This window comes from Mobula birostris, chromosome 20 (assembly GCF_030028105.1).
Source record: "Mobula birostris isolate sMobBir1 chromosome 20, sMobBir1.hap1, whole genome shotgun sequence".
NCBI classification, from domain to species: Eukaryota; Metazoa; Chordata; class Chondrichthyes; order Myliobatiformes; family Myliobatidae; genus Mobula; species Mobula birostris.
In genome coordinates, this window is record NC_092389.1 from 35,994,010 (window position 1) to 36,138,188 (window position 144,179).

The following is a 144,179-nucleotide window of genomic DNA, read 5'->3' on the forward strand; positions in this document are numbered from 1 at the left end:
GTGGGGGGTGGGAACAAATGAACAAGGGAGTCACGTAGGGAGCAACCCCCGCAGAAAGCAGAAAGTGGTGGGGTGTTGAACAGAAAGATGTCCTTGGTGGCAGGATCCCCGCTGGACCTAAAGACCAGTGAACCTACCATCCATGGTCGGTAAGTTACTGCAGGGGATTCTGAGGAATAAGATGTATGTGCACCTGAAATGATGGGTTGATTAGTAATAGCACAGTTTTGTGCATGGACGATCAGGTCTTGTAAATTTGACTAAGTGTTTTGAAGAAGTAACCGAGCTTGATGACAGCATGGTGGTAGACATGGTGTATATGGACTTCAGTCAGGCCTTTGAAGTTCTTCATGGAACTTCTTCATGAAGTTCCTGCGATGTAAAATTAGGATGCATGGACTGCAGTTAATTGGATATACCTTTGGCTCAATATTAAGACGCAGGGGGTGGTGGTGGTGGAAGATTATTTCTTGGACTGGAGTCGCCAGTGATTGGTGTTTAGCCCATTGTTAATTGTCATTTATTTTAACTACTTGAATGAGTATATTATGGGATGCGATGAAAGCATATCTTAGGGGCCAGATAATAAGTTATACGTCTAAAATTAAGAAAGAATATATGGCAGAACTAGATCAATTGGAAAAAGAGATTACAAAATTAGAAAAAGAATCTCAAAGATATATGTCAGAAGAAAAACGAAAACAACTTATCAATAAGAAGTTACAATATAATACGCTTCAGACATATAGAACAGAAAAAGCAATTATAAGAACTAAACAAAGGTATTATGAGTTAGGTGAGAGAGCACATAAAATTCTTGCCTGGCAGTTGAAAACAGAACAAGCTTCCAAAACAATAAATGCAATTAGAACAAGGGCAAATAAAATATCTTATAAACCTCTTGAAATAAATGAAACCTTTAAAAATTTCTATTCTGAATTATATCAATCAGAATCCCAAAATGATGTTAACGAGATAGAAAGGTTTTTATCACAAGTTTCTCTTCCAAAATTGAATTTGGAAGAACAGAAAGGATTAGATATGCCTTTTACATTAAAAGAAGTTGAAGAAGCTTTAGGATCACTCCAAAGTAATAAATTTCCAGGAGAAGATGGTTTTCCACCTGAATTTTATAAAAAATTTAAAGATTTATTATTTCCTCTTTTTATGGAACTAATACGTCAAGCAGAAAAAATACATAAACTTCCAGAATCTTTTTCAACAGCGATTGTAATAGTATTGCCAAAAAAAGACAGAGATCCTATGAAACCAGCATCATACAGGCCTATTTCTTTATTGAATACGGATTATAAAATAATAGCAAAAATTTTATTGAATAGATTATCTAAATATTTACCAAAATTAATACATATGGATCAAACAGGATTTATTAAAAATAGACAATTGGCAGATAATGTAACCCGGCTACTCAGTATAATTCATTTGGCACAAAAAAGGGATGAGAAGAGTATAGTAGTAGCTTTGGATGCAGAGAAAGCATTTGATAGATTAGAATGGGATTTTTTATTTAAAGTACTAGAAAAATATGGGTTAGGAACATCTTTTATAAATTGGATTAAAACTTTAAATTCTAACCCTAAAGCTAAAGTAGTGACAAACTCTCAAATTTCAACACCATTCCAGTTAAAAAGGTCAACTAGACAAGGTTGTCCACTATCACCTGCTTTATTTGTATTGGCGATAGAGCCATTAGCAGAACTAATTAGAATTGATCCAGATATTATGGGTTTTAGAGTTAATCAGGAGGAATATAAAATTAATCTTTTTGCCGATGATGTTTTGATCTATTTAACAAACCCACAACATTCGTTACATAAATTATCTTCTAGATTGGATGAATATGGGAAGGTATCAGGTTACAAAATAAATTGGAATAAAAGTGAAATTTTACCTCTTACGAAAGGAGACTATAGTCAATGTCGAATAGTAACCCAATTTAGATGGCCGGTAAATGGTATAAAGTATTTAGGTATAAGACTTGATAATGATGTAAAGAATTTATATAAATTTAATTATTTACCACTATTGAAAAAATTCAAGAAGATCTTGACAAATGGATGATATTACCAATAACATTAGTAGGTAGAGTCAATGTTGTAAAAATGAATATATTTCCTAGATTACAGTATTTGTTTCAAACATTACCAATACAATTGCCACAGAAATTTTTTTAAGAGTTAAATAAATGTGTGAGAAAATTTCTTTGGAAAGGTAAAATGTCAAGAATATCATTGGAAAAATTGACATGTAAATTTGGGTTAGGAGGGTTACAACTTCCAAACTTTAAAAACTATTATAAAGCAAATCAACTTAGATTTATTGCACCTTTCTTCGATGATCGAAAACCAGCATGGATTAAAATAGAACTAGACAAGATAGGAGAAAATAGACCTGAAGATTTTATATATAAATAGGAATCTAAATTGATATGGGAAAAGAAAGAATCTCCTATATTAACACATTTGATTGATCTATGGAATAAGATAAATGTTGATAATGAAACAAATGTTGATAACTCTATTAGCAAGGAGGCCTTTGTTCCAAAACAGACTTATTCCTTTTACAATGGACAATCAACTTTTATATAATTGGTACCAAAAAGGGATTACGTTTATAGGAGATTGTTTTGAACGAGGTATATTGATGTCATTTGAACAATTAAAGGATAAATATAAAATATCTAATAATACTTTCTTTTGTTACTTTCAATTAAGGGCTTACTTAAAAGGTAAGCTGGGTCAAACAATGTTTTTGCCAAAACCTAATGAAATTGAAATTTTAATACAAAAAGGGAAAATTAAAAAAATTATTTCTTGTATGTATAATTTGATTCAAGAACAGACAATTAAACAAGGAACCCATGTCAAAGCAAAAATGGGAAACAGATCTGAATATTAATATTGATGAAACAAATTGGTCAAGACTTTGTCTTGACAGTATGACAAATACAATAAATGTTCGACTTAGATTAGTACAATATAATTTTTTACACCAATTATATATTACACCGCAAAAAATAAATAGATTAAATTCAAATCTATCTGATAAATGTTTTCGGTGTAATCAAGAAATTGGTACTTTTTTACATTCTACTTGGTCTTGTTTTAAAATTCAACCCTTTTGGATAAATTTAAGAATCTCATTGGAACAAATTACTGGAACTCAACTTCCACATAACCCTATATTATTTCTATTAGGTGATATTGAAGGGATAAAACCGAAACTTAAATTGAATAAATATCAGAAAGAATTTATAAAAATTGCATTGGCAGTAGCCAAGAAGACTATAGCAGTTACTTGGAAATCTGATTCGTATTTAAGTATGGATCATTGGAATAATGAAATGGCTAGTTCTATTCCACTCGAAAAAATTACTTATAATTTAAGAGACAAATATGTAACAATTTTGAATATTTGGCACCCTTATTTACTAAAGATAGGATGGCATATTTAAGTGCTCCGATAAAGACTTTGGTCACTTGGGGAAAGTAACGAATAATTTTACCAAATTTATTTTGAATCCCATGGAGCATGTGGAAACCTTCCAACACCCAGGCGGTTCTTTTCTTTCTTTCTTTCTTTTTAGGTAGGACTATATATGGGGGGGGGGGGGGAGGGGGGAGGGTAGATTCTATTTTTTCATGTATTCCTTTTGAAAATTCAATAAAAATATTACAAAAAAACTACTTGAATGAGAATGTATAAGGCATGGTTAGTAAGTTTGGAAGTGAAACTGAAATAGGTGGTATTGTGGATAACGAAAAAAGTTATCAAAAATTACAGGTGGATCTTAATGAACTCAGTAAGTGGGCTGGGGAATGGCAAAAGAAGTTTAGTTTGGATGAGTGTGAGGTGTTGCATTTTGGGAAGACAAATCAGGATAGCCCACTCACATTGAGCAGTGGGGCCTTGGAGTGTTGTAAAAACAGAGAGAACTGGGCACACCAGTATACATTTACCTGAAATTTGAATCATGGAAACACAGAGTGGTGAAAGTAGCTTTTGGTACACTGGCCTTCTTTAGTCAGGACACTGAGTACAAAAGTTGAGGTTGTAGTTGTACTGTACAAGACAATAGTGAGGCTGCATTTGGTGTAATGTGTTCAGTTTTGGACACACTGCTACAGGAAAGATGCCATTAATCTGGAAAGAGTGCAGAGAGATTTACAAGTGCCTCCGAGGAACTGAGCTGTAAAGAGAAGTTTTACTTGTTGGAGCGTAGAAGGTTGAGAGGTGATCTTGTGGAGGTGTATAAAAATCATGAGGGTATAGATAGTGAATGGAGTCATTTACCCAGGATTAAGGAATCAAGAGAGCAAAATAAGAAACTGAATGGCAACATTTTTCACTCAGAGGGTGGCTTGTATATGGAATGTGCTGCAACAGGAAGTGGTTGAGCATTGCCTTATACAACCTCATCATAACATTCCAGCTCGTATACTCAATACTTCGATTAATAAAGGCCAATGTACCAAAAGTTCTACAAACATATCAGCCTTTTCCTCATTGGTTACAGCTTCAATATCTCCTTCCAGCGAAGCTGGGATAGATGGTTTCCTATATATCCCTGACATTCTGCGAATGATTATCCATAGCTGCTTTATAGGTGTCTCAGGGCCCAGTGTTCCACAAAATTTTCTCCAACTATCCCTCTTTGCATTTTTAATTACTCTCCTTGCTACTGCTCTTTCCTTTTTATACTCCATAACATTATCTAACACTGGGTAGTTTCTTAATTTTCTGTAAGCTCTATTTCTTTCTGCTATATCACAATTTTTATTCCACCACGGAACTAATGCTCGAGCCTTAAGTACTTTCCGTAGTGGAATAGTCAACTGAGCAACTTTATGAATTATAGAACAGAGGGATTCATTCCAATCGTCTATGGAGCCCTCACTATTAATCTCTTCCATTATATCCACAGCTTTCTCCTGGTACTCATCCCAATGGGCCAAAGAAAAATTATACCTAGCAGACCTCTCCTCAACTTCTACTATCAAATTTCTACCAAAATCTACATAATATAGGAGAGTGATCACTTCCTAGTGTGTATCTGTCCATAACATCCCATTCCCCAACCCAAGCTAAGTTTGAGGAAGTGATGGATAAGTCTAAGTGACTACAAGTATTCTTTACAATATTAAATCTTGTAGGCCTTCCGTCATTTAGCAGTACCATGTTGTATTTATCTAGAAACTCCTCTATTATTGCTCCATTACTATCTGTACTTTCACTACCCCATATAGGATTATGGGCATTGAAATCTCCAACCCAGATTACTGGGGATCTTACCTTATTCATAATTTCATCCAAATCTGATAACATCATATTGCCTGGATTATAAAAGTTAATCAAAGTTATTTGACCACGAGAGCGCCAAACCTCCACAGCCACAATTTCAAGGTTAGATTTTAAATCAAGTCTTCTAAATTGGAGTCCTGTTTTTAATGAAAGTTGCACACCCTCCACCAGATTTACCTGTCCTGTCAGCTCTCAAACTATTATATCCAGGGATCACAAAATCTAAATGAGGCTTTAACCATGTCTCCTGTATACAGATCAAATCAGGCTTGTCTTTAAAAATTCCAACAAATCTTTTTAATTCCTGACCATTTGCAGATAAACTTCTTGCATTCCATTGTAATACTAAAAACATCGAAATACTAATTATTGGCCTCTTCATTCACATAAAGCTCCTCCGTACTCTCTGATCCCCAAAACTGGGAAGTATTCAGCGATTGTTTGTCTGTCATATACTCAGGTAATTTTTCCGGTGAAATCTGTTTTATATCAAGGAATCTCTCTGCAGCTCCAACAACTACTTTTATCATATCCGACCTCTTGGCTGTAGTTTTAGCCCCGACCAGTACATCAACAACAAACGCCAAAAAAGACTCTTTAGTCATCAACAACATGCCTGAAGGAACCATAGTTAGAGAACTCGGAAAGAACTGACTCCCCATCATTCCAATCTTTTCTTTACTTATCCTTTGCTCTCTATCAACTTTCTTTACTGCTTCAGCATATGATATTTTCTGTTGGATACTAACATCCTGAATCTGCTTTGCCTTACTAAAATACTCACATCCTCTGAACGCCACTACATGGTCCCCTCCACAGTTACTGCATTTAGGCACATGCTTTAATATCATGATCCTCTCCACATTTCATACATCTTCTTTTACCTCAACATGTCCAACTCTCTGGCAATTATAACAGCGTAAGGGAGGCCTAATGTATTCTCTAACTTGATAAGACATGCACCCAAGATAGACTCTAGTTGGAAGAACATCACCTGCAAAAACCAGAAGAACAGGGGAATCCCTATTACCACCTTCTCTCAATTTTAATCGTTTGGCTTCAACCTTTAATATTGTCCAACATTTCCTTTTCAGTCATGCCAGACCAAATACCATACACTACCCCCCTTAACTCCCTTCCTTTCTTTCAGAGTAATACCCTCCACTTTCACAACCAATTTTCCCACTATTTTAGCACTGTTATATTGGTCAATATCTTTGCAACAAATTTTCAGCAATCCATTAGACAAACTCTTGGCCTGGAATACTTTACCTATTTGGTTCTTTAATGCTGCTGCCACTTTCAAAGGATTAAGGGCTCTAAATCCTCCTTCTCCTTCCTTCTGACCTTTAATTTTATACATGACTATAAATTTCTCCAATTCACCCATTTTCCTCAATTTGTTGTCCCCCATTACTTCAGGTCTTTCACTTGATGCACCCCTTTTTGGCTACCCTTACTTCTGGAGTATTCCACGGTCTCCCACCCTCCCCCTTCAATATCAACCACCACCACCCCCCACCCTTTGCAGACATAGGCTACAAACTAATCTTTTCCAAACTACTAGGCTCCTCCACGCCAAAGTCCCCACCCCTCAATCAACAGTCCCAACTGCTTACTCCTCAGCCCAACAACCACCTTGCTCTGGATCTGTCTGTCTGTGTCTTGTTTTACAGCAGTTGGCACTCAGCTTAATAGTGCATTACCACCACCTTCAGCTCCAGAGTGTGCACTAGACATACATTCTAAATCCCTTCACCCAATCTCACACACACACACACACAGACACCCTAACCTACACTTTATCCTACCATCTTTGGCCATCCTAGTACCCTATTCTTGTTTATCCATCATATCCTATAAAAAACCCCTGTACCCTTTAAGAAAGCTAAAAATACCCTAACCTGTGCTCTCTCACCCATGCCCAGCAACCCTTTTAATGTGAATTCCTGCACCCCCAACTCCCTTAACTTAATTCTCATCATCTCTCTCTGTATCCCATACTTCCTGCAACACAAAACTACATGTTCTACTGACTCCTCTTCCTGACATTCCTCACACAATCCTGTCTGGTATTTCCCTATCATTTTCAATGTTTTGTTTAATGCACAATGCCCCAGCCTTAACTTAGTCCACACAGTTTCCTCTCTTCTGTATCCACTACCTACCCTAGTACCTGCAACACTCTTTTGTATTTGATATAAATGCCTCCCTTTCCCCTCCCTGTCCCATCTTTCTTGCCACATTCGGTTGACTTTTTCCCAGATTACACACTTAACTTCTGCTTTACTGATACTAATGTGCATTTCCACATTTTCTTTCTTTAACGCCCTCTTTGCCAACTCATCCACCCTCTCATTCCCCTTCACCCCTACATGTGCTGGAACCCATAGAAATTTTACCTGACCTCCCTGATTTGCAATTCTTGCAACTAACTGAAGGACTTCATAAAGTACATCTTGCCGACTGTTTGTGTGAAAAGACCTTAAACTTGCTAGAACTGAGGATGAATCTGAACATATCAATGCTTTGACTTGTCTGGCTTTCTGCACCCATTGCAACACAACCAACACTACCAGCATCTCCACTGTAAACACCCCAAACTTATTAGATGTTCTTCTGCTGATTCCAATTTCTTTTGCTGGTATTACCACCCTAAACCCTGTCACTCCTGTTTCAGGTTCCTTCACACCATCCGTATAAATGTGAGTATAATCACTATACTTTTCCATCACATGATGGTTAAATGCATTTACCAAATCTGTTTTATATCTTTCTTTCCTTTTTACCTCTAACAAATGCCAGTCTATGTCAGGCCATACAAGCTTCCATGGAGCTACAACCGGATAAACTACTGAAGGACTTATCCTTAGATCGAACACTCCACATTCTTTAGCAATATCATTCCCTACCTGACTAAAGGTATCCCTCTGAAACCTCCCATTTTCCCAGCACTCCTGCAACACTCCTTTAGCAGGGTGAGAATCATTGAGTCCCTGCAAGTTAGCCCAGTAGTGTGCCATCAGTTGCATCCTTCTTAGTTCCAAAGGCATTATTCCCATTTCTACCTGTAGGGCTGACACTGGTGACGTTTTAAAAGCCCCACTGCACACTCTCAAAGCCTGAGCCTGAATCACATCCAGTTTCCTTATAAGAGACCTAGCTGCTGATCCATATGCTATATTTCCATAGTCCAACACAGATCTTACTAAAGCCACATACATTCTCTTCAAAGCTGAACAACTTGCTCCCCATTCCCTACCAGTCAAACATCTCATCACATTTATTACTTTTTTACATTTCTCCTCAACTTTCCTGATATGGTCTGCCCATGTTAATCGTGAATCAAATATAACTCCCAGAAATTTAAATGATCCAACCCTTTCTAATTCAATCCCATACATCCTTAACTTCTTCCCTACCTCAATTCTTTTCCTGGTAAAAAATACAGTTTGAGTTTTTTCTACAGAAAATCTACATCCCCAATCGTAACCCCACTCCACCACTTCATCAATTGCTTCTTGTAGTTTCCTGATTATATGCTCCATGTTCCTGCCTCTTTTCCACAAGGCCCCATCATCCGTAAACAGTGACCTACCTATATCCACTGGTACCTTTGTGAAGACATCATTGATCATAATGATGAAAAGTAACGGGCTAATCACACTACCTTGAGGTGTGCCAATTCCCACTATGTACTGTTTTGATAATTCTGATCCAATCCCAACTTGAATTTTTCTACCAAACAAAAAAATCTTTAATCCAATTAAAAACTCTCCCACCAACCCCCATCTTGTGCAGTTTAATTAATAATCCTTCCTTCCACATCATATCATAGGCTTTTTCAATGTCAAAAAACACTGCAACTACTGATTCTTTATTTGCCTGGGCCTTCCTTATTTCAGTCTCTAACCTTATCACTGAGTCCATGGAATTCCTTCCCTTTCTAAAACCACTCTGATAACTTGCCAGCATTCCCCTCTTCTCAAGCTCATAGGACAACCTTTCTGTTATCATCCTTTCCATTATCTTACATATATTTGATGTTAATGCTGTTGGTCTGTAGCTAGTGGGTTTTGATGGATCCTTGACAGGCTTCCTTACTGGAATTACTACTGCTTCTTTCCATGTACTTGGTAATCTTCCCTCCTCCCACATTCTGTTATAAAAATGCAGCAACTTCAAGAGAACTCCTTCTCCTAGATTTTTTAGCATCACAGAGCATATCCCCTGGGGAGGTTGTTCTCGATCTCTTTATTGCTCTCACCATTTCTGCTAACGTAAATGGATCATCAATTATATCATCTGTTCCTTCCCTCCTGTTTAACACACCTGGGTGTTGAATCATTGTTCTTTCCCTTCTCTTTCTCCCTTCTTCAGACAAATTTTCTGAACTGTGTATCTGTACAAATGACTTGGCCATGACCTCAGCCTTATCCCTACTGGAGACTGCCGTTTCCTCCTCAGATATCATTACTGGATATTCCCATTCCCTTCTATCTCCTCCCATCCTCTTAATCATTCCCCATACCTCCCACAGGTGTTGTTCTTCCTATTTTATTGCAAAAACTCCTCCAACTTGCCCTTTTAGCTTGACGTATAGTTGCTCTGGATCTGCAGAATCTCTCACGTTTATGAATTCAGGTCATCACTCGGACGGCGCCAAGCACCAAATAATGGCTGCTGTATTACCCAGAAGGCCACGCGTCAGAGTAGGCATTCCACTCATGTTGAAGGATCTCAATGCGCAGGCGTACGGGTCAGGGCTGCCATCGTGAACCGGGAGTTAGGTGAGGTACTGTTGAGGGTGAGGGACCTGAGGGTCAAGTCAGGGAGGGGGACGCTGGAGGAGAAGGTGGGAGCAGGTCTGTTTCCGCGGGACATGGCCAGGTGCCCGGATCCAGTCGGTAATGATAGGCCGAAGTCCCACGCCCTTAGTTACCTGAGTAATCGCGCGTCCTCTGCGGAGACAGAGCGGAATGGGAGCGAGCAAGAGGCAGAAGAGGGGAGGAGGAGGAGGAGGAGGGTTTGGATGTGGGAAAGGGGCTGAATGTGTTGCTGCGGGTGGAGTTGCCCAGATCAGGGTTGGTGAAGGGACGTCCCTCTCCTTGGCCCTCCATTCCCCGCTCCTGCCGTTCACTCTGCTCTTGCCCCTCTCTGCATTAGCTGAGGGTGAGGGAGCTCAGAGGGCCAGATGGGGGACTTTCGCTGGGGATTAGTTGCAGGGAATTAATTGATAGCCGGATAAGTTTTGCTGGCATTTTCCTCGGCTGAGACGGCCGATTTCTCACAATCACAGAATTGTGGATAAGGCGGGGACATCTTCCAGGATAAAGGGAATTCTGGACCGAATAGGGGACTGTTCCTGGGCTGAAGAGAAAGGAAGCGGAGATAATGAACAGAATTGTTCCCAGGATCAAACGAGTTGGGGATAAGCCTGGAGTTGAGGCGTTTGCAGGAATCTGGGGATCAGTGCACCCAATGGTTGTATCAGTATTTTATGTTTTCATTTTATTTCTCTCCAAAGTTAGCTGTAGAGCAATGCTGGTTTCAATCTTGGGGTAGACATGAGAGAATATTTGTCTTGCGTTTCAAAGATTCCTCTTTATTTCTGCAGGTACATCTTGAGTGCAGAGCAGGAACTGGAGATGTTGATGCCCAGCAGCCTTATACCATCACGATTTCTGACCCTCGTGGCTCATTTTGTCATTGTAGTTAATATCTTCTGGTCCAGGGTAAGTACAGAGGAAAGACACAGGAAAAACATGAGGGACAGTTCTTGGCCAAGATCAGGTTCAGCCTTCACTAAAGCTCAATATTTGGTGGGGGCAACATCTCAAAACGGAGGGGATAGAGCAGAAATTTGCACTTGTATGGAGCTATTGTTGAGAGACTAAGTTATAGAGAGGGGTTAAGCATATTAGCACTATTTTCACTGGAGTATGGGGGAATGAAGGGTGGCCTTATAGAGGTGTATAAAATCGTGAGGGGCATGGGATGACTGCACAGCCTTTCCAGAGTTGGAGATTCAAGAATTTGAGGGAATAAGTTTAAGGTGAGAGGGGAAAGAATAAATAGGAATTTTGGGGGTAAATTATTCCACCAAGAGGGTGATCATTATATGGAATGAACTGCTCGTGGAAGTGGTTGAGACAGGTACATTAAATCATTTGAAAGGTACTTGGATAAGTACATGAATAGAAAGGTTTCAAAGATTAAATTTATTATCAATGTATATATATATATATATATGTATGTATATACACACACACACATCCGTTAGTCTCATGAGACCATGGATTTGCGCCTTGGAAGGTTTCCAGGGCACAGGCCTGGGCAAGGTTGTATGGAAGATCAGCAGTTGCCCATGCTGCAAGTCTCCCCCCTCCACGACACCAATGTTGTCCAAGGGAAGGGCATTAGGACCCATACAGCTTGGCACCGGTGTCATTGCAGAGCAATGTGTGGTTAAGTGCCTTGCTCAAGGACACAACACGTTCCCTCGGCTGGGGCTCAAACTAGCGACCTTCAAATCACTAAATGAATGCTTAACCACGTGGCCACGCACCAACTTCAATATTTGTGTGTGTGTATATATATATATATATAGTCACCATATACAATCCTGAGATTCATTTTCTTGTGGACATACTCAATAAATCTAATAACCATAATAGAATCAATGAAAGACCACACCAAATAGGACAGACAAACAACCAATGTGCAAAAGACAACAAATTATGCAAATACAAAAGAAAAAATAATAAATGAGCAATAAAGGTTGAGAATATGAGATGAAGAGACCTTGAAAGTGAGTCCAGTTAAAACCCAACTACTTTCATATAACTATAGCCCACCAAGAGCAATTGAAAGTAGATATCCTTGGGCATAGCAAACAGAGTCTGTCAAATATTCAGGCATCATTATGCCAAAAGATTTGGCAAAATTATCAGAATGCAATTATCAGCCTATATATTAAAAAAAATTAAGGAAGATATAACAAGATGGAACCTAATTCCTTTTCTTGGTCTCAGTTCAAGGATTGAATCTATTAAAATGCATATATTGCCCAGACTACTATATCTCTTTCAGACCCTACCAATAGAGATTAACCAAAATCAATTCAATGAATGGAACAAGATGCTATCAAGATATATATGGCAAGGTTAAAGGCCCAGAGTTCGTCCCAAAACTTTGCAATTAGCCAAGGAAAAGGGGGAATGGGGCCTACCTTCTCTTAGAGATTATTATTTTGCAGCACAGTTGAGAACCGTGATATGCTGGTGCAACCCATCATATGACGCTCAATGGAGAACTTTGAGGAGAGGATACTTTCCATCCCCATACAGGCAATTTTGGCTGATAACAACTGACAAAAGTTACATAAATACTATTGATAACCTGTGGGTAAAATGGACTCTTAAAATATGGAAAACTATTATAAAAGAATATAAACTAGAGAGAGACATTGCAATTCTTAAATGGTGTGCACATGACTCGGATTTTACGCCAAATAAACTGGATGCTAGACTTAAGGACTGGACAGCTAAAGGAATAACAGCTATTTGGAATATAATGAAAGAAGGAACACTGTTCAGTTTTGAAATGCTCAAAGAGAAACATTCATTAGAAAAACAAGACTTTTACTGGTATTTACAGATGTGACAGTATGTTATTAGGACGGTTAAAAATGTAACCAAGGCAAGTACATGTTTGATAGAGCTATTTAGAAAAGCATATAATTCAGACAACAGTAGTAGAATAATTTCAAGCATGTATAAGGGTTTGTCAAATCTTAAAACACATTTGACTTCATACATTAAAACAAAATGGGAGAAGGAAGGAGAGATAATAATATCTGAGGAAAAATGGACAATAATATGGAGGTATCAATGGAAGTGTGCCAGTTCACAGAAATGGAGGGAGTTCAGGTGGGAAAACTTGATAAGGTATTTTATTACACCCTCTCAGAAATCCCATTATGATAGTAACCCTGTTTGTGGAGAAATTGTAGAAATCAAAATGCAAACCATTATCATATTTTCTGGGAATACCCCATTATCAAAGACTATTGGAGTGGGATACATAATGCCCTACAAGACATCTTTAAATGTGAAATACCCTCAGAGAGTAAGACCATATATTTTGGGTATATATCTCAAGAAAGGTTGAGAAGAGATAAATATTTAATGAATGTACTGCTGGTGGCTGGTAAAAAGACCCTTATCAGGATATGGTTATCACAGGAGAACCCAACTTTAAATGTATGATGGAAGCAACACTGGCCGTCCCTCCGGCACAGAGTCCAGCTCTGTAGCTAAGAAAGATGGGGAACGGAAGAGGAGGGCAGTAGTAATAGGGGACTCAATAGTTAGGGGGTCAGATAGACGATTCTGTGGACGAAGTCAGGAGACCCGGATGGTAGTTTGCCTCCCTGGTGCCAGGGCCCGTGACGTTTCTGATCACATCCAAGAGATCTTGAAGTGGGAGTGAGAGGAGCCAGAGGTCGTGGTACATATAGGTACCAATGACATAGGTTGGAAAAGGGGAGAGGTCCTGAAAGAAGAATATAGGGAGTTGAGAAAAAGGACGACAACGGTCGTAATCTCGGGATTACTACCTGTGCTACGTGACAGTGAGAGTAGGAATGCAATGAGATGTAGGATAAATGTGTGGCTGAGAGATTGGAGCAAGGGGCAGGGATTTGGGCTTTTGGATCATTGGGACCACTATTGGCGCAGGCATGACCTGTACAAAGGGGACGGGTTGCACTTCAATCATAGGGGAACCAATATCCTGGCGGGGAGATTTGCAAGGGCTACCGAGGTGACTTCAAAACTAGAATGGTTGGGGGGAGGGAATTAAATTAAGGAGACTAGGAGAGGGAAGGTTGATGTAGGGGAAAAAGAAGAAGATAACAAAGTTGTTTGCTTAATTAAGAATAAACAGAGAGTAAGAGGTGGAGAGCTTCTTAAATGCATCTATTTTAATGCTAGGAGCATTGTAAGAAAGGTGGATGAGCTTAGAGCATGGATTGATACCTGGAAATATGATGTTGTAGCTATTAGTGAAACATGGTTGCAGGAGGGGTGTGATTGGCAACTAGATATTCCAGGATTTCGTTGCTTCAGGTGTGATAGAATAGGAGGGGCAAGTGGGGGAGGTGTTGCATTGCTTGTCAGAGATTATCTAACAGCAGTGCTCTGGCAGGATAGATTAGTGGACTCATCTAGGGAGGCTATTTGGGTGGAATTGAGGAATAGGAAAGGTGTTGTGACGCTTATAGGGGTGTATTATAGACCACCTAATGGGGACCGAGAACTGGAGGAGCAAATTTGTAAGGAGATAGTGGATATTTGTAGTAAGCACAAGGTTGTGATTGTGAGAGATTTTAATTTTCCACACATAGACTGGGAAGCCCATTCTGTAAAAGGGCTGGATGGTTTGGAGTTTGTAAAATGTGTGCAAGATAGTTTTTTGCAGCAAGATATAGAGGTACCAACTAGAGAAGGGGCAGTGTTGGATCTCCTGTTAGGGAATGAGACAGGGCAGGTGACGGAGGTATTTGTTGGGGAGCACTTTAGGTCCAGTGATCACAATACAATTAGTTTCAGAGTAATTATGGAGAAAGATAGGACTGGACCTAGGATTGAGATTTTTGATTGGAGAAAGACTAACTTTGAGGAGATGCAAAAGGATTTAGAAGGAGTGGATTGGAAAAATATGTTTTATGGGAAGGATGTAACAGAGAAATGAAGGTCATTTAAATGTGAAATTTTGAGGATTCAGAATCTTTATGTTCCTGTTAGGTTGAAAGGAAAGGTTAAAAGTTTCAGAGAGCCATGGTTTTCAAGAGATATTAGAAACTTGGTTCAGAAAAAGAGAGGGTTCTTCAATAAATATAGGCAGCTTGGAGTTAATGAGGTACTCGAGGAATATAAAGAATGTAAAAAGAATCTTAAGAAAGAGATTAGAAAAGCTAAAAGAAGATATGAGGCTGCTTTGGCAAGTAAGGTGAAAATAAATCCAAAGGGTTTCTACAGTTATGTTAGTGGCAAAAGGATAGTGAGGGATAAAATTGGTCCCTTGGAGAATCTGAGTGGACGACTATGTGCGGAGCCAAAAGAGATGGAGGAGATTTTGAACAATTTATTTTCTTCAGTATTCACTAAGGAGAAGGATATTGAATTGTGTAAGGTAAAGGAAACAAGTAGGGTAGTTATGGAAAGTATGACAATTAAAGAAGAGGAAGTACTGGTGCTTTTAAGGAATATAAAAGTGGATAAGTCTCTGGGTCCGGACAAGATATTCCCTAGGACTTTGAGGGAAGTTAGTGTAGAAATAGCAGGAGCTCTGACAGAAATATTTCAAATGTCATTAGAAACGGGGATGGTGCCGGAGGATTGGCGTATTGCTCATGTGGTTCCATTGTTTAAAAAGGGTTCTAAGAGCAAACCTAGCAATTATCGGTCTGTGAGTTTGACGTCAGTGGTGGGTAAATTGATGGAAAGTATTCTTAGAGATGGTGTATATAATTTTCTGGATAGACAGGATCTGATTAGGAACAGACAACATGGATTTGTGTGTGGAAGGTCATGTTTGACAAATCATTGAATTTTTTGATGAGGTTACTAAGAAAGTTGACGAGGGTAAAGCAGTGGATGTTGTCTATATGGACTTCAGTAAGGCCTTTGACAAGATTCCACATGGAAGGTTAGTTAGGAAGGTTCAATCATTAGGCATTAATATGGAAGTAGTAAAATGGATTCAGCAGTGGCTAGATGGGAGACGCCAGAGAGTAGTGGTGGATAACTGTGTGTCAGATTGGAGGACGGTGTGTAGCGGTGTGCCTCAGGGATCTGTTCTGGGTCCAATGTAGTTTGTAATATATTAATGATCTGGATGATGGGGTGGTAAATTGGATTAGTAAGTATGCAGATGATACTAAGATAGGTGGCGTTGTGGATGATGAGGTAGGTTTTCAAAACTTGCAGAGAGATTTAGGACAGTTAGAAGAGTGGGCTGAAAGATGGCAGATGGAGATTAATGCTGAAAAATGTGAGGTGCTACATTTTGGTAGAACTAATGAAAATAGGACATACATGGTAAATGGTAGGGCATTGAAGAATGCAGTAGAATAGAGGGATCTAGGAATAATGGTGCATAGTTCCCTGAAGATGTTATCTCATGTGGATAGGGTGGTGAAGAAAGCTTTTGGTTTGCTGGCCTTTATTAATCAGAGCATTGAGTATAGGAGTTGGGATGTAATGTTGAAATTGTACAAGGCATTGGTAAGGCCAAATCTGGAGTATTGTGTACAGTTCTGGTTACCGAACTATAGGAAGGATGTCAATAAAATTGAGAGAGTACAGAGGAGGTTTACTAAAATGTTGCCTGGGTTTCATCTCCTAAGTTACAGAGAAAGGTTGAACAAGTTAGGTCTTTATTCTTTGGAGCATAGAAGGTTGAGTGGGGACTTGATAGAGGTGTTTAAAATTATGAGGGGGATTGATAAAGTTGACGTGGTTAGACTTTTTCCATTGAGAGTGGAGAAGATTCAAACAAGAGGACATGGGTTGAGAATTAGAGGACAAAAGTTTAGGGGTAGCACGAGGGGGAACTTCTTTACTCAGAGAGTGGTAGCTGTGTGGAATGAGCTTCCAGCAGAAGTAGTTGAGGCAGGTTCTATGTTGTCATTTTAAGTTAAATTGGATAGATATATGGACAGGAAAGGAATGGAGGGTTATGGGCTGAGTGCAGGTCGGTGGGATTAGGATAGGGTAAGAGTTCGGCATGGACTAGAAGGGCCGAGGTGGCCTGTTTCCGTGCTGTAATTGTTATATGGTTAAATTACAATGGACATTTACAAAATGGAGAAGATAACAGCATCTGTTAATCATAAATTGGAATAATTTTATTCATACTGGGGAAAATGGGTTAACTACATAACACCTCATAGGCCTGATTTTATTCTCACAAATCAATGAATATGTTGTAAAAAAAAAGATCACTCCTTACTTTGTACATAGTTTTCTTTCGATTGTTCTTTCTTTCCTCTCCTTTCTATAAGTGTGTACCTCAGATAAATATTATGTGGAGATTTGTGACAAATATGATTATATGATATATATGTACAGTATCTGAAATACATCTTATGCAAATGTTCGTTTGATGATGAACTTCAATAAAAAATAAATTACGAAAAAAAAGAAAGTGAGTCCAATTCAGTGATTGGGCAAGTGACGTTATCCCCTCTGGTTCAAGGTTGAGGGATAATAACTGTTCTTGAACCTGGTGGTCTGGGTCCGCGGGCTCCTGTACCGCCTTCCTGATGGCAGCAGTGTGAAAAGACCATGGCCTGGATGGTGGGGGTCCTTAATGATGGATGCTGCTTTCCTGCAACAGTTCTCCTCGTAGATGTGCTCAATGGTTGGAAGGGCTTTGCCCGTGATAGATTGGGCTGTATTCACTACTTTTTGTAAGATTTTCAGTTCAAGGGTATCAGTGTTTCCATACCAGGCTGTGATGCAACCAGTCAATATACTCTCCACCACACATCTATAGAAGATTCCAATCGCAAACGAGAAAATCTGCAGATGCTGGAAATCCAAGCAACACGCACAAAATACTGGAGGAACTCAGCAGGCCAAGCAGCATCTATAGGGGGGAAAAAAAGTACAGTTGACATTTTGGGCCGAACCCCTTCAGCAAAACTGAGGGTTTCGTCCCAAAACATCGACTGTACTTTATTCTATGGAAAAGAAGATCCAGGGGCGAAAGCCGTTGATCAAGTGGCCAAAATCCTGCGAGAAGACAAAGTGGGAGGAGGTCAATGCTGACCTCTCCAACATCTTAGAGATGCTCGGAGGCACCACCATGAAGAAGTTGGAAAGGATGGGGGAATTAATCTGTAGCTATGGAGCGGAACGTTTTGGAGTGCTAGAGAGGAAGAAAACTACATTGACGATCCCCACCAAGTCCAGGAGGCAGGAAATAGATCCATCTAGTCAGAGAGAGGAGGCAGCTGAAGAAACAATGGAGGAAGGCCACAGAGGAGGAGCAAGAAGGCATAAACCTGTTGCAAGCAGACATCCAGAGCAGGCTCACGACACTGAGGAGAGCTGAGAACCTGGTAAGGAAGCGCAGGAAGAAGGAGCGGACAAGAACAAGCTTCTATAAAGATCCCTTCAAGTTTGTGAAGGGTCTCTTCACAGGGGAGAAGAGTGGAAGTCTCTTAGTGTCAAAGGCAGAACTGGAGAAACACCTGGAAAAGTTATACACAGACAACTGACGCCACGAAGAGATCACCCTCCCACCTGACGTGCCACCAATCCATCCACCGGAACACCAACTAGATATCAGCCCACCTAGATGGAGTGAGGTGGAGAAAATTGTGCATAGAGCAAGGGCCGCAGCAGCTTCAGGTCCCAATGGAGTGCCATACAGACTGTACAAGTATGCACCAGGTGTCCTGCAGTTCCTCTGGAGGCTCATGAAGGTGGTATGACGTAAGCAAGAGATACCAACATCCTGGCAGAGAGCCGGAGGAATCCTGATCCTAAAAGAAAAGGGTTAATCAGAAGTTGGCCAATTCCGCCAGATTAGTCTCCTAAACGTTGAGGGCAAAATCTTCCTTAGTGTGGTGGTTCATAGGCTGTCAAGATATCTGCAAAGAAACCACCTGATTGATACATCAATCCAGAAGGCAGGAATCTTGGGCTACTCTGGCTATCTGGAACACGCTTGCACCATCTGGCATCAGATCTGGGTCGCCAAGAAGGAGGGAACAGATCTTCACATGGTGTTTCTGGACCTCGCCAACGCCTTCGGCTCAGTCCCTCGTAACCTCCTCTGGACTGCTTTCGACTTCTTCAGGGTCCCAGTGGCCCTCACAAGCCTCATTAAGGCCTACTTCCAGGACGTGCAGCAATGTTTGACAACAGCAGATTACACCAAGTGTGGCAACATCTGGAAGTGGGAATCATGGTCAGTTGTACCATCTCCCTGCTAGCCTTCACCATGGCCATGGAGGTGATCATTAGAGCATCTGGATGGGTGGTTGGAGGACAGCGCATAAGACCTGGCCTGAGGCTGCCGCCTATCAGAGCATACATGGACAATATCACAACACTCACCACGACCAAGGCTTGTACTGGATCCCTGTTGAGAAAGTTTCAAGAGAACATCGAGCAGGTTCAGCTGAAGATCAAGCTGTCTCCAATGAATCTCAGCCAGTGGTATGGAGAGGACCCCACATGCTCCCTCTGCCCGACTTCAGCTACACTAAAACACATTCTGGTGGGCTGCAAGACCAGCCTTACTCAAAGCCAATACACCTGGCAGCACAACCAGGTGCTATGGTGTCTTGCAGCAGTCAACGGTCTCCCTCCCCCTTCATCCCGCTGGCCGTTAACAGCATTTGTCCAGGAAGGTGAGTGTCAGGCCAGACTCGATACATAGAGACCAGACACCGGTCAGCTAGGCAGGGCACATGTTTGGAAGATGGTGGCAGACTTAGGCCAGAGGCTCTGCTTCCCAACTAAAATCGCGAAAACCAGCCTCAGACCAGACCTTGTGCTGTGGTCGGCCTCACTCCATCTCGTTTACATCATCGAGCTTACAGTGCCCTGGGAGGATGCAGTGGAGGAGGCCTACGAACACAAGAAGCTGAGGTATGCTGAGCTTGCAGCCGATGTGCAACAATGAGGCTGGAAAGCAAGGGTCCGACCGGTCAAAGTAGGCTGCAGAGCATTTGTAGCCACATCAATATCAAGGCTACTCTGGGAGTTGGGAGTGCAAGGGAAGCCACACCGACAAGCAGTCAAAGACCTCTCCAGAGCTGCTGAAAAGGGTAGTCAGTGGCTCTGGATGAAGAGAAAGGATTCCATCTGGGCCCCCAAGTGAGTGAAAGGCATCTGGGGGGTGAGCCTGGGACGCTGGGATTCACTGCTGAACCCTCCGGAGGTGTCGTGGGCCTATCAGCGAAACACTGAGGAAAGAGGACACCAAGTTGATAACCCAGAAGATGCCACCACTCACTTGGCCACCCCACAGAGTCTCGGCAGCACGTCTCAGGAGTGCAAATAAGGGATATTAACATCTAGTCCTACATAACACACCTTGCCTGGCCTGCTGAGTTCCTCCAGCATTTTCTGTGTTGCTTGGATTTCCAGCATCTGCAGACTTTCTCTTGTTTGTGATCTATAGAAGTTTGTCAGTTTTTGATGTCGTGCCAGATCTTTGCAAACTTCTAAGGAAGTAGAGGCCCTGCCATGCTTGCTTCGTAATTGCACTTGTAATTGCCCGGGACAGATCCTCTGACATGATAACACCAAGAAATTTAGTTTCTGACCCCCTCCACCTCTGATCCCCTGGTGAGGTCTGACTCATGGACCTGTGGTTTCCTCCTACCTAAGTCAATAGTCAGTTCCCTGGTCTTGTTGACATTGAGTAGTTGTTCAATGGCACTATTCAGCCAGATTTTCAATCTTTCTCCTATATGCTGATTTGTCACCACCTTTGATTCAGCCAGTGATAGTGGTGATGTCAGCAAACTTAAATACAGCATTGGAGTTGTGCTCAGCCTCACAGTCATAAGTATAAAGCGAGTAGAGCAGGGGGCTAAGCACACAGCCTTGTGGTACACCTGTGCTGATGGTAATTGTGGAGGTGTTGCTGCCAAACCAAACCTACTGGAGTCTGCAAGTGAGGAAATCAAGGATCCAATCATCCTTTCACTGTTAGTTCTTTTCCCTATGTTTTAACCTGTGACATCTATTGTCCCTTCCAAAAAAGGCATCAGCTTCCCTTTATCCACTCTGTAGACACACATTGTTTTGCATATTTCCGTCAAATTTCTTTTTCAGAGTAAGTAGTCCCACTTCACATCCTTCCTATAATGCGGCAACCTGTCAACTTTTGATTCCGATTGGCTTGGGTCAGATCCGCTCTCACCCTTTAGCTTTTCTCTGGTTAATTATTTGTACTTAGTGTGGCTCCTTCTCTTTTGTAGCTGACTTAAAACTAGTGATCACTGTGTCCTTAGTGTTTACCTTCTAAAACTTGGTGCCCTTGACCTACCTCATTCCCCAGTATCTGATCAAGCAAAACCTGTTTTCTTATTTGACCAGTAATAGATTTCTAGAAAATTATCCAGGACAGATTTTCCATTTTTCCTTAGAGCAGAGAAGGAGGCTATTCAGCCCCTCAAGTCTATGCTAGCTCACAGCAGTCTCATTCCCTCACTAATTTCCCCTGTGACCTTTTCTTCCTACATTCCTATCAATTGCCTTCAGATCCTCCAGTTTCTTGCCTCCAGCCAAACACATTTTCTTTGAATTTTTTTTGTTTTTGTCTGTGTCTTCCATCTCCTATAAAAATAAAATAGAAGAAATATAACATAGCAAAGATGAGCAGGAAGCCAGAGGATTGGGAAACTTTTAAAGAGCAACAAAGGATAACTAAAAAGGCAATATGGGGAGAAAAGATGAGATACGAAGGCAAGCTAGCCAAGAATATAAAGGAGGATAGTAAAAGCTTCTTTAGGTATGTGAAGAGGAAAAAATTAGTTAAGACCAAAGTTGGGCCCTTGAAGACAGAAACAGGTGAAAATTTATTATGGGGAACAAGGAAATGGCAGACGAGTTGAGCAGGTACTTTGGATCTGTCTTCACTAGGGAAGACGCAAACAATCTCCCAGATGTAGTAGTGGCTGGAGGACCTAGGGTAACAGAGGGACTGAAGGAGATTCACATTAGGCAGAAAATGGTGTTAGATAGACTGATGGGACTGAAGGCTGATAAATCCCCAGGACCTGATGGTCTGCACCCCAGGGTACTTAAGGAGGTGGCTCTACAAATCGTGGACACATTGTTAATTATTTTCCAATGTTCTATAGATTCAGGATCAGTTCCTGAGGACTGGAGGGTAGCTAATGTTATTCCACTTTTTAAAGAAAGGAAGGAGAGAGAAAACAGGGAATTATAGACCAGTTAGCCTGACATCAGTGGTGGGGAAGATGCTGGAGTCAATTATAAAGGATGAAATAGTGGCACATTTGGATAGTAGTAACAGGATTGGTCCGAGTCAGCATGGATATAGATTAGATTAGATTAGATTATGAGGACTCGCAGTCCTCTTTTATTGACACTTAGTAATGCATGCATTAAGAAATGATACAATATTCCTCCGGTGTGATATCACAGAAACACAGGACAGACCAAGACTGAAAAACTAACAAAAACCACATAATTATAACATATAGTTACAACAGTGCAACAATAACCATATAACAATTACAGCATGGAAACAGGCCATCTCGGCCCTTCTAGTCCATGCCGAACTCTTACTCTCACCTAGTACCATAACTTGATGAAGAACAGGCCGTGAGCACAGTAAAAAAAGTTCAAAGTCTCTCGAAAGTCCCACATCTCACGCGGACGGGAGAAGGAAGAAAACTCTCCCTGCCATGCCCGACCACAGTCCGACTCTGAGCCGTCCGAAAACTTCGAGCTCCGACACCGAGTACCGAGCCCCATCTCTGCTGAACGCTTTGACCCCAGCCTCGGTCGCCAGCAGCAGGCAAAGCCGGGGATTTTGGGGCCTACACTCCAGAGATTCTCGATCACACAGTAGCAGCGGCAGCGAACCGACATTTCAGAAATTTCTCCAGATGTTCCTCTGTGCCTTCTCACGTCTGTCTCCATCAAATCAGAATTGTGCACGGCATCCTACTTACAAATACAATATCATTTCACTGGAGAGCTGCGCATGCTGTGTCACGCCACCATCTTCTCCTCCCGCCTCCCGGATTAACGAAGGGGAAATCATGCTTGACTAATCTTCTGGAATTTTTTGAGGATGTAACTATGAAAACGGACAAGGGAGAGCCAGTGGATGTAGTGTACCTGGACTTTTAGAAAGCCTTTGATAAGGTCCCACATAGGAGATTAGTGGGCAAAATTAGAGCACATGGTATTGGGGGTAGGGTACTGACATGGATCGTAAATTGGTTGGCAGACAGGAAACAAAGACTAGGGATTAACAGGTCCCTTTCAGAATGGCAGGTGGTGACTAGTGGGGTACCGCAGGGTTCAGTGCTAGGACGGCAGCTATTTACAATATACGTTAATGATTTAGTTGAAGGGATTAAAAGTAACATGAGGATGTTGAGATAATGCAGGATGACTTGGATAGGTTGGGTGAGTGGGCAGATGCACGGCAGATGCAGTTTAATGTGGATAAGTGTGAGATTATCCACTTTGGTGACAAGAACAGGAAGGCAGATTACTATTTGAATGGTGTCAAGTTAGGAAAAGGGGAAGTACAACGAGATCTTGGTGTCCTTGTTCATCAGTCACTGAAAGTAAACATACAGGTACAGCAGGCAGTGAAGAAAGTTAATGGCATGTTGGCCTTCCTAACAAGGGGAGTTGAGTATAGGAGCAAAGAGATCCTTCTGCAGTTGTACAGGGCCCTGGTGAGACCACACCTGGAGAACTGTGTGCAGTTTTGGTCTCCAAATTTGAGGAAGGGCATTCTTGTTATGGAGGGAGTGCAGTGTAGGTTCACTGGGTTAATTCCCGGGATGGCGGGAATGTCATATGTTGAAAGATTAGAGCGACTGGGCTTGGCTTGTATACACTGGAATTTATAAGGATGAGAGAGGCTCTGATTGAAACATATAAGATTATTAAGGGATTGGACATGCTAGAGGCAGGAAACATGTTCCTGATGTTGGGGGAGTCCAGAACCAGAGGCCACAGTTTAAGAATAAGGGGTAGGCCATTTAGAACGGAGTTAAGGAAAAACTTTTTCACCCAGAGAGTTGTGCATCTGTGGAATGCTCTGCCTCAGAAGGCAGTGGAGGCCAATTCTCTGGATGCTTTCAAGAAAGAGTTAGATAGAGCTCTTAATGATAGCGGAGTCAAGGGATATGGGGAGAAGGCAGGAATGGGGTACTGATTGTGGGTGATCAGCCATGATCACAGTGAATGGTGGTGCTGGCTTGAAGGGCAGAATGGCCTACTCCTGCATCTATTGTCTATTGTCTGTCTCCAGCACATTTCTTAGTTCTGCTACTTCTCCTTTCCTTAGACGTTTCGTATCCAAGAATATTTAATGCCCAGACCTTTCAGCATCATCACATGATACTCCTTGATGGCTGTCCCTGCTTGTGAATGGCAGCATTATTCAATAAACTCTGCTCATTCATACATAGTGAACCAGATTTGATTGTTGCTTCATTTTCATTTTAAGGCCCTAGGAGCAGAATTAGGCCAATTGGCTCATTGAAGTCCCTGTCAATATGTGGAAAGTTAAAATTACCTACTATCACAACCTTGTGTTTCTTGCAAGTTTGTGAGCTTTCTACAAATTTGCTCCTCTTCATCCTGCTGACTGTTTGATCGCCTATAATATCCCATTAATGTGGTCCTACTTATCTATTCCTCAGTTCTGACCATAAAGCCTCACCAGACAAGATCTCTTGTCTGTCCTGACTACGCACTGCCATGTCATTTTCCCTGACTAATCATGCAACCCCTCCCCTTTAATCCCTCCTGCTCTGTCATGTCTAAAACTCAGAACCCAGTAGCGTTGATCTGCCAGTTCTGCCCCCTTGCAACCAAGTCTCACTAGTAGCTGCAACATAATAATTCCTCGTGCTGATCCATGCCCGAAGCTCATCTGCCTTTGCTTTGTAATATATGCAGCTTAAAATATTATTCCCACCATTTTCATGCCTCTGATTTCTGATATTGTAGGTAGGCTTAACTTCATCTTTCTCCACAACCATTCCACTATCGGTTCTGGAACTCTGCTTCTCATCCCCCATAACTCAAGCTTAAACCTCCTTCCATCCACCCCCACTGTGTCCATAGTTCATTAACAAACCTTCCTGCTAGTATATTAGTTCCCCTCCAGTTCAGGTGCAAGCTGTACCTTCTGTCCAGGTCCCACCTTCCATGAAAGAGAGCCCAATGATACAAGAAATCTGACGTCCTCCCTCCTACACCATCTCCTTGGCCACGTGGCACCGGTAGACATCATGATGCCACAACCCTGGATGTGCTGTCCTTTACCTTGGCACCTAACTCCTTGAACTCACTTTGCAGGACCTTGTGACCCCTCCTACTCCTGTCATTGTTACCTATTTGGACCATGACCTCTGGCTGCTGATCCTCCCACTTAAGAATTCTGTGGACTTGATCTGAGATGCTCATGACCCTGGCACCTGGGAGGCAACATATGATCCAGGAATCTCGTTCTCATCCACAGAACCTCCTTTCTGTTCCCCTAAGTAAGGAGTCACTTTTCACTTTTCACCACAGCACACCTCTTCTCCCTTCTGAGCTAAAGACTAGCTTTCCTCTGCTAGGTCATCCACCCCCAGTGGTATCTAAAGTGGTATACCTGTTGTTGAGCGGGATGGCCACAGAGGTACTCTTCACTGGCTGCCTAGCCCCTTTCCACCTCCTGACAGTCACCCAGTTAAGTGTGTCCTGTACCTTGGGTGAAACTACCTTCCTGTATATACCCTTCAGCCTCCTGAATGATCCGGAGTTCATCCAGTTCTAGCTCCAGCTCCTTAACACGGTCTGTTAGAAGCAGCAGCTGGATGCACTTCTTGCAAGTGTAGTGGTCAGGGACAGTGGAGGTCTCTGTGCCTTCCCACATCCCGCAAGTGGAGCATTCCACTATCCTGCCTGGTGACCCCACTGCTCTAAATGTGCAATAAGAAAGAATAAATAATCAAAAAAATCTGCCTATGGCCGACACCTTTCCTCAGCAAAGGCCTTTAACTGCCCACTCTTACACTGTCCCACTCACGCGATGGCCACTCTGCTTAAGCCTAACTTCTTTTTATTGGACCTTGCCAAGTGCCTAGTTATGTGCAATCCAATGTCACTTTGGAAACTGTGTCGCGTAAAATGTGCCAACTGCCCCTACTCACTTCTTTCATTCGTTCATGGCTGTTTTTCTTCTCAACTCTTACCTTCTCCCTGTAACCATTAACTCCGTTACAAATCAAGAACCTATCAATCTCTGCCTTAAGTACACCCAATGACTTGGTGTAGACAGCTCTGCAGCAATGAATTTCACACCCTCTGGCTAAAAAGATCGCTTCTCAACTCCATTTTAAAGGGGCTTCCCTTTATTTTGAGTCTCTGCTCTCTGATCCTAAACTCTTCTTCTAATGGAAACATCTTCTCCATACCTTCTAGTTTTTGCTAGGTTTCAATAAAATTCCTCCTCATCCTTCCGATCTCCACTGTGTATAGCCCCAGAGATCAAAGGCTTCTCATGTATTCAGTCCCGGGATTGCTCTTATTGATGTCCCCCCCCCCCCCCCAAAATAATTTCTTGCACTTACTTGATCAACTACTTCTTTTTGCTTGCCTTTAATTGTGTTGTTTTTCTTTTCTTTACTCTGACTGTGCTGGTACGAGCTTGTGTTTTATACTCTGCCCACTACTTGGGATCATCATTAATACCTTTGCCGCTCATTGAGAGTAATTTGGGAAATAATTGATTGGACTGGGTCTCTCTACTTTTCGTGGGCAGGACCTAATTGGACAGTTTTCCATATTATCAGGGAAGTTTAGCCCACATTGTCCATGCTGACCATTGTCTCATTTGTCCCCACTAGGGCCAAATCCTTCTATGCCTTGCCTATTTAAGTGGCTTTTAAACAGGGTGATTCAACCTGAATTTGCATGTGAAATTCTACTTTGCTTTTCTGAGTTTACATATGTTGTCCCTTTATTTGTTTTTTTTAAAGTTATCCCTTCAATTGCCTGCTAATATATATTCTTGGATGCTTGTTTTTTTGTTATAGGAAGATAATGTGCTGGCTTGTCTTCCCTCAAGTTACACCCTTCAGCAGTATCAAAGGCGTGACACAGAGTAAGTACTTGTGCCAAGGAAAGTATCTATTATTATAATAATAAACTTCTGAAGGGTCTCAGCAGGTCAGGCAGCATCTGTGGACGGAAATGTTTCAGGTTGAGACCCTTCATCTGGAAGGTGTCCAGTTTATGGAGTTGAGGAGAAGGGGTGGAGTATATATTATTAGTATTATTAATTAGATTGATAACGTGCTGAGGTATCAGTTACAAGGTGTCTCTACAGCAGGGTTCCCAACCTTTTGTATGCCACGGACCCCTACCTAGATCATATGTTACCTCTCAGGTCCGTGGACCCCAGTTTTGGAACCCCTGCTCTGCAGTAAACAAGTGTGTTTGCCACCCATTGCAGCACCAACATAGCATATCCACATTGTGCGTGAGTGGGCCAGTGAAGGAGTGGAGCTTTGAGGCTTTGATTCGAGAGGCTTCGACGAGAAGAGGCAGAGGACAAGCTAGCTCGCAGTTAGTTTTTACAATGTCTACTGAGACGGTGATGTGCCTCTCATGTGAGATGCAGCAGTCTTGGGGGAACTCCCCTCTCCCACAGAGTCACATCTGCCAGAAGTGCACACGGCTGGGTGATCTGGAAGACCATGTAAGGAATCTGGAGAAGCAGCTGGATGACCTTCGACTCATAAGGGAGAATGAGGCAGTCATAGTTGACTACAGGGAGGTAGTCACACCTAGGCTGTCGGAAGCAGGTCGTTGGATGACAGTTAGAGGGGGGGAAAGCGAAGGTGAGCAGACAGGTAGTGTAGAGCACCCCTGTAGCCATTCCCCTGAATAATAAGTTTACCGTCCTGGATACTGTTGGCGGGGACGACCGACCAGGTGTGAGCCACGGTGGCAGGGCTTCCAGCACTGAGTCTGACCCGCTGGTGCAGAAGGGTGGGACGGAGAAGAGGAGAGCTGTCATCATTGGAGACTCTATAGTCATGGGAGCAGGCAGGAGATTTTGTGGACGTGAGAAGGACACCTGCATGGTTTGTTCCCCCCGAGTGCTAGGGTCCGGGATGTCTCTGACCGGGTGCACAATATCCTGGTACGAGACGGAAAGCAACCAGAAGTCGTGATACATGTTGGGACCAACGACATAGGCAGGAAGAGGGATGAGGTCCAGAAGTGTGAGTTTCGGGAACTAGGCAGAAGGCTGAAGAACAGGACCTCAAGGGTGGCGTTCTCAGGATTGCTGCCAGTGCTACGTGACAGTGATGGTAAGAATTGGAGGAGGTGGCAGTTGAATTCGTGGCTGAGGAGTTGGTGCAGGGAGCAGGGTTTTAGATTTTAAGATCATTGGGATCTCTTCTGGGGAAGGTGGGACCTGTACAGATTGGATGGGTTGCACCTGAACTCGAGGGGGAGCAATATCCTTGCAGGTAGGTTTGCTAGCATGGTTCGGGAGGGTTTAAACTAATTTGCAAGGGGGATGGGACCCAGAGCGATAGAGCAGTGAAAGAAGTGCATGGAGTAAAGCCAGATCTAACATACAGAGAGGCTTTGAGGAAAGAGAAGCAGAATAAACGGTATAAAGACAGTAAGGTAGAAGGGCTGAAATGTGTGTAACTCAATGCAAGAAGCATCAGGAACAAAGGTGATGAACTGAGAGCTTGGGTACATACATGGAATTATGATGTAGTGGCCATTACAGAGACTTGGCTGGCACCAGGGCAGGAATGGATTCTCAATATTCTTGGATTTCAGTGCTTTAAAAGGGATAGAGAGGGTGGAAAAAGGGGAGGAGGGGTGGCATTACTGGTCAGGGATACTATTACAGCTACAGAAAGGGTGGGTAATGTAGCAGGATCCTCTTTTGAGTCAATATGGGTGGAAGTCAGGAACAGGAAGGGAGCAGTTACTCTATTGGGGGTATTCTGTAGGCCCCCTGGTAGCAGCAGAGATACAGAGGAGCAGATTGGGAGGCAGATTTTGGAAAAGTGCAAAAATAACAGGGTTGTTATCATGGGTGACTTTAACTTCCCTAATATTGATTGGCACCTGATTAGTTCCAAGGGTTCAGATGGGGCAGAGTTTGTTAAGTGTGTCCAGGACGGATTCCTGTCATAGTATGTGGACAGGCCGACCAGGGGGAACGCCATACTAGATCTAGTACTAGGTAATGAACCGGGTCAGGTCACAGATCTCTCAGTGGGTGAGCATCTGGGAGACAGTGACCACCGCTCCCTGGCCTTTAGCATTATCATGGAAAAGGATAGAATCAGAGAGGACAGGAAAATTTTTAATTGGGGAAAGGCAAATTATGAGGCTATAAGGCTAGAACTTGCGGGTGTGAATTGGGATGATGCTTTTGCAGGGAAATGTACTATGGACATGTGGTCGATGTTTAGAGATCTCTTGCGGGATGTTAGGGATAAATTTGTCCTGGTGAGGAAGATAAAGAATGGTAGGGTGAAGGAACCATGGGTGACAAGTGAAGTGGAAAATCTAGTCAGGTGGAAGAAGGCAACATACATGAGGTTTAGGAAGCAAGGATCAGATGGGTCTATTGAGGAATATAGGGAAGCAAGAAAGGAGCTTAAGAAGGGGCTGAGAAGAGCAAGAAGGGGGCATGAGAAGGCCTTGGCGAGTAGGGTAAAGGAAAACCCCAAGGCATTCTTCAATTATGTGAAGAAAAAAAGGATGACAGGAGTGAAGGTAGGATCGATTAGAGATAAAGGTGGGAAGATGTGCCTGGAGGCTGGGGAAGTGAGCGAGGTCCTCAATGAATACTTCTCTTCGGTATTCACCAATGAGAGGGGACTTGATGATGGTGAGGACAATATGAGTGAGGTTGATGTTCTGGAGCATGTTGATATTAAGGGAGAGAAGGTGTTGGAGTTGTTAAAATACATTAGGACAGATAAGTCCCCAGGGCCTGACGGAATATTCCCCAGGCTGCTCCATGAGGCGAGAGAAGAGATTGCTGAGCCTCTGGCTAGGATCTTTATGTCCTCATTGTCCACGGGAATGGTACCGGAGGATTGGAGGGAGGCGAATGTTGTCCCTTTGTTCAAAAAAGGTAGTAAGGATAGTCCGGGTAATTATAGACCAGTGAGCCTTACGTCTGTGGTGGGAAAGCTGTTGGAAACGATTCTTAGAGATAGGATCTATAGGCATTTAGAGAATCATGGTCTGATCAGGGACAGTCAGCATGGCTTTGTGAAGGGCAGATCGTGTCTAACAAGCCTGATTGAGTTCTTTGAGGAGGTGACCAGGCATATAGATGAGGGTAGTGCAGTGGATGTGAGTTAAATGGATTTTAGTAAGGCATTTGACAAGGTTCCACACGGTAGGCTTATTCAGAAAGTTAGAAGGCATGGGATCCAGGGAAGTTTGGCCAGATGGATTCAGAATTGGCTTGCCTGCAGAAGGCAGAGGGTGGTGGTGGAGGGAGTACATTCAGATTGGAGGATTGTGACTAGTGGTGTCCCACAAGGATCTGTTCTGCGACCTCTACTTTTCATGATTTTTATTAACGACCTGGATGTAGGGGTAGAAGGGTGGGTTGGTAAGTTTGCAGATGACACAAAGGTTGGTGGTATTGTAGATAGTGTAGAGGATTGTCAAAGATTGCAGAGAGGCATTGATAGGATGCAGGAGTGGGCTGAGAAGTGGCAGATGGAGTTCAACCCGGAGAAGTGTGAGGTGGTACACTTTGGAAGGACAAACTCCAAGGCAGAGTACAAAGTAAATGGCAGGATACTTGGTAGTGTGGAGGAGCAGAGGGTTCTGGGGGTACATGTCCACAGATCCCTGAAAGTTGCCTCACAGGTGGATAGGGTAGTTAAGAAAGCTTATGGGGTGTTAGCTTTCATAAGTCGAGGGATAGAGTTTAAGAGTCGCGATGTAATGATGCAGCTCTATAAAACTCTGGTTAGGCCACACTTGGAGTACTGTGTCCAGTTCTGGTCACCTCACTATAGGAAGGATGTGGAAGCATTGGAAAGGGTACAGAGGAGATTTACCAGGATGCTGCCTGGTTTAGAAAGTATGCATTATGATTAGAGATTAAGGGAGCTAGGGCTTTACTCTTTGGAGAGAAGGAGGATGAGAGGAGACATGATAGTGGTGTACAAGATAATAAGAGGAATAGATAGAATGGATAGCCAGCGCCTCTTCCCCAGGGCACCACTGCTTAATATAAGAGGACATGGCTTTAAGGTAAGGGGTGGGAAGTTCAAGGGGGATATTAGAGGAAGGTTTTTTTACTCAGAGAGTGGTTGGTGTGTGGAATGCACTGCCTGAGTCAGTGGTGGAGGCAGATACACGAGTGAATTTTAAGAGACTACTGACAGGTATACGGAGGAATTTAAGGTGGGAGCTTATATGGGAGGCAGGGTTTGAGGGTCGGCACAACATTGTGGGCTGAAGGGCCTGTACTGTGCTGTACTATTGTATGTTCTATGTTGTTCAACAAAACAGCAGCAACAACAAAGTAAAACAACAGCAAAATAAGTCCATTGCCTCCCTCCCTTCCACTTGCACACTCAGACAGGCCTCCAACCCTAGGACAGGCCACCTCCAGAGTCCTCCAGAGTCCTTGGTCGCAGACTCTCAGATGTGCAGACATTGGACCTCCAACCTCTAGTCCAGGGGTTCCCACCTGGGGTCCGTGAACCCTTTTCTTAATGGTATTGGTGTGTGGCATTAAAAAAAGGTTGAATGTGAACCCTTGCTTTAGATCATTGCCAGGACTTGCAGACATCATGCCTCCGACTTGCAGACATCATGCCTCCAACTTCCAGACACACCAGCCCAGGAGCTTCGACCATCAGGTCTCGACTTCTGGCGTCATTAACTTTGGTCTTCGATATCCAGTATCAACCCCAGGACATGCCAGTCATGGAACTTTGAACTCTAGATGTGCACAGACCTTGCTGACAATAGAGTCACAGGGCCCGTTTCCATTCTATACTACTCTGACACTATAACACTTTCTTAATTCCTTTTTTTTTGCCTTTCCAAGCCCAGCTGCAATGAAGCATCATTGGGTTTGTGTAATAGCACAGGTTCTCAAACAATTTATCCAAACCAAGTGATGTTCATTAAGTATTTTGGAAGATAAAACAATTATTGCATCAACAATCTTTGTGTTCTTAATGAGCATAATAATCTTTTTTCCATTCATTTCCCCCTAAAATTAGTACATCCGGTGCAGTAGGAGAAAGCAGTAAGTCTCTTAATGTCTGCTTCACAATTCAGCAAGAGTCCATTTTTGCTCCATCCCAATAGTCTTTGATTTTTCATATTCTCTTTTCTACAAACTTTCACAAGCTCCAGCGAATAAAGGCATAAGCCATTTAACATTTCCCTGTGTTACGTACCCCGTAACTGGGTTGCCAAACCAGCAGAAATGGATCACTCAGTTGGAGTCTGGATTACTAGAACTAAGAAAGTTTTATTAAAGAAACAAGCAACACAGTACTCTAATCAAAAGGATAATGAATGCAACAGTTCAGCAATGATAAACACACATGTACACAGAATTAAGATAACAGGATTAATCAAGCTCTATCGTTGTCTCGGGGTAAATGACCAGTTTCAAAGTGACGCAAAGTTCAGTTCAATTTAGTTCAGTTCAGCTCGCAGTAATCGCTGCCGTGGCGATGGACGGTGGGGGGAAGGAGAGAGAGAGCAAAACGAATGAATATTCAAGGTTTCCACACAGACCTTCGCAGTCAGCTTTCGGGCGAGTCCTTTGTGATGTCATCTGAGGTCACCGACCGTGACCCCTCTGTTTCCAGATACGATCGTTTCTCTGCGGTGAACCTGGCACCCAGGCAAGGGTGGACACACACCAGGTTCCCGCCGATCATGCCTTTCCACCCTATGCGTCTATGGCCTGGTACTTCCCACTGACTTGTGGGAGACGCACCGCTTCCAGGGTCTTGTTATCTCGGGTGTCGTGTGTGTCGCCTTAGCGAACCTGTCCCTTTTTATCCCCCTGCTGGGGTATCGCCCGTCCATCACTTCAAACAGTTCAGGGTTCAAAGGGGGAGCCGCTCTTGACAGCTCTCCTTCCCATTCATTACCCATCTCCCAATGCTGCTCCATTGTTTTCCTTATCTCTCTCTCTCCTGCAGTCAGGTGGCAGACCAACTGCTGATCCCACTGGTGCCAGCACAGGACAGCTACATCTTAATCTATGTGTATTCTTGTCACACTTCCCCCCTTTAAGGATTTTTACTGGGGGGTAAAAATTACAATCATGAATACCTTATTTGATACACACACAAATATATATCTTTATCAGCTATTTGGCTAATATAGCGAGTTTGAAGTTGTCAACACCTGACACAGTCAGCCATCACATTTTCTGTTCCTTTTATATGTGTTGTTAATAATCCCTTAGACCAGGCTCCAACTTAGCAAACTTCATAGTGGCCAAAAACACTGATGAATTGCGATCAATGTAACCTCTTATTGGGTTTTGTCCCGGACCACAATAACAAGGGTTGTCCCATTCCGACTTAGTTTTCTCTCGCAAGGGCTTAGTAGGAGGGGGAGGGGTAGTAACCGCAGAGTTATTGCAAAACTCCCTACAGTACCCCACCATCTCCAAGAGCCTCCTGAGGGCCCTCTTGTCTGTCGGGGTTGGGAGGTCAGCGATAGCCTGCACTGTAGCTTGCATCGCTGCCAGCTGCCCCTGTGTCACCACAGTTCCCAGGTATATGACCTTCGTGTGGCCGAACTCATTTTTTTCAAGGTTCACTATCATGCTGGCTTCAGACAGCCGTATGGCCTAGTGTAACAGACACCCCCCAACGTCCCAGTTCTTTGCATCGCCTCGGGACAATCAAACACACGTGTGCGAGTTTAATTACTTCTAAAGAGTCACTTTGTTTGGGGATTAAGGGAGAGACCTTATCAGCAGAGCTGGCCAAAACAATAGCCTTCTCCCATCTGGTCGATACTCATCTTTTCAAAATGGTTTTTTTCCTCCTATCAGGGGGACCCTAGCTTCATTGATTTCCGCGCTAACACCGCCTAGGTTTGTTAGCATATCAAAAGCCTGTGACCATCTCAGTTCGCGTCGGTCATAATCAATAACATCCTTCCTCCTGGGCAGCCGGTAAACCTCTTTCATGATTCCACCAACTGTTTCCTCCAGCACCACAAATTGTCCACCGGGGGGTACCTTGTGGGCCAGGTTAAAAATCTCATCCCCATAACTCTTTTGCACCACCCCCCATTCCTCATCTGCGGGCACGGCACTTGGTCTCCCTTGCTTCCTTAGCACTTCCTCCTCCACATAATAGCCTACTAGTTCCCTTGTTAAGTCTGTGTCAGAGAGAGCTGTCTCTGCCAAAACCATCAGCCCCTCGTCTCACTCCTGCGTCTGCACAAATTCTTTCCTGGCTACTGCTACGTCTGTCCCAGCTCCCTCACTACCTCTTGTCTCACTACACTCCTTCTTTTCACTTTCTACCCCCTTCTCGTACAAGGCTGGCAGAAACGTCTCAGCTAAATTTACTACCGTGGTCTCGTGATGAACCTGTGAGTCCATGGGCGGGGCCTCAATGCTGGCAGGCTGACCTGTCAATCTCACGGCTGGGAACACGATTCCCCCGGCGAGGTCATTACCGAGCAAGACTTCCACGCTTTTCATCGGTAATTCGGACCTCACCCCGATCGTGACTAGTCCAGAGACCAGGTTGCTTTGTAAGTGTACCTGGTGCAAAGGGACTGTCTCTGTCCCTTCTCCAACACCTTTGACCTTGACTTCCCCAGTCTGGGTCTCTGAGTTAAACTCTAATACACTCTTCAGTATCAGTGACTGACACGCTCCCGTGTCTCTCCAGATCCGCACTGGAACTGGTTTTAACCCCTCCTTCACTGACACCAATCCGGCCGAGATAAACCTCTCGCGCCCTTCCTGAACTTTGGCAGACCTGTCCTTCCCTAGCGGTTCATTTACCAGCTCGATACAGCCAGTCAAAATCGCCGTTTTTCCTTTTCCCGTCTCCTTTGGGGCAAAGCACCTGGACGCAAAGTGTCCGACTTTCCCGCAATTATAACAGACGACCCCAGGAGACTTCCTACCAGACTGCTCCCGGTCTACCTTATTCTTCTCACTAGTCCCCGGCTTACTTTCTAACTTTTCCGGCGGACTCTCCCCACCGACCTCACTACCCTTCTGGTAGCCTTTACTCGGGGCAAACTTCATTTTATGCGTCAACGCATACTCATCCGCTAACTTAGCAGTTGCGGCTAACGTGGCTGCCTCTTTCTCATCTAGGTAGGGTCTCATACCCTCAGGGACACAACCTTTAAACTGCTCAATCAGGATCAGCTGTAGCAGTCTGTCATAATCCCCCTCTACCCCCTTCGAGGCACACCAACGCTCACAATATGTCTGCATCTCACGGGTAAACTCTAAATACGTGCGGTCCCACTGCTTCCTCGCATTCCGGAACCTCTGCCGGTATGCCTCCGGGACCAACTCATAAATCCTGAGGATGGTCTCCTTCACCACCTCGTACCTCTGGGCATCTTCCGCGGACAAGGCTGAGTAAGCTTGTTGGGCTTTCCCTTTCAGTACACTCTGAAGCAAAACAACCCACTTATCCCTCGGCCAGTCCTGACTTGTAGCAACTTTTTCGAAATGCAGAAAGTACCGATCCACGTCGGTATTGTGAAATGGGGGAACCAGCCTAATCTCCTGGGTCGCCCGGAACCCTCCACCTTGGTTCGGCACAGGCCCCTGCTCTGCCCTTATCTTTAACTTCTCCAGCTCGAATTCCCTTTCCCTCTGTTTTTCCTCTCGCTCCAGCTCGCGCGCTCGCGCTCTCTCTCTCTCTCTCTCTCTCTCTCGCCTCTCTAACTCTCTCTCTTTCTCTCTCTCCTGCCTCTCTAACTCTCTCTCTTTCTCTTTCTCCTGCCTTTCTAACTCTCTCTCTTTCTCCTGCCTTTCTAACTCTCTCTCTTTCTCCCACCTTTCTAACTGTTTCTCTTCGTGTTCTAAGTGCCTTACCCGGAACTCGTGCTCGAGTCTCAGTTTTTCAAGCTGCACCTGTACCGCGTTTCCAGCAGGTTTTTCAATGGACACCACCTTCAGCTCCCCTTGGGGAAACACACCTTTAGATACATAGTGCTCTACGATAGCTCTGTGTATCTCCTCTCTCCTCATTGTCGACTTCCCCTTAGCAAGATTCAACCGTTTGGCCACAGCTACCAATTCCGATTTCCTGGCATCCTCTAATGCCTCCAAGGTTGGCGCCTTTATAATTTCCTCAGCCTCCATTTCTGCTGTTTGTCTTTTCTTTCTTTCGGGAATTTTGACCCAATCAATTTACTCCGTCCCAAACTTAGCTTTCAAAATCACGGACGAGAACCCCACTTATGTTACGTACCCCGTAACTGGGTTGCCAAACCAGCAGAAATGGATCACTCAGTTGGAGTCTGGATTACTAGAACTAAGAAAGTTTTATTAAAGAAACAAGCAACACAGTAATCAAAAGGATAATGAATGCAACAGTTCAGCAATGATAAATACACATGTACACAGAATTAAGATAACAGGATCAATCAAGCTCTATCGTTGTCAAGGGGTAAATGACCAGTTTCAAAGTGACGCAAAGTTCAGTTCAATTGAGTTCAGTGCAGTTCGCAGTAATCGCTGCCGTGGGAGATGGACGGTGGGGGGAAGGAGAGAGAGAGCAAAACGAATGAATATTCAAGGTTTCCACACAGACCTTCGCAGTCAGCTTTCGGGCGAGTCCTTTGTGATGTCATCTGAGGTCACCGACCGTGACCTCCTCCGTTTCCAGATATGATCGTTTCCCTGCGGTGAACCTGGCACCCAGGCAAGGGTGGACACACACCAGGTTCCCGCCGATTGTGCCTTTCCACCCTGTGCGTTTATGGCCCGGTACTTCCCACCGACTTGTGAGAGGCGCACCACTTCCAGGGTCTCGTTACCTCGGGTGTCGTGTGTGTCCTGCCTTAGCGAACCTGTCCCTTTTTATCCCCCTGCTGGGGTATCGCCTGTCCATCACTTCAAACAGTTCAGGGTTCAAAGGGGGAGCCGCTCTTGACAGCTCTCCTTCCCCTTTATTACCCATCTCCCAATGCTGCTCCATTGTTTTCCTTATCTCTCTGTCTCCTGAAGACAGGTGGCAGACCAACTGCTGATCCCACCGGTGCCAGCACAGGACAGCTACATCTTAATCTATGTGTATTCTTGTCACACCTGTAACTCAAGTCCCTCACTGTAGGGAAGCTGAATATTCTCGGGTAAGTTGTCTGGGAAGATGGGTAAAATAGAAAAGGAGTTGGAATAGCACTGACAGTAAAAGTTGTGATTGGGACAAGAATGAGAAGTAACCATACTACGGGGCTTGGGAATTGAAAGCAGTCTGGGTGGAAATAAACCAAGTGAAGAGAAGAAATGATTGGAGGAATGATCTGTTGGCTCCATGAAGAGTAGCTGTTCTGTTAGACAGCTGTTAATCATGAATTGTAACAGAAGTAAAGCAACAATTGTATAGAACTGAAATCGGCAAAAGGTGGCTTCCTGAAATACCTGAATGAGAGATAACTTGATAGAGGTGTACAAAATAAAAAGAGGCATCGATAGAGTGCACAGCCAGAAACTTTTTTCCCCGTGTAGAAATTGCTAATATGAGGGGGTATAACCTTAAGGTATTTGGACGAAAGTATGGGCGGATGTCGAATAGTTTCTGTTTTTGCACAGTGGTGGGTATATGCCAAGGGTGGTGTAGAGGTAGATGCATTAGGGATATAGTGGATTCTGGTTAATTGGGACACATTGGGCCCAGTACATTTTGGCCCAATTAAGTGGCTGTCTCAATTAGCTGAAGTTTCATGGAAATAATTTTTTAAAAAAGAAATTACTGTTACCTGAATGACATTTTATGTATTTAAATGAAATAAAGAACAAACTAGAACACTGCCAATACCTCTACAGTACTATAAAACTGTTTATTAGTGTTTCTGTAAGAATCTCTTCACTGCCTCTGTTGTGTTTGTCTCCATAACCACCCCAGACTGGATATTCCAGGCACCCAGTACTCACTGTGTATAAGTAAGTTTGCCCCACACATCATCTTTGAACTTGCCCCCCCCCCCTCACCTTACATGGATGCCCTCTAGTATTAGACATTTCAGCTTTGGGAAAAGTTAGAACAAAACGTTACAGCACTGTACAGGCCATTTGGCCCACAATGTTGTGCTGACCTTTTAACCAACTCTTACACTCAATCTAGCTCATAAATCCTATCCCTAAGAACCCTGTATTGGTCAACACCCCAGTAATCTTGTCTTTTGCCTCTTCATTTCCTGGGGTATATCCCATCAGACTCTGGGGTCTTATCCACCTTACCTACTCCCTCTACACCCGTGACTGTGTGGCTAGGCACAGGTCAAATGCCATCTATCAGTTGGCTGATGATACAACCATTGTTGGCAGAATCTCAGATGGTGATGAGATATACCAGCTAGTTGAGGGGTGTCGTAGCAACAACCATGCACTCAATGTCAGTACTGATTCTGGACTTCAGAAAGAAAGACAAGGGAGCACACATCAGATCTCGTAGAGGGGTCAGAAAGAGTGAGCAATTTCAAGGTCCCGGGTTTCAGTGTCTTTGAAGATCTAACCTGAACCCAACAGCTACAGTGAAGGCACGACAGCCCCTATATTTCATTATGAGTTTGAGGAGATTTGGTATGTTACCAAAGATACTCGCAAATTTCTACAGATGTACCGTAGAGAGCATTCTAACTGGCTGTGTCACCGTCTAGTGTTGGTGTTGGGAGGCGGGGGGCAGGGTTACTGCACAGGATCAATGTAAGTTGCAGAAAGTTGTAAAGTTAGTCAGCTCCGTCATGGGCACTAGCCTCTGTGGTATCCAGGACATCTTCAGGGAGCGGTGCCTCAGAGAGGTGGCGTCCATTATTAAAGATCCAGGACATGCCTTTTTAAAATTTTATATATAGATATGTGTGTGTGTGTATATATATATATATATATATATATATATATATATATATATATCTCAATAAAGTATGACTGTCACACTATATATATGTATGTATATATGTTTTTTATTATTATATTTTGCATTCTACTGCTGCCGCAAAGTTAACAAATGTCATGACAAGTGCTGGTGATATTGAACCTGATTCTGATTGATGTTCTTTAAGAGTCCCTACATTGCCTCCTCCTTTATCTCAAATTAGGAAGTTCCACTCTGATCTTGCTATCATGCACATTTTTCTCCTTGGTAAATACTGATGTAAAGTACTCATTTAGGTCTCCACCCAAATCCTTCATCTCCAAGTACATGTTCTCTCCTGTATCCTTGAGTGGTCATAACATAGTTATCCTCTTGCTCTTGATGTATGTACAGAATGTCTTGGGATTCTCTGTAATCCTACTTGCCAAGGACTTCTTATGGCACAGAAAAGGTTTTGAGTATTAGGTGACATGGATAGAAAATGAATATTAAACTAATGGGAGTTGTCATTTAACAAAATGGCAGTGTCAAGGTAACTCATCAGTAATAATAAAATAAATGCCTAAAATGACTGGGCCCAGAACAAGCACATTCTTTTTATTTTGTGCACAAGAACAGCCCTGTCACCCGGACTGTTCTGAAGCCTGAACAGAAAACTGCTATTTTTATATAGAATTGGCTTATCAGTTACATATATTAACCATTTGTTAATTTGTATATGTTTGAGTTCTTTACTTGCAAGATTCCCCCCCCCCCCCCCATTGTATAAAGGGAAGATATATTTCAGGAAGACCTTTCTGGAAAAGCCTCACTACAGAGGCCTCACTCTTTTGCCTTGAGTACACGCTATCTCGTCTCTAGTAAGCTGTCTAGCAGTCTCACGTCAAAGTTCTTGCTGGACTACAAATGCCCCAGGTTATCCTTTGCCTTGCTGTGGCTTCCAAACTCCCTCCTCTTTGTCCTGTAGAGGACAACATAAATCATACTTAATTTCAGTAGCAGAGAGACACTGAAGCTCTGTGACAGTCTCGTCAGGGGCATTTGGCTGTTGTATCATGATGGAGGCAGCTGCTCTGTGGGCTAACATTCTACAATGTAATCTCAGGCAAGAGACTAAAAGGAATATGATACTAGCAAGAATACGGCTCCCACTGCTCACTGTACGATTGAGTTGTCCCAGCTCCTGAGTAAAGAGTGAAGCCAACTAAAGAGTCCCCAAGGTGAGGACGGAGTCTTGTGCAGCTCTTTCTCAATCACCCTAACCTTATCACCTTCTACTCTGATGAGCACAGCTAAACTGGTGATATTCTCAGATGTATGTGCAACACTCCTGGCTAACAATAGCACAAGTGCCATTCTTTTTGGCCAACAAGAAGTCCAATCCTAATCTGTTTTTGAAGGGCCACAGTGTGGATTGCCACTATTTTGGCGTTGATGGCCTGACTTGTGTCATGTAGCGCTAAGGCTGTCTCAGTAGCCAGTTTCTTTAGCCTTGAGGTTATATTGATGCTGTCGTGAGTGAGTGAGTCTGGCAGGTCCATAGAACAGGGATACTATTATCCAGAGACATCCAGTTTATGTAATGCTCCTTTGGTGACCCTGTACAGTGGGATGTTGAGTGTGTGTGTCTAGTCCCTTGCTGGTTTCACCCCTATCCCTGTGAACCAGCTTCAGCACAGGGGGTTATGCACTCCATTCTAAGTAGGTTGACACCAACCTTCAATGTTGCATTGGCAAGTGTCATTCCTATGAGCACTGCATTTCCCTGCTCCTTTTAGATTATTAGTTTTGTTCTCAAAATGAAACACAATCAAACTCACTTTGATTCACGGGTATAGGCTGCATTGGCAATCAACCTCCCGAATGTAAAGCCCTCCAGAGCACACCCTAAGGGTAGTACATGATGCACGTTCATAATAAGGTGAAGACAAGTGTTAGGAGTATTAGTGTCATGGGAAACTGTATTTCTGCATTTAGGCAGAAAGTGGATGTCCAGATCACCCAAGACATATAATACATATTGGTTACTTAAGGTGGCAAATAGCAAAGATCAAGAGTTCAGTCCATCACTCCTTATCATCAACGTTCTTCTGGTCAGGTGGCACCGCTGGCTTAACGTGCAAGGCATGTATCCATGTTGGCTTTCCTTGGACCTTCAAAGCAGCGTATGTTGTCAGTAACTCTTGGAATGGACCTTCCTGGTGAGGCTCCAGGCAGTTCTTTTATTGGTAGTCTCTCACCAGTACCCAATCTCCCGGCTGGAAGGTATGGTACTCTACAGTTAGAACATAGAATAGTACAGCACAGTACAGGCCCTTCGGCCCACAATGTTGTGCCGACCCTTAAACCCTACCTTTCATATACCCCCCCCACCTTAAATTCCTCCATATACCTGTCTAGCAGTCTCTTAAATTCCACTAGTGTATCTGCCTCCACCACTGACTCAGGCAGTGCATCCCATGCACCAACCACTCTCTGAGTAAAAAACCTTCCTCTAATATCCCTCTTGAACTTCCCATCCCTTACCTTAAAGCCATGTCCTCTTGTACTGAGCAGTGGTGCCCTGGGGCAGAGGCACTGGCTATCCACTCTATCTATTCCTCTTCATATCTTGTATACCCTATCATGTCTCCTCTCATCTTCCTCCTCTCCAAAGAGTAAAGCCCTAGCTCCCTTAATCTCTGATCATAATCCATACTCTCTAAACCAGGCAGCATCCTGGTAAATCTCCTCTGTACCCTTTCCAATGCTTCCACATCCTTCCTATAGTGAGGCGACCAGAACTGGACACAGTACTCCAAGTGTGGCCTAACCAGATTTTTATGGAGCTGCATCATTACCCCTCGACACTTAAACTCTATCCCTCGACTTATGAAAGCTAATACCCCATAAGCTTTCTTAACTACCCTATCCACCTGTGAGGCAACTTTCAGGGATCTATGGACATGTACCCCCAGATCCCTCTGCTCCTCCACACTACCAAGTATCCTGCCAGTTACTTTTGTACTATGCCTTGGAGTTCGGCCTCCAAAGAGTACTACCTCACACTTCTCCAGGTTGAACTCCATCTGCCACTTCTCAGCCCACTTCTGAATCCTATCAACATCTCTCTGCAATCTTCGACAATCCTCTACACTATCCACAACACCACCAACCTTTGTGTCGCCTGCAAACTTGCCAACCCACCTTTCTACCCCCACACCCAGGTCGTTAATAAAAATCACGAAAATCAGAGGTCCCAGAACCAATCCTTGTGGGACACCACAAGTCACAACCCTCCAATCCGAGTGTACTCCCTCCACCACGACCCTCTGCTTTCTGCAAGAAAGCCAATTCTGAATCCACCTGGCCAAACTTCCCTGGATCCCATGCCTTCTGACGTTCTGAATAAGCTTACCGTGTGGAACCTTGTCAAGTGCCTTACTAAAATCTATGTAGATCACATCCTCTGCACTACCCTCATCTATATGCCTGGTCACCTCCTCAAAGAACTCTATCAGGCTTGTTAGACACAATCTGCCCTTCACAAATCCATGCTGACAGTCCCTGATCAGACCATGATTCTCTAAATGCCTGGAGATCCTCTCTCTAAAAATCTTTTCCAACAGCTTTCCCACCACAGATGTAAGGCTCACTGGTCTATAATTACCCAGGATATCCCTACAACTTTTTTGAACAAGGGGACAACATTCACCTCCCTCCAATCCTCCGCTACCATTCCCGTGGACAACGAGGACATAAAGATCCTAGCTAGAGGCTCAGCATCTCTTCCCTCGCCTCGTGGAGCAGCCTGGGGAAAGTTGTCATGACTTTTTGCGCTTCTGATACATTACAAGGCTTTCATTAGTGTGGGCCGTTATCTCTCAAGATCTTTTTGGGGATCCCAAACCAGAACCTGGGAGTCCAAGGGCTAGTGCAGACATGAGCGGTAAAGGACCTGTTGGTTTCTGTTGACCACGTAAATTGTTCTGCATTTGACAGTGAAGCGAGGCCCTGAAGGGGGGTGGGGGTGGTGGGCAACTAAGTTCAGCAGAGTTAAGAATCCACTTTTGGCAAGACCTGGTCACACCCAGGAAGAGGACAAAATCTTCCTTGAGGACTGGTTTAGGCACACTGACAATGCCCCTCACCCTTTTGTCGGAAAGTTGGCAGTCGGCCCCACTCAGGATATGGCCCAAATAATGCATTTGGGTTGATGAAGCTGCAATTTTTCTCTTGACACCTTGTGGCCCTTGTCAGTAAGGACATACAAAAGGCCTGTAGAGTCCTGTTTAGAGGCTTTGCAATCTGGGGAACATAAAAGCAGATCATCTACATATTGCAGCATTGTGAATTCAGATGGAAAACTACATCTGCCAAGTCCTGGAGTGTTCAAGAAAAGACCGTTGGGCTCTCAGTATATCCCTGTAGGAGGCAGGTCCAGGTATGTTGCAAACAACAGGGATTCTGCAGATGCTGGAAATTCAAGCAACACACATCAAAGTTGCTGGTGAACACAGCAGGCCAGGCAGCATCTCTAGGAAGAGGTACAGTCGACGTTTCAGGCCGAGACCCTTCGTCAGGACTAATTGAAGGAAGGGTTAGTAGGAGATTTGAAAGTGGGAGGAGAGGGGGAGATCCAAAATGATAGGAGAAGACAGGAGGGGGAGGGATGGAGCCAAGAGCTGGACAGGTGATTGGCAAAAGGGATATGAGAGGATCATGGGACAGGAGGTCCGGGGAGAAAGACAAGGGCGGGGGGGAACCCAGCTGATGGGCAAGGGGTATAGTCAGAGGGACAGAGGGAGAAAGCGGTATGTTGTTTGCCTTGGTTTCTGAGGGTAATCCAGAATAATTTTGAAATCCATCACTTACACATTCCATGTATTCATCAACATTTTTGTCTATTCTTTGCATGAAGCTGTGTATCTTATGCCAATCTACAATGCGAGGGAAATATTTCCTCAATGCTTCCAGTAAATTAGCGCTCTGTGCGTTCAGATCAACATCCTGGGCTTGTCTTGCCCATTCAATATGTTCTCCAACTTATTTCCGCTTAAACACCCCCCAAACAGGCATCCACTACTGCATATACAATACTGTGCAAAAGTCTTAGGCACATATTTATAGCTTGGATGCCTCAGACTTTTGCACAGTACTGTATATTGGTTAAAATAGGAAGGTGGTTAGTAAACAAAAATAAGAGTACTTGGCATTGTATTAGCTCAGTAGTATTAAATGTTATTTGGTAATTGGAAAGGTCTTGGGCACCCTTGCTACATATACTGTATGTGTGCCTAAGAGTATTGCACAATGGTGTATATTATCAACATTTGGAGTATGACATTTTACTGAGGTTTTCCATCTTATGAATATATTTTCTATATCCTCCTTAGGATCTGGAGTTGACTCTACTATAATTCAGAGCTAGATCATGGTTTAAACTTAACCAGGGACCTGGCTTGTTCTGGAAATGCCCACATAGGATACAGTCCCACACTAGAGTCATGAGATTAGATTAGGTTATGAGGACATGCAGTCCTCTTTTATTGTCATTTAGTAATGCATGCATTAAGAAATGATACAATATTCCTCCGGTGTGATATCACAGAAACACAGGACAGACCAAGACTGAAAAACTAACAAAACCACATAATTATAACATATAGTTACAACAGTGCAACAATACCATAACTTGATGAAGAACAGGCCATGAGCACAGTACAAAAGTTCAAAGTCTCTCGAAAGTCCCACATCTCACGCAGACGGGAGAAGGAAGAAAACTCTCCCTGCCATGCCCGACCACAGTCCGACTCTGAGTCGTCCGAAAACTTCGAGCTCCGATCAGCCCTCCGACACCAAGTACCGAGCACCATCTCTGCCGAACGCTTCGACCCCAGCCTCGGTTGCCAGCAGCAGGCAGAGCCGGGGATTTTGAGGCCTTCCCTCCGGAGATTCTCGATCGCACAGTAGCAGCGGCAGTGAACCGGGCATTTCAGAAATTTCTCCAGATGTTCCTCTGTGCCTTCTCACGTCTCTCCATCAAATCAGAATTGCACACGGCACCCTACTTACAAATACGATATCATTTCACCGGAGAGCTGCATGCGCTGTGTCACGCCGCCATCTTCTCCTCCTGCTCCCAAATCTAGTACATTGTGCCACTGGACCTTTATATGGGGAACCAGTACCACCTCCTGCACCCCACTGTTGTTCTCTACCTTTCAAAGTGGTGGTCGAAATGTCAGACATTGGCTAGTGCCAATGGTCCCAGATAATCGGGAAGTAGCACCTTGTGTGGACTCTGTGGTAAAGGTAATTTGGGATGCATAGGTTTATGCTCATCTAATTTGTCTTCAGATCCTGGTACTGTTTATTTAAGTTGTTTGTTTTCCCCCTTTTAAAGCAGGCACCATTATCTTTGCTCGTCAAGCACCTCCGTTCCGTCCGCCACAACAGACAGGACCTCCCGGTTGCCACCCATTTCAACTCTGCTTCCCATTCCCATTCGGATATGTCCATACATGGCCTCCTCTACTGCCATGATGAGGCTAAACTCAGGTTGGAGGAGCAACACCTCATATACTGTCTGGGTAGTCTCCAGCCCCTTGGTATGAACATAGAATTCTCCAACTTCCGGTAATTTCCTCCCCCTCCCTTCCCCTATCCCTATTTCACTCTGCCCCCTCCCCCAGCTGCCTACCACCTCCCCCTTGGTTCCACCTCCTTCTACTACCCATTGTGTTTTCCCCTATTCCTTGTTCACCTTTCCTGCCTATCACCTCCCTGCTTCCCCTCCCCCACCCATTTATCTTTCCCCTTACTGGTTTTTCACCTGGAACCTACCAGCCTTCTCCTTCCCACCCTCCCCCCACCTTCTTTATAGGACCTTTGCCCCTTCCCTCTACAGTCCTGACAAAGGGTTCCGGCCTGAAACGTTGACTGATCGTTTCCTCGGATGCTGCCCGACCTGCTGAGTTCCTCCAGCTTGTTGTGAGTGTTGCTTTGACCCCAGCATCTGCAGAGTATTTTGTGTTTATTATCTTTGCCTATTCTTTTTGTATCTTTTCCATCTCTAGCTTTTATTCATTCTCTCTTACGGGATTCATCTAACTGTTTCTATGTACAAGTTTCCCCTGCCATCCGAAGGTAGAGCGTTCCGCTGAAACGGTCCGTAAGCCAGAATGTCGTAAAGCGAAGAAGCAATTACCATTTATTTATATGGGAAAAATTTGTGAGCGTTCGCAGACCCAAAAATAACCTACCAAATCATGCCAAATAACACATAAGACCTAAAATAACAGTAATATAGTAAAAGCAAGAATGATATGATAAATACACAGCCTATATATAAAGCAGAAATACTGCACTGTTCTCCTTAGTGAAAATCTCACGCAAGCGCTCTCGGCAGAAACACTCTCTCCAGTAATCTTTAAGCTATGAAGCTGCCAAATCATACCAGGTAACGCATAAAAATACACAGCCTATATAAAGTAGAATAATGTATGTACAGTGTAGTATCACTTACAGGAATTGGGAAGACAGCGCCGAGCACACTGATGATGGTGTGTTATGCTGAGTCATCAGAAGCTGGGGTGGTGCAGTGGCCCCCAACCGCCGGGCAGCGAACCAATACCGATCCGCGGAGAATGCAGCAGTCCAGTGGTGGCCAGGACACACCCAACACATCTTTAAGAAAAAAGCCGAAATAAACAAGCTAATTAATTAGGTGCCGCCCGGCACGTAAATGTCGGCCCAGATCAGAGGCGATAGGCGATTGCCGATTGCCTGCCTCGATGTCGAAGGTCGAGGTTTGTTGTCTGCTATGGCTGATGTGGAAGGCTTGAGAAACGACAGTATGCTTGACTGCTTAGCCTTGCGCGTTTTTCTATCATACAGTTCTTTGTAAGCACTCAAACCATCTTGCAAATAGGTCCTAAACCGACATACCCTTTCAAAATTAAAATCGTTCTTTATCATTGCAGCGAAAATCTCACGCAGTTGCTTCACGTTCAGTTCCTGGACGACTTCACTTTCGGTCTGTTCGCTACTGCATTCGTTTTTGATTGTTATCCTTTCCTCTTCCAATTGCATCAGCTCTTCCATCTATCAGTTCTTGGTCATGGGATACCAAAACCTCTTCAACATCATCTTCGTCAACTTCCACAAGCAAAACCCACTTTGTCCTTACTTCGTTCACCGCGATCAAAACGCTTAATTATGTCTAATTTTACGCTAAGTGTAACACCCTTATGAGCTCTTTTAGGCTTTTCCGATACCTGAGAACTCATTTTGCTAACGGCTGCTCACAGGCACGTGTTTAAGCAATGCCAGCTAGAATGCAGTTCTGGGGGAGGAGTTTGGCTGCTCGGGGCACGCAGCTTTTTTCGTAACAGTGAAAACACCTTCTGTTAGCGAAAATAGGTAACTAATGTAGGTCTTTCATAACAGTGAGGTTTCGTAAAGCAAATGTTCAAAAAGCGGAGGACACCTGTATCACCTTTCCATTGAACAAATGCAGACCACCCTACATTCTTCCCACCTTGTCCTTTCTCTAGTAATCCTCCAAGTATTCCAAGTGATCTGCATTAAATGTACTGTCAGAAGGAGTCCCTTTTGAACTCACTTAGTCCATTCCACCCACTTCCCAATGCACTTGATGCTTTCTGGTCCATAATCTACAAACATATACCATGCCAGAGTCCCCTTAAGGGGATCTGGAACAGTCTTCAACATCAGACTTCCAATCTCAGTCATTATTAGCCACTTGCGCACAAAGGCATGCACACAGACACATGTGTGCGCATACCCTCATACATGCTACAGAATTCCTCCTCTTTTTAAAACATACTCACCAAATCATCCTGTGCTTCGTGCGGGCTCCAACCCAGACTACGGCAACCACATATTTTTTCATTGCTGCAGCTTTCCTGTGTCAGCAACTAAGGTGATATGCCTTGACTACTCTGCACAGGAGGAAATTGGATTCCAGCAGCAGACTCAGTCCCTTGTTCAAATGTGAGCAGCCTAGGATTTAGGACTAATCGGCTACTGGGGTTAAATTCTTTACTATCGTACAACAAAGTGAAGGGTTAGCCATTTTGGTGGAACCTCCAAGTAATTGTCATCGCTGATGACAAATAACAAAAATAACTGGGCCCAGAACAAGTGCACTCTTATGACTCACAGCATTACTTTTATTTTACTTGTGCACAAGAACAGTGTGGTCCCATACCGTTCTTAAGTCGGAACAGAGAACTGCTATTTTTATACAGAATTGGATTATCAATTCCTGATGTTGACTATTGTAAGTTGCATATATTTGAATTCCTTGTTCACCAGATCGAACACCATTCACAATAGAGGTGTTAAAAGTCAATCGAAACTTCAAGCAGACAGTGGATGATATCTTGAAGTTAGTAAAGACAATAGAGCATTACTTGTTGGGTATGTTTCACACCCTTCTGTTGTCTTGTCTGTTCTCCACCCCCCCCCCCCCCCCCCCCATTGTATAAAGAGAAGGTATGTTTTAGGAAGACCTTTCTGGAGAAGTCTCACTATAGAGGCCTCGCTTGTCTGTAGTAAGCGGAGGTGTCTCTGGCAGTCTCGCTTGACTACAAATGCCCCAGGCTATCCTTGCCTTACTGTGACTTCCACAGCAGTGCTGCCTTGCTCTTGTTTTCTAGTGTTTCCACATTGCTTGTTTGGTTCTAATCTTTCCTGTGCATCTGCACACAAGAAACCAATAGTTTCTTTTGAATGTCTGTTGACCATTCTCCTTTGTTTCCTTCCAGATTAATAATTGCATTGTCGGTGACTTTGGGAATGTTTCTAATCGAGCTGCTGGGCTTCTTCTCTGGTGTCTCCATGTTCAACAGCACCCAGAGCCTCATTTGTATCCTTCAAGCAATAATACAGCATGCAGTATTGCTGTATTATTGAAATATTTTGCTGTTAAGAACCAAATTTTTGCCAAATATTTTAGGGGAAAAGACTGAGTAAAACATAACTATACTCAAAGGTGTTCAAGTACTCACAGGAGTCAGAAAATTGATGGGGTAGATGTTGTGAACCTGTTCCTCCAGATGGGGCAGTCTTGAGCTAGGCAAATGGTCTCTGGATAATGAGTGAGTCACTGTAAGGCTTAAATAAAAACACATGCCTTTAACAGTTGTTAATCTTTGGACCCAGTATGATCTGAATGCAGAGGCGTGAGATTCATTTCAAGGATGAGATAGTTTTTTGGACTATAGGCTAATGGTGGCTTCAGGAATCGAGCAGGAAAGCCGGCTGAAGGCCGAAGATTGGCTTAGCCAGAATCTGGTTGGATGAAGGAGCAGGTTGTTGTTTTCTTTGACATTCATTTGTCTGTAACCATGGGCTATCTTATCACATGCTAGTGTTTGCTGGCTGTAGAATATGATTAAGTTCTGCCATAGACACTACAGCACAGCAGCAAGCCTTTTGGCACATCCAGTCATGCTGGACTGTTATTTTGCCAAGTTCCATTAACCTGCACCTGTACCGTGGCACCCGCCCCCCCCCCCCCAATACCCCTCCCATCCATGTTCTTATCCAAACTTCTCTTAAATGCTACAGTCAAACCAGCAACCACTGGCAGTTTATTGCACACTCTCACTACCTTCTGAGTGAAGAAGTCCCACTCAGGTACCCCTTACATATTTCACTGTTCACCCTCAACCTCTGACCTCTCGTTCCAGTTGCACCCAACTGAAGTGGAAAAAGCTGAGCCAGTACAGTTCCTGACAGATGCATCCTGGTTTTATTCATCTAACTGCAGTTTGTTACTCAGCAATGAGCCTTTAATGTTTCACTTAGCAGCAACACATAATGGCTGCAGAGAGGCAATGAAGATTGCAGAATGTAGGTAGAGTGCATTCTGCTTCTCAGAGAAAAACTTGAGAATTCTCAATTTAAATAAATACCAAGAAAGAAAATGGATGTGCTGGGAGCAGGGTGTTGAGTTTCAGAAGTCTCAATTCCCATAGTGAAAAAGTGAGGTGGTGTTTGTGGGCACATAAACTGTTCATAAATCTGATGGCAGTGGGGAAGATGTTCTTAAATTGCTAAGTGTGGGTCGTCAGGCTTTTGTAATTCCTCCCCGATGGTAGTAACAAGAAGAGGCACCACCTCTTGATGTCCTCAGTAATGAGGACAGTTGTGCCCATGAAGGAGGTGCTTCTGTGCCTCTTTAGATCCTACACATTGGAGGCTGCAGACCAGACTGTTATGCAGTAATCAAAATGCTCCCCACAGTAACATGAATATCGCAAAATGGTTCAAAAATCTTTCATTGCCGAGCACTTTAAAAATTCCACTCCCTCCAAGACTTTCACACTAAGGCAATCCCAGTTAATAGGGGAAAGTTGTAATCCCCTGCTACAATAACCCTATTGCCCTTGCACCTTTCCAAGATTTGTCTACATATCTGCTCATCTAGCTCCTGCGGACTGTCAGATCTGTAATCTATCTCTAGCAAAGTGATCCCTCCTCCCCACTACCCCTTTGGTAGAGCTTAGGATCATGGCCTTACTTGAGGGGCCTTCTTGAATAGCCAGCCTCCCTCTTTACTGTAGTAATGAATCCTAAATATTGAATTGCTACCTCCTTTTTCCTTGCCATCCTTTTCCCATACCTATTGTATGGAAGATTCTGTACCCAAGCATATTGACTTGCCAGTTCTACCCTGTTAACCATGTCTCTGTGATCAGAGCAATATCATATTCTCATGTGCTAATAAACAATCTAAATTCATCCATTTTACTCATCAAACCCTTTTAGTTTAGTCATGTATTTTGTCCCCAAGGCTTATTACACCCATGCCTGCTCTAATTATGGGATTGACTTAGTTTTCCTTCTATATTGAGTTTAGCTGTCCCCTAACAGCGAAACTACTATGTTCCATTCCCTTGCCAAATTAGTCTGGACTTTCCAACAACACCGGCCAATCCAACTCCCCTCCACCACCACAAAGATGCTGGATCAGTTTTGGTTTAGATGTAGCCCATGCAACTTGTACAAGTCCCATCTTTCCCAGAAACTGTCCCATTATCCAAAAATCGAAACACACCTGTCACACTGTCACACTCTCCTCTCAACGACACATTGAACTGGGCTATCCTTGTACTGTTCCCCTCCAAGTTAAGGATGCCTGCCATTAAGTACAGTCCATATGTACAAAAGAAGGTTTGAGAGAGCAGTGACTTGGATTTGGCAGCTGCTACAGGTGTATTCTGCTGTGTGGGGAAATTGATTCACGGCAATGGCTGTCTCAGAGTGAAAGCTTCTAATATCAGGCATGCATTTCAGGTGAGGGGTGAGTTCAGGGATGTGCAGGGCAAGTTTTTTTACACAGAGTGGTGGATGTCTGGAAGGTGCTGCATGGCGAGATAGTGAAGGCATGTACAGTAGAAGTATTTAAAAGGCACTTGAATGTGTGGCGAATGGAGGGATATGGACATTTGCAGGCAGAAGCAATTATTTTTGTAAGTATTTAATTGCTAGTTTAATTAGTTCAACACAACATGGTGGGCCGAAGGACCTGCTTTTGTGCTGTACTGTTCTGTGTGAGTGGTTGAATTAAATGCTCTGGTTTAACCACGCGTTGCCCAAGTTTTTGTCATCCACATTTCCAACTTGTGAACTGATAATGAATGGTTCTCAGGAGCAGGAAGACCCTGTTGTAATCTGGAAGTAATCCACAGATTGTGGCCACGGAGGTGCTGCTCATTAATCTGCAACCTAGCTCCCTAAATTCATAATGCAGGACCCAATCCTTCCTTTTACCTTTGTGATTTGTACCAACGTGACCCTCCTCTGTTAGAATGCTCTGCAACTATCTGTGACGTTCATCACCCTAGTACCAGGAAAGCAACGATTGTCCTGGATTCACCTTTGCAGCCATAAAATCTGTCATTCCTTCACTACTGAGTCTCCCATCAGTCACCCTTGGACTTCTGCTCCTCTCCCCTTGTACAGGTGAGTTCCCTGTGGTGCTGCAGACTTGCTGGACTCATTATGCAGTACAGTACAGGAGGCTGCTACTCTGCCCAGCGTTGTTGTGCTAGCATTTTTGGTAAACTGTTCAAATGGATCAATTCCCCAGCATTTGTACTTTCTTAATTTTTGGGAAATTATTGATACTATTCTTCTTGATTATCAAGTTTTCTCCAACTGATGAAAGGTTGATGTTTAGGGTACAGGTAACGTGCTACAAGGATGCTCTTCTAGCGGCAGTTGTTGGTTGGGAGTTAGGGTGATGAGAGGGAATGGGTCCGCCACAGGGGCAGGTGGTCACCAGAATGGCAGATTTAGATATCTATCAATGTATGCATATCTAAGGCCTTTGGAGACCAGATTTTACAAGGGAAATGGGATTATGTGTAAATGGTTTCTTCTTCTATGTTACTGTGTATGTTAATCAAAATGGCTTCTGTATGTTAATCTGTTATGTTACTGTCTTTTTTGTATCGAACTTCGATTAATCTCATAGAATTAGTAATATCTATAAAGTGTAATTGGTAAAACGTACATTTTGTGCTGGCTGATGATTGATGTTTGAAGCTGAACCAGGTGGCAGTTGTACAGCAACCGGCATCACTGGGAAACAAGGTGGGTGGCGGGCGGGGTTTCCCCGAGATAAATACGAGCCAATATAGCTGAGCATTACATATGTCTTGAGGTAGGAATGTTTCCCAGAAAGAATAAAGTATATTCAGAGTAACAGACACAAAATGCTAAGTTAACAAATTTCACGTCACATGGTGGTGATTCTGATTCTGAGGAACTCAGCAGGTCAGGCAGCATCTATGGAGGGGAATAAAGAGATGATATTTCAGGCCAAGACCCTTCATCAGGACACATCATCTTCATCAAGAATCAGAAAAAAAAGTGTATTTTTAAAGCACTTTTTGAGCAGAAAATTGGGAGAATATTTGAAAGGGAAACAAAAATTGGGATGATAGGAGAGACGGGGGAATTGGTTTAATTGAATATTTGTACTAAAGTGCCAGTGCATTGATAATAAGTAGAATGGCTGCCTCCTATGCTGTACGTGTGAGTTGCACCTTAGCCATTTTACATTTGCATATGTGCTTGGATTTTGTGTCTGTTCCTGTAGTGTCTCAGAAGAACTGAATTTTTTTTTTTGCCACTTTCCTATAAATGTTACCTCAGCTATTGGAGCCCATGGTAGTGCCTCGGCTGCTCTTCTCTTCTTCTTGTTTGAACAATGGCCATGCAATACCTACTGGTGGATATTCACTTTCTGCAGGTAGGTCATAGAGTCATAGAAAACTACAGCACAGAAACAGGTCCTTCTGCACATCAAGTCTGTGCTGAAACATTTAAACTACCTAGTCCCATCGACCTGCAGCTGGACCATACCCTCCATAACCTCCCATCCAGGAAGCTATCTAAACTTCTCTTAAACATTGAAATCGAGTTTGCATGCACCACTTGAATTGGCAGCTCATTTCACACTCTTTCCCCCCTCTGAGTGAAGAAGTTTCCCCTCATGTTATCCTTAACCAATGACCTCTAGTTTAGTCTCACCCAACCTAAGTAGAAAAAACCTGACTGCAATAGTGGAAAAACAGATTGTTAAAACAGTCAAGAGGCAAAGGGATGTTTTACTAAGCTTGTGTATCATTAAATATGGGGAGGATGCTAACCATTAACAGTGTGGGGGTGTGTGTGTGTGTATATATGAATATTAGTGTGTTCAAGTGTGTGTGCATGCACGCATGTAAGTCTTTGCTAACTGTCCCACTGGTTCTGTGTTGCAATTCTTCCTTGACCTGTGCTGCAGCTGTTACAGCTCATTGCAGTGGTTCCATTTGTCTGTCGTTCTTTGTCTTTGAGAGATGGGAGTGCTGGACCTACTGGTACATCTTTGGATTCTGCAGGTACTTCTGCCCTTCAGAAATAGTTCAGAAAGGTACAGCACAGAACAGGCCCTTCGGCTCATCTAGTCTGTGCTGAACCATTTAAACTGCCTAGTCCCATCGACCTGCACTTGGAGCATAGCTCTCCATACCCCTTCCATCCACGTAACTATCCAAACTTCTCTTAAACATTGAAATCAAGCTCGCATGCACCACTTTGCACTGGCAGCTCGTTCCACGCTCTCACGACCCTCTGAAGAGGTTTCTCCACATTTCACCTTTGAGCCTTAACCAATGACCTTTAGTTGTAGTCTCACCCAACCTCAGTAGAAAAGCCTGCTTGCATTTACCCTATCTATACCCTCATAATTTTGTAATCAAATCTCCCCCAAAACTTCTACGTTCCAAGGAATAAAGTCCTAACCTATTCGATCTTTCCTTATAACTCGGGTCCTCCAGTCCCAGCAACATCCTTGTAAATTTTCTTTGTAGTCTTTCAACCTTGTTTACATCTTTCCTGTAGGTAGGTGACTAAAACTGCATGCAGTGCTCCAAATTAGGCCTCACCAATGTCTTGTACAACTTCAACATAACATCCCATCTCCTGTATGCAGTACTTAGATTTATGAAGGCCAGTGTTCCAGAAGTTTTCCTTACGAGCCTATCTACCTGTGATGCCACTTTCAATTAGTTATGGATCTGTATTCCCTGATCATTTTGTTCTACTTCACTCCTCAGTACCCTACCGTTCTCTCACTGTGTAAGATTTACCCTGGCTGATCCTAGTGAAGTGCAACACCTCGCACTTGTCTGTATTAAATTCCATCTGCCATTGTTCCAGCTGAGACAGATCCCTCTGCAAGTCATGACGGCCTTCCTCACTGTCCACTACACCCCCAGTCTTGGTGTCATCCGCAAATTTGCTGATCCAGTTAACCATATTATCATCCAGATCGTTGATATAGATGGCAAACAACAACGGACCCACTAATCACAGACCTCCAGTCAGAGAGGCAACTATCTACTACCGGTCTCTGGCTTCTCCCACAAAGCCAATGTTTAATCGGATTTACTACCTCATCTTGAATGCCAAGCAACTGAAACTTCTTGTCCAACCTCCCATGAAGGACGTTGTCAAAGGCCTTGCTGAAGTCCTGGACATCCACTGCCTTGCCTTCATCAACTTTCCTGGTAACATTCTCCAAAAACCATGCTGACTATCCCTAATCAGCCCCTGTCTATCCAGATACTCATCTATCTGGTCCCTTAGAATACCTTCCAATAACAGTCCCACTACTGATGTCAGGCTCACCGGCCTATAGATTCCTGGTGTATTCTTAGAGCCTATCTTAAACAGCGGAGCCACATTAGTCATCCTCCAATCCTCCGGTACTTCAAATTGTCGCTAAGGATGATTTAAATATCTCTGCTTGGGCCCTTGCAATTTCCGCACTTTCCCCCTACAGGGTCCAAGGGAACACCTTGTTGGGCCCTGGGGAGTTATCCACCCTAATTTGCCTCAAGACAGCGAATACCTCCTCTTCTATAATCTGTGTAGGGTCCATAACCTCACTGCTGCTTTTTCTCACTTCTGTGGACTCCGTGTCCATTTCATGAGTAAATACAGATGCAAAAAAAATGGATTTAAGATCTCCCCTATCCCTTTTGGTTCCATGCATAGATTACCATTCTGATCTTCCAGAGGACCAATATTGTCCCTTGCAATCCTTTTGCTCTTAACATATCTGTAGAATCCCTTGGGATTCTCCTTCACCTTGTCTATGAGGGCTATCTCATACCTTTTTATAGCACCTTGTTTTTTTTTCTTGGGGTAGCACAGTAGTGTAGTGGTTAGCACAACGTTTTACAGTACAGGTGACCCGGGATCAGTTCCTGACATTGCCTGTAAGGAGTTTTTACGTTCTCTCCGTGACTGCGTGGGTTTCCTCCGGGTGTTCTGGTTTCCTCCCACAGTCCAAAGGTGTATGGGTTGGTAGTTTAATAGGTTGATCATTGTTAATTGTCCTGTAATTAGGTTAGCGTTAAATTTGTAGGTTGCTGAGCGAAATGGCTTGAAGTGCCAGAAGGGCCTACTCCACTCTGCATCTCAATAAATAAATCAATAATCCGGGTCCTCACTATCTCTTGAAAACCAAGGTTCCTTAAACCTGTTACCTTTACATTTTATTATGACGAGCACATCAAGCTTTGTACTCTCAAAATTTCACTTTTGAAGGCCTCCCACTTACGAAGTACACCGTTGCCATAGAATAGCCAGTCTCAATCCACACTTGCCAGATCCTTTCTGATACCATCAAAACTGGCCTTTCTCCAATTTAGAATTCCAGCCTGTGGACCAGAACTATCTTTTTCTATATTTACTTTGAAATTAATGGCATTATGATCACTGGATGCAAAATTTTCCCCTGCACAAACTTCTGTCATCCGCCCTCGCTCATGCCTTAATAGGAGATCAAGTATCACACACTCTCTGGGTGGGACTTCTACCTACTTATTAGGAAACTTTCCTGAACACAGTTAACAAACTGTCCCATCTCGTCCTTCTACAGTATAGTAATCCCAGTTAGTATGTGGAATGTTATATACTATATACTAAGACAAACGTTTGACTAACTGACGCTAAATAATACCAGATGTACCTGTTCCGACTTACTTAGTAAGAGAACTTCCGTTTTTTTTCGATCCCGATAACCTACGCACATCCTCCCATATACTTTAAATCAGTTGTAGGTTACTTATAATACCTAATTCAATGTAAATGTTATGTAAAATAGTTGTAATACTGCATTGTTTAGGGAATAATGACAAGAAAAAAAGTCTGTACATGTTCAAACATCAAGTGCTGGAAGAGCACTTCCAGGTTTTCTCGATTGGCGGTTGGTTGAATTCGCGCATGCGGAACTTGCGGATAAGAACTGTATTGTTTTTGCCTCCACCACCGTGCACGGCAGTGCATTCCAGGCACCCATCACTGACTGTGTGGAGAAAAACTTGCACCACGTATCTCCTTGGAACTTGCCTCATCTCACTTCAATATATGCCTTCAGGTATTATAGATTTTACCTCTAAGAAGAAGATACCAGTTCTCCACTCTGTCTATGCCTCTCATAATCTTACAGACTTCTATTAGGTTTCCCTTCAGCCTCAACTGTTTCAAAGAAAACAACCCAAATTTGTCCAACCTCTCCTCATAGTACATTCTCTCTAATCCTGGAAGTAATCTAGTGAACCTCTTCTGCATCCTCTCCACAGCGTTCTCATCCTTCCTATAATGGGGCGACCAGAATTGATGTGGCTTAACCGGAGTTATATAGTGCTCTAGTAGAACGTCCTGACTCTTGAACTCAGTGACTTGACCAATAAAGGCAAACATGTCATATGCCTTCTTTATCAGCCATGAACAGCCACTTTCAGTCAGGTGTAGATTTGGACATCAAGATCCCTCTTTACATTGACCCTGTTAGGGATTCTGCCATTAGCTTTATATTTGATCTCTTAAATTTCAACATCTCACACATGGCCTAATTAAACTCCATCTGCTATTTTTCTGCCCATATCTGCAACTGATCTGTATCATGCTGTATCATTTGGCAACCTGCTATGCTAGCCACAGTGTCACCCATGTATTATATGTGGATTTACTAACCCACCCATTTGCATTTTCATCCAGCATATTCATATGCCGTATATCACAAACAGAGGTCCTATTATGGATTCTTCCTTCAACTAGAGCAAGACCATTGGCCACTACCTTTTGTCTTCTGTGGACAAGCCAATTCTCAATCCAAATGGCCAGGTTACTGTGGATCCTGTGAACCTTAATCAGCTGAATGAGTCTCCATGAATGACCTTGTGTGACACCTTACTGCAACTTCAAAGCTCTGCTTTCCTCAATCACCTTTGTCACCTCCTCAAAGGACTCTCGATCTGCCCCATATAAAGCCGTGCTGACTGTCCCAAATTAGGCTATGCTTTCCCAAATGTCAATAAATTCTATCCCTACAACTTCCCTACCATTGACGTGAGACTCGTCTGTCTCTAGTTTTCATGATTATTTCTGTTTCTGTTTTTGAATGCTGGAGTACCATTAACTATTCACCAGTCTTCTGGGATCTCACCAGTGGCAAGAGAGGACACAAAGATCTTGATCAAGATCTCAGCAATCTCATCTCTCTTAATTTCCTGGATGTATCCCACCGGGCCTTGGGGACTTGTTCACCTTAATTTTTTTTCAAGAGGCCCAACACTATCTTTATCTCAAAATGACCTAGCAAACTAGCACACTCCACACTGATCTCATTATGCTCCACATTCATCTCCCTGGGTAATGTTGACACATTTAGGACATCACCCACATCCTCCACCTCCAAGTACATGTTCTCTCCATTATCCTTGCAAGGTCCTACCCTCTCCCTAGTTTTCCTCTTGCTCCTGATGTATGCCTTGGAATTCTCCTTCATCCTACTTGTCAAGGACTTTTCATGGCCCCTCCTGGCTCTCCTAATTCTCTTGTAACTTCTGTATCACTCTCAAGGGCTCTGTTTGATCGTAGCATCCTAAACCTTATATACATTTCCTTTTTCTTCTTGACTAATCACACTACCCCTTCCATAGAAGAGGGACACTCTCCTATCCACAATTGCTTGTTAGCAACTGCCTCCCACTATACTCTCTTCTCTCCTGATGCAGGATCTTGACCTAAATCATTGACCATCCCCTCGCCTCCACAGATGCTGCCTGACCACTGAGTACTTCCAGCAACTAGTTTTTTGCTCCATATCTCAGAATCTGCAGACCCATACATCTGTATAATTCTGTACTGCTCTGTAATTCCAAAACTGACATCAGTGAATGTAGTAGAAACCAAACACTTACTGTGCACCCTGGAATAACTTCCAACTAGGCGCACTTTATAGGGGATTCTTCCAGCAACTGTCACGTAACCCATGGTGTTATTATTGCACCATTCACTCTGCTAACTTTTTACCCATGTCCATTTTCAGCTGTGGAAACTTCATATTCTGATATTACATGGTCTGTCTGCTTATTTTTCAGCGTGTTCCCAGCATGTATTGAAATTGTCCTCGTGATCGCAGTATTTGGGCTGAAGAAGAAGCCATTTTGATTATCCTGCACATCCTCCCTAAACAAACTGGAGGTTGACCCTGGAATGGCAGTAGAAGATCACTTTAAAATGCAGTGTGCATTTGACAATGGGTATTAACAACATTTATAGAACTTCAGCATTTGACCAAATTATGTTACATGGATTTCTCTTATTCTATTATGGACCTTATCGTCTCCAAGACAAAACATGTCATCCTCCATTATAGACTGTGTGCATCAATGTCTCCATGATAAAGTATGTGTTACTCTTTTTTTCTTTTCCAGAATGTACAGCTTGTATGTGGAATTTTCCTGTCTTTTTCCCCATTACAGAACTGTTACAAGAATCTCACCCCTTGTAATAATGATCAGTGAGGCACAGAGAATCTGTATTTACCGACAAGTAATTTTTATTATTTCAACTAAAAAGCACATGGGTTCATACCTGATCCATCTGTGCACTCCCTACTAGAACCCCTGACACTCCATGAACAGGCAACGAAGAGAAAAGGTATTACCCGGGAAAGGAGTGTACATTGGTCAGGTGTTGCTCGTGGTCCCGATCTCCACGTGTCTGTGGGGTCCTCCTTATCCACAATGGTTGGTCTCTGGCTGCCGGAGAGTTATCGCCCCTGTGTATTTGGATCTCCTGACTCTTATACTGTTCCTCATCATTTGAACCATTGGATCTCCATCCCATTGGCTCAAGGTCACCTGACCTACCTGGGTCACCTTCTTACTGGTCATGGTACAGGGTTACAAACCAACATTGTTCCATGGCTCTGCCTACCCCAGCCTTGTGTATTTGTGTCTTTACACTCTGACTGGTCCAAACCAGTTAAATGAGGCAACCCAGACAGAGTCTAACGAGATTACAGATTGCAGGTCTGGCATTTTACAGAACAAGTAGAGCAGTAGATGTAGTGTATATGGTTTTCAGCAAGGCATTCGATAAGGTACCCCATACACGGCTTATTGAGAAAGTAAGGAGGTATGGGATCCAAGGGAATCTTGCTTTGTGGATCCAGAATTGGCTTGCCCACAGAAGGCAAAGAGTGATTGTAGATGGGTCATATTCTGCAAGGAAGTTGGTGACCAGTGGTGTGCCTCAGGGATCTGTTCTGGGACCTTTTTGTGATTTTTATAAATGACCTGGATGAGGAACTGGAGGGATAGGTTAGTAAATTTGCTGATGACACAAAGGTTGGGGGTGTTGTGGATAGTATGAAGGGCTGTCAGAGGTTACAGCAGGACATTGATAGGATACAAAACTGGGCTGAGAAGTGGCAGATGGAGTTCATCCCAGATAAGTGTGAGGTGGTTCATTTTGGTAGGTCAAATATGAGGCAGAATATAGTATTAATGGTAAGACTTTTGACAGTGTGGAGGATCAGAGGGATCTTGGGGTACATGTCCATAGGACACTTAAAGGTTGATTGTGTGGTTAAGGCATACGGTGCATTGGCCTTCATCAATTGTGGGACTGAGTTTAAGAGTCGAGAGGTAATGTTACAGCTATATAGAACCCTGGTTAGACCCACTTGGAGTAGTGCACTCAGTTCTGGTCACCTCACTACAGGAAGGATGTGGAAACTAGAAAGGGTGCAAAGGAGATTTAAAAGGATCGGGGAGCATGCCTTATTGTGGTAAACCATGTATATATGTTGTAACTCAGTTGCCTGTCTGGACACACCCCTCTGCTGACTGCCCCTGTGACTCCTCCCACAGAGTCCTGTATAAAGGTGTTCGCCTTGCCCCTCCCCCTCAGTCCGGGGGGCAGACACTCACTGTGGAGGTCGTATTGTACAGCGAATAAAAGCCTTTCAGTATTTTACCAAACCTCAGTCTTTTGGAGTTATTGAAGGTGCTTCACTTATGAGAATAGGTTGAATGAACTCGGCGTTTTCTCCTTGGAGCGGCGGAGGATGAGAGGTGACCTGATCGAGGTGTATAAGATGATGAGAGGCATTGATTGTATGGATAGTGAGAGGCTTTTTCCCAGAGCTGAAATGGCTAGCACGAGAGGGCACAGTTTTAAGGTGCTTGGAAATGGGTACAGAGGGGATGTTAGAGAGTGGTGAGTGGTATTTTACACAGAGAGTTGTGAGTGCATGGAATGGGCTGAGGGCAACTGTGGTGGTGGTGCCAGATTCAATAGGGTCCTTTAAGAGACTCCTGGATAGGTACATGGAGCTGAGAAAAATAGAGGGCTATGGGTAACCCGAAGTAATTTCTAAAGTAAGTCCATGTTCGGCACAGCATTGTGGACCGAAGGGCCTGTATTGTGCTGTAGGTTTTCTATATTTCTAAGTAGGTACTCCTCTGAGAATGGTCTCAGGTTTATTGCTCTGATTAGATTGTCCCAGAGTCAAGGATCAGGTCAGTCCACTCCCTTTACATAACAAATGGCTACTTGTTTGAGAATGGTCTCAGGTTTAGCAGATCATTACCTGAAGCTTCCTGTGTCCACATTCCATTGGTTCGATTAGATTATCCAAGAGCAAGAGTAAATTTAAAGTCCACAAAAAGGGGAAAACAAAGACAACTGGCTTGTCTGTGTCCCCTGTCCTTGATCAGACTGCAGTTTCTTCTGACCAACAGAACATATTTCTGTCATTGTGTAGGTTGCCACCCCACTCTTATATCACTGCTTGGTATTAGCCCAGGAGAAGGCACCCTACTTGTTCTATTTAATTATTTCTTCAGAAAACTTGGCAAGTGTGGACAGAAGTATTGTAGAAGTATGCTGCAAGCGAATATCAAGTTGCTGCTCTACTGGATGTTAGTAACTCTCATTATGGTGCTGAGCCAGCAGAAGAACAGTTGTAGAATTCACCTTCTGGTGCTACTTGGACATGTCTTCAGCGATGAACCTGGGGTCATAGGGTGTTTCGGGACTTCAATCATCAGACAACCTCGACTAGGCGACCCAGCCGGGGGTGATCAGCCCCCGACTTGTGTCCAAGTGGTGCACTAATCTACGGATCCCACCTCCGGGTCCACAGCCACCGCGAGGCCTTTTCTGCTGCTTCCAGAATGTTCTTGGTGGCTCTTCTGCACTGCAGTCCTTTAACTCCCAGGAGCTTTAGAGTCCGCTGTAATGAATGGCCAGCAAAGCCCCAGCACACAACTTTGACTGGCTCACAGCGAGCTCTCCAGCCATTGCTCCAGCATTCTGCAACAAGATCTGTGTATCTAGCCCTCTTGTGCTCATTGGCCTCTTCAATCCGGTCTTCCCAGGGGACAGTAAGTTCCAGCATGACCATTTGCTTTGTAGGCTCTGATATTAACACCATGTCTGGGCAGAGCGGAGTGGCTGCGACGTTCTCTGGGAACTTGAGCAGCCTCCGTAGGTCGACTTGGAGCTGCCAGTCTTGTGCAGTGGCAAGAAGCCCTCCCGAGGAGCTAGCCTGATGTTGAGCCTTCTCCCCCGCTCTAATAAAGATGACGGACTGTTTGGGAGCGTGCTGATTTTCGCTGTCTTGAATCGCTACAATGCGGTGGTTCAGTTATAACCATATAACAATTACAGCACGGAAACAGGCCATCTTGGCCCTTCTAGTCTGTGCCTTTATTGAAATTTTTAAAAACAGCAAAACTCCATGCTAAACAACACTTAAAGGTTCTTGACAGTAAACATTCAATCAGCCAATGAGTGCGTTTTATGTAGGCTCTGAGCCACTCTGCCAATTACGTAGTATGCTTTGCCTTCCCCGTGTGTGTAAGTGTTCTTGCTCCTTCGCTAATTTATTCCATTTTTTTCACCCATAATGTCTGGAAAACTGCCTGCAACTTCCAGTGAGGGTAGTACACTTAAGATGTCTAGGAAAAGCGTGGATATGAAACTGCAAGTGATACGGTGTTTGGAAGCTGGTGAGCGCCAGGTTGATGTTGGCGCCTCTTTGAAATTGGCTACATTGATGAACAGAACAATTATAAAAAATACAGACAAGGTGAAAGCTGCAACAATGACCTCAAAGTTATCATAGAACATAGAATAGTACAGCACAGTACAGGCCCTTCGGCCCACAATGTTGTGCCGACCCTTAAACCCTGCCTCCCATATAACCCCCCACCTTAAATTCCTCCATATACCTGTCTAGTCGTCTGTTAAGTTCCACGAGTGTATCTGCCTCCACCACTGACTCAGGCAGTGCATTCCACACACCAACCACTCTCTGAGTAAAAAGCCTTCCTCTAATATCCCCCTTGAATTTCCCACCCCTTACCTTAAAGCCATGTCCTCGTACTGAGTAGTGGTGCCCCGGGGAAGAGGTGCTGGCTGTCCACTCTATCTTTTCCTCTTAATATCTTGTATAACTCTATCATGTCCCTGCTCATCCTCCTCCTTTCCAGAGAGTAAAGCCCTAGCTCCCTTAATCTCTGATCATAATCCATACTCTGTAAACCAGGTAGCATCCTGGTAAATCTCCTCTGTACCCTTTCCAATGCTTCCACATCCTTCCTATAGTGAGGCAACCAGAACTGGACACAGTACTCCAAGTGTGGCCTCACCAGAGTTTTATAGAGCATTACCTCGCGACTCTTAAACTCTATCCCTCAACTTCTCAATTTATGAAAGCTAACACTCCATAAGCTTTCTTAACTACCCTATCCACCTGTGAAGCAACTTTCAGGGATCTATGGACATGTACCCCCAGATCCCTCTGCTCCTCCACAATACGAAGTATCTTGCCATTTACTTTGTACTCTGCCTTGGAGTTTGCCCTTCCAAAGTGTACCACCTCACACTTCTCTGGGTTGAACTCCATCTGCCACTACTCAGCCCACTTCTGCATCCTATCAATATCTCTCTGCAATCTTCGACAATCCTCTACACTATCCACAACACCACCAACCTTTGTGTCGTCTGCAAACTTGCCAACCCACCCTTCTACCCTTACATCCAGGTCGTTTATAAAAATCATGAAAAGTAGAGGTCCCAGAACAGATCCTTGTGGGACACCACTAGTCACAATCCTCCAATCTGAATGTACTCCCTCACCACCACCCTCTGCCTTCTGCAGGCAAGCCAATTCTGAATCCACCTGGCCAAACTTCCCTGGATCCCATGCCTTCTAACTTTCTGAATAAGCCTACTGTGTGGAACCTTGTCAAATGCCTTACTAAAATCCATATAGATCACATCCACTGCACTACCCTCATCTATATGCCTGGTCACCTCCTCAAAGAACTCTATCAGGTAGACACGATCTGCCCTTCAGAAAGCCATGCTGACTGTCCCTGATCAGACTATGATTCTCTAAATGCCTATAGATCCTATCCCTAAGAATCTTTTCCAACAGCTTTCCCACCACAGACGTAATTACCCAGGATATCCCTACTACCTTTTTTGAACAAGGGAACAGCATTCACCTCCCTCCAATCCTCCGCGACCATTCCCGTGGACAACGAGGACATAAAGATCCTAGCCAGAGGCTCAGCAATCTCTTCTCTCACCTCATGGAGCAGCCTGGGGAATATTCCGTCAGGCCCCGAGGACTTACCTGTCCTAATGTATTTTAACAACTCCAACACCTTCTCTCCCTTAATATCAACATGCTCCAGAACATCAACCTCACTCATATTGTCCTCACCATCATCAAGTCCCCTCTCATTGGTGAATACCGAAGAGAAGTATTCATTGAGGACCTCGCTCACTTCCACAGCCTCCAGGCACATCTTCCCACCTTTATCTCTAATCGATCCTACCTTCACTCCTGTCATCCTTTTTTTCTTCACATAATTGAAGAATGCCTTGGGGTTTTCCTTTACCCTACTCGCCAAGGCCTTCTCATGCCCCCTTCTTGCTCTTCTCAGCCCCTTCTTAAGCTCCTTTCTTGCTTCCCTATATTCCTCAATAGACCCATCTGATCCTTGCTTCCTAAACCTCATGTATGCTGCCTTCTTCCACCTGACTAGATTTTCCACTTCACTTGTCACCCATGGTTCCTTCATCCTACCATTCCTTATCTTCCTCACCAGGACAAATTTATCCCTAACATCCCGCAAGAGATCTCTAAACATCGACCACATGTCCATAGTACATTTCCCTGCAAAAGCATCATCCCAATTCACACCCGCAAGTTCTAGCCTTATAGCCTCATAATTTGCCTTTCCCCAATTAAAAATATTCCTGTCCTCTCTGATTCTATCCTTTTCCATGATAATGCTAAAGGCCAGGGAGCGGTGGTCACTGTCTCCCAGATGCTCACCCACTGAGAGATCTGTGACCTGACCCGGTTCATTACCTAGTACAAGATCTAGTATGGCATTCCCCCTGGTCGGCCTGTCCGCATACTGTGACATGAATCCGTCCTGGACACACTTAACAAACTCTGCCCCATCTGAACCCTTGGAACTAATCAGGTGCCAATCAATATTAGGGAAGTTAAAGTCACCCATGATAACAACCCTGTTATTTTTGCACCTTTCCAAAATCTGCCTCCCAATCTGCTCCTCTGTATCTCTGCTGCTACCAGGGGGCCTATAGAATACCCCCAATAGAGTAACTGCTCCTTTCCTGTTCTTGACTTCCACCCATATTGACTCAAAAGAGGATCCTGCTACATTACCCACCCTTTCTGTAGCTGTAATAGTATCCCTGACCAGTAATGTCACCCCTCCTTCCCTTTTTCCGCCCTCTCTATCCCTTTTAAAGCACTGAAATCCAAGAATATTGAGAATCCATTCCTGCCCTGGTGCCAGCCAAGTCTCTGTAATGGCCACTACATCATAATTGCATGTATGTACCCAAGCTCTCAGTTCATCACCTTTGTTCCTGATGCTTCTTGCATTGAGTTACACACATTTCAGCCCTTCTACCTTACTGTCTTTACACCGTTTATTCTGCTTCTCTTTCCTCAAAGCCTCTTTGTATGTTAGATCTGGCTTTACTCCATGCACTTCTTTCACTGCTCTATCGCTCTGGGTCCCATCCCCCTCGCAAATTAGTTTAAACCCTCCTGAACCATGCTAGCAAACCTACCTGCAAGGATATCTTTCTATTTTTTTTAAATTGAGGTACAGCACAAAATACAGCCTTTCAGCCCTTCGAGCCATGCTGCCCAGCAACCCCCTATTTAATCCTAGCCCAGGTGGATAGGACCACAGACGGTACTCTTAACCAATGATACGTGTGTCTGTGTACAGACTCAGCGAGGCAGCCAGTGGAAACACTGGACTCAGGTTAAAGCAAACAACTCACCCTCTTGTTGCTCCCACAGACAGAGTGGGGAACCAAGTGTACCCAGTAACCATGTAATTACAGAGAACCTAAGAGAGGAACACCAACCAGCCATGCCAGACCTGACCACAGCTGATGAAAACATACTCGAACAGACAAAGGCAGAAAACACCGAGAGCGTGGCAGAAGACACTGAGAGCGTGTTGGAAAACCATGAACAGCCTGCTAGTGTGATGATGATGGTACTCTGTAAAGAAGGCTGGTTGCTGAAGGTAGATGATTAATTTTATAGCATAGTATAGAAATTTATTAGGAAATAGACGGGGAGGGATTTTTGAGTTAAAGCAGAGACGGCAAGTTCCACCACTTCGACGGCATTTCAGACTGCACTCGGCATCTGAAAGCAGTCACCCCGAGTCTGAGGAGCTTGGCCCTTTTCAGCAGTTGGGCCAGTGATCGACCGGACAGTTTGGAAGGGGGTGCCACCGGGGAGAGGTCCTTGCAGACATTTACGTAGAGGCCACCCCAACCCCTTCCTGTACATCGATGAGAGAGCCTGTGGGAGCTCCTGGAAGGAGAGTTTCAGCAACCAGAGGATAAAGGGCTGAAGACAAAAAATGTAATTAAGCTGCAGTCAGCCTGCAGGGAAAGAGCAGGCACACCAAAGGAGCCGCATTTCTAAAGACTTGGAACAGCCTCTCTGCTTAACATTTGGTAGGTAGCGATTAGGTAATGCTAGGACAGATAGAGGTACATAAGATTGGGGGGAAATTTTGAGACACGACATTTTTGCAGCCCTATTTGAGCAGATCCTCCTAGGTTGCCCTTTCCTGATACAAATTTAATTTTTGTCCAGGAAGGCCAAGATGAGGGACTGTTAGAGTGAGTTTTTTTTTGGATAGGTGATTTGTTTACACTTAAATGACTTTGGCCACCAGACTTCTATTTGACAAAGTATTGTGGATTGAGTCCACCACAATGGGCTTCCTAAAAAGGTGTGAATACCAGATGCTTCTGGCTCCGTAGTTTGACCTAATACTGTAGTTTTGAAGACAGTATTATCTATACATTATAAATATTAATTGTCTTCTATGTTAGCACGTAAAGTGCCAAGTAAATCCTAAAGGCTGTGGATACCAACCCAGACACGTTGGCGTCGGAAGGAAAGGATAGTGTGATATTTTGTATGTAGCTTCAAAAGGAAGCCTTGTCTGTAACTTTTTAAGTAGCGATTGCCTTTGTGTTTAGCATATAAATATCGAGTCCACATTGAGCTAGCAGACCTTTCTGTGGAAAGCGTCTTCGTCCGTAAGACGCCTGCTGTACCTTGTTGTGTCGAATAAAGAAGCTGCTTTGTATCTACCAGTGACTCTGTCTCTCTGGTAATTTCATCCACGCTACAACACATGTAATGTAACAGTGGCCATGAAAGCAACCCCCTCTCCCAGGTGAGCAGCCGCTGTCTGTAACAGCAGAAGATGTGAAAAGGACTCTGCAGAGAGTCAACCCCTGCAAAGCAGCTGGGACACAACTCCCTGAGGACACAGTGTGCACACTCCCTGAGGCCAAGTACTCAGGGAGTGTGCACACCAGCTCACTCATGTATACATGGACATCATAAAGACTTCACACTTCCAGGCTACTGTCCCCACGTGCTTCAAATCAGCCACCATCATCCCTCTACCAAAGAGCTCTACACTTTCGGACCGAACAACTTAAATCCAGTGCCACTGCCGCCAATCATCATGAATTGCTTTGAACAGCTGGTAATGTCACACATCACAAACTCCATTCCTGCCACACTAGACACTCACCAATATGCTTAACGACACAACTGCTCTACAACAGATGCCATAACACCTGGCCTGACACACTTAGAAAACAAGGACACTTGTGTCAGAATGCTGTTTCTGGATTTCAGTCTGTAGTTCAACACTATGGTCCCACAGACCTTAATGAACAAACTCCTACTCCTTGGTCTAAGTACACCACTGAGCAACTGGGTGTTGGACTTCTGAACCAACAGACCTCAGATAGTCAGGACATGTAAATGCTCCCTCCCATCGTCCTCAACATGGGTGTCCCCCCATGTGTAAAACAAAACTTATCTTGTAAACCTCTTTTAAAATTTCTCTCTCTCTCACCTTTAACCTATGCACTCTAGTGTTTGACATTGCCACCCTGGGGAAAAATACTCTGACTGTTTGCTGTATCTATGTCTCCCTTTATTTTATAAACTTTTACCAGGTTGCCCTTCACCCTCCAGAGAAAATAACCCAAGTTTGTCTAACCTCTTCTTGTAGCTAAAACTCTAGTCTATTCTGGAGATTTTTTTTTTGCAACCTCTCCAAAGCCTCTACACCTTTCCTGTAATGGGATACCCAGAATTAAACACAATACTCCAAATGTGGCAGCATTTTATACAGATGCAACATGACTTCCAGACTTTTATACTCAACACAAGGAAGGCCAGCATGCCATACACCTTCTCTACCACCCTGTCTGCTTGTGTTTCCATGGTCAGAGAGCTATGAACTTGTACCTCAAGATCCCTCTGTACATTGGTAATCCTAAGAGTCCTACCATTTACTGTATATATTTCTCTTAGATTTGACCATCCAAAGTGCACACCTCACACCTGTAGGGAAGCTTTTGGAAAAAATTCTGAGGCACAGGATTAATTTATACTTGAAAAGGCAGGGATTGATCAAGAATTGTCAGCATGAGCGTGTCATAGAATCATTCTATGTGAAAAGATGTTCTTCAGCTCATGAGTTCACCATGGCTGGCAAGCAGCTGGCTGCACTAATAGCCTTCTTACTGTCCTGATAGTCTTGATGACTGTTATTCTTAAGGGACTCGACCCAAAATGTCAACTGCACTGTGTGTGTGTTGCTCAATATTTCCAGCGTCTGCAGAATCTCTTGTGCCCCCTAGATTCTATCACTCATCCCACATTAGGGACAATGTATAGTGTCCAATTAACCTACCAATCAGGCAGCATTGGGCCAGGGGTGGAAATTGAAGCACCCAGAGGAAGCAGACACAGTAATATAGAACATCCTGAGCTCAGGATGCAACTTGAACTTGAGCTGAGACAGCGGCTCTACCAGCAGTTTGCTTTGTTGGACGGTGATCCTGTCTGTCTAATTTGCTTGGTTGTTTCAAAGAAGTAGCAACATAGTGATGGGGGTAGTGAGTTTGATAGCTACAGAGACGTCAGTGAGACCTTTAATAAAGTCTGTCCAAAAGGTGAGAGGACCTGGGATTCAAGACGTTTGGCAGATTGGATCTTAAATTGGCTTGGCAATAGGAGAGAGGGTGAAGAATTGTTTTATTGATCAGAAGTCTGTGACCAGATATCAGTGCTGGGACCTTTTTATTTCTTATGTACAGTGTATTAATGACTTGGGTGTGAATGTATGAGGTGTGATAAATACAGTAAGTTTTCAATGACTCAAAAATTGGAGGTGTTGTTGATAGGATAGTCTTAAAACTACAGAACAACATTGTTCACCTGCAAATTTGAAATATTCCCAAATTTGTAAATTGGAAATTGAGTGGAAAATGGAGATGGAACTTAATCCTGGTTAAGTGTGTTACATGATATATTTTGCAAGGACTAATGAAGGCAGGGCATGCATTATGAATGGTAGGGCCCTGTGAGAATGGAAGGACAGAGAGACTTAGTGTATAAATCCATACATTCCAAAAGTTGGCAGCAGAGGTAGATACAGTTGTGAGGTGCTTATTTTCTTTAGCTGAGACATGTGGTGGAGATGATGGTGCAGGTTGTTTAAACTTTGGCTGGGCAGCAGCTGAAATATTTTATAGTCTAGGAGCAGTACATCACAGAAGCAGGCCACCTGACTGCTTTCCCATCCATATCAATCAGATTTGCCCAGAGTACTTTTGTAGCTTTATTTAAGATTGAGCATAGAATATAGAACATTGCAACCTTTTAACCTAAGATTAATCTAACCCCTCCCACATAGCCATAGAGCAGCGGTCCCCAACCATCGGGCCACGAAGAAACGATATGAGTCAGCTGCACCTTTCCTCATTCCCTGTCACGCACTGTTGAGCTTGAACGCACATGAGGTCATTACACACACGTCATCCATGTCAGCACGGGAAGGAGATCAACTCCTCGAGCTTGCAAATGACGACAGGCTGAAAATTATGTTTGACATAACATCTCTGCCGGCATTCTGGATCAAAGTCAAGGCTGAATATCCTGAGATAGTCACGAAAGCACTAAAAACGTTACTTCCATTTCCAACATATCCCTGCAATGAATACAACAAAAACTAAATTGCGGAATAGACTGGACATAAGGAACCCCCTTCGAGTATCACTGTCTCCCATCACCCCTCGATAGGACCGTCTTGTTGCAGGGAAACAAGCCCAGGGCTCCCACTGATTCAGCGATATTGGTGTGTTGCAATGATTTTATATGTTCATACAGGGAAAATATGTGCTGTGTGTTTAATATCCAAATGTTACTTAAAATGTTATGATGCTATTGACTTATAAGTGACTCATATAACCATATAACAATTACAGCACGGAAACAGGCCATCTCTGCCCTTCTAGTCCGTGCCGAACGCTACTCTCACCTAGTCCCACCGACCTGCAGTCAGCCCATAACCCTCCATTCCTTTCCTGTCCAAATACCTATCCAATTTTTCTCTAAATGATAATATCGAACCTGCCCCTACCACTTCTACTGGAAGTTCGTTCAACACTTACTTCAAGCTCCCCTGCCCTCCCCTGATAATTGACTTATCACTATATTCATGCGAGGAAAATATGTGCTGTGTGTTTAATATTAAATTTGTTAGATAAACCCTTTTAGAAACGAAATTGAGTGTATGAGCCACTTATCACCTATATTCCGGTCGTGATTAACACCCCCCCCCCCCAAACAGAATCGCCAAAAAAATCCACGCATGCGTGCATAGGTGCCCGCGCAAGGCTTCATGGTCATGGTAGTCTTTCTCCGGGTAAACACAACGTATTTGACGGCTACTCTTGTCCGTTGGCAACACTACCCCACCCCCCTCCGGTCGGCCAGTCCGCAAGAATATTGTCAATAGTAAACCGGTCCATGTTGCAAGAAAGTTTGGGGACCCCAGCCATAGAGCCATCAAGCATTAAAGTACAGGAACAGGCCCCTTTGCCCATAACTGTGTAAGTCCTACCCAGGTTTGTCCTCCCAAAGTGCAACACCTCACAATTATCTGCATTAAATTCCACCTGCCATTTTCAGCCCACTTTTCTAGCTGCTCCAGATTCCACGCAAGCATTGATAGCCTTCCTTGCTATCCTCTATATCTTCAATCTCTATCTCAATCTATCCCTAATCTCAGTGTCATCTGCAAAATTGCTTAACAGTGGCTAAGGATGTTTTATATATCTCTGTTAGGTCCTCTGCAATTTCTGAACTCGCCTGCTACAAGGTCTGAGGGGACACCTTGTCAGGCCTTGGGGACTTAGCCACCCTAACTTGCGTCAAAACAGCAAGAACCTCCTCTTCTGTACTCTGTATATGGCTAATAACCTCACAGTTATTTTGTCTCAGTTCTATAGACTATATGTCTGTCTCCTGAGTAAATACAGATACAAAATATTCCATTTAAGATCTTCTCCATCTCTTTCAGCTCCACTAATGGAATTAACATTCTGATCTTCCAGAGGACCAAGTTTGTCCCTTGCAATCCTTTTTCTCTTAACATATCTGTAGAATCTTTTGGGATTCTTCTTCACCTAGCCTGCTAGAGCAACCTCACGCCTTCTTTTAGCCCTCCTGATACCTTCCTTAATGTTCTTTTGCATTTCTTATACTGCTCAAGTGCCTCATTAGTTCCTACCTACCTGTACCTACTATGCACATCCTTCTTCTTAACCTGTGCCTCAATACTCCTGGAAAACTAAGATTCCCTAAACCTGTTATCCTTGCCTTTTATTGTGGCACATTAATGTGTCCACACTTTCTTATTCCTGAGTTTCACCCATATATCCTCACTAGATGAGCTCTTCAATCTGTCCTATCTCAGCACTGCCATGACATTTTCCCTGACTAGTAATGTCACATCTTCCCCTTTAATCCCTGCTGTTCTATCATGTCTAAAACAATGAAGCTTCGGAATATTGAACTGCCAGCCCTGCCCCTCCTGCAACCAAGTCTCACTGCTGACCACAATGTCACAATTCCACATGTTTATCCATGTCCTAAGCACATCCGCCTTTCCTACAATACTCTCGCATTGAAATATGCACAACTCAGAATATTATTCGCACTATACTCAACCTTTTGATTCCTGACTTTGTATGTAGGCTTAACAACAACTTCTCCCACACCCACTCCCACTCCACTTTCTGCTCTGGTGCTCTGGTTCCCATCCCCCTGCAACTCTAATTTCAACCCCCCCCCCCACCACCACCACCACCGCCAGTGCAGCACTAGCAAACCTTCCTACAAGGATATTAGCTCCCCCCTCTCCCCACCCCCCAGTTCAGGTGTAAACCATCCCATCTGTACAGGTCCAACCTTCCCTGAAAAAGTGCCCAATGATCCAAAAATCCGAAGCCCTCCCTCCTGCACCATCTCCTTAGCCATGTATAAAATGGTATTACCTTCCTATTTCTGGTCTCACTAGCAGATGACAAGGATAGCATTCAGGAGATCACAGCCCTGGAGGTCTTGTCCTTTAACTTAGCTCCTAACTCTCCGACTCACTTTGCAGGACCTTGTGACCCTTTTTGCCTTTGTCATTGGTACTGACATGAACCACAACCTCTGGCTACTCACCCTCCCACATAAGAATGCTATGGACGTGATCTGAGGTGTCCCTGACCCTAGCACTTGGAAGGCAACATACCATTCCCAGGAATCTCATTCACTTCCACAGAACCTTCTGTACGTTCCCCTAGCCAATGAATCCCCTATCATTACTGCTCCCCTCTACTCCCCACCTTCCCTGCTGAGTCACAGAGTCAGACTCAGTGCCAGAGATGCTAGGTTATCCAACCCTCAAAGGCACAGCAATCTCTTCCCTCACTTGTAAAAACCAATGCCCCAGGGACAACACCATTTATGAAAAACTATACATAAATAAAGACAGACAAACAATGTGCAAAAGAAGACAAATTGTACAAAAGAATATATATAAATACTGAGAACATGAGTCGTTGAAAGTGAGTCTGTAGGATGTGGAATCAGTTCAGAGTTGTGGTGAGTGAAGATATCCATGCTGGTTCATGATGATTGTGGGGTAATAACTGTTTCTGAAGCTCCTGGTGTGGAACCTAATGCTCCTGTATCTCCTACCTAATTGTAGTAGTGAGAAGGGAGCATGGTCTGGATGGTAGAGGTCTTTGATGATGATTTAGGTTGTTCTCACAGACATGAAGGTCCCTCTCATTGGTGAATACTGAAGCACAATATTCATTGAGAATCTCGCCTACCTCCTCTGACTTCAGGCACATGTTTCCTCTTCTATTCCTGATTGGTCCTCCTGTTCTTCACATACATGAAGAACCCATTTATGCCTTTCTTAATGCTACTCACTAAGGCATTCTAGTGATCCCATCTACCTCTCCTCAGTCCATTCTTAAGCTCCTTCATGGTACTGTGTAACTTTGTAGAGCCCCGTCTGATCCTTGCTTCCAAAACCTTAAGTAAGCTTCTTTCTTCTTCATGACCAGATGTTCCACATTTCTTGTCAATCATGGTTCCTTCATCCTACCATCCTTTCCCTGCCTCAATAGGACAAACCTATCTAGAACTCTGTGCAAGTACTCCCTAAACAATATCCACATTTCTGTTGTGCATTTCCCTGAGAACATCTGTTCCCAATTTACTTTGCCAAGCTCTTGCCTAATGGCATCATAATTTCCCCCTCCCCCAATGAAATACTTTCCCATTCCATCTGCTCCTATCCCTCTCCAAGGCTACGGTAAAGATCAGGGAATTGTGACACTGTTTCTTAAATGCTCACCCACCAAGTGATCTGACACCTGACCAGGTTATTGCGAGGACCAAATCCAGAGTGGCCACTTTTCTAGTCTGCCTGTCTACATATCGTATCAGGAATTCTTACAAATTCCGCTCCACCTAAACCTTTTCCACTAAGTAGGTGCCAATGAATATTCGGGAAGTTGAAAATCACCCCGACAACAACCCTGTTTTATTTGCATCTTTCCAAAATCTGCCTCCCGATCTGTTCCTCTGTGTCTCTGTTGCTATTGATGGATCTATAGATTATTCCCAATAGAGTGATTGATCCCTTCCTGTTTCTGACTTCCACCCACACTGACTCAGTGAACGATTCCTCCAGGAGGTTCTCCCTTTCTGCAGCTGTGATACTATCCCTGATTGGCAATGCCACTCCCCACCTCTTTTACCTCCCTCCCTGTTCCTTTTGAAACATCGAAACCCCAGAACATTTAGTAGCCATTCCTGCCCTTGTGATAGCCAGGTCTCTGTAATGGCCACAATGTCACAGTTTCATGTACTGAATCCATGCTCTAAGTTCATCACCTTTGTTCCTGATACTTTTGCATTAAAATAGACACACCTCAACACATCCAACTAACTGTAATTTTGCCCTGTCAACTTCCTATCCTTTCTCACAGTCTCTCTACAGGTGGCGTCCAACTGTACATCAACTGTCCATTTCTCTAACCCATCACTCTGGTTTGCATCCCCTACCAAACTAGTTTAAGCACACCCCAACAGCTCTAGCAAATCTGCCCGCAAGGATATTGGTCCCCATCATGTTCTGGTGTAGCTGTCTTTTTTGTACAGGTCATTCCTTCCCCAGAAAAAAAGTTCCACAAATCTGAACCCCTGCCTCCTGCACCAGTTCGTCAGCCACACTAATTTATCCTATTCTCACCCTCACTGGCGTGTGGAAAAGGCAGCAATCCAGAGATTACTGCCTTTGAAGTCCTGCTTTTCAGCTTCCTAGCTAACTGCCTCCATTCTCTCTTTAGGATCTCTTCACTTTTCCTCCCTAGGCCATTGATACTGTTGAGACTGTGATTGAAGTCACTGACGCTAGTGATATAATGGAGGCCGATGTCAGGCTGTCTTTCGAGAGGGCGATCCTTCGCAAGGCGAGGCCCCGATGGAATACCTGGTAGGGCTCTGAAAACCTGTGCCAACCAACTGGCGGGGGTTTTCAAAGACATTTTCAGTCTCTCATTGCTACAGTTGGAAATTCCTACCTGCTTTAAAGGGCAACAAAAGTGCCCAGGAAGAGCAAGGTGAGCTGCCTTAATGACTATCATCCAGTAGCACTCACATCTATGGTGAAGAAGTGCTTTGAGAAGTTGGTTATGGTTAGAATCAACTCCTGCCTCAGCAAGAACCTGGACCCACTGCAGTTTGCCTATTGCCACAATAAATCCACGGCAGACGCAATCTCATTGGCTCTCCACGGGGCCCTGGATCACTTGGGCACTATAAAGATCTATGTCAGGATGCTATTTATTGACTACAGCTCAGTGTTTAATGCCATCATTTCTACATTCTGATGGAAAAGCTCCAGAAGCTGGGCCTCTGTACCTCCCTCTGCAAGAGGTATGATTTGGTGGTCATTACTGAGATGTGGTTGCAGGGTGGAGAGGATTGGAAATTAAATATCCAAGGATATCAGATAATGCAGAAGGATAGGCAGGAAGGTAAGGGAGGTGGGTAGCAATCTTAACTAAGGATGAGATCAAGGGGATAGTGAGAGACAATATAAGATGGAAGGAATAGAATGTTGAATCCATCTGGGTAGAGAACAGGAATAGTAAAGGGAAAAAAATCACTGGTGGGAGTTGTCAATTGGCCACTGAATAATAACATTACAGTGGCGCAGGCAATAAACAGAGAAATATCTGAGACATGAAGAATGGAACAGCAGTTAGCATGGGGGACTTTAACATGCACGTAGATTGGGTAGGCAATCTTGAGGAGGACTTCATAGAATGCATCCATGATGGCTTTCTTGAACAGCATGTTACTGAACCTACAAGGGAAAGTGCTATCTTAGATCTGGTCTTGTGCAATGAGACAGGTAAAATTAGTGATTTTGTAGTTAAGGGATCCTCTTGGAAAGAATTATCACAGTATGACTGAATTTCTCATACAAATGGTGGGTGCAATAGTTTGATCTAAAACCAGTTATTATGCCTAAACAATGGAGACTACAATGGGATGAGGAAGGATTTGGCTAGTGTAGACTGGGAACACAGGCTATATGGTGGGACAGATGAGAAACACTGGAAGACTTTCAAAGAGATTTTTCACAGTGCTTACCAAAAGTATATTCCAGTTAAAAGCAAGGACAGTAAGGATGGGGAGAGCCAGCCTTGGATAACGAAGGAAATAAAAGAAGGCATCGAACTAGAAGCTTGTGTCAAGAGTAGTGGGAAACCAGAAGACTGGGAAAAATTTAAAAAGCAACAAAGTACCACTAAGCGAGCAATAAAGAAAGGGAAGATAGATTATGAAAATAAACTGGCACAAAATATGAAAATGGATAGTAAAAGTTTTTATAATTATATAATGCGGAAAAGGGTGACTAAAGTGAATGTAGGTCCCCAGGAAGATGAGAGGGGGGAATCGATATTGGGTAACAAGGAAATGGCAGAAGCTTTGAATGACTATTTTGTGTCGGTCTTCACAGTGGAGGACACATCTAACATACCAAAGGGAGATGTTATGGATACAATGGCCCGTGAGGACTTTGATACGATAGCTATCACTAAAGAGGTAGTGCTGAGCAAATCTGTGGGCCTGAAGATAAATCCGTCCCCTGGTCCTGATGGAATGCATCCCAGGGTACTGAAAGAAATGGCAGAAGTTATAGTAGAGGATTTGGTGATAATTTACCAAAATTCGCTGGGCTCTGGGCAGGTCCCGGCAGATTGGAAGATGGCAAATATCACGCCACTGTTCAAAAAAGGGTGTAGGCAAAAGGCAGGTAACTATTGGCCAGTTAGTTTAACATCTGTAGTTGGGAAAATGCTTGAAGCTATCATTAAAGAAGAAATAGCGAGGCATCTATAAAGAAATGGATTCAGCAAAGGCAGGCCCTGTTTGACAAACTTACTGAAGATCTTTGAGGATATAACAAGCACAGTGGATAGAGGGGAACAGATAGACATTATTTACTTTCATTTCCAGAAGGCATTGATAAGGTGCTGCATAAAAGACTTATCCGTAAGATAAGGATACATAGAGTTAGGGGTGATGTATTCACATAGATAGAGGATTGGCTAACTAATAGAAAGCAGAGAGTTGGGATACATGGGTGTTACTCTGGTTGGCAATCAGTGGTGAGCGATGTGCCGCAGGGGTCAGTGCTGGGCCCGCAGCTGTTCACGATATACATTAACGATCTGGGAGAGGGGGCCGAGTGTAATGTATCTAAGTTTGCTGATGATATAATTTGAGTGGAAATGCAAATTGTGCAGAGGAGGTGGAGAGTCTGCAGAAATATATAGATAGGTTAAGTGAGTGGGCGAGGTTCTGGCAGATGGAATACAACGTTGGTAAACGTGAGGTCATCCACTTTGGAAGGAAAAATGAAAGAGCAGATTATTATTTAAATAGTAAACAATTGCAGCATGCTGTTGTGCAGAGGGACTTGGGAGTGCTTGTGGATGAATCACAAAAGGTTGGTTTGCAGGTGCAGCAGGCTATCAAGAAGGCAAATGGAATGTTGGCCTTCATTACTAGAGGGATTGAATTGAAGAGCAGGGAGGTTATGCTGCAACTGTACAGGGTACTGGTGAGGCTGCACCTGGAGTACTGCCTGCAGTTCTGGTCTCCTTACTTGAGGATGTACTGGCTTTGGAGGCGGTGCAGAGGAGGTTCACCAGGTTGATTCCAGAAATGAGGAGAGATTGAGTCGTCTGGGACTATACTTGCTGGAGTTCAGAAGAATGTGAGGAGATCTTACAGAAACATATAAAATTATGAAAGGGGTAGATAAGATACAGACAGGAAAGTTGTTTCCACTGGTAGGTGAGACTAGAACTAGGGAACATAGCCTCAACATTTGGGGAGTAGATTTAGGATGGAGATGAGGAACTGCTTTTCCCAGAGAGTGGTGAATCTGTGGAATTCTCTACCCAATGAAGCATAAGACCATAAGATATAGGAGCAGAAGTAGGCCATTCGGCCCATTGAGTCTGCTCCACCATTCAATCATGGGCTGATCCACTTCATCCAGTCATCTCCACTCCCCTGCTTTCACCTCATACCCTTTAATGCCCTGGCTAATCAAGAACCTATATATCTCTGCCTTAAATACACCCAATGACCTGGCCTCCACAGCCACTCGTGGCAACAAATTCCACAGATTTACCACCCTCTGACTAAAGTAATTTCTCCGCATCTCAGTTCTAAAAGGATGTCCTTCAATCCTGAAGTTGTGCCCTCTTGTCCTAGAATCCCCTACCATGGGAAATAACTTTGCCATATCTGATCTGTTCAGGCCTTTTAACATTTGGAATGTTTCTATGAGATCCCCCCTCATTCTCCTGAACTCCAGGGAATACAGCCCAAGAGCTGCCAGACGTTCTTCATATGGTGACTCTCTCCTCCCTCGAATCATTCTCGTGAATCTTCTCTGAACCCTCTCCAACGTCAGTATATCCTTTCTAAAATAAGGAGCCCAAAACTGCACACAGTACCCCAAGTGTGGTCCTTATAGAGCCTCAACATCACATCCCGGCTCTTATATTCCATATCTCTAGAAATGAATGCCAACATTGCATTTGCCTTCTTCACAACCGACTCAACCTGCAGGTTAACCTTTAGGCTATCCTGCACAAGGACTCTCAAGTCCCTTTGCATCTCTGCATTTTGAATTCCCTCCCCATCTAAATAATAGTCTGCCCATTTATTTCTTCCACCAAAGTGCATGACCATACACTTTCCAACATTGTATTTTATCTACCACTTCTTTGCCCATTCCCCTAAACTATCTAAGTCTCTCTGCAGGCTCTCTGTTTCCTCAACACTGTCCGCTCTTCCATCTATCTCCATATTATCGGCAAATTTAGCCACAGATCCCTTAATACCGTAGTCCAAATCATTGATGTACATCGTAAAAAGTCACGGTACCAACACCGACCCCTATGGAACTCCACTGGTAACTGGCAGCCAGCCAGAATAGGATCCCTTTATTCCCAGCAGTGGAGGCTACCTCAGTAAATATAATTAAGACAAGGTTGGATATATTTTTGCAGAGTAGGAGAATTATGGGTTATGGGGAAAAGGCAGGTGGGTAGAGATGAATCCATGGCCAGATCGGCCATGACCTTATTGAACGGCGGAGCAGGCTTGATGTCCTACTCCTGCTCCTATTTCTTATGTTCTTAAGTAACACCCTGCTTGTTACTTCCTCGAAGAACTCTAACAGATTTGTCAGGCAAGATCTCCCTTAACAGAAACCATGCTGACTTTGACTTATTTTATCATTAGTCTCCAAGTACCCTGAAACCTCATCCTTAATAGTAGTCTCCAACACTTTCCCAACCGCTAAGGTTAGGCTAACTGGCCTATAATTTCCTTTCTTTTGCCTTCCTCCCTTCTTAAAGAGTGGAATGAGATTTGCAATCTTCCAGTCTTCCTGGACCACGCCAGAATCAAGTAATTCTTGAAAAATTATGACCAATTTATCTGTTATCTCTTCAGCAACCTCTCTCAGGACTCTGAGATGTAGTCCATCTGGTTCAGGTGACTTATCCACCTTAAGACCTCTGAGTTTGCCTAGCACTTTTTCTTTTGTAATAGCAATGGCACTCACTCCTGCTCCCTGACACTCATGAACCTCTGGCACTACTAGTGTCTTCCACAGTGAAGACTGATGCAAAGTACCCATTAAGTTCACCTGCCATTTCTTTGTCCCCCATCACTACCTCAGCAGCATCATTTTCCAGTGATCCAATATCAACTCTCACCTCCCTTTTACTCTTCATCTAACTGAAAAAACTTTTAGTATCCTGCTTTATATGATTAGCTAGATTCCCTCATATTTCATCTTTTCCCTTTTTATAGCTTTTTTAGTTGAGTTTTGTTGGATTTTAAAAGCTTCCCAATCATTCAACTTCCCACTCACTTTTGCTACCTTATATGCCCTTTCCTTGGCTTTTATGCATCACTAACTTACTTTGTCAGCCATGGTTACCTACCCCTGCCATTTGGGAACTCCTTCTGTGGGACATACCTATCCTGTGCCTTGTGAACTATTCCCAGAAACTTCAGCCATTTCTGCTCTGCTGTCATCCCCACCAGTATCCTCCTCCAATACACCTGGGCAGACTCCTCTCTCATGCCCTGCAGTTCCCTTTATTCCATTGTGATACTGACCCATGTGAGTTGTGCTTCTCCTTCTCAAACTGCAGTATGAATTCAATCATATTATGCTCACTGCCTTCTAAGAGTTCCTTTACGTTAAGCTCCCTAATATGATCTAGGTTATTACACAACACCCAATCTAAGAGCCTTTTCCTGAGTTGGCTCAAGCATAAGCTGCTCTAAAAAGCTATCTCCTAGGCATTCAATAAACTCCCTTGCGATCCAGCACCAACCTGATTTTCCCAAAGCCCCTGCAATTTGAAGTCCCCTATTGCAATTGTGACATTACCCTTATTACATGCCTTTTCCAGCTTCCTTTGTGATCTCAATCCCACATCTTGACTACTATTTGGAGGCCTATATATGATTCCCATAATAGTTCTTTTATCCTTGCAGTTTCTTAACTCCACCCACAAAGAGTCAACATCCTCTGACCCTGTTTTACCTCTTCTCAAGATGTAATTCCATCTCTTACCAATAGAGCCACACCACTGCTTATGCCTTCCTGCCTGTCCTTTCGATACCAAGTATATCCTTTGATGCTAAACTCCAACGATGGCTTTCCTTCAGCCACGACTCAGGGATGCCCACGACATAGTTCGTTTACCTTATTCGCCCTTTTGAATTTTGCCTCTGTGGTACAATTTAACTCTTTGCTCTGTCCGCATTTGTACCCAATCATTGGCTAGTCCTTGCTTACGTTAATGTTACATCCATCATCTACTTTTAAGCCTGCTGGCTCATCCTCAGCTCTATCATACTGGTTCCCATCTCCCTGCCATATTAGTTTATACCACTCCCAACAGCTCTTGTAAACCTGCCCTTAAGAATATACTGTAGGTCCCCCTCGGATTCAAGTGTATTCCGTCCCTTTTGACAGTTCCCACCTTCCCCAGAAGAGGTCCCAATTACCAGAAATCTGAATTCCTGTCCCCTTCTCCAATTCTTCAGCCACGCATTTATTTGCCACCTCATTCTATTCTTATCCTCACTGTCGTGTGGCACAGGCAGCAATCCTGAGATTACTACCCCTGAGGTCCTGCTTCTCAACTTCCTTCCTAACTCCCTGTATTCTGTTTCCCGGACCTCCTCCCTTTTTCTACCTATGTCATTGGTACCAACGTGTACCACGACTTCTGGCTGCTGATCCTCCCTTTGCTGGATGTTGTGGATGTGTTCAGGAACATCACGGACCCTGGCACCTGGGAGGCAAACTACCATCCGTGCACCTTTTTAGAGCTCCAGTTCCTTAACACAGTCTTCTAAGGAGCTGTATCTCGATGCACCTGGTGCAGATGTGGTAATCGGGGAGGCTGGTATTCTGGAAATCCCACATCAGACACCCAGAACACTGGCCCTGTAGACATAACCCCTGTTCTCTCAAGAGTTAAAAAAGACTCCCATCTGGCGTTCTCTTTCACATCCACAGAATCTCCTTTGCTTTCCCTATTTAAGTGTCTGTCAAAATGTTCTTTACATGTAGTGATTGCACCAGATTCCATCAGCTCTTCTGACAGTGAGTTCCAGATATCGTGTGTAAAACAAGTTGTCCTCCAATAGCCTTTAAATGTTGTTTATGAAAATGATTCTGAGATTGAAAGATTTGTCATATGAGGAGCGTTTGATGGCTCTGGGCTTCTTCTCACTGGAAATCAGAAGAAAGAGGGGTGATCTCATTGAAAGCTATCGAATGTTGAAACGCCTCGATAGAGTGGCTGTGCAGAGGATGTTTCCTCTGGTGGGGGAGTCTAAGACCAGAGGACACAGCCTCAGAATAGCGGGATATCCTTTTAGAATGGAAATGAGGAGGAACTTCTTTAGCCAGAGAATGGTGGATCTGTGGAATTCATTGCCAGATGTGGCATGAAGAGATATAGGAAGAAGGCAGGAGATTGGGGCTAAGAGGGAAAGTGGATCAACCATGATGAAATGGCAGAGCAGAACCGATGTGCCAAATGGCTTAATTCTGCTCCGAGGTCTTATTGTCTTAAATGTCCTCCCTCTCACATTAAACCAATGCCCTCCTGTTTTTTGATACCTGTACCACAGAATAAAGATTTGGACTATCTCCTCTCTCTCTGTCTCTTATAATTTTACATATTTCTTTGAAATAACCTTACAGACTCCTGTGAAAAAGAGTCCAGTCTCCGCATAACAAACTTCCTCTAATCCAGGCATCGTCCTGGTGAAGCTCCTCGGCACTCACTCCAGCGCATCACATTTTTAATGTGGTGACAGGAACGGCAGCCAGTATTGTAAATATGTCTAACCAGTGTTATAGAGTCGTAAAACACTACGGCACAGAAGCTATCTCTTCAGTTCGTCTCATCCATGGCGAACTATTCTGCCTCATCCCAGCAACACTGCACTCCTCTGTGTCCTCCCACTCACCATGTTATTCCTAACCCGGTTTGTCCTCCCAAAGTGCAGCACCTCACACTTCTCTGCATTAAATTCCATCTGACTCACTGTCAAGGACTCTATGCCACTCATTCTCAGTATCACTTTGTCTCCTTTTGCAAATTGGTTGTTTGTCAGTCTTTGTTTAGTATTATAGTATTTCATAAATTCTATTGGATTTCTTTATTTTACTGTAAATACCTGAAGGAAAATGAATCTCCAGGTAGTATACATATTCATACTTTGATAATAAATTTACTTTGAACTTTGAAAGACTTCTTTGTCTGAAGGATGTTTTGGGCCATTGTAAATTTGTTGCTGCATCCTGCACACAAAGCTGTGGGTTGTAGGAAGTCATCTGTCTGTGAGTACCTGTGGGGGAGTATTTGTCTTTATGGTAGATGGGATTGAAATCTACTTGTGAAAGTAGGTGTGCAGCTGCTGAAATAAGTGGGTTTAAGTTTCTCCCCATCATCATTACATCCATTAAAACCATGCTCGCTGAGTTTACAACAGGGCTGGATAGCCAATTAGCACATCGACCATTGAACACAACACTGCCTCTGCTGAATTAATAATAACTGGTATAATTCAATGTGCAATTCGATACAACAGGTGCAAAACAAATAGGTCTGAAGGTCAGATACCAAAATCCCTCGAGAGATCCCACTACACACACACACACATCAGTCCCTACAGTACTATTTACTATATTGTCTCTCTTCATTTGAATTGCCAGATGTATCATTTCACCCTTGTTCTGCCATGTGTCTGTCCATTCTGAGGAACAAGCACAGTCTCAGGTTTGGCATTGGCTGCAAATTTTCACATTTCATCAGCACATCCATGTTCAGAATGTAAAGTAACAAAAGCGGTGGTCCCAGAGGTGGAACCATTGTCTAAGCATGGACATCAACAATAGCCTGTCCTAGTCCAATTATGTAGACATCACAGCAAAGGAAGCTTACCAATGCCTCTACTTCATCAGGAGGCTAAAGAAATTTGCCATGCACATTTTGACCCTCACCAATTTTTATCAGTACACCATAGAAAGCAACCTATCTGGCCAAAGGTGTAGTACAGATGATTGGAGGGTGGCAAATGTTATTCCTTTGATCAAGAACTGGAGCAGGAAAATCCCTGGGATTTATGGACCAGCGTGTCTTTCCTCAGTGGTGGGCAAGTTATTAGATAGGATTCTTAAAGAAAAGAATTATGAGCATTTGGAGAAGTTTGATTAAGGATAGCCAGCATAGCTTTGTGAGGGGCCAATTGTGCCTCATGAGCCTGACTGAATTCTTTGAGGGTGTGACAGAACATATGGCTGAAGGAAGAGAGTGGATGTGGTGTAATTGGATTTTAGTAATGCGTTTGATAAGGTTCCACATGGTAGGCTCATTCAGAAAGTCAGGAGGCGTGGGATCCAGGAAACTTAGCTGTGTGGATACAGAGTTGGCATACTCATAGAAGTCGGAGGATGGTTGTAGATGGAGCATATTCTGCCTGGAGGTCAGTGACCAGATGTGTTCCACAGGGATGTGTTCTGTGACCTTTGCTCTTAGCGATCTTTATAAATGACTTGGAAGGGAGGGCTAGTAAGTTTTCAGATGACATGAATGTTCGTGATGTTGTGGATAGTTTAGAAGGTTGTAGTTTACAATGGGACATTGACAGAATGCAGGGCTGAGAAGTGGCAGATGGAGTTCAAACTTGGAAAAGTATGAAGCAATTCATTTTGGAAGGTCAAATATGAAGGCAGAACATAGGGCTAATGGCAGGATTCTTGGCAGTGTGGAGGAACATAAGGATCTTCAGGGGCTACGTTCATAGATCACTCAAAGTTGCTGCTCAAGTTAATAGGGTTGTTAAGAAGATGTACGATGTGTCAGGGGATTGAGTTCAATAGCCATGAGGTAAAATTGCAGCCCTATAAAATCCTGGTTTGACCACACTTGTAATATTGTGTTTAGTTCTGGGTACCTCATTACGGGAAGAATGTAGAAGATTTAGAGGTGGTGCAGAGAAGATTGACCATGACACTGCCTGGACTAGAGAACACACCTTATGAGGATAGGCTGAGCATGTTAGGTCTTTTGAGTGAAGAAGGATGACTTGATAGAGATGTACAAGATGGTAAGTGGCATAGATCAAATGGACAGCCAGGGACTCTTTTCCAGGACGGAAATGGCAATATTTTAAGGTGATCAGAAGAAAGTATAAGGGGGATGTACACAAGACGATAAGACCACGAGACATAGGAGCAGAATTAAATTTTCCAGAGGTAAATTCTTTACACAGAGAGTGGTGGGTGTGTGGAACGTCCAGATACATTGTGCGCATTTACAAAACTCTTAGGTAAGCAGATGGATGACAGAATAATGGAAGGCTATGTGAGAGGAAAGGATTATATTGATCTTAGAGTAGGTTAAAAGGCTGGCACAACATCATGGGCCAATAGACCTGTACTGTACTGTACTGTTCTATGTTCTACGTTCTATGTTAAGTTCTCTCCTTAGCATGGCAAATGGGATTAGTTTGCTGGACCAGTTGGGCGGAAGGCCATTTCCATGCTGTATCACTCCATGGGTGTACTCATCTAAGGTCACTTGCCATCTCAATTTCTTATTCAGGTAATGGTACTTAACAAATAAACAGATCAAGCTGGCCATTTACCAAGCACTGCCACTGGAAAATAACTTTGTTTACCACTGATGCAGGGTGAAAGTAGAACTACAAGTTGAAGAAACTGTAACAGCAGCTCCTAACTACATTCTGGAATGAGAGGACTAATATTAGAACTTCCTAAATTGCTCCCCTTTGCACTGAGCAGAAGCTGCTTTTGTTGAAACTCTCCGATGTGTTGTCAGCACCTTCCAGGAGAAACCATTTATACCCAATGTGGGTCACACTTCCTGGAAGGCAATGCCTTTCTACCTAATTGTGGCCCATAGCCTCTTTCTTTCGTAGACTCATTCAATTTCCTTTAGAAAGGTTTGATTGTTTCCACTTCTAGCACTTTTGTCCACAGACAGTTCCAGATCAGCACCACTTACTGTGTAAGCAGTTCGTCTTCACACAACCGGTATCTCTAGCCTGTAGCCTCAAACCTGCACTAGGTCCTTGTAACATCAGCTGACAGAAATTGCATTCCCTTGTCTAATCTTCTGCCAGAACCACTGACAAATCGATCAAATCTTCCCTTAAAGCGCTTTGCCATTAGGAGCATAACTAAAGGTTAATTTGCAGTTTGAGTCAGTGGTGAGGAAGACAAACAGAATATTAGCATTCATTTTGAGAGGGCTGGAATATAAAAGCAATGATGTAATGCTGAGGCTTTATAAGGCACTGGTGAGGCCTCACTTGGAGTATTGTCAGCAGATTTGGGCCCCTTACCTACGAAAGGATGTGCTGACATTGGAGAGGGTTCAAAAGAGGTTCACAAAAATGATTCCGGGATTGAAAGGCTTGTCTTATGAAGAGTGTTTGTTGGCTCTGGGCCCCAGCTCGCTGGAGTTCAGAAGAATGAGAGGGGATCTCATTGATAACTGTCGAATGTTGAAAGGCCTCAGTAGAGTGGATCTAAAGAGGATGTTTCCTATGGTGGGGGAGTCGAGGAACAGAGGACACAGCCTCAGAGTAAAGGGACGTCCATTTAGAACAGAGATGAGGAGGAATTTCTTTAGCCAGAGCACGGGGAATCTGTGGATTTCATTGCAACAGGTGGCTGTAGAGGCCAAGTCACTGGGAATATTTAAGGCAGAGGTTGATAGATTTTTGATTGGTCAGGGCATAAAATGACATGGGGAGAAGGCAGGAGAATGGGGTTGAGAGGGAAATGGATCAGCCATGATGAAATGGCAGAGCAGATTTGATGGGCCAAATGGCCTAATTCTGTTCTTGTGTCTTATGGTCTTCTGTATCTCAGTCTAATCTTACAGCTAAAATCCCTCATTGCTGGGATCTTTCTCCTCTGCATGCCATCAAGAAATGTTATTCTTGGCCAAACCAGGGCTTAATGAAGGTTCAGCTTCTCTGTCTTTGTACCCGATACCCCCACATATTAGTCCTAAGACCCCACATATATTCTCTTCGAGTTCCTGCCATTTTCAGTGATGCCTGCATGTGAAATCCCAGGCTGCTCAGACCCTGTAAAATGCCTCTCCCCACCCCGTCAAGATGAGTGATGCAAGATGACGCTGAGAAATGGCGACTCTTTGCATGCAGCTCTGAAGGGAGTCTTTAAATATTCCTATTTAGGGCTACTGCAGCTGAAATTCACAGTCACAGCCATGGGTATTTCCCTAAGCAACATTGTCATATGAATTTTAAAAAATCTATCAACCCTCAAAGACAGTGGATCCCGGACTGCAGACTTGGTTCACAAGTGCAGTTTCCCTTTAAGAAAATGGAATCGTGGAAAATGAACTGGTCTGGAGGTACAATTGAAATGCAGAGGTCATAGAACCCTACTCTCAACTGTCTTGCTGGTGAATGTACCGGCTTTGCAAAATAAGATTGAAGACTTTAGAGCAAGATTGGAGTACTGGAGTACTGGGAGACATGGCTCACCCCCACCATTTCAGATGCAATGTGAGAGAGCTTCATCATTCTCCGCAAAGACAGGACAACTGAGTCTGTTAAAGGTAAAGGAGGTGGAGTATACTTTTTGATTAACTCATCATGGTGCATAGATATGGCGGTTCTGTCTCAATCCTGCTCACCTGACCTGAACCATTCTAGCATCCGTTTTATCTGCTGAGGGAGTTTCTCTCAATGGTCCAGTTTAATATATCAGAATGTACACAGTATACAACCTGAAATTCTTACTCTTTGCAGACATCCACAAAACAGAAGAAAAAACCCAAAGAATGAAGGACAGGAACCTCACAGACGCTCTCCTCCCTTCCACACACAAGCAGCAGCAAAAGCATCACCCCCTCCCCCACCATCTATCACCCTGGTAGCGGTGTACATTTCACCTCTGGACAACGTGATCAGCAGTCACAAAACAGCACACCCAGATGCCTTCCCTATCCGTGAGGGAGATTTCAACCAGGCCATTTTGAGGAAGTCTCTGAACAACTATCACTAACATACTACCTGTGGAACCAGAGGAGGCAAAACACTTGACCACTGTTACACCACCATCAAAAATGCTTACCATGCCATCCCACACCCGAAAGTCCGATCACCTGGTTGCACTTCTGCTCCCAGCGTATAGACAGAGTCTAGAGAAGGTATGGTCGAGGGAGATCACGGAGCACTGACAGGACTGCTTTGAGTTGATGGACTGGACAATATTCAGGAATTTATCTTCGAATACGAATGAATACGCCACAGTTGTCTCCGACTTCATCAAGACCTGTGTATATGAGTGTGCACCTTCGAGAGCAAACCAAACCTGAGCCAAAAACGGTGGCTGAACCAGGAGATTCATAGTCTGCTGATGGCTTGTTGTGTGGTATTCAAGATCAGTGATCCAGAACTATACAAGAAGGCTATCTATGGAAGGCTATTTTAAAAGCAAAAAAACAATGCTGATTTAAGTTGGAGAGAGAATTAGACGCATATCAACTCTGGCAGGTTTGCAGGCCATTACTTCCTACAAGCCAAAATCTAGCATGATGAACGTCTGCGATGCTTCACTCCCAAATGAGCTCAATGCCTTTCATGCACACTTTGAATGGGAGAGTAAAACCATGCCTGTGCAAATCCCTGCTGCATCGGGTGATCCTGTGATCTGTCTCAGAGGCCGATGCCAGAACACTTCTCCAGAGGGTGAACCTTCACAAGGCATCAGGCCCTGATGGTGTACCTGGTAGGGCACTGGAAACCTGTGCCAACCAGCCAGTGGGAGTGTTCAAGGACATCTTCAATCTTTCAGTGCTGCAGTCGGACATTCCCAACGGCTTCAAAAGGATGACATTCATACCAGTGCCCAAGAAGAGTGGGGTGAGCTGCCTCAAAGACTATTGCCCAGTTGCCCAGTTCAGTGAAAAACTGCTTTGAGAGGCTGGTAATGGCCAGAATCAGCTCCTGCCTAAGCAAGGACCTGGACCTGCTGTAATCTGCATGTCACCACAATAGGTCTACAGTGGATGCAATCTCACTGGTTCCTCACTTGGCCTTGGATGACCTGGACAATAGCAATACCCATGTCTGGCTGATGTGTGTTGATTCCAGCTCAGTGGTCAACACGGTCATACTCTCAGTTCTAGTAACAAGCTCAAACATTTGGGCCTCTGTACCTCCTCATCAGGTGAGCACAGTGTGGATCGGAAATAACCTGCTCCTCACTGACAATCAACACTGGTGCACCTCAAAGATGTGTGTTTAGCCCATTGCTCTACTCTCTCTACACCCACAACTGTGTAGCCAAGCCCAGCCCAAATGCCGTCTATAAATTTGCGGGTTACAGAACTAATGTTGGCGGATACCTGTTGAGGTCGTCTATTGTATCCAGTGCTCACAATACAGCCTCCTCTATATTGGTGAGACCTGACGTAAATTGGGGTCCGTTTTGTCAAGCACCTCCACTCCATCTACCAAAAGTGAAATTTCATAGTGGCCAACCATTTTAATTTCTATCCCCATTCCCATTCCGACATGGCCTCTTCTGTTGCCGTGATTAGGCCATTCTCAGGGCAGAGGAGCAACATGGCAGCGGCACGGTAGCAAAGTGGCTCGCACAATGCTTTGTCGTGCAGGCGATCTGGGTTCAGTTCCTGCTGCTGCCTGTAAAGGGTTTGTACATTCTCCCCATGACCGTGTGGGTTTCCTCCGGGTGCTCCGGTTTCCTTCAAAGACAGACCAGTTGCTAGGTTAATTGGTCATCATAAATTGTTCCCTGATCATGCTAGGATTAAATTGGGGGATTGTTGGGCAGCGTGGCTCGAAGTGCCTGAAGGGCCTTTTCTGCACTGTGTCTCAATAAATAAACAAACAAACAAATAAATAAACAAACAAACACCTCATATTCCATCTAGATAGTCTTCAACTTCAACATCGATTACTCCTTCTGGTAATTTTTTTCTCGCTCCCCCTTTTCTTCTATTTCCCACTCTGGTCTTTTAATTCTTCTTGTCACCTGCCTACCACCTCCCTCTGGTGCACCTTATTCTTCCCTTTCTCCCATGATTCACTCACCTCTCTGATCAGATTTCTTCCTCTCGAGCCCTTTACCTTTCCCACCCACCTGGCTTCACCTGTCGCCTTCCAACTAGCCTCTTTCCCCACCCCACCCCTCTTTTTGTTCTGGCATCTTTCTATCTTCCATTCTAGCATTCTAGTCCCGAAGAAGAGTCTCATCTCAAAATGTTGACTGTTTATTTATTTCTGTAGATGCTGCCTGACCTGCTGAGTTCCCCCAGCATTTTGTATCTGTTGCTCTGAATTTCCAGCATCTGTAGAATCTCTTGTGTTTATTGTTGGCAGAATTTCAGATGTTGATGAGGTGGCGTACAGGAATGAGATAGATCAGCTGGTTGAGTGGTGTTGCAACAACCTTGCACTCAACAATAGTAAGATCAAGAAATGAATTGTGGATTTCAGGAAGGGATCACACACCCGTCCTCATTGAGGGATCAGCAATGGAAAGGGTGAGCAGTTTCAAATTCCTGGATGTCAACATGTCAGAAGATCCATTCTGGGCCCAACATATTGATGCAATTACAAAGAACGTACAACAATAGCTATATTTCATTAGGACTTTGAGGAGATTTGGCATGTCACCTAAGACTCTTGCAAATTTACACAGATGTACCACCGAGAACATTCTAACTGGTTGCATCACTAGCTGGTATGGAGGGGCCACTCCACAGGACCGGAAAAAGCTGCAGGAATTTGTAGAATCAGTTAGCTCCATCATGGCACTAGCCTCACCAGCATCGAGGACACCTTCAAAAAACGATGCCTCAAAAGGACGGCATCCATCATTAAGGACCCCATCACTCAGGGTAGTGAGGGTGGAGGTGTTGGGGCAGGTCTAGCACATCCCACTTTCATGTGCCAGGTGGGAGATCAGTGGGGAGGCATGAGTGGACAAGGGAGTCCGGTAGAGAGTGATCCCTGCAGAAATCTGAGAGTGGGGATCAGGGTGGGGGCAAAGATATGCTTCATGGTATGATCCCATTCTCCATGACAGAAGTTATGAAGAATGATTTGCTGGACACGGAGGCTCATGGCATTGTAGGTAAGGACAAGGAGAAACCTATCCCTGTTATGGCGGCAGAAAGATGGGATGAAGGGATGTGTGCAGAAAATGGAAGAGATGTGCGTGAGGGCAGCATTGATGGTGATGGAAGGGAAACCCTGTTCTTTGAAGAAGGATATTCTGGAATAGGAAGTTCAAAGTTCAGAGTAAATTTATTATCAAAGTACATATATGTCACTGTATACAACCCTGAGATTTTCTTGTGGGCAAACTAGGAACAGATATGGCAGAGAGAGAGGAACTGAGAAAAGAGAATAGCATTTTTACAAGTGACAGGGTGGGAAGAGATGTAGTCAAGATAGCTGTGAGAATTAGTAGGTTTACTGTTAGGATGGGAAACACCTTCATTACCCCATGCCGTAAGACTACTGAACTCCCTGCCACCATCCAGGGTCTCATCATGTATGAAGCACCAATAGTGTTATACTGTTTACTTTTTAACTTGTGTTGTATATACACCTGATTACACAGTATGTCAATATATTTGTGGTAATATTACCTGATGTGTTATGTGCGTCAGTTACGTGTACTGTACTGGGTTGTGTTGTGCATTTTGGTCTGAGGGAGCAATGTCTTGTTTGCCAGTATGGTTGAATGACAACAAACCTGAAATTGAAGTTAAAAGGATAACAGGAGATAGCCAGTCTAAGAGAAATATTGAAAGGGGAGAGAAGTGTCAGCAATACCTCACATTCCACCTGGGTAGTCTACCGCCCAATGACATAAATATTGAGTTTTCCAATATTATGTAACTCACTCTTCATTTATTCTCCTTCTTCCCCGACCCTATTCTGCTCTTCCCCCTCTCCTTCTCATCCTCCTGACCTCCCATTTTGTACCCCTTTCCATTCTCTTCATCCATCTTTGTCCGCTTCCTCCTCCACCTCACACATGTCCAACCCCCATCCCCCTTCTCCCATGGTTCCTATTCCCACCTCTTTTACTTAACCAGATTGCAGCTCTGCTAGCAGGTTGTTTTCCTGCTTATCTCCTTCCAGAAGCCGTCTCTCATCTGCACCCTCCCCTTCCCCACCCACCCACCTTCCCCTCATCTATCACCTGCCAGCTTGTCACCAAAGACATTTGCAAGTTTCTACAAATGTACTGTGGAGAGCATTCTAACAAGCTGCATCACCTTCTGGTATGGGGGGTGGGGTGGGGTGGGGTGGGGTGCATTGCACAGGATTGAAAGAAGCTGCAGAAAGTTGTGAACTCAGTCAGCTCCATCGTGGGCACTCACCTCCCCAGCATCCAGGACGTCTTCAAGGAGCGATTCCTACCATTAGGGAGGAGGTACAGGAGCCTTAAGACACACACTCACCGATTCAGGAACAGCTTTTTCCCTTCTGAATGGACATTGAACCTATGAATACGATCTTACTTTTTATTTCTCTCTTTTTGTACTACTTACTTAATTTAACACACACAAACAACACACACATATATACATATATATATATGAAAAATTTTTATTATTGTGTATTGCAAAGTACTTGTTGTTTTCCCTCTCTGCACCTTGTGGCACAGTGGGCGGCAATGTTACCATTTCTTTAGCATTTTTCTGTTTTTTATGAAGCCGAGTTGCTAGTTCGATGCTCAACCCAGCACAGATGGAAAGCGTGCGAGGAGCTGACCAGACTCGAACCCTAGCCCACTCTCCTTGAAGTCTGGTGTGGATGCCACTACACCACCGGTCAGCTATTGCAAAATACTCTGCTGCTTAAATTTCAGGACATACACTGATTCTGAATGACTAATATTTTGGGTCAAAGTCCCATGAGGACTGAGAGTGGAGAGAAGAGCTAGCTAATATAGAGAGGGGAAGGGGAGTGTTGAGACAGGAGCCTGAGGGGACTGGTGATCTGAGCAGGGGTATGAGAGGATTGGTACTGCCAGGTAGAGGAGATGAAAAGGTGTTGGAAGACCATGCCTGGTAAGTGACAGAGGAAGGGAGATAGAACAAAGGAAAGGGTGGAATAAACAGATGGAGTGAGGTGGGGAAAGGGGAGGTGAAGATGAGAGATGGCTACTGGAAGGAGATAAATGGCAACACAAGCTGGATTGAGTTAAGTAAAGGAGGTGAGAATGGGAACCATTAGAGGAGAAAGCAAAGGTGAACAACAGCTGAACAAGATTGTTGGGAGGGGGGAGGGGGCCGTTGGACCTGTGTGTGAAATGGGTGGACTGGACGAGGAGGAAGGGGACAATGTTGGATGAAAGTGGTAGGAAGGGAGACAAAAATGGGAGGTCCTGAAGATGAGAGGGGGGAAAAGGGGAAGAGGGGAATAAATGAAAAGTGGGGAGGAGGTTACATAATATTGGGAAACTCAACATTCATGCCATTGGGTGGTAGACAACCAAGGTGGGGTATGAGGTATTGCCCCCGCACTCTAAGTTGGGCCTCATCCTGGCAGTAGAATAGGGCGAGGATGGACAGGTTGGTGTGGAAATGGGGAGGGGAGTTGAAATGGTCAATAACTAGGAGCTTGGGTTGGACTTTGCGGGCAGAATTTAGTTGTTCTATGAACGGGTAATCTCCCTTTTCCTTTTTTAGCCTGTCTTCTTGACCCCCCCCTTTCTGATCATATGGTTATCCCATTTTCCCCCTTTCCTACCCTCCCCAAGCCCCCTTTTACCCATCTTTATCCCCCTCCCATTCGTAGCTCCATCCACCCACTTCACACACAGGTCCCACCCCCCCACCCCCCACCCCCACCTTCTGGTTCCAAATTTCCTCTCCCTTCTCCTCTAATGGTTCCCATTCTCACTTCCTTTATTTAACTCAATCCAGCTCTGGTAGTGCTTTGTGTTCCTGTTTAGCTTCCTCCAGCAGCTACTGTCTTCACTCTCCGCTCCCCTCCCTACCTCACTCCATCCGCTGTTTTATCTTTTCCCGCTGTCTGTCAGCCTCCATTACTGATCCATCTGCCACAGTCTTCCAACTCCACCTCCCCCTTCTCCCTGGCACCACCTGCCTGTCATCCTCCACCAATCATCCCTTCTCCCCACTCCCCTTCTCCTCTCTGTGCTGGCTATCTGCCCCTTTGCCCTCAGTCCTGATGCAGGGTTTCAACCTGAAATATTAACAGCCTCTTTCCTCCCATCAGTGCTGCTCAACCCACTGAGTTCCTCCAGCAGGATATTCGTCTGCACCAGATCTCAGCATCTCCAGTCTCTTGTGTCTCCCAAATACCAATGATCAGGTAGCTTTCTCCTCTGCCTGCGTGAAGGAGTGGGATCATGTCTGCTACTCTCCATTCTACAGGAAGCATTCCAGAACCTGCGCAAGTTTGCAAGGTGATAACAGAGCACCCACCATGTCCATGGTCATCCCTTTCAGCGCTCTAAGAGAGGGCCATCTCTCTGCTAGAGGAAATCTGCAGGCCTTCCACAGTTCATGGGAGATCGAGGAGCAGGTACATGGGCAAAACAGAGTGGTGTGCGACCAATAGAGTCTTCTTTTATTTATATTTACTTGGAGATACAGCACGGTGAACCCTGTCGCTAATATTGTAGTAGGAGGATGGAGTGACGGCGGATGTGCGGGAAATGAAGGAGATGCAGGTGAGGGCAGTGGCGAGGAAGGCAAATGCATTCATTTGGAGAGGACTAGATATAAAAGCAAGGAAGTAATGTTGAGGCTTTATAGCCACCGGTGAGGCCTCACTTGGAGTATTGTCAGCAGCTTTGGGCCCTGTAACTTCCCTTATCTTAGAAAGGATGTGCTGACATTGGAGAGGGCTCAAAGGAGGTTCATGAAAATGATTCCAGGATTGAATGGCTTGTCACATGAAGAACTTTTGATGGCTCTGGGCCTATACTTGATGAAATTCAGAAGAATGAAATCATTGAAATCTATCCGATGTTGAAAGGCCTTGATAGAGGTGATGTGGAGAGGATGTTTCCTATGGTGGGGCAGTCTAAGACCAGAGGACACAGCCTCAGAATAGAGGCGTATCCTTTTAGAACAGAGATGCGGAGGCATTTCTTTAGCCAAAGAGCGGTGAATCTGTGGAGTTTGTTGCCACAGGGGGCTGTTGTTGGGTGTGTTTAAGGCAGAGGTTGGTAGATTCTTGATTGGATCCAGGGAGAAGGCAGGAAACTGGGGCTGAGAGGGAAATGGATCAGCCATGATGAAATTTTGGAGCAGATTCGATGGGCCAAATGGCCTAATTCTGCTCCTGTATCTTATGGAAAACCATGTAACGAGAGAGGATAAATCTGGTTGGAGAGAGGGTCAACCAGTCATTCTCTATTTTCAATAAAACACCAATTTGAATTTTTTTTGGTGTTTCCTTTAAATAATTTTTAAATTGTGATGGGGATCACCTCCTCTGGTTACTTGGTTGGTTTGTATTTGCTGACATTGTTCAACACTGCACAATACAGGTGATATCGTGCACCAGCAAGGAGCAGTCTGGGTGGCCAGAGCTCGCCCTCACTTTCAGAGCTTGTTGGGACATTTGTGCCATAAATGATCAGAGAATCAATTGAAATATGTGTGTGAGAGTGTGGAAGGGTTCAGTAACTGAAAAAGCTGCTGGTTGCTGCAGGACTTTGCTGATCTGCTGTCAGTCCTGCTTTTGTCTCGTTCTTTCAAGTCCTTTAGCCAATTGCTTCTGCCCAAGGGGTGTGGCCTATCAGCATTTATGAAGTAGTTTAGATGCAGCTGAATACCACCTGCCTGATACTACTGTGTCCTGCTCCATTCACACTCTGCCCTGGTGTCCAGCTCACTCAGAGCCCAGCTTTATCAGCATGTTGATGGGTAAGTTTACACTGTGCAATGCTGTTGTTTCACTGTACTCATTGCTTGATGCCTTTCCTATGGTACTCAGAAGACAGAGCTTTACTTCTTTCAATTTAAAATTGGAAAAAAATATTTTACTGTCAGCCTGTTTATTGGAAATGTTTTAGTGATCCAAGTGTGGAAATTCCAAATTGGCTTTAGCGATAATCTTTTTATCAGTGGCAAACCTGTCTCAGGCCGCTGTGCTTTGGTGAGGAGTAGAATGGCAGTAAATAGAGAGGAGGCTGGCTCAGTACCAGCCTTAAACTGGATAAAGGCTTGAAAAATAGAAACCATGGACTATAGTATATGAGCAGGGGACTGGTCTTTGAAAGTGAGTCACCTCCTTCTGTGCTTTCAAGATTTTATGATTTCATGAGCAAGTTGTCATCAGTCTTCAAGGTCAGGAAATTAATACTTTAACAAAACAATACATTTGTTAAGGAAATATACTTCCATATCATCACAAGATCAATTAACTGAAGAAATTTGGAGTCAGGAGTCAAGAGTCAAGGTCATTGTGTTTGTTTAAGAGTACTATCCCCAAGTGGAGTGATCCATTGGTCTATAAGTATCTATGTTGCTATTTACTGAACTGGTTGCCATGTTTCCAATAATTTGTCATTTCTGGTGACAGTGAATATATTTCTTTATCAACTGTTCATGTTGGTAGATTTGTGTCTATTTTCTAGTTTACTTGCTTATTGACTGTTAACATGGTCCTTTATTTGAGTGATTTACACTCGATATGCTGTCAGATATACTGTCTGCTTGCTTGCTCGATGGTGCGTTTACATATACGCCCTGCTGTGTACTTGCGTTTCTGTCCATTTTCTGTGAATGAAATTGTGCACCTTTTTATCTGGTTATGCATTTGCTTGAGTGTTCTGTGTATTTATCTGTTAGTATGCACAGCACGTACATCGACTGCTGTGTAAAATACAGAAGGGGAAACATATTCCTCGGCTCTGTGTGTGTGTATGATCACACTGTAAGCAATGTATGAGTGCTCACAATACTTCAAGTGCAGAACCAATTCCCAATAAAGTCTCAACATTACATTATTGTTTTTGTATTCTAGTCCTCTCAGTATGAATGCATTTGCCTTCCTTACCACTAACTCAGCCTGTAAATTAACCTTTAGGGATTCCTGCACGAGGACTGCCAAATCCCTTTGATTTTTGCACTTTTCCCCATTTAGAAAATAGCTTATGCCTTATTCCTTCTACCAAAGTGCATGACCATACACTTCCCTGCATTATATTCCATCTGCCACTTCTTTCCCCATTCTCCCATTTTGTCCTTCAGCAGACACCCTGCTTCCTCAACACTAATTGCACCTCCACCTATCTTCATATCATCTGAAAACCTGGCCACAAAACCATCAATTCCTTCATCCAAACCATTGGCATACAACAAGAAAAGAAGTGGTTCTGACAATGACCTTTGTGGAACACCACTAGTCTCCAGCAGCCAACCAGAATAAGCCCTTTTTATTCCTGCCAGTCAGCCAAACTTCTATCCATACTCATATCTCTCCTGTAATACCATGGGCTCTTATCTTGTTAAGCAGCCTCATGTGTGGTGCCTTGTCAAAGGCCTTCCAGAAATCCAAATAAACAACATCCACTGGCTCTCCTTTGTCAATACTGCTTGTTATTTCTTTAAGGAATTCCAACAGATTTGTCAGGCAAGATTTCCCCTTTAGAAAGCCATGCTGACTTTGGCCTATTATGTGCCTCCAAGTACTCCGAAACGTAATCCTTAATAATAATCTCCAGCTTCTTTCCAACCACTGAAGTCAGCGTTTAATTTCCTTTCTGCTGTCTCCCTCCCTTCTTAAAGAGTGGATCAATGTTTCCAATTTTCCAGTCCTCTGGAACCATTACAGAAGCTAGTGATTCCTGAAAGATCATTACTAATGCCTCCACAATCTCTTCAGCTACCTCTTTAAGAATCCTGGGGTATAGTCCATCTAGTTCAGGTAACTTATCTACCTTCATACATTTTAGCTTCTCAAGCACCTTCTCCCTCATAAAAGCAACTGCTCCCTGACATTCTCGCATTCCTGGCATGCTGCTAGTGTCTTCCACAGTGAAGGCTCATACGCACAGTACTTGTTTAAGTTTGTCCGCCATTTCTTTGTCCCCATTACTACCTCTCCAGCATCAGTTTCCAGTGGTCCAATATCTACTCTCATCTCTCTTTCACTCTTTAGATATCTGAAAAAAAGTTGTTATCTTTCATATTATTGGCTAGCTTACCTTCATGTTTCTATGTTTCTTTGTTTTTTCTATGTTTCATATTTCACCTTTTCTCTCTTTATTGCCTTTTTCGTTGCCTTCTGTTGGCTTTTAAAAGCTTCCCAATCCTCTGCCTTCCCACTAATTTTTGCTATATTATATCCCTTCTATTTTGCTTTTATGCTTTTTTTGACTTCCCTTGTCAGCCACAATTGCCTCATCCTCACTTTAGAATACTTTTTCATCTTTGGGATGTATTGTTCCTGTGCCTTCCAAACTTCCCCCATAAATACCAGCCATTACTACTCTGCTGTCATCCCCACTAATGTCCCTTTCCAATCTACTTTGCCCAGCTCCTCTCTCGTGCCTCTGTAAACCTCTTTATGACACTGTAATACTGATACATTTGATTTTATCTTCTCCTTCTCATACTACAGGGTGAATTCTATCATATGATGACTACCTCCTGAGGGTTCCTTTACCTTAAGCTTCCTAATCAAATATGGTTCATTACACAACACACAAACCAGAATTGCCTTTCCCCTAGTGGACTTCACCACAAGCTGCTCTAAAGAACCCATCTTGTAGACATTTTACAAATTCCCTCTCTTGGGATCCAGTGCCACCCCGATTTTCCCCAATCTGCCTGCTTGTTGAAATCCCCCATGACTATCGCAACATTGCCTTTACACATGCCTTTCCTATCTCGTATTGTAACTTGCAGCCCACACCCTGTGTAGCATTTGGAGGGCTGTATATACAGTAACTTCCATTAGGGTCATTTTACTCTTACAGTTTCTGAACTCTAGTATAAGGATTCTACATCTTCTGATCCTAGGTCATTTTATTTCACTTTTTATTTCAATTTTTACCAACGGAACCACCTCATCCCCTCTGTCTGCCGCCTTGTCCTTTTGATCTAATGTGTATCCTTGGGTGTTAAACTCCCAAATATAATCTTCTTTCAGCCATGACTCAGTGATCCCCTTAATGTCATAGCTGCCAATCTCTAACTACAAGATCATCTACCTTATTCCCTATATTGTGGGCATTCAGTTATGACAGCTTCAGTCCTGTAATTCATCACCCTTTTTGATTTTGGTCCCCTTTTTCACTTTATCTCATCTTATTGACTGAAATTTTGCCCAATCATCTGCCTGTCCTTCCTTGCTGTCTCACAGCAAGTGCAGGAAACTTGTATACCGACTGCCCCATCCTCAGCCCTGTCACTCTGCTTCCCAACCCCCTGCCAAATTAGTTTAAACCCTCGCAAACAGATTGTAGCAACCCTGCCCACAATTATATTGGTCCCCTTGTGTTCAGGTGTAACCTTCCCTTTTTGTACAGGTCATACCTTCCCCAGAAGAGATCCCAATGATCCAGCCATCTGCCTGCTGTGCCAGTTCCTCAGCCACACATTCATCTGCTAAACCATCCTTTTCTTGCCCTCACTGGCACGTGGAACAGGCAGCAATCAAGAAATTACTATCCTGGAGGTCCTGCTTTTCAGCTTTATACCTAGTTCCCTATATTCTCTCTTCAGGATCTCCTCTCTTTTCCTACCTACGTTGTTGGTACAAATATGTACCATGACTTCCAGCTGTTCACCCTCCTCTTTCAGAATGCTGTGGACCCAGTCCGAGATGTCCCTGGATCCCATCCCCTGCAAATCAAGTTACAAACCTCCCGAGTAGCAGTAGCAAATCTACTCCCAGGTGTAACCCGTCCCTCTTGTACAGGTCATCTCTGTCCCAGAATGAGAATCAGAATCAGGTTTAATATTACTGGCATTTGTCATGAAACTTGATAACTTTGCAGCAGCACTACAATGATAAATATACAAAAAAACTAAATTACAATAAGTATATATAAATGTATATTAAATTAAGATAAGTAGTGCAAAAACAGAAATGAAAAGAAGTGGTGAGGTAGTGCTCACGGGTTCAATGTCCATTCAGAAATCAGATGGCGGAAGGAAAGAAGCTGAATCACTGATTGTGTGCCTTCAGGTTTCTGTACCTCCTTCCTGTCGGTAGTAATGAGAAGAGGGCATGTACTGGGTTGTGGGGGTCATTGATGATGGAAGCCGGCTTTCTGAAGCACTGCTCCTTGAAGATGGAGGCCAGTGCCCATGATGGAGCTGACTAACTTTATAACTTACTTCAATCCTGTGCAGTAGACCCCTCCCATAGCAGACAGTGATACAGCCAGTCAGGATGCTCTCCACAGTATATCTGTAGAAGCTTTTGAGTGCTTCGAGACATCTTAATGGTCCATAAAACCAATTTCTGCCCATGCACCAACTCTTCAGCCATACATTCATCTGCCATATCTTCCTATTTTTGCTCTCACTAGCTCATGGCACTGGGAGTAATCTAGAGATCACTGACCTTGAAATCCTGCCATTTAATCTCTTTTCATACTCCCTATATTCACGCTGCAGGACCTGAAACCTTTCTCTATCTACAGTATGTTATTTGTACCAATGTTCACCACGACCTCTGGCTGCTCACCCTCTACCTTGGAGATGTTCTGCAGCCACTCAGAGATGGCCTTGACCCTGACAACAACTTGGCCTCTCTCCTGTGGCCATGGAATTTGCTTTCTGCCATCACCCCCCACAACTATAAGAGTCCCTTGTCACTATAGTCCTGTCCACCTTGATGCCAACTAAGCCTCAAAATTGGTCCAGTTGTCACAGACCTGAGTACTGTGGTGCTTACTCCTAAATGAACAGCCCACAACAGTATCTAAAACAGTATACTTGTTTTTTTAGGAGACTACCTAGTCACCCTTTCTCCCTTTCCTGATAGTCACCAACTTTTACCTGCAGCCTGCACCTCAGTTGTGACCCCCTTACTGTCATTTTCGTCTTCAATAGCCTCAGCATCTTGAATCAGAATCAGGTTTAATATCACAGATGTATGTTATGAAACTTGTTTTGTGGCAGCAGTACATTGCAATACATAATAAAAACTACAATAAGAAATATATAATACACATAAAATAGAATTAAATAAGTATTGTAAGAAGATAGCAACAAAACATGTAATTCCTCCATGGATGGTCCTAAGCCTGACTGCAAAAGGAGGAGGATTGGACATGGGGTAAGCAACCCCTCCCATAAAAACCCAGCGCTACAGAAATGCCAACAGGAGCTCCAAAGGCCTCATTCCTGGAAGAGGAAGGATACACCAAGAAGATGGGCTACGCCTGAAAGAACTTGAAAGACTGGCCCAGGACACTGGCAAGCTACTGACGACAGCCTATGCCCTGTCAGGGGTAATGGGCTGAAGGAGAAGTGCACATGGATACATTGTCCATTCAGAAATCTGATGTCGGAAGGGAGGAAGTTGCTCCTAAAATGTTGAGTGAGTGTCTTCAGGCTCCTCCTTGATGGTAGTAATGAGAAGAGAACATGTCTTGGTATTGACAGATGCCTCCTTTTCTGAGGCATTGCCTTTGGGAGATATCCTCGATGCTGGGGAGGCTAGTGCCCATGATGGAGCTATCAGAATCAGGTGTATTATCACCGGCATGTGACGTGAAATTTGTTAACTTAGCAGCAGCAGTTCAATGCAATACATAATCTAGCAGAGAGGAAAATAATAATAATAAACAAGTAAATTAATTATGTATATTGAATAGATTTTTTAAAATGTGCAAAAACAGAAATACTGTATATCTTAAAAAAAGTGAGGTAGTGTCCAAAGCTTCAATGTCCATTTAGGAATCGGATGGCAGAGGGGAAGAAGCTGTTTCTGAATCGCTGAGTGTGTGCCTTTAGGCTTCTGTATCTCCTACCTGATGGTAACAGTGAGAAAAGGGCATGCCCTGGGTGCTGGAGGTCCTTAATAATGGACGCTGCCTTTCTGAGACACTGTCCCCTAAAGATGTCCTGCGTACTTTGTAGGATAGTACCCAAGATAGAGCTGACTGGATTTACAACCTTCTGCAGCTGCTTTTGGTCCTGTGTTTGGACCGAAAGAGCTTCTGTTGGCATTTCTGTCGCACTGGGTTTTTATGGGATGGGTTATAGAAGTGGCTGTGTTTTTAACTTTCTGCAGGTTTTTCCGATCTTGTGCAGTGACCCCTGCATCCCAGATGGAGATGTAACTAGTTAGAATGCTCTGCACCGTGCCTCTGTAGAAATTTGTGAGTGTCTTTGGTGATACCAAATCTCCTCAAACCCCGAATGAAATATAGCCACTGTTGTGCCTTTTTAGTAATTACTACAATATGTTGGGCCCAAGATAGATATTCAGAGATGTTGACACTTAGGAACTGGAAATTGCTCACCCTTTCCACTGCTGATTCTTCGATGAGGACGAGTGTGTGTTCCCTCGGCTTCCCTTTCCTGAAGTCCACAATCAGTTCTTTGGTCTATCTCACTCCCATAAGCTTCCTCGTCCCCACATGAAATTCTCATTTCATTGGCAAATTTATATATGTAATTTGAGCTCTGCCTAACCACACAGTCATGGGTATAGGGAGAGTAGAGCAGTGGGTTAAGCACACATCCTTGAGGTGCTGCGGTGTTAATTGTCAGCGAGGAGAAGATGTTATTGCCGGTTCACACTGACTGTGGTCTCCCGAAGGTGAAGCCAGGAATCCAGCTGTAGAGGGAGGTACAGAGGCCCAGGTTTTGAAGCTTGTTGATTGGTACTGAGGGTATGATTGTGTTGAACACTGAGCTGTAGTCAATAAGCGGCAGCCTGACATAGATATTGCTATTGTCCAGGTACTCCAGGCTGAGTGGAGAGCCAGTGAGATTTCATCTGCTCTAGACCATCGGCAAATTGCAGTGGATCCAGGTCCTTGCTTAGGCAGCAGTTGATTCTGGCCGTGACCAGCCTCTCAAGGCACTTCATCACAGTAGATGTGAGTTGGATGACCTGGACTGCTTCCGACTCCATCTGCAGCTCCTTGACAGTGCCATTCCCCTTAGCAGCAATTCTATCCCTTTGGATACCTCTGTCAGGGTGGGGGGGATATCCTATCAGGGCACAGCTGTAATAGCCAGGTCAATGGCACAGTGGCTGGCAGTAAGGCTCAGGCATAGCAATGGTAATAGGAAACTTGATAGAATCATAGAGCCTCATAGCATGGAAATAGGCCCTTCAGCCCATCAAGTCTGTGCCATCCATCAAGCACCCATTTCCACTAATCCTACACCGTTTCACAGTAGTTTGTCATGTACATCAGCCTGTAAAGAAATATATTGCTCATGTGAAGCTTACAGAGTAAACAGTACACATGATCACAATAAATACAATGACAAACACAAAGCAACAGAGTGGTGGAACAATGGCAATGTAATGTGAAGTAGTGGAAAAGGGAATGTTTAAATGACAATAACAGAATAACCAAGAGAGTTGAAGTTAAGACCCCGAGAAGGTGGGAGCACCACAGGGAAAGGGATGAGATTTATGTCAAAGGGATATCATTGGTTCCGAAGCCTGAAGTCTGAGCCCCAAAGTGTTTTTGACTCTGGTACTCCAGACACCTGTATTCTCTGCCAGAAGATAGAAGAGAGAAAAGGGAATGGACAGGGAAGCAGGCATCATTGTCAGCCTTCCTGAAGCAATGCACTGGAAAAACAGGCCGGATGGAAGTAAGTGTCGAGCCTTTGATAGCTGGGCAGTGCTCACCACTCCCTGCACATTCCAATGGTTCAGAGCAGAACAGCTTCCACACCAGACTGAGAGGTACTTTCTATTGCGCAGAAATAGATATCTGAGAGAATCCTCGTGGAAAAGCTAAATCTGCTTGGACAGCTAAGAAAGAACACACACTGATGTGCTTTCTTGATCACTCATCTGTATGGAGGGACTAGGAGAAGTTGCTGGTGACATGGGTACCCAGGAACATGAAATACTAGATTGGTGGCTGACACCAGGACACCAGGTTTTCAATCTCTTTCCTGTTGTTGCTGATCCAGCCTATAAAAGTGGTGTCATCGAGTTGGTGCAGCACCTGGCCAAATGGTCACCAGCACACAGGGAGGAGAGCAGGGGAGCAGGCACACAAGGATCAGGGTGGATGAAACGTTGTGACCAATTTGGGCTGACTCAGGTCTACTGATCAGGAAGTCATGAAGCCAGTTGCAGATGGAGCAGGCAAGTCCAAAATTCAAGAGCTTAGTGATGAACTTACTTGATATTATGGTGTTGAAGGTTGAGTTGTGATCAGGGTTCATTTACTATCAAAGAATGTATAAATTATACAACCTTGAGATTTGCTTGCTCACAGGTAGCCACAAAGCGAGAAACCTGAAAAAACCCAATTTTAAAAAAAAGAATAAAAATAAGACCAACACTTGATGCGCAAGAGAAAGAAAAAAAATACAAATCGTGCAAACAATTGACGTGACCAACAGCATTCTGAACCAAAATGGAGTCCTCAGATCTGAACCCCGGATCAGCCCGGAGTAGGCCCAAAGCCTCACTTATCAGTTCATCGTATTAGTGAGCACGGAGCACAGCGGCTGGGGCAATCTTCATATCCTCAGCGCCATTAAGAGAGGAGTGACCATCGTGGAGAATGGCTCTCGCCTCGGATCCCGCCACCCTGTCTTTTTAGTTTACCTGGGCTGGTGTTTAAATTGCCCCAATAACGGAACAGCAAAAGGTTCCGGCACCCTGGAGAGAGGAGTGAACATTGCGGAGAGTGAGTGAAATTGACTCTTGCCACAGATCTGGTCCAGTGTTTAAGCTGTCTGGACAGCGTATTGTACCTCGCAGTAGGACCCAGGTACCGGGCCTAGACCACGCTCCCTAGTGACTCGCTCCTGGCCCAGATACCACTGCTCAGCCCGAAGCCACTGTCAAGCTCTTCCGATCAGCTCGGCGCCAGAGCGATTCAACCCCGCACCCGAGCCAGTTGTACGGGCACCGAAACTCCTCTGCCCGGGCTCTGACTTCCTCTTTTGTCACAAAGAGCAATCAAACCTTGCACTCAGGGCAGCTACACGGGCATCGGAAACTCCATCTACAACGATTCTTCAACACACCATCTCGGCACAACCCCCGAACACCCCTCGCCATCCTTGCCCGTTCACTGTTTGTGGCGATAATTTACCACAGAAAATGTTCTTTTGGTCATGTTTTTGGTTGGATTTCTTATCTTTTTGACTACCAGAAGCTGTCGCACACGTTCCGTCTTAAACCGATCGGCACCAATAAAGAACATCCTGACATCTTATTGTTGAGGTGATCCAGAGCTGAATGTAATGCAAGTGAGATGGTGTCCTCTGTGGACCAGGACTGGTAAAGTGGTTCATTATTGTCACACGTACAGCGTAAAATATTGTTTTGTATACCATCCACACAGATCATTCCACATGTCAGTACATCGAGGTAGTACGAGGGAAGAACAACAGAATGAAGAATAAAGCATTGCAGTTACAGAGAGTGTGGTGCAGGCAGACAATAAGGTGCACGCTCTATAACAAGATAGATTGGAAGTTCAAATGTCCATCTTATTGTACTAAGGACAGTTCAAAACTCTTATAACAGCAGGATAGAAGCTGTTCTTGATCCTGGTGGTACATGTTTTCAGGGTTTTGTATCTTCTTGCCCAATGTGAGGGGGGAGAAGAGAGCACGTCTCAGGTGGTTGGGCCTTTGATTATGCTGGCTACTTCACTGAGACAGAGGTGCAGACAGCATTCATGGAGGGCAGGCTGGTTTCCGTGACCTGCTGCGTTGTGCCCACAACTCTCTGCAGTTTCTTACAGTCACAGGTACAGCAGTTACCAGACCACCCAGTGATGCCTCTGGGTCTAGGATTCTTTCTGTGGTGTATCTATAAAAAATAGGCGAGGGTCAGTGGGTAACACTAGATTTCTTTAGCACCCTAAGGAAGTAGGTGTGTTGGCCCTTGGTCAAGTGTTGGTCCAGGACAGGGTATTGGTGATGTCAACAGCAGTATGCACAGCACCCTCACCCCACTTCCTGAAGCTCTTTTGTCTTGCTAACATTGAGGGAACATTTGCTGTCATCCCGCCATGTTACTCAGCTCCTTTCTGTACTCCGACTCGTCGTATTTAAGGTATGGCCCACTACAGTGGCATCGCCTGCAAACTTGTGGATTGAGTTAGAGCAGACCTATCTTTCCTGCCTTTATTTTACAGGGTCTCAATGGTCTGGGAAGCAGGCCATTACCAATCCCTCGAAGCACTACGTTATGGTCAATGTGGGAGCTACTGGTCAGTAGTCACTGAGTCAGGATACTTCACTATTCTTGTACTGGAAATGATGGAAGTTTCCTTGAAACAGATGTGGATAGTCTCCCATTGAAATGAGAAGTCAAAGATGTCAGTGAAGACAATTGCGAGTTGATTGGGCAGGATTTCAGAACCTGTCCGTTTACTCCATCTGGGCCTGCTGCTTTCTGAGAGTCTATCCTTGTGAAAGCAGGTTTTACTTCAATCACTGATTTGTAAGGGACAGAGTCCATGGGGGAAGTCAGATGCCCCTTGGTGGAAGTTTGCCTGATCTAAATGGGTGTAGAAGATGTTGAGTTCATTGTGTAGAGGCATGTCATTGTTATTTTTGGCTTACAGCCTGTGATGGTTTTCAGTCCCTGCCACAACCACTTGGCATTAGCCTGTTTGAATTGAGCCTCTAACTTGCTCTCGTATTCTCTTGGAATCGCTGAGTGCTTTATAGAGATCATACTTAGCTTTCTTGCATTGCACGGGGTCATCCCTCTTGAAAGCCTCAGACTGTTTTCCTTGGAGTGAAGGAGGCTGATAAGGAGCCTTATAAAATTATGAGTGGCATAGATATGGCAGATGTACACAATCCTTTTCCTAGCAGAGAGGAGTCTAAATCGAGGGGGCCGAGATTTCAGCTGAGAGGACATGGTTTAGCTGAAGGTCCAATTTCTATGTTGTCGCTCCATGACTCTAAACACAAATACAAATATTATCAGATAACCATTGTTGCTGAGGAATAATTGAGGGCAAATGAACAAAAACTTGATAGAAAAAGGTTTAAGGCATGTGTCCTAGGAGGAGAGGTGGAGATGGTCAGGGAGACAGGAGTCCACATGGAGATACCACCATATTGGTGGCGACGCGTGCGGACACAGCAGCAGCTCGGCTCACTCGCGGCCTTGTATTTTTCTTGGTTCTGCTAAGTACCCTAAGTATAGTAGCAGCTCTCACCAGTTACCATCAATCCCAGCTACTGTTCATTGGAGAACAGTACACAGATCCCAGAGTTAACACAACTCTCTTCCCGCCGGAGAATCTACGCACCCCGAAGCCCTTCGGAATTACCATCCCACTGGCGAGGCAGCGGAGGGAGAGGAAACAGAAACGGGGAAAATGGGCTGGTCAATGGGCTAGGCTAAAGGCTAACCCGTACAGACCAGCGCTACTAAGCCTGTTTCTGGCTAACGCCAGGTCCCTCACCAACAGGACAGATGAGATCAGAGTGAGAACCATTCCTCACTGTGCGACTGTCATCACGGAGACCCGGGTGAACCCAAACGTACCTGACGCTGTTATTGAGCTGGCCGGCTGCTCTGTTCACAGGGCCGACCGCACGAAGGAGTCTGGGAGGAGCAGGGGAGGAGGACTGTGTGTCTATGTAAACAATAATTGGTGCACAGCCGTGAACATTGTGGATGAACACTGCTGTATGGACTTGGAGCTCCTCGCGGTATGGTGTAGACTGTTCTTTCTCCTGAGGGAAATTCACGACGATAATAATTATGGCTGTATACGTCCCCCCACAAGCGAAAGCTAAGTTTGCATTGGAAAAGCTACATGATAGCGCCAACAAACAGCTCATGGCTCACCCGGACGGAGTGATCATTGTAGCAGGGGACTTCAATCACACAGATTTTAAACTGGTCCTGCCCAAATTTCACAAAAATGTGAATTTCCCGACACGAGAAAGTAACATACTAGACCAAGTCTGCACAAATATTCCAGGGGCATTCAAAGCAACCCCATCTGCACACCTAGGACAATCAGACCATATCTCCCTCACACTGACCCCAGCTCACAGACCACAGATCTGCAGAGAAAAACCAACTTTCAGGACAGAACATGTGTGGTCTGAGGAAGCCACCTCAATGCTACAGGACTGTTTTGACAACACAGATTGGGGCTTGTTTGCAAAGGGAGCAGACCTGGAGGAATATGCTGGTTCAGTCCTAGGATATATTAAGTTTTGCACACAAAAGGCAATTAAGGTGTTTCCCAATCAGAAGCCATGGATTAACAGCAATGTGAGGCACTACTCAGGGAGCGCGATGCAGCCTTCAGGTCAGGAGACAAACAAGCCTACAGTGAAGTACGGGGGAATCTCCGCAGGGGCATCGGGGATGCAAAGCACAAATACAAACTGCGCATTGAAAATCGGTTTGATAACAACAACCCCCGCAGTATGTGGAAAGGCATCAAGGCGCTGACAGACTACAAATCCAATAATCTGCTGCCAGATGATGACGCCACACTGCATGATGTCCTAAACCAGTTCTTTGCCCAGAGGGAGGAGGCTGCTCCACTCATCCACCCACCTGACGATGAGTCCACACGGGTCCTTAAGCAACACCAGGTGAGATCCACCCTGAGGAAAGTGAATGCAAGTAAGGCAGCTGGCCCAGACGGAGTGCCTGGCCGGGTACTGAAAGCAAATGCCGACCAGCTTGCTGAGGTGTTTACAAGTATATTTAACCTCCCACTACAACAAGCTGCTGTTCCAACATGCCTTAAAACTTCCACCATCATCCCAGTCGCCCTGTAGCGCTGACACCCATAGCCATGAGGTGCTTTGAGAGACTTGTGCTCTCACACATTAAGGCTATAATCCCACCTGACCTGGACAAACACCAGTTTGCCTACCGGGCAAACCGCTCCACAGAGGATGCAATCACAACAGCCCTCCAGATTGCTCTGACTCACTTAGAGGAACCAAACACTTATGTGAGGATGTTGTTTGTGGACTTCAGTTCTGCATTTTTCCCCATAATCTGGTCAGCAAACTAAACACTCTTGGCCTTGGTTCCTCCCTGTGCTCATGGGTCATGGACTTTCTCACAGACCGACCACAGCAAGTCAGAATTGGTAAGCACACCTCCACCAGCCTCATCTTAAAAATAGACACCCCGCAGGGCTGTGTGCTGAGCCCTATGCTCTACACACTCTTCACACATGACTGCACCCCCCCCCCCACTCTACACCTCCAACTCTATAATTAAATTTGTGGACGATACCACAGTGGTTGGCCTGATCTCGGACGAGGATGAAACAGCCTACAGGCTTGAGGTGGATCATCTGACGGAGTGGTGTAAGGACAACGACCTGGTCCTTAACACTTAAAATAAAAGAGATGATCATTGACTCCAGGAGATCAAGGGACAGAGTACACACCCCCCTCCATGTGCATGGACAGGTGGTGAAAGTGTGGAAAACCTAAAGTTCCTTGGAGTTATGTTAAAACAGCTGACATGACCACCAACACCTCACTGCTTGTAAAAAAGGCACAACAAAGACTCTTCTTCCTCAGAAAGCTGGAACAGGTCAAACTCCCACAAAAGCTGTTGCTTAACTTTGACAGAAGCACAATTGAAACCATCCTGACCAGCAGCGCCACCGTGTGGTATGCCAGCTGCACAGCCGCTGAGTGACAAGACCTGCATCGCGTGGTGAAGGCGGCCCAGTGAATTGTCAGGATGGAGCTCCCAGGACTGGACACCATCTATTCCAGCAGACTCAGGAGGAAAGCAATCAGCATAACCAGAGACACCACACACCCTGGCCACTCCCTGTTTGACCCACTGCCATCCAGCAAAAGGTTCAGGACACTGAAAACCAGAACAAATAGACTGAGGAACAGCTTCTACCCCAGGGCTGTGGCCTCCATCACACCACTCCCACAGAATAATGACTGAAACTGTGAGCACACACATGCACACACAAGGCCTCAAATACTTGCACTAACGGCACTTTGTGCATTACTGTGATATTCTGGTGTTGCTGCAACTTATTTTCTGCTACTTATCTGTTTAATACTGTTTTTCTATTACTGTCTTGTTTTTATCTACCGCTTTATTTAATTGCCAGAGAGGAAGCCAAACAGAGTTTCATTGTACCTATGTATAATGACAATAAAGATCATTTCAATTCAATTCAATTCAATATTGTTATTTTTCTGGACTAATAATCACTGCTCTTCAGTAATGGTTTGGATTGTTGTTTGTGTTTGCAGGAACCATTAATCAATACAACATAATCCCAGCAATCCCAGGGCCCCACAGTACTGCAGGACAGCGGATGGTGAAGCCAGTTGTCTCTATCCCACTTGATCTGTGTTCTCACAACAGGCTCATTAACAACCGCACAGTGAGTAAAGTCAAGGCTGAATTACAGAAAATCAACATTCTGCTGTCAATCAGCTAGAGACTGGTGTGATAATTAGGAGTGTGGAGAACAGTAACACAAGGAGCCACAAAACACTGCAACATTTCTTCCAAAATCAAAACTGTAAGATGAATTGAAAAATTTAAAGAGAAGCTGGAATATAAACTAGTAAATGTCCTGTAATTTCCTAGAAAGTTGTGTAAATACAAAATGAAGTGAAGTGGGCAGACAAATGCACCCCCTGGATCACTATCACTAACACACATCATCAAAGAAGTACACAGTCTCCAGTCATATCACAGTCCCAGTCCCAATCAGCCTGCTCCCCACCATCAGGTCTTACTAAAGCCTTGGCTCAAACACAGATAAAAGAACTGAATTGCAGAGTGTGGCAATTCTTGACATCAAGACACCTAATGAAACTGAAGTCAATGGGCTTCAAGGGCAGATGTTCTACCGGTTGGAAGTCAGTCATCCCAGAATCCGGGACGCCTCCCAGAAGACCAGGTGGTGGTGCTGGTGGGGTTGGTTAGTAGGTGGAGGTGTAGATCAGCCTGATGGGCTTGGGAGAAGTAACTGTTTTTGACTCTAATGGTCCTAGAAACATAGAAAATAGGTGCAGGAGTAGGCCATTCGGCCCTTCGAGCCTGCACTGCCATTCAGTATGATCATGGCTGATCATCCAACTCAGAACCCTGTAACTGTCTTCCCTCCATACCCCCTGATCCCTTTAGCCACAAGGGCCATATCTAACTCCCTCTTAAATATAGCCAATGAACTGGCCTCAACTGTTTCCTGTGGCAGAGAATTCCACAGATTCACCACTCTCTGTGTGAAGTAGTTTTTCCTCATCTCAGTTCTAAAAGGCTTTCCCTTTATCCTCAAACTGTGACACCTCGTTCTGGACTTCCCCAACATCGGGAACAATCTTCCTGCATCTAGCCTGTCCAATCCATTTAGAATTTTATACGTTTCAATAAGATCCCCCCCTCAATCTTCTAAATTCCAACGAGTATAAGCCTAGTCGATCCAGTCTTTCATCATATGAAAGTCCTGCCATCCCAGGAATCAATCTGGTGAAACTTCTTTGTACTCCCTCTATGGCAAGAATGTTTTCCCTCAGATTAGGGGAGAAAACTGCACACAATAATCCAGGTGTGGTATCACCAAGGCCTTGTACAACTGCAGTAGTACCTCCCTGCTCCTGTACTCGAATCCTGTTGCTATGAATGCCAGCATACCATTTGCCTTTTTCACCACCTGCTGTACCTGCATGCCCACTTTCAATGACTGGTGTACAATGACACCCAGGTCTCGTTGCACCTCCCCTTTTCCTAATCGGCCACCATTCAGTTAATAATCTGTTTTCCTCTTCTTGCCACCGAAGCAGATAACCTCACACTTATCCACATTAAATTGCATCTGCCATTAATTTGCCCAATACCTAACCTATCCAAGTCACCCTGCATCCTCTTAGCATCCTCCTCACAGCTAACACTGCTGTCCTGGCATGGATGCTGCACAGTCTCTTCTCTGATGGGAGTGGGACAGACAGTCCATAAGCAGGGTGGGGGGGGATTCTTCAGAATATTGCTGGGCTTCTTCCAGCATCTTTCTGAAAACAATGTCCTTGATGGTGGACAGGTTGGCACTGGTGATGCATGGGCAGCTTTAAATACCCATAGTAGAGCCCTGCAGGGATCTGTTCCGGAAGTCCTGCTCTTTGTGATTTTTATAAGTTAATAGGTTGAGGAATTAGAAGGTTGGGTTAGTAAGTTTAACCTGGAAAAATGTGAATTGATTCATTTTGGAGGTTGAATTTCAAGGCAGAATACTGGGTTAATGGCAAGATGTTCTACCAGTCTGTTGTCACCAGTATGTGGTGGTGTGCTGTGGCAATGGCATCAACATGGGTGATGCCAACAGGCTGAATAAGCTGATTAGAAAGGTTGGCTCTGTTATGGGAGCTAAACTAGACATACCTGAGGCTGTGGTAGAACAAAGGACCCTCCAGAAAATCCTGGCATTACAGCACCTGTGTCCATTCTTAAACTCCTTCCTGGCTACCTTTTAACTCTCTAGAGCCCTGTCTGATCCTTGCTTCCTAAACCTTAAATAAGCTACTTTCTTCCTCTTTACTAGATGTGCCAACCATGGTTCCTTCACCCTGCCACCCTTTCCCTGCCTCAGTCCTATCCAGAACCCCATTCAGGTGTTCCATACACAACCTCCACATTTCCATTGTGCATTGACTGACTGACTACATCCCTTATTACAATCTGACACCCGATCAGCTTAATTTCCCAATGCCGGACCTGGTATGGCCTCTTCTGTAATCAGCCTGTACACATATCCTTCCTGAATACACCTAACAAATTCCATCCCCTCGAAACCTTTAGCACTAAGGAGGTGCCAATGAATATTATCAGAGTACATAGGTCACCACATCCAACCCCGAGATTCTTTTTCTGTGGGCGTGCTCAGCAAACCTATAGAATAGTGACTGTGAACAAACTGTGCAAATGCAGGTATAAATCAATAGCAATAAGTAACGAGCATGAAATAACAATATAACAGAGTCCTCACCGAGAGAGAGGGAGAGAGAGAGCGTGCGACCACGAGAATAGAATAGTGACTGTAAACACACTGTGCAAATGCAGGTATAAATCAATAGCAATAAGTAATGAGCAAGAAATAACAATATAACAGAGTCCTTAAATGACTGTAGCTGTCCCCTTTTGTTATCAAAGTATGTATGCAGTATTGAACCCTGAGATTCGTCTTCCTCACAGACAGCCACCAAACAAAGAAACACCATGGAACCCGTTCAAACAAAACATTAAACACCGAAAGCACAAAAAAAGAACAAAGGTGCAAATGGCAAACTATGAGCGAATAGCACACAGAATATTAAACATCAAACCGCAGAGTCCATGAAATAGTCCAGGAACGTTCAGTTCAGATCTACTTAGTGCTGTTGACTGCAGGCCACACAGTTGGTCTGCCACAATCAAAATTGTGCAAAATAGTGTAAGGGGGTTTCTTTTTTTTTGTCACTGTGTAGTCTAATTGAAATGGATTCTTTGGTGTGTTGTAATTGAAAGGGTTTCTTTGTTATGTTAACGGCGGAGAAAGTCCTTCCTACTAGCAGTTTGTTTTGGATTATCTATTGATATGAGGACGAATGAACCAATTGCGTTAGTTGTTATGCTTTTGGTGTGTCTGAAGATATTGTATGCGCGGGGTTTTGGGAGAGAAGGCGGGAGAGAGAGAGACAGAAGATGGACCAGATGCTGTGAGTCCGCTAACGGGGTCAGACCCTGAGCGAGGAGAGGAGACGGAGACGGACTCGTGTAGAGCATCTGGTCACAACCGTTGTTGGTCCCAGGCGGCCGGACGAGGTGGTCCAAGGGGTCGCAGGGGGTCCTGAGCTCCAACTGTTTGTACACGAAGAGATTGAACTTTGATAAGTGTGGCGCCTTTTATTTTCCTTTTATATTTTATTCTCTATTAATTATATAGTTCCAGTAATATCTATAAACCGTAAATCATTTAATCGTATCTGGTGTATTGTCTGTTATTTGGGCGGGGTGGGGTACATCACACAGCATCCACACATCTTGCTCACTGTTTGTTCAAACATTTACTTGTGATGATCTTATGTATTTTCTTATTAATTTTTTGGGCCAACTTATTACCATGGGAGGTAAAAGAGATCTAAAGCACCCCATGTCTGCTGGAGGAAGTCAACAGGTCGAGCGGCATGTGTCGTAGGAAAGAAACTGTTGACGTCTGAAATCCTAATGTAGGGTTTTGACCCAAACTGTTGACAATTTCCTTCCTCCCACAGATGCTGAGTTTTCCCAGCACACTATTGCTCCTGATTACTATTGGAGCTTGTGGGTGATGTCTTGGTTCTGATGTTGTTCTGTACTTTGACTCCACCTAGATCGATGTGCAGAGGGTGGTCATCAGTCCTCTGTTCAAGATTCCTCTACCTCCCAGTAAGAAGCATATCATTTCCTGCAACATTTGTCACCGGCGGTTCAACTCCCAGGTAAGTGTCGTACGTTTCAGGTCATTCCTGACCTGATGAGCAGGAGTTGGTGGAGAGCACAAGCAGAAGGAACAGATTGAAACAGTGAGCGGTATTTATTGGCCAAGCATGAAGCAATATAAATGCCAGATATTTGAAATAAAACCGAACTTCTGGGCAGGTCAGGCAGCATCTGTGGAGACTTAAACAGAATTAACATTTCAGCTTTTGGACAGTTAGTAGTCATAGTCATACTTTATTGATCCCGAGGGAAATTGGTTTTCGTTACAGTTGCACCATAAATAATTAAATAGTAATATGTAAATTACGCCAGGAAATAAGTCCAGGAGCAGCCTATTGGCTCAGGGTGTCTGACCCTCCAAGGGAGGAGTTGTAAAGTTTGATGGCCACAGGCATCCTCTTTTCAGACACCACCGTCAGAGAGTCCAGTTCCATCCCCACAACATCACTGGCCTTACGAATGAGTTTGTTGATTCTGTTGGTGTCTGCTACCCTCAGCCTGCTGCCCCAGCACACAACAGCAAACATGATCGCACTGGCCACCACAGACTCGTAGAACATCCTCAGCATCGTCCAGCAGATGTTAAAGGACCTCAGTCTCCTCAGGAAATAGAGACGGCTCTGACCCTTCTTGTTGACAGCCTCAGTGTTCTTTGAGCAGTCCAGTTTATTGTCAATTCGTATCCTCTGGTACCTGTAATCCTCCACCATGTCCACACTGACCCCCTGGATGGAAACAGGGGTCACCAGTGCCTTAGCTCTCCTCAGGTCTACCACCAGCTCCTTAGTCTTTTTCACATTAAGCTGCAGATAATTCTGCTCACACCATGTGACAAAGTTTCTTACCGTAGCCCTGTACTCAGCCTCATCTCCCTTGCTGATGCATCCAACTATGGCAGAGTCATCAGAGAACTTCTGAAGATGACAAGACTCTGTGCAGTAGTTGAAGTCTGTGGTGAAGAGAAAGGGAGACAAGACAGTCCCCTGTGGAGACCCAGTGCTGCTGATCACTCTGTCGGACACACAGTGTTGCAAGCACACGTACTGTGGTCTGCCAGTCAGGTAATCAAGAATCCATGATAGCAGGAAAGCATCCACCTGCATCGCTGTCAGCTTCTTCCCCAGCAGAGCAGGGCGGATGGTGTTGAACGCACTGGAGAAGTCAAAAAACATTACCTTCACAGTGCTCGCTGGCTTGTCCAGGTGGGCGTAGATACGGTTCAGCAGGTAGACGATGGCATCCTCAACTCCTAGTCGGGGCTGGTAGGTGAACTGGAGGGGATCCAAGTGTGGCCTGACCATAGGCCGGAGCAGCTCCAGAACAAGTCTCTCCAGGGTCTTCATGATGTGGGAGGTCAATACCACTGGTCTGTAGTCATTGAGGCTGCTGGGGCGCGGCGTCTTCGGCACAGGGACGAGGCAGGACATCTTCCACAGCACGAGAACCCCCTGGAGAGTCAGGCTCAGGTTGAAGACATGGCGAAGTACTCCACATAGCTGAGGGGCACAGGCTTTGAGCACCCTGGTACTGACACCATCCGGTCCTGCAGCCTTGCTTGGGTTGAGACGTTTCAGCTGCCTTCTCACCTTTTCAGCTGTGAAGCCCACCATGGTGGTTTCGTGTGGGGAAGGGGTATAGTCATGAGAGCAGGGTGGGGGACTGTGAGGAGGGGTAGGAGGGGAGAGTGGAACATGTTTTGGCAGGCTTTTGAAGATAGAACATAGAGAAGTACAGAATAGGAACAGGCCTTTCAGCCCATGATGTTGAGCTAATTAAACTAGTAATTAAATGAATCTCTTCTGCCTACGTAAAGTCCATGTCCTTCCATTCTCTACACATTCAGGTGCCTATCGTAAATAACATGTGTTTTAAATGCCTCTTTCATATTTGCTTCCACTGTCACCCCTGGCAGTGAATTCCAGGCACCCACCATTCTCTGTGTAAAATAAAATTGTCCTGCTCATCACTTCTGAACTTACCCTTTATCACATTAAATGCATGCCCTATAGAATTAGGCATTTCAAACCTGGGAAAAAGATACCAGCTGTTTACTCGATCTGTGCCTCTCATCATCTTCTAAGGCTCTATCTGGTCTCCACTCTGTCTCTGCTGCTCCAGAGAAAACAAACCAAGTTTGTCCAACTCTCCTTGTAGCACATGCTCTCTAATCCAGGCAGCACCCTGATAAACCTCAAACAAGAGAAAATCCGCAGATTCTGTAAATCTGAGCAATACACACTAGGCCCATCTAGGAAAATCAAATCGGAGGCACTTAAAATATCAGGTATTTATGATAGGCACATAGATGTGCAGAGAATGGAAGGATATGGACCTTACGTATCTCTCCTGCCTGGCCTGCTGAGTTCTTCCAGCATTTTGTGTGTGTTCACGATAAACCTCTTCTGCACCCTCTTCAAAGCCTCCGCATCCTTCCTATAACGGGGCGACCAGAACTGAACGTGGTTAAACTCGAGGTTTATAAATCGGCAACATACTGCAACTTCCTGACTCTTGACTCAATACCTTGACGAATAAAGGCCAGACACCTTCTTTACCGCCCGATCAACCTGTGCAGCCACTTTTAGTCAGCTAGAAACTTGAACCCCAGTATCCCTCTCTATGTCGATGCTGTTAAGATCTTGTCACTATCAGTGTGCTGCCTCTTCACATTAGATCTCCCGAAATGCAACACCCGACATCTGGCTGGATTAAATCACATCTGCTACTTCTCCATCCATTTTTATTTATTTAGTGATACACTAGGTCCCACTGATCTGTGCCCACAGCAACCCGTTGATTTAACCCTAGTCTAATCACAGGACAACTGCAAATGACCAGTTAACCTGCTAACTGGTACATCTTTGGACTGTGGGAGGACACTGGAACATGCAGAGAAAACCCATGCGCATATGGGAGGGATGTACTAACGTTCTTACAGAACAGGTTGGAATTGAACTCTGAACTCTGACACCCCAAGATGTAATAGTGACCGTGGCTGCAGCTGATCTAAATCCTGATATATTCTTTGACAAACTTCTACACTATCCAGAAACACCACCAACCTTCATATTGAATCCAAACTTACTAACCCACCCATGCACATTTTCATCCAAACAGCAGAGTTGTCACAAACTCTAGTTAGAATAAGTCCCACTTATCCCCTGTCTTCTGTGGCTATCTAATTCTGAATCCAAGCAGCTAAGTCACCATACATTGATGAGCCTCCCAGGATGGACCTTGTCAAACGACCTGCTAAAATCGATCTAGGCAAGATCCACAGCTCTACTTTCATCAATCACCTTTGTCTCCACCTTGGAAAAACTCAAATCAAGTTCATACAACATGATTTGCCCTACACAAAGGCATACTGACTGTCCCAAATCAGGCCATGGTTTTCTGAAAGCTCATTAATCATATCCCTAAAAAATCCTTTTCCTTACTTTCCCTACCACTGATGTGAAAATCACCTGTCTATCTTTCCAGGATTATCCCTATTTCCCCTCTTAAATAATGGAACAAAATTAGCTACTCACCAGTCATCCAGGACATTGTCTCTGGCCAGAGATGACACAAAGGTCAAGGCCCCAGGAATCTTATCACCTGCCTCTCTCAATAACCTGGGGTACATCCATCAGGGCCTTGAGACTTATCCACCTTAATGTTCTTCAAGAGCCCCACTTCTTATTTCTTATCTCAAAGTGTTCTAGCATGTTAGAATTCTCCAAAATGACCTCACGGGCCTCCGCATCCTTCTCCTTGGTAAACACTGATGTAAAGTGATCTTTAAGCACCTCACTCACATCCTTTACACCCAAGGTGTCAAATTGGTTCAGATATGGCTCAAGATATATATATATATATATATATAGAGAGAGAGAGAGAGATCAACAGTTCACTGACTTTAAGGCAAATTGTTGCAGAATTTAAAGGAAATGGAAAACAATGAAAGCTAGGCCAACAGGGTAGTTAACTAGGAGTCTCAAACTGAAAGATAATGCCAACACTGCAGCTAGAAGCCAATAACTGGATACTAAATGATTGCTGCACTTTACAGCATCAATCGAAACGGTAGTCTTCTCTCTCGAACAAGAATGAGGGTAAGCAGGGAGTGTAAATGTTGCTGTGCTTTTGGTCAAGTCTCATCAAGACCAGAACAAAAAGAAGGGAGTTAAATACCATCATAATGAAGTACTAATGAGCTGGCACATACATACTCATGATTGCCAAACCTATTCTGCAGCATGCCTGCGCAGGCACATAGACCTCGCAGCAGAGTCCGTGGTTGTGACAGGGCACCCCCTGCCCCCCTCCCTCAGCGCAGCTCCCAAGGAGCCACAAACCTGTGCCCATTGGAAGTCCTGGATGAGAGATTTCTCCAAGATTTCTTTGGCCGGGATCCAAGAGCATTCCTCAGGAGCATACCACTCCCAATTCATGAGGTACTGGACCTTAACCCGCACCTGGTAAGGTGCCAGGAAGCACCACATAGTACAGACCAGGGGAGCATCCACCAAGTGGTGGGGTCAGGGTGGATGGATGAGGTGACTGAAGCTAAGGGGAAGGTAGTCACCGGCTTCAGCTGGAAAACGTGGAACACTGGGTGGATCTTCAGTGATGCTGGTAGGCACGATCTATACGAGACCTTGTTGACAGCCTTTTCCACTATGAATGGTTCCACATAGTGTGGGGCCAAATTGCGGGTCTTGACTTTATGGGAAGATCCCTTGATGCCAGCCAGACCTTCTCTCGTGGCCTGAGATGTCTCACCGGTCAGCAGAGCTGATCAACCTGCCAGTCATGTTGTTTCTGGGCGCGCGGCAGGAAGCCCTGGCTCGTCTCTGTACTGTAGCGTTGGACCAACTGTTCAGTAGCAGGAACTCCCTATCAATGTCTTGGTCAGGGAAGAAGATTGGCCGGAATCCCTTCTGGCATTCAAAGAGGGACATGCCAGTGGAGGACATCTGGAGGTTATTATGGGCAGTCACTGCCCTAACCAATTGAGAGCTCCAGAACATGGGGTTGGAAAAGAGAAGTCTGTGCAGGTTTGTCTCCAAGTCCTGATTCATTCTCTCAGACTGGTTGGCAGATTGGAGGTGGAAACCTGATGAGAGATGGCTGTGACTCCCACAAGAGGTCAGAACCCCTTCCAAAAACAGGATGTGAGCTATAGTTCTCAATCAGACACAATGACCTGAGGGAAGCTGTGCATCCTGAACACATGTTGAATCACGAGGGTAATGTTCTCATGAGCTGATGGGAGCTTAGGGAGGGCAATGAAGTGGGCAGCCTTGGAGAATTGAAACACAACGACCAAAATGGTAGTGTTCTATTAGCCGGGGGCAGCCCAGTGAGGAAATCACTGAGAGGTGGGACCTGGGGCGATGAGGCACAGGCAACGGACATAACAGACCCGCAAGTGGGACAGGCAGAGACAAAGTTATGGACGTCTCGGGACATAGATGGCTACCAAAATCATCTCTTGATAAACTCTCAAGTCCATTGAATTCCTGGATGGCCAGCCAGATGAGAGGAGTGACCCCATTTAAACACTTTGGGGTGCACTGTGGCAGGGATAAACAGCTGGTTGGGAGGTCTCTCAACTGGGCCTGGATCTGACTGTTGGACGATCCTCACCTCCACCTCTATTCCCAAATTACTGGAGCAGCAATACACGAGCAAGGAAGGATGGGCTCCGGATTAGATGTTCAAACACTGAGGCAAGCAGGAGAAGGGGGTAGCAGTTCTTCACGGTGATATTGTTTAGGGGCTGATAATCAATGCAGGGGCGGAGATTGTCATTCTTCTTGCTCACAAGAGAGAAGCCCGCCCCTGCTGCCGAGGTTGACAGATGGATGAACCCAATGTCTCCTTGATATACTCTTCATGGCCATCCCTTTTGAACAAGAGAGGGAAAAGAGCCGGCTTTGGGGAGGATGAGTACTGGTTAAGAGGTCAATGGTGCAGTCATATGGCTGGTGAGGAGGCAGGGAGATGACCTCGTTTCCTGAATACCTTAAGAAGATCAACATATTTAGCCAGAATGCCAGGCAGATCCACACTAATGAACACGAGAGGATTTGCAGGCCAAATAGAAAAGTCAAAGTACATTTATTATCAAAGTGTGTATAAATTATACAACCTGGACATTTGTTTCCTAACAGGCAGCCACAAAACAAGAAACCCAAAAGAACCCAGTTAAAAAAAGACCAACACCAAATGCACAGAGAAAGAAAAGAAAAACACAAGTCATAGAAACAACAAAAGCAAGCAACAGCGTACCGAACCAAATCCCGGAGCAGCTGCAGCAAGTCCATAGCCTTGGTCTCAGTACGTCACATAGCAGGACAAATCGCCGCGAAGCTCGCAGACACGAAGTGCGTATCACCCAGAGCAGTCTCTGGGCCATGGAGAACGAAGGGAACACTGTGGAAGAGCAAGCGGAATTGGCCCAACCCTTCCCTCCGGTCTCGACACCCTGCCTTTCCAGTCTATCTGGGCCGATATTTATAATATTGAATTGCTTGCTCTAACTCCATCTTCAACACCACCTCCGGTGACTCCAACACCATCTCGAACACATTATGCTCCAACTTTGCAATGCACCAGCATGGCTCATTCCTCGAATCAGCTTCGCCTTTGCTCACCTCAGAACGCTCCACAATCAACATGATCTTCTCCCTTCGACAGCTACGAGAGGAATGCAGAGAGCAAAAACAACCACTTTACGTCGCTTTCATTGACCTTACGAAGGCCTTCAACCTTGTGAGCAGGCACAGCATGTTCAAAATCGTTGCCAGGATTGGTTGTCCCCCGAGGCTCCTCGGGATAGTTCAGTCATTCCACACAGAAGTGAAGGGCGTCAACGGCTCTTCTTCGGAGGCCTTCAACATCCGCAGCGGTGTGAAGCAGGGCTGTGTGCTTGCCCCCACCCTGTTGAGCATCTTCTACGTAGTCATGCTGAAGCACGCCTTTGGAATATCAATTGATGGTGTCTACCTCCACACCAGATCGGACGGGAGGCCGTTCAGTCTGTCCCGGATGAGGGTGAAAACCAAGGTTCGTGAAGTACTCATCAGGGACATGTTGTTTGCAGATGATGCAGCACTGGCAACAGACTCTGAAGAGCAACTGCAACGCCTCATGGACAGCTTCTCAAGGGCCTGCCAGGACTTCAGCTTGACCATCAGCCTGAAGAAGACCAACGTGTTGGGCCAAGGCATTGAGCACCCCCCTGCCATTACTATCAAGAACTACGAGCTGGAGGTAGTTCACGAGTTTACCTACCTTGGCTCCACCATCACGGACAGCCTCTCCCAAGACCCCGAGATCAACAGACGGATCGGACGAGCAGCCTCAACATTCACCAGGCTGACAAAGAGAGTCTGGGAGAACAGAAAGCTGACGACGCACACCAAGGTTGCAGTCTACAGGGCCTGCGTCCTCAGCACGCTGCCTTACGGCAGAGAGACCTGGAGCCTCTACTCCAGACAAGAGCGGCGTCTCAACACCTTCCACCTTCGCAGCCTGAGACGCATCCTGGACAGCAAGTGGACTGACCGAGTCACCAATAATGAGGTCCTGGCCCGCGCCCAGATGCCCAGCCTCTTCACCCTGCTCCAACAATGCCGTCTCCGCTGGCTGGGCCAGGTATACTGCATGTCAGACAGGAGGATCCCGAAAGACCTGCTGTACAGGGAACTGGTCTCCAGCAAGAGAGCACAAAGGCGGCCCCATCTTCGTTTCAAAGATGTCTGCAAGAGAGACATGAAGTCACTGGACATGAACATTGAGAATTGGGAGGACATCGCAAGAGATCACTCTCACTGGAGGCTGGAACTACGCAGAGGCCTAAATAGAGGAGAAGAGAAGCTGAGGCTTGCTGCTGAAGAAAAGCACACTCGTCGGAAAAACAGCACCAAGACATCACTGGAGAACAGCACCCTCAAGTGCAGTCGCTACAGCCGAGACTGTCACTCCTGTGTGGGCCTCTACAGCCACAACAGACGCTGCTCTACCAACACAGACTGAAGCAAGACTTTCCAAGCGCAGATCCATGGTCTCGCGAGACTAAAGGATGCCACCACCACCATCACCACCACTGGAGAGGATTCTTTGAGATAGGAATTATAAGTATTTAGGAAATTTAGGCCGGCTGCTGGTGTCGTGGCATCAGCACTGGAGATCTAAGCAGATGGTCCTGAGTTCAAACCCAGCCGGGTCCCACCCTGGGCAGCAGCAGTATCCGCGCAGAAGAAAGGCCTGGCAACCTACTTCCATATCTTGCCATGAAAACCCTATGGACCCTATGGTCCATGAGGTCACGAAGAGTCAGACTCAACTTAACGACTGAACAACAACAACAAAGTAAATTGTGGCTAAATAGTGCCAGTCAGCATGGCTTTGTGTGGGGTAACTCAAATCTTCCTAACTTGACTGTGGTTTTTGAGGAGGTGATGAAGGTGATTGAAGTAGGTAAAGCTGTGAATGTTGTCTACACAGATTTTAGTAAGGCATTTGACACGGTGCCTCATGGTAGACTCATCCAGAAGATTAAGATGCATAGGACACGGTGAATTGGCTGTCTAGATTTGATGTACGCTAACAGTAAGGATGCATACAGCTCCTCTCCCCTCCCCCCACTGGGAAGGTCAGATCACAACCTGGTGCATCTAAAACCCTGCTACGTGCCTCTGGTGGAGAGTAAACCTGCAACCTCGACGACAGTCAGAAAATGGTCGGAGGAGGCTTATGAGGCACTCCAGGGTTGTTTTGAGGTGACAGACTGGCAGGCACTCTGAGCCATATGGAGAGGATATTGATGGGCTCACAGAGTGCATCACTGATTACATCAACTTCTGTGTGGACCGTAATGTTCTGACAAGAACTGTCCTTTGTTGTTCAAATAACAAGCCATGGGTAACAAAGGACATAAAGGACATCCTGAACGCTAAAAAGAGGGCGTTTAGAGATGGAAATAGGGAGGAGCTGAGGGCAATACAGAGTGACCTGAAAGCCAGGATCAGGGAGGCTAAAGACAGGAACGGGAGGAAGCTTGAGTGGAAACTCCAGCAGAACAACGTGAGAGAGGTCTGGAGGGGGATGAGGACCATCACTGGGTTTCGGCAACCTTGCAACAGAGGAGTTGAAGGCAGTGTGGACAGGGCCGACGAACTTAACCTGTTCTTTAACAGATTTGACATTGTGGCCCCTGCCCATCCCCCACATGAGCCATCTGTTGTCGGCCCCCAACCAAGACACATTCCACTCTCCCCTCCTACCCCTCCTCACAGTCCCCCACCCTGCTCTCATGACTATACCCCTTCCCCACACGAAACCACCACGGTTGGCTTCACAGCTGAACAGGTGAGAAGACAGCTGAAACGTCTCAACCCAAGCAAGGCTGCAGGACCGGATGGTGTCAGTACCAGGGTGCTCAAAGCCTGTGCCCCTCAGCTATGTGGAGTACTTCGCCATGTATTCAACCTGAACCTGAGGCTCCAGAGGGTTCCTGTGCTGTGGAAGACGTCCTGCCTCGTCCCTCCGCCTAAGACGCCGTGCCCCAGAGGCCTCAATGACTACAGACCAGTGGCATTGACCTCCCACATCATGAAGACCCTGGAGAGACTTGTTCTGGAGCTGCTCCGGGCTATGGTCAGGCCACACTTAGATCCCCTCCAGTTCGCCTACCAGCCCCGACTAGAAGTTGAGCATGCCATCGTCTACCTGCTGAACCGTGTCTACGCCCACCTGGACAAGCCAGCGAGCAGTGTGAGGGTCATGTTTTTTGACTTCTCCAGTGCGTTCAACACCATCCGCCCTGCTCTGCTGGGGAAGAAGCTGACAGCGATGCAGGTGGATGCTTCCCTGGTATCATGGATTCTTGATTGCCTGACTGGCAGACCACAGTACGTGTGCTTGCAACGCTGTGTGTCCGACAGAGTGATCAGCAGCACTGGGGCTCCACAGGGGACTGTCTTGTCTCCCTTTCCCTTCACCATTTACACATCGGACTTCAACTACTGCACAGAGTCTTGTCATCTTCAGAAGTTTTCTGATGACTCTGCCATAGTTGGATGCATCAGCAAGGGAGATGATGCTGAGTACAGGGCTACAGTAGGAAACTTTGTCACATGGTGTGAGCAGAATTATCTGCAGCTTAATGTGAAAAAGACTAAGGAGCTGGTGGTAGATCTGAGGAGAGCTAAGGTACCGGTGACCCCTGTTTCCATCCAAGGAGTCAGTGTAGACATGGTGGAGGATTACAAATACCTGGGGATACGAATTGACAATAAACTAGACTGGTCAAAGAACACTGAGGCTGTCTACAAGAAGGGTCAGAGCCGTCTCTATTTCCTGAGGAGACTGGGGTCCCTTAACATCTGCCGGATGATGCTGAGGATGTTCTATGAGTCTGTGGTGGCCAGTGCTATCATGTTTGCTGTTGTGTGCTGGGGCAGCAGGCTGAGGGTAGCAGACACCAACAGAACCAACAAAGTTATTCGTAAGGCCAGTGATGTTGTTGGGATGGAACTGGACTCTCTGACGGTGGTGTCTGAAAAGAGGAAGTTGCATGCCATCTTGGTCAATGTCTCCCATCCACTACATAATGTACTGGGTGGGCACAGGAGTACATTCAGCCAGAGACTCATTCCACCGAGATGCAACACAAAGTGTCATAGGAAGTCATTCCTGCCTGTGGCCATCAAACTTTACAACTCCTCCCTTGGAGGGTCAGACACCCTGAGCCAATAGGCTGGTCCTGGACTTACTTCCTGGCATAATTTACATATTACTATTTAACTATTTATAGTTTTATTACTATTTATTATGGTGCAACTGTAACGAAAACCAATTTCCCCCAGGATCAATAAAGTATGACTATGACTATAGATTCAGAATTGACTTGCCCGTAGAAGGAAGAGTAGTGGTCAAATTTACATTTGTTCTCCCAAAATGCAACACCTCACATTTGGCCAGATTAAACGACATCTGCCATTTCTCTATTCATGTCAGTAACTGATCTTTATCCCGCAGGAAATTGTGACCAGCTGGTTGGGCACCACGGTCAGCATGGACTGGTTGGACTGCAGGGTATTTATCTGTGCTGTATTGCTGTAGGACTCGATTAAACTTAATACAGATCCGGAAATAGACAGAACATGGCTGAAGGAATGGGAAGAATATAGGCAATTTCATAGAGGACAGTGGGTGTTCTAAAATCCGAGGGCATTTTTTGGGCAAGAAGGAGATCATGTTGGGTCTCTTGCAGAATATTAAAGTGCCTGGGACCTCTTGGGATCTATCCTAGGTTATTAAGAGGAGCAAGAGATGTGATTGCTGGGGCTTTGACGTAAATCTCTGTGTCCTGGCTAGCCACAGGTGCAGTTCTGGAGAACTGATGAATAGCAAACATTATGTCTTTGCTTATGAAAGGAAATAGGGATAAGCTGGGAAATTATAGGCCAGTGAACTTCACATCATTGGTAGGGAATGGAGAGGATTCCTAGGGATGAGATTTATGTGTATTTGGAAGAACGTGGACTAATAGGCACAGACAGCATGGGTTTGTGTGGGGTAGGTCATATCCTTACAACTGGGTTTTTCTGAGGAGGTATAAAGGTGACTGATGAAGGCAGAAAAGCTGGTGCTGTCAAAAGAGACTACAAAACAGCATAGAGCAGAGGTACCAGAACAGATCCTTGGTTAGTTAGTAAGTTTGCAGGTAACACAAAAATTGAAGTTACAGACAGCGCGGAAGATCGTCAAAGGATACAGCGGGATATACATCAGTTAAGGATGGAGAAATGGCAGATGGAATTTAATTCAGGCAAGTGTGAGGAGGTCGAATGTAAAGGGAAAGTATACAAGACATTTAACAGCTGTGATAAACACAGGGATCTTCAGGACCAAGTGCACAGGTCCTGAAAGTGGCAAAAAAGTAGACAGTGTGATAAAGAAGGCATGTGGCATGTTTGCCACTAGCAGCATAAAGTAAAACAATCAGTAAGAGTCAGTAAGTACAGAGCAAGGTTGAACAAGTTGGGTCTTTATTCTTTGGAGCGTAGAAGGTTGAGGAGGGACTTGATAGAGGTATTTAAAATTATGAGGGGGATAGATAGAGTGACGTGGATAGGCTTTTTTCCATTGAGAGTGGGGGAGATTCAAACAAGAGGACATGAGTTGAGAGTTAAAGGGCAAAAGTTTAGGGGTAACATGTGGGGGAATTTCTTTACTAAGAGAGTGGTAGCTGTGTGGAACGAGCTTCCAGCAGAAGTGGTTGAGGCAGGTTCGATGTTGTCGTTTAAAGTTAAATTGGATTGATATATGGACAGGAAAGGAATGGAGGGTGATGGACCGAGTGCAGGTCAGTGGAACTAAGTGAGAGTAGGAGTTCGGCACGGACTAGAAGGGCCGAGATGGCCTGTTTCCGTGCTGTAATTGTTATATGGTTATATGTTGCAGTTGTATAAAACCCTGGTCAGGCCGTACTTGGAGTATTGTGCGTGTTTCTGGTTGCCCAATTACAGGAAGGATGTGGAGGATTCAGAAGAGGTTTACATGAATGCTGCCCGGATTGGGGAGTGATAACAAGAAGGAGAATTTGGACAAACTTGGATCGTTTTCTCTGCAGATTTGGAAAATTAAGGGGAAACCTGAGAGGAGTTTGTAAAATAATAAGAAGCATAGTAAGAGTAGGCAGCCAGAACCCTTCTCGCTGGGTAAAAATGTTCAAGGATCAACTATATTCGGCATCTATAGTTACAAGTATTAGGAATTTTCTGTGGTGTATTGGTGCAACAAAAAACAACAATCTTTAACAATTATAAAGAATTACAGTATATAAAAATAAAGTTAGACTTTAACATATGAATATGGAATAAAATGTGCATAAGTACATGAATACCAGCAGGTGTTCACACTGTGAACAGAATTGTAAAAAGTGGTTTAAAGTGTTTACAGTGCAGTGGCTAAGGTAATAGATGGTGGTGGCGGGGTGGGGTGGGGTGGGGGTGGGGGTTGGGGTGGTGACTAGAATAGTTCATCAGATTAACTGCCTGGGGGAAGAAACTTTTAAAATGGCATGAAGTTTTTGTTGTAATAGCTCTATAGCGTTTTCCAGCGAGAGGTTTTGGAAAAGGCTGTTTTTCCATATACCTGAGGACATAGATTTAAGAATTAGGAACGGCGGGTGCCTGGAATGTGCTGTGAGGGGCAGTGGTGGTGGCAGATGTGATTATGGCATTCAAAAGGCTTTTAAATAGGCACATGAAGATGCAAGGAATGAAGAGAGGTGGGTCATGTGCAGGCAGAAGGGATTAGTTTAATTCGGCAGCATGCTCGACACAGACACCATGGGCTGAAAATGTTGAACCTGTGCTGTACTGTTCCAAGTGCTGTGTTCTATGTTGTATGTTCTATGAATGAGCCTGATTGCAGGGTCCATTTGTTTTCCTTTGTAGAGTCAAGCTGAGGCACACTACAAAGGCAACAAGCACGCCAGGATGAGCAAGGGACGAGAGGCCATTAGACTGAGCCAGGCAGTGCCTGTAATTAGGGACGACATAATGTCAACTGCCTCTGTGACTACCTACAGCTCATCGACAGCTTCCACTGAACCGGCCATTGACACAGGAGGTTAGCTGATCTATTTTGTGTGTGCTTCATCAGATTTTTCTTTGCTGTTCTAAATGGATCTAAAGAGAGAAATCATAGTGAGAGGGGAAACTGTGACTGCTGAAGGGAATTTTCATCACAGGGAATCAGCAGGAACTCGAGGGTGACCAAGGCCAAAGGGGAAGCTTTATTCTGAATGTCTCTGCTGAATTAACACCAATGCTCCCATTCAAAACTTTTCAGGCTAATGGGAATGACTGTTGCAGCTGGCTCTTCACAGATGCTTCAACCAGTCTCTGTACATTCTGCGGGTTGTTATACGCACAATTTTGTTTCAACTTGAAACAGTGTTGTCAGAAATACCTCTTAGAACAATGATTAGTGAGGCACAGAGAGATCTGTGTTTACTGACAAGTACCTTTATTGTTTAAACAACTACGTGAATTCATATACTAAATACCTTGTGTGCACACCCGCTAAGTATCCCTGACTCTCCCGAATAGTCAAAGAATAGCAAAGGTATTACCCGGACAAAGGAGTTTACGCTGGCCAGGCGTTCCTCGTTGTCCCAATTCACTCGCCACGTGTTTCCCACAGGGTTGCTCATGCTTGTATCTGAGATGGTTATTCTTCTAAGTTACCGCTACCAGCACACACGAAGCATCCACTTTTATCTCCATTGCTTATCAATGCAAATATCGTATTCCAGTGTCATTGGCCACAGGTCATGTACCTGTACTTTAGCACCTTGTTATTGGCCCTGCTCCAAGCCAGCATCCATTTATTGCCCTCTTCCCATCAAGTGACAGTCAATCATTTATGGCTCTTTGTTCTGTAGCCCCCCCGGCTAGCCTCAGGGTCTCTCAGCTCGCTGTCGTCTAGGGAAACAGCCCTCGGCCCCGCCAAACTGGGTAATTAGTTTGTGTGGATGCTGTGTGATGTACCCCACCCCGCCCAAATAACAGACAATACACCAGATACGATTAAATGATTTACAGTTTATAGATATTACTGGAACTATATAATTAATAGAGAATAAAATATAACAGGAAATTAAAAGGCACCACACTTTGTGGAACGATCTGTGTTCCAAACCTATTCCGGTATCTGTCCCCCACTTTTCCTTCGCTACATCGACGACTGCATTGGCACTGCTTCCTGCACACATGCTGAGCTCATTGACTTCATTAACTTTGCCTCCAACTTTCACCCTGCCCTCAAGTTTACCTGGTCCATTTCCGATACCTCCCTCCCCTTTCTAGATCTTTCTGTCTCTATCTCTGGAGACAGCTTATCTACTGATGTCTACTATAAGCCTACTGACCCTCACAGCTATCTGGACTATTCCTCTTCTCACCCTGTCTCTTGCAAAAATGCCATCCCCTTCTCGCAATTCCTCCGTCTCCGCCGCATCTGCTCTCAGGATGAGGCTTTTCATTCCAGGACAAGAGAGATGTCCTCTTTTTTTTAAAGAAAGGGGCTTCCCTTCCTCCACTATCAACTCTGCTCTCAAACGCATCTCCCCCATTTCATGCACCCCACTAGGAATAGGGTTCCCCTGGTCCTCACCTACCACCCCACCAGCCTCCGGGTCCAACATATTATTCTCCGTAACTTCCGCCACCTCCAACGGGATCCTACCACTAAGCACATCTTTCCCTCCCCCCCTCTCTCTGCATTCCGCAGGGATCGCTCCCTACACGACTCCCTCGTCCATTCGTCCCCCCCATCCCTCCCCACTGATCTCCCTCCTGGCACTTATCCTTGTAAGCGGAACAAGTGCTACACATGCCCTTACACTTCCTCCCTTACCACCATTCAGGGCCCCAAACAGTCCTTCCAGGTGAGGCGACACTTCACCTGTCAGTCGGCTGGTGTGATATACTGCGTCCGGTGCTCCCGATGCAGCCTTCTATATATTGGCGAGACCCGACACAGACTGGGAGATCGTTTTGCTGAACACATATTCTCTGTCCGCCAGAGAAAGCAGGATTTCCCAGCGGCCACACATTTTAATTCCACATCCCATTTCCATTCTGACATGTCTATCCACGGCCTCCTCTACTGTAAAGATAAAGCCACACTCAGGTTGGAGGAACAACACCTTATATTCCGTCTGGGTAGCCTCCAACCTGATGGCATGAACATTGACTTCTCTAACTTCCGCTAATGCCCCACCTCCTCCTCGTACCCCATCCGTTATTTATTTTTATACACACATTCTTTTTCTCTCTCTCCTTTTTCTCCCTCTGTCTCTCTGACTATACCCCTTGCCCATCCTCTGGGTTTTCCCCTCTCCCCCTTTTCCTTCTCCCTGGGCCTCCTGTCCCATGATCCTCTCATATCCCTTTTGCCAATCACCTGTCCAGCTCTTGGCTCCATCCCTCCCCCTCCTGTCTTCTCCTATCAGTTTGGATCTCCCCCTCCCACTTTCAAATCTCTTACTAGCTCTTCCTTCAATTAGTTCTGACGAATGGTCTTGGCCCGAAACGTCGACTGTACCTCTTCCTAGAGATGCTGCCTGGCCTGCTGCATTCACCAGCAACCTTGATGTGTGTTGCTTGAATTTCCAGCAGCTGCAGAATTCCTGGTGTTTACCACACTTATCAAAGTTCAATCTCTTCATGCACAAACAGTTGGAGCTCAGGACCCTTCTTCACCCTGCGACCCCTCGGACCACCTCGACCTGCCGCCTGGGACCAACAACAGTGGTTGACCAGATGCTCCACATGAGTCCGTCTCCGTCTCCTCTCCTCGCCGAACACCCTGGACCTTGGACCTGCTCAGGGTCCGACCCCGTTAATGGACTCACAGCACCTGGTCCATCCTCTGTCTCTCTGTCCTGCCTTCTCCCCTAAAAAACCCGCACATCACAATATCTTACAGACACACCGAAAGCATAACAACTATTGCAATTGGTTCATTTGTCCTCTTATCAATAGATAATCCAAAACTAATTGCTAACGGGAGGACTTTCTCAGCATTTAACATAACAAAGAAGCCATTTTAATTAGCCTATGCAGTTAACATAAAAGAAGAAACCGCTTACACTCTCCCCCACCACACAAAAGTCATGCCCTCATGACTTCTAAATAACTCACCAACCAGTCCTACAGACACAAAAACCCATCCAGATACACACAGTGACATTGCTCCCCCAAACAGTGGACCTTCCGCTCGTCCACGGGCGCTACATAGGCTAACCTATCTGGGAGCTTCCTAATACTCCAAGACCTCCGTACCCCCTCACCTAAACCCTAAAGACTCGGACACTACTAAAGATACCTCTGGTCTGCTTGCCAACTCCTCTCTCACTCATGCCACCACTACAACTCGGAGCCCCCTGTCCCGTGTCCGGGGCCCCACTTCTTTTCCTTCCTGGTCCTGCTGTAACCCAGACTGCCTACAGCTAGCCCTCCCCACTGCACCTGACTCAGTGGGAGAAGGACCAAAGGTCTCTTCCTCAATCACGGGGAAGTTAGCAAAAGGCAGCAGGTACCACATGTCCAGCACATCATCCTTCGAATCCATATTCTTCCCCATTTCCTCTCTCGGCAGCTGCTGTTTGAGTTTCTTCAAACTGAAGCATTTAGCCGGAGCTACCCCTTCAGCCTCCTGCAGTCGTGACGTCAGCTTCTTCAGGGACTCCTTCAACTCTCACCACAGCCTCAGCAGTTCTGACTCACGGTTCTTGGCCATCTCAATCTGGGACGCAGTTACCCCAACAGCTTCTTCCACCCTGACCTGAAAAGCAGCAGTTAAAGGATGTTCAGCCTCCGGTTGTTTCTTCCTGATGACTTCTTCCAGGTCAACTTTCAGTTTTTCCACTTCATTTAAACTTTCGATATTCACCTTCAGGTCCCTTTCAAGTGTCCACCTCCCTTTTCCAAGATCTGTCCTCCATTTCTTCACCTCCTCGGGAGTGTAGTCAAACTCCCCTCTCTGGGCCCTCGGTTTTCTGTTGGCCTTAGTCAGAACACTTCCTTGATCTTCCCCAACTTGTAAGTCTTCCAATCTTTTCTGGATTAATTCATCAGTACATGACCGCAGTGTCAGATCGGAATTCCGTTGCTCCTTCTCCACGTTGACGAGCGTGAATTCCAAGTCTGCGATGGTCGTCCCACAAGAGTGGCACTCCGTCTCCGGCCTGCATTTCTGAGTGTTCAGTTCAGCGGTGGAAATCCCCTCTCTCCCCTGTGTCTCATTCCGATTGACAACCTGGATTTCCATCCCCATGTCCACCGCCGTCTGTTCCAACACCAGGAAGTTCAACTGCTATGTCGGGTCATTTTTCTCGCATTGCACCTCCGGCCAAAAATTCCTCCACATTTGACACTTTGCTTCTTTCGCCCGGGCTCAGCCACTGGCCTCGCCTCACAGTCCCCCCAGGCGATTCCAAGCTCTAGGCGGTCATCCACATACGCCAAAACTCCACAGACCTTCACTTCCCCCATAGTCTTCCTCATGCCCCGCGGGAAGGATGCAGGGGCTCCAGATATGCCCTTGGGCATCTTTTCGGATCGGAAGAATCCTAGGGAACTAATAACGGCCGTCTTTGGCTCGACAGCCACACTCCTTGGGATCTGGCAACATCCACTGCTCAGACCCAGCACATTAAACCACGGCGCATAATCCACACACACGCTGCCTTCATCTTCCACGCCGCCAGGGTCCAGTTGCCGCGACCTCTCTCTCACTGAGGTGTCTTCAGCGGTCAACTCCCCTCCCTCGTGGTAGTTCAGAGCATCTACTAAGAGGGTCTCACCCTCTGCTACTTCCCCCAGGCCGTACCACAGCTGGGTCTCGTATAAATTCGGTACCAGCTCAAGGCTGCTACATACGTCCTCAGAAGCAACTCGACACGCTGGGTGCCCAGTCAATGCTCCCGTGAACTCCAGGGTCATTAATCAATCATCGTCTTCTGGATAATTACTGGCACTGGTACCCAAAATCTCCAGTGCCCTTGCAGGTGACAAGGGTAAATGCTTCAGATACCGGTTGTAAAACGAACTGTACAACAACTTGACCTGCACCCCGGGGTCTAGGATGGCTTTAGCATCGCTTCCATCTATCCATAATGACACCCTGGGGCGTGGTCCCTCTAAGCCTTCAGGAATAGGGTCTTTTCCTTTCCGAAGTTCATTGGTACATTGCTGGGAACGTGCTCCCCCAGAGGTCCCAAGCCGTTCCCCCACTGGGCCTCCATTAAGTTTCCCGACACCTCTCTGATCAGTTGAACAACTAAAGGAGGGGCTAATCCCCTGAAATGATCCCCCGGCACTGCAAGCAATTTAGCTGCCCTCCTAGCCAGAGAAGACACACTGAAAACTCCTCCCCCCCCCCCCCCCCCCCAAATAACTGACAGCTGTCACTACGGTGTAAGTGAACCTGACAGCTCTAACACCGTCGCCAGCCCGCCTACTTAAACTTTCAACCAATCCCTGTCGCTCTCCCTCAACCAAGCACTGCCACTCATCTAACAACTGAGAGATCCGCTCCGCCCCGCCGACGACTCGCAGGCCTCCACCCCTCTTGGGCTGGACTCCATCCCAAACGCCAGGCAGAGCCTGCCAGAGCTAGAACATTTATTCGCAGACACTACCTCCAAATCAGACCACTCTTTCCTCTCTCTCCCAACAGCATGGACAGCCCCGAGTCCCACCCCCAACTCGTCAACGCTAGTCTGAACTCGAACAAAGACCTCACCCACCATGCATGCAGCAATAACCAGCAAATAACCCACAGAGACACAAGTTACTGATTTAAACAGGGCAACCACACAGCATACCACTCGATCCAATCCCGGACAAAAGCCTCCAAATGTAGCCCCCTGGCCAGCCTCAGGGTCGCTTGGCTCGCTGTCGTCTAGAGAAACAGCCCTCGGCCCCGCCAAACTGGGTAATAGTTTGTGTGGATGCTGTGTGATGTTCCCCACCCGCCCAAATAACAGAGAATACACCAGATACGATTAAATGATTTGCAGTTTATAGATATTACTGGAACTATATAATTAATAGAGAATAAAATATAACAGGAAAATAAAAGGCGCCACACTTATCAAAGTTCAATCTCTTTGTGCACAAACAGTTGGAGCTCAGGACCCTTCTTCTTCACCCTGCGACCCCTCAGACCACCTCGACTGGCCACCTGGGACCAACAACGGTGGTCAACCAGACACTCCACCCGAGTCCACCTCCGTCTCCCCTCCTTGCCGAACACCCTGGACCTTGGACTCCTGCTCGGGGTCCGACCCCCTTAGCGGACTCACAGCACCTGGTCCATCCTCTGTCTCTCTGTCCCGCCTTCTCCCCCAAAAAGCCCGCACATCACAATATCTTACAGACACACCGAAAGCATAACAACTATCGCAATTGGTTCATTCGTCCTCTTATCAATAGATAATCCAAAACAAACTGCTAGCGGGAGGACTTTCTCAGCATTTAACATAACAAAGAAGCCATTTTAATTGGCCTACGCAGTTGACATAAAAGAAGAAACCCCTCAATCAGTAACAAGCATCAACCCCAACATTCACAAACCTGTATTATATCCAACCAAAGAACATCTCACAAATAACTTCATATTTGGAAATGATCTCCAGTCCAGCAGATTACCTGAAGTATCATTGTGTCTTCTTTAAAACATTCATCAAGCCCAGCATGTCAAGCTCAGAAAATAGAGAACAGAGTGTCTTCAAAAAATGGCAGCCTCCATCCCCAAGCACGTGGCAAGAACAAAGACAATTGGTCTGTCTGCTTTCCACTGTCCTTGATTCATTTGAAATCACTGATTTGTAGACTGTCGCTCTTTCTGGCCAACAACAAAAAAATATCAAACTATCATGACAGAAGGAGGAGCAAAGCAGGCACAAGTAGCAAGGAACATATGAGGTGCTTGAGGAGTACAAGAAATGCAGGTGAACACTTGACGGAAATGAGGAGGACTAAAAGAAAACATTAGGTTGCTCTAGCAGACAATGTGAAGGAGTCAAAACTGGTCCTCATGAAGATCAGTGTGGTCATCTGTGCATGCAGCTAAAAGAGTTGGGGGAGATCGTCAGTGGATCTTTTGCATCTGTACTTAGTTGGGAGATAGACACAGAATCTATTAAACTGAGGCAAACCATGGGCCACGTGCTGATTACAGAGGAGGAGGTGCTTGTTGTTTTTAGGAAAATTAGAGTGGATTAATCCACAGGTCCTGACAAGGTGTTCCTTCAGACCTTGAGGAAGGCTAATGTGGAAGCTGCAGAGGTATTTAAAATGAGGTGCTGGAGGATTGTTCTGTTGTTTAAGTTAGCCTGATGTCAGCAGTTGGCAGGTCGTTGGAGGATACTCTAAGGGACCGGATGTACACTCAGTGGCCACTTTATTAGGTACAGAAGAGACCTAATAAAGCAGTCATTGAATGTACTTCTGTATGTTCGTAGTCTTCTGCCACTGTAGCCCATCCACTTTAAGATTTGATGTATTGTGCATTCAGAGATACTCTTCTGCACACCACTGTTGCAATACATGGTTATTTGATACGCTGTCACCTTCCTGTCAGCGAGAACCAGTCTGGCCATTCAGAATCAGGTTTATTATCACCGGCATGTGTTGTGAAATTTGTTAACTTAGCAGCAGCAGTTCAATGCAATACGTAATATAGAATAGAAAAATAAATAAATCAATTACAGTATTTGTATATTAAATTGATTAAAAATCATGCAAAAACAGAAATAAAATATTTTAAAATATATATTCATGGGTTCAATGTCTATTTAGGAATCGGATGGCAGAGGGGAAGAATCTGTTCCTAAATCGCTGAGTGAGTGCCTTCAGGCTTCTGTACCTCCTTCCCGATGGTAACAGTGAGAAAAGAGCATGCCCTGTGTGCTGGGGGTCCTTAACAATGGACACTGCCTTTCTGAAACACTGCTCCTTGAAGATGTCCTGGGTACTTTGTAGGCTAGTACCCAAGATGGAGATGACTAAATTTACAACCTTCTGCAGCTTCTTTCAGTCCTGTGCAGCAGCAGCCCTCATACCAGACAGTGATACAGCCTATCAGAATGCTCTCCACGGTATATCTGTAAAGGTTTTTGAGTGTATGTGTTGACATACCAAATCCCTTCAAACTCCTAATGAAGTATAGTCACTGTCTTGCCTTCTTTATAGCTGCATTGATATGTTGGGACCAGGTTAGGTCCTCAGAGATCTTGAGACCCAGGAACTTGAAACTGCTCACTCTCTCCACTTCTGATCCCTCTATGGGGATTGATATGTGTTCCTTCATCTTACCCTTCCTGAAGTCCACAATCAGCTCTTTCAACTTGCTGACAAGGAGTGCCAGGTTGTTTGCTGCAACACCACTCCAGTAGTTGGCATATCTGACTCCTGTATGCCCTCTCGTCACCATCTGAGATTCTACCAACAATGGTTGTATCATCAACAAATTTATAGATGGTATTTGAGCTATGCCTAGCCACACAGTCATGGGTATAGAGAGAACAGAGCAGTGGGCTAAGCTCACATCCTTGAGGTGCACCAGTGTTGATCGTCAGCGAAGAGGAGATATTATCACAGGTTGTGGTCTTCCAGTTAGAAAGTTGAGAATCCAATTGCAGAAGGAGGTACAGAGGCCCAGGTTCTGCAGCTTTGCAATCAGGATTATGGGAATGATGGTATTAAATGCTGAGCTATAGTCAATGAACAGCATCCTGACATAGGTGTTTGTGTTGTCCAGTTGGTCTAAAGCCATGTGAAGAGCCATTGAGTTAGTGTCTGCCATTGACCTATTGTGGTGATAGGCAAATTGCAATGTGTCCAATGGCTGAGGCAAGAGTTCAGTCTAGTCATGACCAACCTCTCAAAGCATTTCATTATAGTTGTTGCCTTTTTGAAGCAAGTGGGAACTTCCGCCCGTAGCAGTGAGTGGTTGAAAATGTCCTTGAATACTCCCGCCAGTTGGTTGGCACAGGTTTTCAGAGTTCTCTTCTGTTCTCTCTCATTAACTAGGCATTTTTGCCTGCAGAACTGTTGCTCACTAGATGTTTATATTTTTTGCATGTAATTATGCAGGCAGTGGGAAAATTATCCCTCCTGTGTTTCTTCATCTTGTTGCTGGAGATTCAGTATCAGTCGACCCTGCCACTTTGATCTGGCCCACACCTTCACTAATCTGGCCCAACACCACTTGCCTTTATTGGGATCTTTCTCCTTCTTACATCTATTTTAAGGTTTTGGGTTATGAATATGCTAAGGGGTTGTGAGGGAGGTTGGATTATTGCAGCCCATTGCTTAGAGTGCATCCAACGACTGGTCCTCCACAGCCATCTGTTGCAATGAATTTCATCCTCTGGCTGAAGAAATTCCTCCTCCTATTCTCTTCTGAGGCTGTGCCCTCTGGTCCTAGACTCCCCACTACAGAAACCATCCTCTCCATGTCCGGCCTATCTCGGACTTTCAATATTTGATAGGTTTCAATGAGATCCCCCTTCATTTTACTAAATGTCAGAAAGTACAGGCTCAGAGCCATCAAACACTCCTCATATATTAACCCTTTCATTTCTTTATAAGAGAGTGTTCCAGCAAATTTTCACTGCCTTTCCCTTTCTTTCTTTCATCTGCTTTCTCCTTTAGACCTTCCTCAGGCAGATCAGCTGTGATTCACTTCCCTCTCTTAGCCAGCACCATCACTTGTATTATTCAGTCTTGGTTTCCACCCCATCATCTTTGATTTCTCCATCCTTCCCCCTTAAGATGTGCTTGGATTTCGAACACTTTTCAGTTCAGCTGTTTAAAACTAGGATGAGATTCCTACGGCTCTGCTGGGGCCTTTTCCCCAAGATGAGGTGGACTGTGATGTTTCCCAAATGGTGTCCACCCTGTCCCTGTGTGTCGTTGTGGAGTTCACAGTGATTGCCACCAGATGACTCTTTAGCAAGACAAGCTCCAACAAGACCACGGTGACATTCATCAGCGTCAGTCCCATCACCTAAGGCTGGCCACTGAAGACTTTTGCGAACACCTCAAGGTTCAGGCTGTACTGAAGTTGTAAGGAATATAGAGCCAATGTAATGAGGGTTAAGTGTAGGGTGGGGATCTCCAGGAGGAACAGAACAAAGAGTCTCTGATTCCTTTTTGCCGCACATTTCATTAGGAGGAGGCAGTGGTGATTGAAGTTCTCCATGCAGCCATTGCAGAGTCTACAACATTTTGTTCCTTCTGGCTGAAGCTTCTCACAATAAATACAGGTGTATTTTAACTTGTGTCAAGTACTTCACTGCAGAGTCAGAGTCCTGCAGGTTTCCAAGATCTTTGGTTAGCAGTTTCATAAACATCAAGAACAAAACAGACACCAAAAGCATCATGAAACACAGCAGCATCTTTGCCAGCCAGAAAGCTGGCAGGATCTTGCAATAAAAGCAATACAGGGAATGGAATATCCCTGATGTAAAGGGGCCAAGGTATAAGGGGTTGGGTGACCTGGAGTAAGATCCTAACAAGAAGATGCAGACCCCACCTCTCAAAATAATATTTTAAAAAGCCTCCCACTTGACAGCTGCTCTTTTCACTGCAATCTCACCCAGTCAACCTGTGCAAGATCCTGCTAAATGGCACCAAAATTTGCTCTGCCACAGTTCAAGACCTTAACCTGTAAACTGACCGTATCCTTCTCCATAACTATGTTAAAACTAAAAGAATGATGGTCACCGGACCCAGCGTGTGAACTGACAAACACTTCTGCCACTTGCCCTACCTCACTCTGCAGGAGGATGTCCAGCGTTGCACCCTCTCCAGTTCAATCTTTGATATTTTGGACACACAGAACAGTACAGCACAGAAACAGGCCATTCATCCCACAATGTTGTGGTGAACCACTAAAAAGCAAATCAAAAACACCAAACACTAATCCCTCCTACCTACACCATGTCCGTATCCCTCCATCTTCCTTACATCCATGTGCCTATCCAAATATCCCTTAAAAGCCTCCAATGTATTTGCCTGGACCACCAAACCAGGCAGCACATTCCAGGCATCCACCACTCTCTGAGTAAAAAACTTACCCCTCTCACCTCCCTTGAACCTACCCCTCTCACCTTCAATTTATGCCCTCTGGTATTAGACATTTCAACACTGGGAAACAGATACTCTCTGTCCACTCTCTCTATGACTCTCATAATCTTGTAAACCTCTATCAGATCTTCCCCCAGCCTCTGGTACCCTCGAGAAAACAACCCAAGCTTATCCAGCATCTGGCGATGGGACATGCCCTCTAAACCAGACAGCATCCTGGTGAAACTCTTCTGCACCTTCTCCAAAGCCTTAACATCCTTCCTATAGTGGGGTGATCAGAACCATATGCAATACTCCAGATGTGCCCTAACCAGAGTTTTATAAACTTGCAACATAACTTCCTGACTTTTGAACTCAATACCTCAACTAATAAAAGCAAACATTCCGTATGCCTTCTTAACTTGGATCCCTGGTCATACTATTAAGAATCTTGTCCTTAACAGTATACTGTCTCCTTGCATTTGCGCTACCAATGTACAACACCTCACATTTATCTGGGTTAAGTTCCATCTGCCATTTCTCTGCCCATATCTGCAACTGATCTATATCACTCTGTATTCTTTGCCAGTTTTCTACATTATCCACAACTCCACCGTCTTGGTAACATCTACAAACTTACTAACCCACCCATTTATATTTTCATCCAGGTCATTTATATACATCACAAACATCAGAGGTCCCAGCACAGATTCCTGTGGAACTCCAGTAATTACAGACCTCCAGCTCAAATAAGCCCCTTCAACCACTACCCTCTGTCTTCTATGTGCAAGCCAGTTCTGAATCCAAACACATGCATCTTAATCTTCTGCATTAGCCTTGGATGAGGGACTTTGTCAAATGCCTTACTAAAATCCATGTAGCCCTACCCTCATCAATCTTTCCCATCACTTTTTCAAAAAACTCAATCAAGTTGGTAAGGCACAACCTACCACGTGTAAAACCATGCTGGCTCTCCCGAATTAGGCTATGGGTTTCCAAATGCTCATATATCCTATCCCTAAGAATTTTCTCCAGCAATTTCCCTCCAACTGACATGGCACCCACCAGTCTATAGTTCCCAGGATTTTCCCTTGTTCCCTTCATAGAGGTACAACATTAGCCACTCGCCAGCCCTCTGGGACCTCACCTGTGGCTAAAGACATGAAGATATGGCCAAAGCCCCTGAAATCTTGTCTCTTGCCTCCTTCAATAACCTGGGGTGAATCCCATCAGCTCTGGGGACTTATCCACCTTAATGTTTATTAGGAGGCACAATACATCATCTTCCTTGACCTCTAAATGCCCTGACATATTTATACACTCAGCACTGATCTCTTGGTCCTCCATATCCTTTTCCTTGGTAAATACTGCAGTAAAGTACTCATTACCTACCTCACTAACATTCTCTGTATCCACACAAATGCCCCCCACTTTATCCTTGAGTGGTCCTACCCTTTCCCTAGTTATGCTCTTGCTCTTGATGTAGGTATAGAATGCCTTGGGATTCACCTTAATCCTAATTAAGGACACATGTAACAAATTCTACTCCATCCAAAGTTCTTACACTGGTTTTGGCCTAGTCAATGTCAGGGAAGTTAAAATCTCCCAATAATCTGCCCTATTATGTTTAGAACAAGCTGTACTCTCTCCACAGATCTGCTCCTCCAATTCCCAATGAATACTAGACGCCTATAATACAATCCCATCAGAATGACTGTCCTCTTTTCATTTCTCAGTTCTACCCACATAGCCTGATGGATGACTCTTCAAGAATATTCTCTCCAAGAACCATTGTTATATTCTCTTTCATCAAAGTTCAAAGTAAATTTATTATCAAAGTATGTATATGCTACCCGGTGATTCATTTCGTCAGGAAGGAAACTCCTCCCCTCTCTTCCCTGCACTACTGTCATGCCTGTAGCATCTATATCCTGGAATATTGAGCTACCAGTCCTGCCATTTCCTGTTAGTGCTCTAATATTCCAGTCCCCAGAGCCAATCCACACTGAGTTCACCCACCTCACCTGTTAAGCCACTTGCATCGAAAGAAATGAAGTTTTAACTAATGGTCTTTGCTCTCCCATTCCTCCTGTGTATCCTGATGACTAAACTTGCTCTCATTGGCTACAGTACACATCGTCCACTCCATTACTCAGGGCCCCACATCCTGCCACTCTAGTTTAAATTATCCAGAGTAGCAACAAGAAAGAAAACACAAAAAAACTGAAGGACACGAATATAAGCTACAGTCTAATAAACACATAAGTCTCAGAATTCGGAAACTATCTTCCAGTCAGCATCAAGAAGTGCGGCTGCACATACTCAGTCCTTCCATGAAGAGCGATTGCCACGTCGGGTCCGAACGCTGCTGACCCAGATACCAACTGCCATCGACACCATGGCCTCCATGGGGAACGACTCCGCATCTGCCTCAATGCCTCAATCTTCCTCTATGCTTCGAAATGACCTTCGCCAGCCTCTGGTCTTCTGCATCAGGCAGCTTGTGCTCTTGGTCCTCTCTGGGACCCTATCTTTGACTTCTGCACGAAGCAGCTCATGTTCATGCTTTTGCTCCTCTCTGGTGACAGCAGAGCGCTAGATCAATTGATTGAATTCCAAACTGCACGTCACAGGCTCCAACAGTTTCCGAAACACAATCAAGATAAAAAGAACAAGCAGGAGATGTAGAGAAAGTGAAATAAATGAAGATATCGGCTATCTGGAAGATGTTGCCCGAGGAATCATTGTTGGCTGGCGCCATCTTGACCAGACATCTGCTCCTGGAACCGAGGCTGGACAAACCTCTGATGTTTTTTTCTCTAGAGTGGTGTAGGCTGAGGGGAAAGTTACCTGCAAACATAAAGTACTGATTCTCTTCCTGACAATTTCCAGATCAATCTGTTATTTAAAAAATAAACAGTTGGTTGTCTAATTTCCTGTAGCATCTTCACAGAGAATTTGGGGGAACTGTGGAAAATGGCCTTTTTATGCCACTTCTCCAAGAACATAAACAGCATCAGGTGTTTGATCAGAAGTCCGGCAGAAATTCACAAATCTATCCTTCTATGAATCAAGGAGGGGTGGGATGTCTTCCCTTTGTATTTCAACAGCCTAACATCTTGCTTTTGAAATAACAGTCTGTGTGGAGCCAACAACAACTTATATTTATTTTAAAATACCTTGATCAACCCCCTCCCCCCCCATTTCAACTCCTCTCCAATCTCCTTTCAACAGCTGACAGTACAGTGGTCACGGAAACCGCGGCTGCAGGACCTCCTGGAGCCACATCCACGGATGCAGAGATGGCCTACAGTCAGCCCGATGTGGAGGCTACGAAAAGGCTCTCCTGCCAAGTGTGCAAGGTGGATGTCAATTCAGTTTCTCAACTGGAAGCACACAACAGTGGTAAGCCCATTTATAGACTGGTGTTGTTTCTCAGTTTATTAAAAACTGGTTTCTCCAGTCCTTAGAAACCAATTCTAGATTTTCTAATATGAGACACCATTTCTGGTAATTGAAGAGGGGCAGGGGTGGTGTCTGAGCCCCTACTTGTCCAGGATAATAGTTGAGCTCTCTCTGCAGGGAACTCATGTGTCTCTGATGGCCCTGTAATCAACTCTTCATTTAAACAATCTGTGTCCCTGGTGCTCAAATCAGGAGGAGAGGCAAGAGGGTTCACACAGGCTCAGCTGGAGCAGTAATGGGCCTGTGAGTTTCTGTATTCAGCCTGTGTCCATGTGGTGGGTCGGTGAGCCCATGAGATAATATCATGGGTTGGGGAGTCCGTGTTGTGGGCCTGTGTCCATCTGATAGATGGATGAGTCTGTGTGGTGTGTCCTGTGTCCATGTGGTAGGTGGGCATGTTTGTGTTGTGGGTCCATGAGTTTATGTGGTGGGTCTGAGTGTCTGTATGGTATGTCTGTGCTCGTGAGGTACTGTAGGTGCCTCTCCATGTGGTGTGTAAGGGTGTGGGTGGGTGAATCTGGGTGGTGGATCCCAGACTGTCAGGTGGGTTCCTGTCTATGTGAGGGGTGCATGTCTGTGTGGTGTATCTGTTTCCGTGTGGTGGTTTGGTGAGGGAGATCTCTCTCTGGGTGACGGGGGGTGGGTGGTGGGAATGACCTCAGTGTGCCTGGTTACTAATCTGAAGTGGTGGGACAGTGAAGGTGTTTTTAGCCATTTCAGGGGGACAGTGGGGGCAAATATACGAGCATAATGGAAAGGTCAGGGAGATGACCAGTGTGCATGGAGGCAACAAAGGGAACATGACTGTGAGTCTATTCCAGTTCGTGTGATGGGACATTGAAGCTGACTATGACAGAGGTGTGTGTGCAGCCTCATGTAGTTGATTTCACACAGCGTGATGGGACAGTGTAACTTATCTCAGTCACTGGGACACTGACGCTCGGGGGAATGAAGTTAATGTCAGGCAGTATAATCGGAACTAAGGCCACTGTCACTTGTGTGAATGGAGAATGAGGCTGATCTCAGATACTGTAAATACAAGTGAACTTTTCACTTGGTGATGGGGTGGTTTGACTAATCACTGTCCCTGTGACAGAGCAGGTAGTGCAGTCTCAGTCTGTACACCAGGACACTCAGGCTCAATAGGGCGAGATGAAGCCGCTCTGAGCGTGTGTCCAGCGGACTGATGCTGTGACTGGACAGAGCGGTGAAT

At 44.8% G+C, this 144,179-nt stretch overlaps 1 protein-coding gene across 4 annotated transcripts; it reads left to right on the top strand.

Moving 5' to 3' along the window:
• Nucleotides 1-10,058: 10,058 nt before the first annotated feature.
• On the top strand, nucleotides 10,059-67,746 carry LOC140185143 (transmembrane protein 107-like). 4 transcript variants are annotated; one of them, XM_072238519.1, is made up of 7 exons: nucleotides 10,059-10,117; nucleotides 10,940-11,057; nucleotides 27,161-27,228; nucleotides 48,979-49,079; nucleotides 52,148-52,183; nucleotides 53,381-53,477; nucleotides 59,167-67,746. In XM_072238519.1, the coding sequence occupies exons 2-7, from the start codon at nucleotides 10,971-10,973 to the stop codon at nucleotides 59,234-59,236; spliced, it is 459 nt and encodes a 152-aa protein (XP_072094620.1). In that variant the 5' UTR covers nucleotides 10,059-10,117; nucleotides 10,940-10,970; the 3' UTR covers nucleotides 59,237-67,746. The 4 variants fall into 4 exon arrangements, with proteins under 4 accessions (XP_072094620.1, XP_072094617.1, XP_072094618.1 ...); XM_072238516.1 differs by having other exon boundaries at nucleotides 10,064-10,112; XM_072238517.1 differs by lacking the exon at nucleotides 52,148-52,183 and having other exon boundaries at nucleotides 10,064-10,112.
• The last annotated feature ends 76,433 nt before the right edge of the window (nucleotides 67,747-144,179 follow it).

Coding starts and splice junctions, on each gene's coding strand:
- LOC140185143 (XM_072238516.1), top strand. CDS start 10,066: ATGCGCAGGCGTACGGGTCAGGGCTGCCATCGTGAACCGGGAGTTAG. Junction 49,080..52,147: donor CAGCACCCAGAGCCTCATTT/GTATCCTTCAAG, acceptor GTCTCCCATCAG/TCACCCTTGGACTTCTGCTC. Junction 53,478..59,166: donor TGGATATTCACTTTCTGCAG/GTAGGTCATAGA, acceptor CTTATTTTTCAG/CGTGTTCCCAGCATGTATTG.